Here is a 141,107-nt window from a genome sequence, read left to right on the forward strand (position 1 = left end):
GCAGACTTTGGGCAACAAGCGGATGATATTCCTTGCGGCAAATATTTACGAGATGCCGCCAGGTAAAGAAGAACTATTTCGATTCAGTCACCTGAGGTTAATGCAAGTATGAAAGAACCTGTCCCACTTGAAGACAACGATATGCTAATAAATTGGCTGTCAACTTATTTAGTGAAACAGCGCTAAAATATTTTTTTAAGCACGCATCTCGTAAGATTTTGCTGCCGATAATAAATGGGAATATGATCATAGGAATAGGAGTGATTGCTTGCACTAAGCAAACCTTGCGACGAAAAACGGACTATATAATTGTTGACAAAAGCAACTTTCGATGAGGTCATTATGGGACATAATTTAAGGTCCCTATTCCATAGGTATCAGTTGCCCATTTTATTTTGTATTTTAATGTCAGCATGACGGTAGCGTCAGACAAACGCAACTAACGCCCAGTCGGAGAAATTGCAGGATAGCAGCTTCCGCTGTTGACAAGTCATCGCCACTCCCCGCACATACCGGCAAACAGGTGGTCGAGTCATGTAGGCAATGCTGAAATCCGATTGTCTAGTAGTGGACGCTTGAACACCTTGCCTGATTGTCACCCAACAAAAGTAGTCAGGGTAGAGTAAATGGATCCAAAATGGATAATGGATACTTAAGAATAGAACCCCAGTGGAGGTGTGGGAACTTCCGCAGTAGCCGTTCAAGCAGTAAAGAGTATATGAAGGATCGGTTAACCCAACTAATCTAGCGCGATTAGCATTGCTCCTAAACATGACATGAAACGGCTACATTCGCTTTCTTTCTTTCCTCAAATTGTCACGGTAAGCAGTCTCTAGAAATAATTTAAGAATAAAAAGTAGATCGAAAGCTGCGTCTCTCATAGCCTGAGTTACTTTGGGACGTTAAACCCCACAAAACCAAGATCGAAAGCTGCCATCACTGCCAGTGGTGCGCCGCCGCCTCTCTGTGCCACATAAAAGTTACACACTAACAGGCCTGTAGCCTTCAGCCGACCTGATCAGGAGCATAATGTTTTTGTCATTTCTGACCGAATGGCTTCGCTGCTACTGAAAACTTTTTTTCCTTTCAGCTAGGTACTTTCAAAAAGCAAAAATTTGCACACGAAAGCTCGAAAATGTCGATTTCCGCTACTTGTCGCCTGTTCAGCGGATGGGACCCCACATACCAGCATGGCGGTTGTTCACAACTCGACCGCTAGATGGCGCCACATACACAAAATGGCAGCGCCCATGATAAAACGGTCTATAAATGCAAATTTCCGTTGCGGAGTGGCTCTCTCTCTCTTGGAGACAGCGAATCGGAGAGCAGCCACAGCTCGGAGAGAGACGGCAAGACTATAAACGAAAACTCTATGCGCGTGTATTTCGTAAACTTGACGTCATTCATTTACTGATCTGCTTTGCCCCTGTTTAGTTTGGTGTGTGGGGTTTAAGTTCCCAAAGCGACTCAGGTTATGAGATACGCCGTAGTGGAGGACTCTGGAAATTTCGGCCACCTTGGGTTCTTTGACGTGCACTGACATCGCACAGCACACGGGCGCCTTGCTTTTCGCCCCCACCTAAAAGCGGCCGCTGAGGCCGGGATTCGATCCAGCATTCTTCAGAACAGTAGTCGAGCGCCGTAACCACTGCACCATCCCGCCGGGGTCTTTGCTGTATTGTGCACCACGACATTGTTTTATTCGAAATCGTGCCAAATAACTCTTACAATGTGCGCACGTGTTTGGCTGTGCGAACATGAATGAAATAAGCGCTTATAGGCTGTGGATATCAACGTTTTAAGAAGTATTGGGAGCAACGCTAATTTGTTAAGGGTTTGAAAACAGCGCAGCTTTAGGCAAGCGCAAGAAATGTCAGATTTTTCCTCGCCAGTTCGCGAGCGCCACCTACTTGCTCTGCCCGGAGCACGAGTGTTTCAAACGCAGAATCGGAACGCATGCTCTGCGCCGGATTCAGGCGCTCTGACGCGGAGCGTGCGGACCGCTCTGGTTTTGCGATTGAAATTCACCATTAGACCGTGGCCGGCGTTATCGCCTGCTTCGTCGCTTGGCTTAAGAAAAAGAGTAGTAGTCATCATCCGTTACGGAACGTCAATTTTGAGAGAGAGAGCCCTGATTGGATTATGGTATGGCTACCTGACGGGCTCGATTTAAGAAAAGGAAACGATCAACGAGTACAACCGATGAGTTTGACATAGATGTCCGCGTTTTTTCTGTCAGGCCGGAAGCAAGTGTCAGGGAAACTGTCAGTGCATACGGAGCCAACCCGGATTAGGAGGTCACTTTCAAGGCACAGCTGCCACCAATATCATGTGTGTCTTTACCTGAAAGTGACACAGAATGGCTTTTAGAAACGGCTCGATTTTTTTGCAACTGGTACCTACTTCAATGTGATCAAGACACGGAATTTTCGCACAAATGATTTGGACAGACGAGGCCAAATTTTGCAGGAACTCGAATGTTAGTTTGCAAAATGCCCATTTCTGGCACGAGAAGAGCTCACATTGGCTGCGCCAGCGCAAGCTCCAAGTAAGATGGTAAGCCAACGTTTCGTCTGACATTTATTACGGCCGCGTGTCGGTCCTTACTTTACTACGGAGGCCTTACTGTGAAAAAGTATCGAATGCGTGCTAAAAGGCGCCGTCTCAGAATTCGCCTCAGAGTAACCACTGGTGGTGTTGAAAAAAAATAAAATAGGGCTTCAGCATGACGCAGTCCAGCCGTATTTTTTTTTTTCCTTTGGCTCTGCAATTCCTGCACTGACCGTTCCCAACTAATGGATTCGACATGGGGAAATACACTCTGGTCTCCTAGGTCGCCCGATGTGTTACCACTGGATACCTTCCTCCGGGGATGCGTTAAGAACGGAGTTTTCAAGACTGTGCCAGTGATCCTCAAAGACCTGGAGCAGCGTGTCAGAATATCAGTTGAAAAGATTCCCGAGAAATACTCATTTATGCTATGAACTCCATGAAAGAGCGCATTGTTCTGTGCTGATTCACGTATGAAAACCAAAATTATGCCTAGCATCTCTAACACTTGGCTGTTTTGGTGTTTTGTGGGTGTCATCAACGTGTATCGCATACCACAACATCGTGGCGAGAGGCCATTAATACGGAAACGCACAGGTCCCGGTTAGGTTTCAAGAAAAATATAAACAATAAAGGAAATCAGGTGGTTCTGGTAGAGACGGGGGGAGGGGGGGAGGGCTGAGCCCTCACGTAAGAATACTTGGGGGGGGGGGGTCTACCCTTCTACCCCCCCCCTCCCCCCTCTCTTGCTTGCCTGCCGCACTATCTCCCTGCTAACTTTGTGTCAATCTCTGCAGCTCCCTCCAAGCGAAATGCGGCAGTTCGGAAGCTAAATAAGTGCCCGGCAAGAGAGACCTGAGGAAAGATTTCCTCTGTGGGCAGCCGAGGAAACAAAATAACAAACCAAAAAGCCAGCGCATGCGGATGACCCCGCAAGTGTTTTGCTGCGAGGGATGCGGAGAATACTAGTTACGCTCGCGAAGCTCGATGTCGCCGAGACGACGTTGTGCTGGCGAACGAGAAGCCGATCGGCGGCGTAGCAAGATGGTGGTGCAGCGCACCGTGAAGGCCTTGCAGCAGCGAGAAGGGTGCTGTCGACAACGCATAAAGGCCGCTTTTCCACCGTTCGAAACTACCGTCCCAGACGAAGTTCATGCTATAAGAGCGCATTGGAACAACAGCGTAGAGAACGTCAGCGCGAAGCAGCCACCGCTGCCACTGCCGATTCACGCCGGGTGTTTCTAGGTGTTTGCCTAGTTTAGCCAATTTTCCTTCTATGTTTCTCTATTTCTCTCGTTCTTTTCTTCCGTCCTTTTTTGCTTTTGACGCGACTGTCGCCATAGTGCGCTTTCTGCAGTAGTGCGTGTCAAGCAAATTAAAGAAATCAGCGCTAACACTGGACGAAGATAGAAGAAAACACACACGACGATTGACAAGCGCTTGTCAATCGTCGTGTGTGTTTTCTGCTGTCTTCGTCCAACTGTTAGAGCTGATTTCTTCTTTAATATGCAGAACCAACTAGCCCGACAACATGCACTCCTGAACTATGTCATGCAACATAGTCGTAAGTTGAAGTTGTTGTGACCGTGCATGGTCCGCGCTTGCGCGCCCTATTGTTTGCCTGTGGGCATGGTATTGATATGTGCTGTTGGTGCAAGGGCTCTAAGTGAGCCTGTTCCCATGAATCTTTTTGTGTGAGCATGCTTTGCTTTGTCGTGACCCTACAACTGCCAAGTTGGCCCTGTCAAGGGAACGTCAAGAAAAATGCAAAGAAACGTCGCCCTGTCAGAAATAGCCGGAAGTGCTTTCGTTCAACTGTTCACCCTTCCCGTCGAGAAGCGCTATTGTCAAGTGAGGAATAGTGAGGAATGCCTATTGTCTAAAGGAGACGATCGGAGTGACACGTCCGCTGACGTACAGGAGAAGAAAGGAGCATGTGGATTACGGCCATTAGAGGATTTCCCGTGAATGCAGGAAAGAGTCGCAATAGACCTCTCCTCGGGTACGTCACGCGATGCGAGTGACGTCACGGTGGTGACGTTTCCGGTTTGCGCCGCAGAAGCCGATGGGCAAAACAGTCGCCTGAATGCATGCGCTCGCATAGAGATTCGCTGCGCGAGCAACAATAATCTTCATTGCGGGCATTAGGACCTTTGCCTCGACCCTGAATCGCAATGCCTACGAGCTGCTGTGCAGTGGGATGCACCAACCACGCCAAGAAAGGCTCTGGTATACGCTTTTTTCGTTTTCCACGGGACGAAAATCTGAAAGTGTGTGTGCACGCACTGCGCCGAGATAAATGGAAGCCCACAGACCAGATCTGCGGAACTTGTCCATGCTGATTTGTTCTAGAGTTCAGCTAGTTTATCATTCGCTGGACTTATTACACTATCTGGGGATTTACATAAAACTGTTTGACTGCAGGTTGTTTTGTACCATAGAAGTAGGGGCTTTAAGAAGGCAAGCCGTACCTCATTATTTACCTTCTTCGTTAACATTTTTTCATGTTTCCTCAAAAAGGGTGCTCAACTCAACCTCTGTTGGGTTCATATATATGCAGCTCATCTCAATGGTAAGTAGCAACTCGTAAGGTATGTTGTCAGAGCGTTTAAGCCAAAACTAAGATAATAAAGATCAAGTAGTTAGAGGGAATAAAAAAATTGTTACGTACACTTTCACGGAACTTGTTGTTCCACTCACAAAGCTGTGAACTAGTGGACCGAATGAGTCCAGATGAAACGAGCATTTCCACTTTGAAGAGTAAATAAGCTACATGCGTGGCTAAACTAAAAGATAAATGTTTATTACTGTTAAATGCCAAGCATTACAAGAGCGCGCACACTTTGAAATTTGTAGATTACCATTCGAGCTATTACAGCAACTAAAGTGCCAGAACCTCTAGAAAACGTTCAGCTTGCACAGGGATGGTAGAAGGTAATAAACATTTCAATTGTAGCAAACTGGTAGCATAGTACGACTTACAAGTGTAAAGGCTAGACTTGCAAGCGTAAAGGCTAGAAGGCATGGTCTGAAGTGCTCAGGCGGCACATTGGTTGTGAGGCACGTCGCATATAACACGGATCCGGAGAATTTTGGCCACCTAAGACCTAACACTGCACGACACAAGAGCACGCTTTCAACTTTGGCCCCATCGATAAATTGCCGCCGCTGCAACCGCGGCCGGGATCGAACCAGCGACGTCGAAAACCTTATAACACGATAAAAAAAATACGAGATTCTATGCTCTGCGTATCGCAGGCTGATTTCACGCGTGAAGGATATATTCTGGCGGGACGATTTGCGTGTACTGCACTTCCAATCTGCCGCATGCATTCATATTCCTGCCTATCAAAGTAACCTGTTAAAACGCTATTGCTCGACGTCACACCGAACACAGCTTACCCGGCCATGCATGTGCAGTGGGCTGCCTGTACGATTCCGTCCTTGTGCAAAAGCGTCCAGGCTTCATATAGCTCGCCGGTGGTCCTCTGCGACGGCGCCACTTTAGCTTTTAAAAAGCGGCACTTTAAGCCAGCGTCAGCAATGAAACCTTGCCGCACATGCCCTTCAGCTGCAAGAACGTAAGCCTTCAACGAGCGATAGGACTTGAAGCTATCCGTGGCGTAGCTAGGGCCGGGCGTCTGAGCAAGATATACGCATATGTCACCAAAACGAACATTCGGCCACAATTTGGGGTCATTTTTCCAGTCCTTCAAAAGGAAGGGGTCGGGGTATTGGTCCCCGTCAACTACTAACTTTTCAACATACCGCCGGCGAGCGATTTCAGGCAATAACGTCGCGTACTCAGGCAGCTCCATCGGTTTGGAATACACAGGAACGCATTGGAGGCTAGTCGAGAATAGGAATGGGCCTTTGTCGAGACCACGGCGTAAGAAATAATCGAGACACAAGCGCGCGCCGCTGCATTCAGTACGGCCGCGGCCGAGAAAAACGACGGATTTTGCCCATCGCCGCTGCATCGAAGAGCGCTGCAGTCGCCGCACGTGCGTTCCGTGACGTCACGTTGTTTACTCGAGGGAGAGGTCTATTGCCGGAAAGGGACAATGCTGGGAGCAGTATTCGTGGCGCGCACGTACACTTCGGTTTCTGAGAAGGAAATCCACTTGCCGGAACCAACATAGTGGATCTTTGCAGAAGAATCGAAATTTACCTCCTCGCCGTTCCCAAGCTCTACCCGACCACAAGTGACCACGCCCGACGAAACAATACTGGACCAGTCAGTGCATCAGACCATCAGTGCAGTGATGTGTTCGATTGGTTGCCGATATCTGAGGGGTGTGCCCTGGAACTGATTGGTCAGCATCTTCAGAGAGGGGCTGGACATAGGGGGATTTAAGGACGTTGCAGAGCACGAAATGAGGCTCTGAGCCCTGGGTAAACGGCTCATCCAGACGCTTCTCGCTATGAACTCTAACGCTTGCCATTTTGCTGATATACCCTTTTTTATGTAAATAAGTTTTCTCAAAGTGCCAGTAAACCTGCTTGTATATATTTTACCAACTTCGAAGATTCAATCCTTCATCAGCGCAGAGTCTCTGCACGCTACCAAGTGAAGGCCGGGTCGACTTAGTCCCAGCGTCACGACAAAGTGTAGTGTGTGTGAGCATATTTTAAAAATCATTACCAATACATGACTTTACAGCTGGAACAAAAATAGGGCTTCCATTTGCGTTTGTGGTAACAAAACTCTGCACGCACTTATCAGTAACGTCATCGCTCTTTCGGTCAGGTGAAACCGGAGTGGCAGCGTGTGGTGAGCACGCTTTTATACATACATACATACATACATACATACATACATACATACATACATACATACATACATACATACATACATACATACATACATACATACATACATACATACATACATACATACATACATACATACATACATACATACATACATACATACATACATACATACATACATACATACATACATACATACATACATACATACATACATACATACATACATACATACATACATACATACATACATACATACAGCGATATTGTTAAGACCGGGAATGCCATGTTCTGAGACCAAAATTACTGAAATATATAGAACAGCGATTGAATATTTTTCTAAGTAGCAGAAATATTTCTGCTGATGGTTTTTTTTTTATACCATGAACTACGGATACAAAAGAGATTTAGAATAGGGGGCTCCCCGTTATATTCACCATATCCTCCTAAACGATAGGGGGACCCTATCAGTTAGGATGATAGGGGAGGGCGAAAGTGCGCACGTGTAGAACTTTAAAGCTGAAAGGGCGAAGAGTATTTTTAGAGCCTATCGACGCAGGCTCTATTATTCAACTATCTATTCTCATCTACATGGGATTATAAACACTCTAGCGAACGTATTCAAACCCTGCAGCATGCGGGATACATTGAACTATTCGACGTACTGCGACTACGTAATTAACATTCTTATTCCCTATGAAATGCGTCAGGCGTTACGCGGCATTTAATTGGCTACTCCACCCAGCCCGCTGATCGCTTCGACACTGCTACCGGCGGCCGCGCCCGTAGTCTCCGTCGGCCGATCTGCTGCTGGCACACGACGCGCTTTTCGTCGACGCCCAACTCGTGGCGTGTCGCCCCTACGATGCACAGCGGGCGCGGATGAAAGACCGACACGCGGGTGCGGTGTCGTCCGCTTTCACCGACCCAACTGGAGCGTGCCACGGCGTCTTTCGTGAGAGATTCCTTACTTTCGGAGTTACGCGCTCCAAAAAAGCGCAGACAGAGGACTTCATGCAGGCAAGCGCGAAGGAAAGCGGCGCGCTAGTAAAGAGGAGTACTTGGGGGTAGGTCGGTCTGCGCCGTTTCGGCCTCGCTGGCCCTGAATGGACCCAATGTGCACGTGCACGTATGCCATAACGCATCGCGGTAGAGCGCTCATCGTCCGTGTATCACGACACAGCTTTTCACGTAAGCTCGCCGCGCACGCGCGCGACTTTGGCATGGCCGAGGACGCGCACTATCAGCAGAAAAGAATTCGCACACGCCCAGGGGCCTCAGCTGGTGCGGAAAGCCGAACGGGGCTTTCTATATAGATCTGGTGGTAAAACTAAAGATTGTGCAATTCAGGTGGCACACGAGGCAGTAGTCCTGTTCAGACAAGATGGTGCGCTCAACTTCTTGTAAAAATAAATGGCTAAACTATACAGGCAACTGCCTAGTGAAACACTAGGCTTGAACTGGAGGCGGCTGCTCCTATAGCGTTAACTTTGTCCATGACGGCATTTCCGAAAGTTGATCCGCTCTCTGTGCGTTAATTGCTCGTAGTGCAACTCTCGCAATTGGCAGGCCTTAGTCGCATGCTTCATTTCCTTCATGATACGCTGCCGGTCGGCTTCTCGCTCGGCGGTAAGTGCAGCTACGTCTCATCTACTCCGACATCGAGTCCCGCTAGCGCGACAAGTGTCTTCTGCATCACCCGTAGCACAGCGGCGCGGCAGCTGGGGAGCCATTCATGTGCGCTGCCTTTTCGACTTCTAATTTGTTTCTTCGGCTGCCCACAAATGAATCTTTTGCTCAGGTCCCTCTCGCCGAGCACTTTCTTCTGTGCTCCAGCCACTCGTGTGGGTGATGCGACACAAAGCTAACCCCTAGATAGAGAGCACGAGGACAGCTAGTAAACGGCTGGCAGCATTCGCATAAGCGATAGCATCACTCAAGAGCCCTACGCAATGCAGATTGAGATAGGAGGAAGCGATGAGAAGGAAAACCTCGGCTCCTTTTTTTCTTTTTTTCAGAGCGCAGCTCTTTGCCGCCCGTTCCTGCGTTTCACATCGTCGTCGCCGTTGTCCCTCGTAACCAGCTCCGCAGCCGGGGCAGCGCGCGCTCCTGCCACCACCACTTGCCGCTACGTGTACCCCCTCCCCCCCCCCCCCCCTTCTCCCACCCCCTCTTCCTCCGTGGTGGCGTCCGCGCGTGTTCTCCGATTGCTCAGCGCGCTCCTTCCGCCACCGTTCGCCGCTGCGTCTACCCCCCCCCCCCCCCCTCTTCCTGCGTGGCGGTGATGGTGTTCTCCGGTTGCCGAAGCGCCGGCTCAGCATCAGTGGATCACGGTGCGTGCATCCCAAGCCGAAGCGCAGAGCCACATTGACTTGACTCGCTAGCGGCGTCAGTGGCATCAGTCAGTCGCTGATATCTCTTCGCTGCGCAACGTTCCTATGGGCCCACACGCTGCCTCCCGCGACCTCCCGATAGCTTATTCTCTCTCTTCGCTCCTCCTCCAACGCCACCCCTGTGCGGCGGCAATCAGAGCGCCGGAACGGCGGCGGCGATACAAAAATGTTCTATGTATTTCAATGAAAAAGTTTATGGTAAGCTATGTCTATCTATGGACTTTTATAGTCGGCTATAAAGTGCCATTTAAATATTTATAGGCAGCTATAGAAAAGTCTTTAGCACTTTGTCTATAGCTTCTGGACCATACAAAATCTCTTTAGCTAACTAGGGAAAACCATACGTCCACGAATATATAGACTATTAGTCATAAAGTTATCTTTAGCTGTCCATAGAAATTTGAATGCTCTAAAGCTACAGACTGCAAGTCATAGAATCAGTTTTATCAAGCTATAGAAAAGTGTATGTTCCTAAAGCTATAGACTATTAGTTATACAGTTATCTTTAGCTCTCTATAGAAATTTGAATGGCTCTAAAGCTACAGACTGATAGCCAATAAGCTGCTTTAGCTGGCTATAGAAAAGTATATTCTTCTGAAGCTATATACTATTATTCATACAGTTATCTTTAGCTGTCTGTAGAAATGTCAATGCCTCTAAATATACAGACTGCAAGGCATACAAGCTGCTTTAACTGGCTATAGAAAAGTACATGCTCTCGAAGCTGTAGACTAGTAGCCATACAGTTATCTTTAGCCGTCTATAGAAATGTCAATGGCTCTAAAGCTGCAGGCTGCAAGCCATATAACCTGTTTTAGCCGCGGCTATAGAATATTGTGTATACCAAAAGTTATAGACCAGTAGGCGTACACCCTTATATGAGAGTACATATATCGTCGGTTCGAATCCCTCGTGCGACTTGTACTCTAGCTTGATTAAGAGTTGTACGCTCTATGCAACGAGAAACCGTATGTCATCAACTACAACGTTGTACGACAAATGGATTGCGTCACAATCTTGGTATAACTGGTGGGAACACTGTCACCGCATGGAAGTACGCCTGCGGTGAGTACCTCCGACCCATGTGGTTGTTAGTAGTGGGGACTGCTGGCCATTTTTCAGTTATTTAGGCATTGAATTGAAAATAAACGTCCGAAGATATAGAGCATGACCCACATGCACATACACACTTGCGCATGCACACACACGCACATACGCGAATATTCTATAGCTAACCATATAAAATGCTAAAGACTGCAATACATACATTAGGACACCAGAATTAGTCCATAGGTTATAAACATCTATAGCAGGCTTTTTGTGCCAAATATCTGTAGCCGACGATACAAGGGATTTTCTATAGCTGGCCATGAAAGTCTTTACGCTACCATAGAAAATGCTAAAGGCTGCAGTACACACGGAGCCATAAGTCCATAGAACAGGTTAGTCTTTAGAACAGACTATAGAAAAACCGAAAGACAGCTATAGAAGCGGCTATAGATATTTGGGCCAAACATCTATAGCCGACCATACAAAGAATTTTCTATAGCTTACTATAGGAAATTTTTGTATGCGGGATCTCGATATGTGCACCACCCGAGTTAGAACGCATGGTAGTAGCTGAAACAGCTGATTCAAATCTCGCATTAGGAAGTAACGTAATCGTTGTCATTTTTTGTTAATTTTGATTTGTCTTTCTGGACAGCGCCACTACATTTACTCCCAAATTTATTACTTGCTGTCGCCGCCCATCTCTCTTCCATTATGTTCCTTACCTGGTTACTTTGATCGATAACCTTGGATGGATGTCATTCATGCGACGGCTCAGGGGTAGCTCCGTATAACGGCTCACGCCATGAAACAGGTCATAGCATGCTTGACGCCGTTTCCTTCATATAAGGCTCGCGGCATATCGACCCGCCACACTGGCAGAGAAATGTTTGGTTTGAAAAACTTGTGCCTGTCACAAGATGTTCGGAGCTTGGAACAAATGTTCCTAACGTCAAGGACTAAGAATCTGCTGAACGGCCAGGAATCTGGCTCGCGGAAAAATGACGTTGCCCACTCTGCATGATGACGTTGAATGATGATGAAGCCACTACAAGAGTCCTCCAGGGTACCAGCAATGCCTTCCGCAAGCATAGCCCACTCTACCAGCTTGCGATGGCCATCCAGGTCCCAACTGGATAGAACGGCTTCCCAGTGGGCTGAGAGGGTGGTACCTACCAGGCTGAGTTATCACGCCCAGATGGTGGGGCATAAGGAGGGGTATGCTTGTGCAGAAAGTTCAAATGGATATATGTATTACTTTGAAACTGTCTCCAGAGGACGGCTTGCTCCCGCGTTGGTAGTTTGTGGGGCGGTGGGTAGCTCTGCCCGCCCAGGCGTTGATGCTGTCGTGACGCTGGGACTAAGTCGACCCGGCCTTCACTTGGTAGCGTGCAGAGACTCCGGGTTGATGAAGGATTGAATCTTCGAAGTTGGTAAAATATATACAAGCAGGTTTACTGGCACTTTGAGAAAACTTATTTGCATGAAAAAAATGGTATATCAGCAAAATGGCAAGCGTTAAGAGTTCATAGCGAGAAGCGTCTGGATGAGCCGTTTACCCAGGGCTCAGAGCGTCATTTCGTGCTCTGCAACGTCCTTAAATCCCCCTATGTCCAGCCCCTCTCTGAAGATGCTGACCAATCAGTTTCAGGGCACACCCCTCAGATATCGGCAACCAATCGAACACATCACTGCACTGATGGTCTGATGCACTGACTGGTCCAGTATTGTTTCGTCGGGCGTGGTCACTTGTGGTCGGGTAGAGCTTGGGAACGGCTAGGAGGTAAATTTAGATTCTTCTGCAAGGATCCGCTATGTTGGTTCCGGCAAGTGGATTTCCTTCTCAGAAACCCAAGGGTACGTGCGCGCCACGAATACTGCTCCCAGCATTGTCCCTTTCCGGCAATTGCAACTCTTTCCTGCATTCACGGAAAATACTCTAATGGCCGTAATCCTCATGCTCCTTTCTTCTCCTGTACGTCAGCGGACGTGTCACTCCGATCGTCTCCTTTGGACAATAGGCATTCCTCACTTGACAATAGCGCTTCTCGACGGGAAGGGTGAACAGTTGAACAAAAGCACTTCCGGCTATTTCTCACAGGGCGACGTTTCTTTGTATTTTTCTTGACGTTCCCTTGACAGGGCCAACTTCGCAGTTGTCGGGTCACGACAAAACAAAGCATGCTCACACAAAAAGATTCATGTGAACACGCTCACTTAGAGCCCTTATTCAAACAGCACATGTCAATACCATGCCCACAGGCGCACAATAGGGCGCGCAAGCGCGGATCATGCACGGTCACAACAATGCTGAACCAGACTTGCCTAATGCTTCTCGAGTTCCGGTGAAGGACCGCGGTCTACGACGGTTTCTCGTGTCTGAGTGGCACTTGCGCCTTGATTAGAGGAAGAGACTGATGGTCAGGGTTTATAATATATTAGATGAGATAGCGTAAGTCCCGAGGGTATTTTCCGTGTACGGGGAGGTTCGGTCATTGTGTTTGTTTCGACATATTACCTTTGAGACGATGATGACGTCTGGAACGTTAGTCGGGGGCTTTATGCAGTGGCTAGTGCTATACAATGCTGCATCCTCTACTTCCAGATTGGCGGTGGTTATGATAGACACGGTCGCGAGCATAGCCTCCGTCAGCAGGCGGTGGGTGTGGGCATCAGAGTGCAGCATATTAAGGCCACAATCCTTACTGCACGAGCAGCGGAAACAGTCACCGTATGATTCGACTTACCAAGCACATGTGCGGGCTTGCAGACTGGTTCGCGTCACTGGGCGCAGGGTCTGCTTCGCAAAGGTAACACGGCCTCTCTTCCATGGAATTTTTCGAAGGCCCATAGCGCCTACCTGTGGCTGCCAGGGGCTGTCTGGGGCATTCCGTTCACCTCTACTGGCAATTTTCATGAAATCGATGCCATGTTGCGGTCTCGCATCGAACTAGTCTAAGAAAGACCTGCAGTCAATTTTTTCACTCCGTTAAGGGGGCTTTATCAGAGCATTCAGATGTTATTAGAGTTATTATATTTCTACGAAAATGATGGTTATTATTACGTTATCAACTCCGCACTGCGGCCCCAAGGTCCTGTCGACTGAGAATTCGCTATAGGCTGATTAAAACTTCGTGTCCTTCTGTAAGTACGTCAATGGGATGAAAAATCCGGGAGGTACTATTCCATTGCTTCCTCTGTCAGCAGCTAAAAGAGAATGCCCCTTTGGAAGCAGAAACTGCGAATTGGAATGCCAGTCAAAAGGTCTATGATCATGTATTCACTGCAGTTTCAGGTAGACGACCTCATTCGCCCAGTAAATATTGTGCCTTCGTTTTGACGCGAGAGCGTTAATTAGTATCCCCATCTTGAAAAACATTGTCCGTCGGCGTCTGAGGCGTCGACTGTTTGAAATCTCGCCGTCTTGAAAAATTACGTTTCAACCCTCGCAGCCTCGAAAAATTACAAGCATGCCCCTGGGAAGTTGTAGTTTGCTGGTAATGAACACCCGGACCATTGCACACCTCGCTTAAAGCCTTGCAACAGAGAAAAGCTAAGTGCGCACCTCTTGATGGTGGTAGTTGGTAGCTGACAGGGCCGGCTACCGAATTGTCGGAGGTGCAACGGCACACGAGCGCTCTTTTCTTTTTCGCTAATGGAAGTCGGAGGACGTGTGAGTGGTCATCGGGATATGTCAGGTCGTGAGGCCGGATGAAACGCTCCAGTCGGAAGGAGCTGCCAACTCGTGCAGCTTCTTTCATGCGGAAGCTGGGAATCGAACGCTTGTACCACTTCGCTTGCACCCTTGCTTCGAAAATTCACGAGCAGGCCTCTGGGATGTGGCACTAATGGTACTAATTCTGGAAGGTGACATATTATGGCCATATGGCCATATGGCATAACGCATAATAAATGATTCAGAAACGAGTATTGATGTCTCTGCCATGTCTTTACATATAGGGAATGGTTCTGGATAGCATAATCATGAATCATGCTGCAAAAAAGTAACGCACCGCATTCATCGACTGTGAATCTTTTGCTTTTTTTTTAACGTTCTCCAAAAAATCTGGCGTTGGGGGTGTAAGTGATATCGGGCAGCTGACATGGCCGCGCACTCAAAGGTCGTACGGTGGTGTGACGTCACGTGACCAGGTTACATGTCTGATTTAGTGGGAGCTGCGAGATCGGGTAGCTCTTTTAAGATAGCGATGTAGGATTAGAATTGAATCATTCCGGACCCTTGTATTCCCTGTAAGACATGCTACTCCTAGGCACCGATGTTCACATGGCTTGGTGAGAGCAGCACTTTATGTAATGTGGTCCTTCACATAAGCTTACGAAATGTATGCCAATGAGCATGTGTGAGATAATATAGGTAAACAATAAGGGATGAGGGATTAAGTGATAAGCAGAGTCTACGGACGACAAATAGTATCTGGAAGAGAAGCCCCAGACGGGAGCCATTAACTCTTTCACGTCACACCCTTAAGGAGCCCGTAAGTGCCCAGTGCCGAGGTGGTGTACGGTGCTTTGCGTGCACTTCTGTTCGTTTCCCACAGACCTAGGATCGCTGAAATGCCTGGCCGTTACGGATCTCTGTCTTCGGCGCAACGTGTGCTGCCCATGAGACGACCCCGGGCGTCCACGCGTCTGCAAAAGCGAGCGGCAATTTATCCCGATAGCAGGGCCGGAGATCATCTACGGTGTGTGTGCTATAGGCTCTCATGTAAAAATAGCGGCGGATGAGACGAAACCTCTTCCCAAGGGACCCGAATGGTCCGACACGCTTCACGTGACGCCGGCCACAGATTCGGGCTCTGTGGAGTGTGTACGTGTTGAGTTGCTTCATGCAGCTGCAGGTGCGAGGGGGAACTATACTTCTCTCTTAAAGGCGTAAATGGATGTTCTTTGTATAACGAGGCTATTTAATGAGGTGTGTGGGAGTATTTTGGGAGAGAAGAGATGACATGCAGTAAGCGTACAATAACTCTGTCCCTCCGTGGACTCTGAGTGGTCTCCAAGGTGCCCGGTCGGCACGCTCCAACAGACCACCAATCGGCGCATGCTGGCATGGCGGGTGAGGGGAGAATCCTTTAGAATGTCAGTCGCTGAACACATCGCTTTTCTGGACGAGCACGGCGGGTGACAGCTCGGACAGCGGTTTCTAAACCTAACTGGTGGAGTCCTCCCTATGGTCGCCATCTTGGCTCGGTGACCAATAGCCTGGCGCAAAATTTTCTGCCACTTGCCCTCTTCCTGAAGCTGTCTTTACCGGCGTACAGCTGTACACCTGTCGCTGTGACTCTAGGAGCAGCCGGCTTTTGGGATATATGAGAGTACAGCGTGCAGCATCAGTTTCATATCTCTCTAGTGTTCTATATATGCGGCGCAGTCCAGTGTCCCATATGATGGCGACCGAGTGCGACCCCTTTTTGGAAAGACCAATCAGTGGCGGCCGTGATACACCTTTTCATAGGCTTTTTGTAGCACTGCAAGAGGGGCGATCTGGGCCAATCACGTTATCGCACACAATGGGATTCTGCACCGCAGAGGTACAGGAGAGTACGGAGGCACAGGATAGTACGAGCAGATTGGTCCACGTCGCCCTCCCCTTTCATAGTGCTGCAAAAAGCCTACGAAACAGTGTATAGGCTGTGTTAATAACAGCCAAAAGAAGGCGTATTTGTGCAGCCCGCGGTCTTGTCTAACATTTTTGACACTATTGTAAGCGGTTCGTATGAGGCCATTGACTATTATGCTATTTTGTTTTCTTGTGCCTACTCCTGATACGGAGGCTCCGTATTATAAAATAAAAAGCAGAATAATCTGTGCCGCGGTTTTTCTGAAAATGTTCACTTGCGAGTGGGCGCTTCTGATGTTTATTTAGGTCATTTGGAGTTGGAGTTGGAGTTTATTGATTTCTTTTACAAGACAGGGGAAGCCAAGGCAAAAGGCGACAGGCCTGACTGGGCCTTGGCTCCTTTTTTTTGCCCCCTTCCTCCTTCGCCTTTCTCCTTGATTACTTTTCCCACAGCGCAGTTCAGGTGTTCAACGAGAAAAAGACAAATCGCTGCATCCTTCATTTCACGATACCCTTTATTTTATAATTTTACAAGAAATTAATTCTATGGTTCACTTATACCCTAATAATAATTCACTTAACAATTCACTTTATAATTCATATTATAACCCACTTATTCACTTAATATTACTTGTTAATTTCTATTAAAGCTTGTTACATTATAGACAGTGTCTGCAAGCCCTTGATACTCTGGTAAGGGAAAAAAATTATCAGTTTGAAAAGCAGATTTTTTTTTTTTTTTACGTCGTCCATTTCGAAGCATTCTTATGGGTAGCATCATGTCCTGCTAAGAGGTTATTCAGCTCTCCTAAGAATAGCCCTGAAACGCTCACTGAGGTTCCCGTCTGCGGCGAAATAAAATGCCGACGAGTTGCTATAGGCTTCAATATCAAGCAGAAAGAAAGAAATCCATTTTCCTTACTCTTCTGTTGTTATGGGACTACGTCTAAAGCGTGGCCCCCCTCTGCAGGCTGTTTTCGAGGCCTGTGCCATCGCCCCAGCCTGTTGCCGGTACCATGGGGTGACGAGCTATGCATTGCACGCGCCCACCGCATCAGCCTGGCCCGGCGCTGTCGTGCGCTTCGAGTTGCTTCAAAGGCGTGAGCAGGAAGTGGGGACATAAATTGTGCGCAGGAAGTGACACCAAAAACATGACGCGACTTTGTATCAAAAGTGTTACGCAATCGTTCCATGGGCAGCGTTCAGTGTGGTGTCATACATACTACTTTGTTTCCCATTTAGCACATATCTGTCTGCAAAATAGGTGGCTGCTCGTAAGTATCCATGCACAGAGGAGTGAGACAGACACTGCGCCTTTGATTTCCCCTAAAAGCAAACAAACTAAAGACGTTTAATACTTCAACAAGCTCTATGCCAGTCTCTCAATGCTGAACCACCAAGCAAAACCATGCCAAAAACAGTGTCTTCGCACGTATTAATCCGTTTGAAGCGGCTTTAGAGCCCGGATAAGTTTATGGACACGTTAACAATGAGAGTAACGAATACAGGCACGGCTGCTGTAATTGTGAATGTGGTTTTGTGCTGTGTTTGCAATTTCTTCGTTGGAAGGAATGGCTAGCCGTGGTCAGGAACGGCATTGCCTGCGCGATGTTTTCTTTCTTTAGCTAGGTAACGGCAGACTGAGTGAACTAAGTCCATTCACAAGATTTTAATCAATAAAATGTTTATTAGCATAAGCAGCGGTCCTTCCCTCGTCAGAGCTCGTCGTGGAATAGATACTTGCCACGCTTGTCCAAGCTTCCTCGAACGGCAGGGGTCTAGCTGTTACCAGTTCCGCCTTCCAGCTTTGTTTTTAGATTTGTGCTATTTTGTGTAGTGTGAAACACTTCAGTTTGCTTTTCTGGTGCTACAGACAACATGCGCTTCCCCGCAGGAATTCGCTCTCGAACGGCTCAGCGATTCCCCTAAATGCCCGCCGCACAGGGCAATACTTACCTCCTGGCATTGAATGCTGGTTCCGTCCTCAGTGCTGTTTCCTCAGGGGACTTGGATTCACTGACTTCGCGAAAAAGGTGGTTGGCACCTCACGGTACTTTCAACCCTGGTGTCACTCCCCCCCCCCCCCCCCCCCCCCCCCCCCCCCCCCGCTCGTTTTACGCAACTTAGGACGTCGTGCATTCGTTGCACGCCCCGAGTGGCCGCGGCCCACGTTCGTTCCTCGGAAGCGGCCGCAGCCATTTCCTTCCCCGTGCGCGCTCGCTTGAGGCCGATTGACGAAGTCCAGCGCCGCACTCTCTCCCTGCTGGCGCAGCCTTGCTGCCTGACGCGCATTCCGGTCACTCGGTTGCTGCGGCGGCCTTCAATTTGCGCGCGCCGTGGGCGCATAGCCGGAGGCGGCCGCGACGGAGTGGGCCACCGGTTGTGCTGCTGCTCAATGCCAAGGGCGCACGTCGACGTCGTTTAACTGGTACGTCCTTGCTGGGAGAGGAGGAGACGGCCAGAGAAGAACGGCGCTCCTCCACTGCTGCTCAAAACATCTTCCCTACTTCAAACTCATCTTTCAGAAGCGTGGATAGAGCGGGGATCTGCGGTCCGCCCAGGCTGCACGAGCGCAGACGGCACTGACGTCCGCTTATATTTCCTTTTTCTTTTTAAAGTGGACTAGGAGCTGTGTAAGATGGGAGGTGGACGGGAGGAGGGGGGCTCTTTAAACCTCGTCAAAAGCGCCGTCTCTCCCGCCGCAGAATCGAGCAAAAGCAGAAAAAGAGCGGCGCCGGCTTCGCTTCGCACAGACAGCGCGTGTTGGTGGACTCCACGTGAGGTCTTTGTATACAACGCGCGTGCTTCGTCTACCCTGCAACGTTCTCCGCACATTTGGCAGCACATTTTTATTTTCTCTCGCATCATTAGCGCTCGCATTTCTTCTCTCTTTCTCCTTTTTTTTTTTTTCCTACCATTTTCAGAGCACCGAGGCGTATTCAATTCATCCGTCCCGACTAAACCCATCGCCCCCTTTGTCATCTGGAGCTGGCTCTCTGCCTCCTGCGGCAGCGTCTGTCTGCGGTGCAAATATCAGGACGGCGGGTTCCCTTCTCCCTCTCTCGCCTTCTTTAATGCGGTCCGGTTGGCTATAACTCCTTAGCGCGCTCCATGATGGCTGCGACGACCGGCTCAACGAGCTCCGGTGCTCTTCCTCTGATTTCTTTCCCTACCCCCGGCACTGCGTTTTTCTGGTTCGCTTCTTTGCGCTCCTGGCGCGCGTTTCTTTCCTGGTCGCCGCCGGAAGTGGCGAGTTTTTACTTGGTCCTCTTTAGCGTGCGGCCCTCTGAACGCCCCACATATCGGGGCCTTTTGCCGGAGGCGGCCCAAACGCTAACGGCGTCCTCATGACTGACGGCACGGTTCCACAGACGTACCAATGCATGGTTCCAACGCATGCCGCGGAGGCTTTGATCAGCGTTTGATATTCATAGATTTGTTGCGTTGGACAAAATATTGCTGCCAAACAGACAACGCGCCAGTGTGCTACTGGAGTCACTGACGCAGGTTTGCTTCAAGTATTTCACTGAGGACTTCAAAACCTCTCCTGTATCACTGATATGCTCGTTTGTTGTTCGACTGAAAATTAAAAAAAAAGAACTTTATTTGATTGTAAAGAGGAATAAGTACCGTCTTTGCCAAAAGTATCCAGGCTACAGGATCTGCTTCTCAGCCATATGGTAGCAGATTCATATCTCGTCTGAAGCTCTAAATCTCTGCAGTGCACATTTGAGCACCTGCCTTCACTTCTTAACTAGTTGTGGTAAAGTGGGAATCCTTATTAGCTTTATAATACAAGGAAGAAGCAAAACACGCAGCCTGGTTACTTTTGGCAAAGACGGTACATTTGAAAATGAAGAAGAAGCAGCTTCTGTGCTATGTCGCCAGTGACATCGCTATCGGTGTGTGCTCTGGACCTACTCGTACGTGGACTGTTCCTGACGGGTTTCTAGATCGCCCAGTACCTCTAATAAACTCCCATTCGACAAGATTTATCTTCATGCCTGCTGCATTCCTCCAGTCAGAGCTGAAGAACACGGTTGATACTGTAGCGAGCTTTTGGCTACGATTCACGCGCGCGCGCCCGCGCCCCGTGTTTTCGCCCGAGTTAACGATTACGAGAAGCACAGCCACCATCCTTGAGAAGACCACGGGGTTAGCTCGGGGCTGTTAATTTCGATGCATTAACGCGAATGACGTGGACAGGGCTCCTGTCGTCACCTTTACTGCCCTTTCCTCTGAAGCTTCGCCTAGACCAAATATCCAGTCATTCTCGATAAAGGGTCGCGGATATGTAAAGATAGTTCAGGATTCCGAATCAGTGCCGTTACAGATCCTCTGCGAAGCTCAAGGCCTGCGACTTGATGTGAAACATGAGGCAGCTGCTTAGCCAAGCCTCAACAGCCGCAGACCCGGGAGTCGCGCTGTCCTCGAGCAGCGCTATTTACGCCGTCCCCGCGGGAGCCGCGCATGAAAGATGCATGCGCAACCGAAGCACGCGGCTTCGGAGCGAGCGCGCGCCGGATCGAGCAGGCTGGATCGAGGGCGTCTCGCTCGGGCATCCTCTTTGGCTATTGCTGCCTGCGGCGAGCAGCGAGCAACGCATATTTGTTAGGAAGGGCTGAGCCGCCGCGCATCGAGAGGTGAAGAAGAACGGGAGAGGCTCTCGAGAAAAGTTGGCGAAGAGGCGAAAGACAATCGCTGGAAGGAGAAGGGGGTCGTCATCCGTCTGCGTGTTTGTCTCATCGGGGCCGTTCTCTTCTTTAGCCCCGAAACTCGCCCATTGGAACGCACGAGGCGAAGCGGATGAGCGTTCCGCATCGTTAACCCGCACATCGTCCGCCTGCGCAGCAGCCCGCATGCGAGCACGCGGCGGCGGCCGGCACGCTCTGGTGGCTCCTTTTTGGGTTCCTATCTGGGCGCGCGTGGGCCGCATTTCGGCAACAACGGGGCCGCGGGCGAAAATGTACGCCACCTTGATGCGCAGACGTAATTCATCGGACGCGCCTGCGGTCCGCTGTGGCGAATTTGGATGTGGAGGAGAAGGGGTTCGAGGTATTTCCGAACAAGGGCCACCTTTTTGCATTTGTTTATCGTTTTCTATCGGTATCATTGTCTGTGTGCTCGGGGTGCAGTGGGTGTGGCGAATTTCAGGAAACGTATTCGGGTGAATCTGGAAGAAAATGAGGGGGAAGAGGTATGCATTTGTCGCAGGGCAAGAGGAAGTTTGCGGCTTGACGAAGCAGGGGATAGTTTTTTTTTGTATTTTTTTTAAAGGATGGAGGGGGGGGGGGGGGGGGCTATGGAACGAGTGGGATGCGCTTTCCGGATCCGCTCGATCGGCCTGCTCAGGTGCTCAAGCAAGCGTGTGTAAAGAGACGCACCGGCCTGTCAGTGCGCCAAGGTCACCCCGCTGCTCACCACGTCACCGGGAAACTGAATTGCTGCTTTCATCTAGTGACACCAATGCCATGCATGCTTGCGGCGCAGCTCACACTACTGACTGCTACAGCGTGACCTAACGCGCACAGAGCAGTAAGCAGATCAAGAACAGCAACAAGTGACAGCTGCGTGGAATATACGGCAAATTACGCACCGTGATTTTAGAACAGGACCAGGCGGCCGCAGGCGTTGCGCGCTATAGAACCTGTCGCCACCATGGCACGTGACAACGCAGTGCATTTGTTTTCATGTCTACAAGATTACACCAACGTGCGAGGCTGCTGCGTAGACAAAGATGTAGCGTAGGCTGCTGTCCGCGATTTTATTACTCTGGGGCACCATTTTGAAAGTTGGGCGATTTCATCTCGCCACCAACAGCGCGATTTCCTGATTGCTTTGAAGATACCGGTAGAATCACTACCCTTAGTGTATAACTTAAGGGATCAGCGAAAGCTGCAGTGTTCGCAAACGAGGACTGTTGGGGCTCCAAAACCGCGACCTGAATATTTGCCATAAACGCGGTGCTCGCGAGCGTTGTTTGTAATCCTTGTTATCGAATCAGGTGAAATCCTGTCCATAAGATATGGTCCCTGCAAGCGCTGAAGATGCAAATAACTGGTACTGTCTCGTTTGCGAATGAATGTGGTACCTTTATATATTTACGGGAGAAAGACTCGATGTCAGTTTTACGAATGGCTGTGAGGGAGCGAGAAGATACTCGTTTCTTGCCAAGCCAAAGCAGACTAAGGGCAGAGCAGACCCAGAAATGTTTAACTGCATCTTCTCCTGTGCACAAGTTGCAACATGATTCAAGCTGCCAATCTGACATCCATCGCTGTGACCTCCCCCAAGCCCGCTCTTTCTGGCCTCAAATATATTATCCCTACACAGGGAGCGCTGGGAAGTTGACAGTGCATGCAATCTTATAGTGCAGCAAGGCATCTGTCTCTTCGTAGTGATGCAGCTCCGCTGGAGACACTCTGTCACTCTCCCAGCTAGAGCCTCGTGATATGTGCTTGCACCCGCCCATTCTTTAGTGTTCCCCTCTTTGTGACAGCTCCATGGCTGTGCAGAGAGACTTTTTCGCTGAAGGCAGCCTGCCGGACATGTATTCCCGCGCAGAAGGGAAGTGCATCGTTCGGCAACTCTCCCAACAAGTCGTGCCCAGCGTTTCCCAATTTCACGGCCTGTAGGAGCGTGACTGGAAATTGGATAAGGCGTCAAAGGGGCCTGCTTTTGGACCGCGCCGGGAAGCTCCTCATGGACTGTCATCTTTCCAAATCTCCCATGGGAGAGAGGAACTTTGATCCTCAGCCATCCGAAATGCTGGGGCTTCCACGGATGCCTCATGAGCCCTATGCCACGTGGTGGTAGCTCAGTAGTTAGGGCGCTCGACTGCTGAGCCCTATAGGGCGTAGGTTTAGTTCCTGCCGCGCGGCGGCCGCTTTTCGAAAGAGGTGAAAGCCAGGGTACCAGTGTGATGTGTGATGTCTGTGCACGTTAAAGAATCCCAGGTGGTCGAAATGAATGCAGAGCCCTCCTCTACGGCGTCCCTTGTGGGCGATGCCTCCTTGAGGTTTTAAACCGTACCATACGGTTCCGTACGGTACAGTACGTTTCCATACCGCATGAGCCTCCATACGCGGCTTTGAAGCAAGCCGCCTGGATTCCACTTCTGAGATAGAATGCAAATGGCAGTTTTAGTACGATATGAGCACCAATAAGCTCACCACCTAGGACTGATAGCGGCTCCATCGCGCGAGTCTTCTCTACAGGTTTTACAGATTCGCCAGCCAGCTGCAGAGGGAGTGATGGAGCCAATGACTGACCATGACCACTTGCAGTGCTTTCACACTGAAAGGAAAAAAAAAAAAAGAAAAACGCGGGAGAAGGTTTAAAGCCGGGTACTCGGCTTTCGTAGTTGAGTGTCTTGTCCACTCAGCCACCGTGGCGGGTGCTTTCGCTTGTTATAAACCAGGTTTAGGTAGGGGAAAACATCCACTATTTGACGGGTCGGCTTCTAGATGGCGCAAGTGTGGATAAACCCATGGCATTCGATATCAAGCGCGGCGCGGCGTTACACTGGAGCTCATCGCTGAGGTCATGGTTAAACCTCCGCCATTTGGCGCGCGACGGCTCCCAGATGGCACCACACTTACAGCTGAAGCTGCAGCGCACCAGGTCCACAGCCTCAAGTTTATATCAATTAAGTGTCGTTAAAAAAAAGAAGAAAAAATAATTACACCCAGTTAAAGCAAGTAAGACGAAAAAAAAAATGTCGTGCTTTTGCACCACAATTGGTTTAACAGAGATAAGCACCGCCAATTTTTTTTCTAATAATAAAGTTGTGCCATCACGACATTCCAGAATGTAAGTTGCAGCCTTTTTCGCTCGTCACAAGTACAGTTCATTTGTTTTTGGTTGCATTCACGACTGAAACAGCAACGCAAAATAAGAGAAGTGGAGATTAAGGAACGAGCGCATTACGGATGGCTTTTCAGGTCCCTTTATGTTAAGGCAAAAATGAAGTGCCGCTGTAATTTGTGACACGCTATTGTCTTGCACGTCTTTACTCTGGGGTGGCACTGTGCTCGCGTGGGATGTAGTGACATATCATATTACAAGTAGTGCACTAAACGCCACCAAAAGGCTTTCAGAAAGAACAGTTTTTAGCTGTCCGACAATAAACTCGTATATAGCATCACTGACGTTATATCAAGCGTCAGGAAGTCGACGAAGGCATCCACGCGTCGTATTTCTAAATCATCTATCTACAAATGGTGCCGTCGTTGACTCTATACGGTGAACACTGTCATGCAGGCTTCTCATGTCAGAGCCTTTATTGTGAGTTTTTTTTTTTCTTGGGGGGGGGGGGGGGGGGGGGGGGGGGGGGGGGGGGGGGGGGGGGGGGGGGGGTCATAAAATGAACATAATGCGGCTAAGCCCTATAGCCTGCATCATTTATCTTCTGGGTGGACATTGGTGTCGCACATTAGCTGTGTGATCATTTGTGCCATCCCGGCATTGGTTCTACGAAAAATTCGATGTTGGCCAGGCGTGCGGGCGCTTGAGAACATTGTCAGATGCATGCTTTGGCCTGGTAACGTATTCGAAAAACCATTCGAGCTTAGAAGGGCTGACCCGTATACATGGGAGCGCTTTTCTCTTGCAAGCCGCATTCCACATTAGTAATGTAATCGTAACCAATCCAACCAGGCTGCCGCACCGAGCTGTCAAGTGAAGACACAGGATCACTGGCGTTTATCGTGCATGTGTTGCCGATTAGAGACGACTGCACAAGCGACTCGTCACATGCTGTATTTTGGCTACTCGACATCAAAGACGCTCCACAACATGGCCCATCTCGTGGGCCCACTTGTTTGCGATAAGCACACCAAGAGGGAATATAGAGGGACATTACGCTCGGACAGTATGCAATGCTTTTATGAGCATGCTGTGCATGCCTAAAACATTGAGTCGAAATGCCAGTACTGGCGGGACACTGTGGCGCAAGGCATCTAACGCTTGCCGGGATTCATACTCTTATATAGAGCGCAAGAACCGCGGATGCAGGTGTGATATCAAGAGGTCACTGAAATATGAACAGCAGATGGTTTCGGTCTTCATAGAAGACGTGAAGCAAAGCACAACAAAAGCACGCGGAGCAAGCGATGTTGCAGCGACTCATTACAGTCTCACACGCTCATGGAATGCACCATAGAATGCGCATGGAATGCACCATGCGAACAGACAGGATCTCACTTTGCATGCACGTCATTCAGGCGGATGTCGCCGAAAGGACCGTAGCGGTCACCGCGCTGCCACTCCATCGACTACGGTCACAAAGTTGCAGTCTGCCACGAGGCGCTGTTCAAGGCATAACTCCACTGATTTTGGAGTTGTGCCTTGGACGCTGACCTCCCTCGCAGGATGCTCCTTTAGTTTCCAAGAAAAGGCATAATGGTCATTTATTATTACATTTATTAGGGCATTCGTCACGACTTCATGGCGCAAAGAAGCTACTACGTGTTCTATACTCGTAGCAAATATAAGTAGCGCACGACTGGGAGTTGTCACAACCTATGCATGCGACAAGTCTTGCAAAGTCGTTTTAAGTGCATGGGTTTAAAAAAAAAAAAAAGAAAACTTGAGAAAACATGAACGTCATTCCCATCGCACGTAACTCCCTTCAGCAGTACAACATAGTATGAATTTCACAATGCAGCAGGTTTTAATGCATGGTGCAACATTATCCACAAAGAAAAAGGCAGGGCTGTACAGAAGTGCGACGTGACTGGGTACACAGCAAGCAATCTCTGCGCCGTTGTTTCCCGAAGACTGTATACCAGCACCCATCGCTTTGCAGGAAGGAACTGCGCATTGTTGTCCCCATCACACTTGTCTAAAGCCCGATACTTCTGCATGCCAGTCGGTATATAGGAACACAAAATTCTGAAGGACGGGGAAAGGGAGGCGTTGCTTAGGTTTTAGAGGTATACCCAATAATCAATATCAATGGTTGTACCTATGCCGCAGGCACCTTGTATGCTCAAACAGAAGGAATTTAGGCAAGTGTGACCGGGTCAGTGCGTTTCATACAAGTAATTAAAGATCACGAAGAGAAGCACAATGCCACATGAGACAACAGTAAACCGATAACCTGAAGTGTTTGTCTTACTAAGTACAGCAGGCCGCTAACGCTTGTGCATAGACTGAAGGCAAGAACACTACACGAGGACAGTGCTCGTAGCCGCGGCAGTGTTGTGCAACGTATGGACGGCGCGCGGCGAGGCCCACATGGCTTGCGCGGTGTCCCTGGAAGGCGCAATTGCTGCTAGAGGCAGCGATGGCTTGGGTTGGATCAGTTACGCAGAACCCGACAACAACGAGCGGCGTGTCAAAACATCTGCATGCACCCGTGCTCCTAGATCTTGTTGTGCATGGACGACACCTTTGTCCGAAAGCGGGGGCATAAGCCCATGTTTGTTTTTTGTTTGTTTGTTTTTTTTTTTTTTGCATGCGCAACAACAAGTCGGTGTGTACACGACGAAGATAACGTTTAGGAAGAAAATAAAAGCAAGCAAGCTGTGAACAAGGACGCACACATTCAGGAACAATGCATTCACGCAAGAAGACCGTAAAACTAAGACTCCAGGTCCCATGGTGCAACACTACTGACAATTAGTGTCCATCAACTTCAACAACAAGATATACGCGTATGCTTGCAACAACAAAATAGCACGGTGGTCTCGCCAACACGAAATAAATATGTTACAAAAAAGTAACGCGGACAGGCAGGGCTGCGAATCTATCGCGTCGCATATTGTCATAGCGGACGTCTATATAACAAAAAGGTAAGAAAGGAGGCGTTGGTGCGTGTGCGTCAATGGGTGACTAATGCTCCCCTGAACGCAAAAAGAAATGGCCGATGTCCGCAGCGAATCTGGCATCTTGTACCCGCGGCGCAGTTGACCTGCTTCCAGGACAGCCAGAACGCTTTGCCCGTGTACCTGAGCACAAAGAACGGCACTGACGACGTGCATTTTCGACAGTGATACAGAAAGCACTTTGCCGTTACTTTCATTTTATCCCAGCCCTCAAACGTACTTATTTGATACTCTATGCTTCCCCAGAATCACTAATGACGGAAGCTACAATTTGTTCGCGGAAAACCACGAATCGCTCAACCATTCGAGGACAGGAAATTGTCGATACACACAGCCGCAGCTAGCGCGGCTAAGCCTCAACTCCTGTCGGGTTGAAGCCTGCGGTTGGGGTTGCCTAGTAAAAGTACGCCTAGTTGCTCTCTTTCTGCATACAACTGCAACAACGCACAACGCTTACTTCGATGATAACTACGAGAACAGATGATTGTCATCCTGCACTGCAAGATCTTCCGAGAGAAATGCCCGAAGGCCGCATGGCATTTGAAGCCGGGCAGCAAAGAGAAGGTAACTTTCTGTGGCCCCACACGCATTCCTCTCGTGCCATATTAGGCTGGCTATTCCTGCTCGCCGGTCCCGTGACGCTAGGGGATCGCAAGAAGAGGGACTATCCTTCGCCGCTAGCTTCGACCTTGTTAGTCTAAAATGCGACAGGCCAAGTGATACTGTCTGATCAGATCAGTCAGCTCTATCGCATCGCTTCCAAGCTCTTCTTACTCAGACAATCGTCGTTCCGCGATCAGCGCCTCGCGACCTCTGGCGGCCCCGTCCCTCCCGCGGCGCCTGCGTCTTCCACGCACGTGTTCGCACTGCACGCGCATCGGGGAACACGCAGGGACCGCACAGCCGAGCGGCGTCTGTGTCTTCACTGCGGGGTGATGGCCACCTTGACGAACTCGGGGCTGTCGTAGGAGATGATCTGGTCGTGGTTCTTGTTGTTGGCGATGTGGCGCACGCGCACGAACAGGAATGAGGCGACCAGCATGGACACGATGAGCAGTAGCAGGAGCACGATGAGGCCGGCGGCGAAACCGGGCAGCGAGATGCAGATGTTCCCGTCAGCCGACGCGGCGCGGCTGCTGTACACGTCAACAAGAGTGTCGTTGTCTCCCGTGGGCAGGTTGAATGCGACGTCGCCGGGCGCCACAACCTGTATGACCTTCTGCGTCTGGATGTCGGTGGCGTCGGCGCCGACCTCTCGCCGGCGACGGCGGGCATCGTGCGATCGCGGCATGCCGCCCGTGTGCGCAATCGCGTAGCCCGTATTCGAGTGCACAACGTCGTTGTCGCTGGGCAACTGCTCTCCCTGCCGATTGTAGAAGACTGCCGGAGGGTTCTCCTTGGGCGCGTCCGTGGACACGGTCACGGCTCCTTGCTTTTTGGTGACGGAGACGGTCTGCTTTTGTGACTCGGACGGTTTTACGAAATGGGCCTTTTGCTCCGAATACGCCGACGAAGGATCCCTTGGCGCCGGGAGATAGTGGCCGCCGAGCGCAGCGTCGCCGTCGCATTTCGGCTCAGGACACTCGTAGCGGCACACCTGGATGACACACTGGAAGTGAACGTTCATGGAGTCGGGGAACTTGAAGGCTTGGAAGTAAGCGTACGATACGACAGACGCTGAGGCGCCGAAGTTCTTTATCTTCTGGAAGCGGCTCATGATCTTTGGGCGTGCCACGCAACCGTACTCGTCGACTAGCACGATGGGCTGATGCTTGCCGTCGTGTGCAATGCAGTTGCGCACGAGCATGTCGAATTTGTTCTCGTCATCCTTGATGGCCAACACCATGGTCATGGTTTGTCCGATTTTGACAATTCCAGCCACTTCGCTGGCCCAGGGGCCTTTGCCCACCTGGATTTGCATCCAGCACTGGATGTTGTCGCCAAGAAAGTTGGCCGTCACTGCGTCTAGCATGTCCACGTTGAAGGGGCGAAAAGTAACCGCCTTCTCGTAGAAGTCGTACCAGGTGCAGCGTAGCCTGCGCGCCTGGTCCCAAATCTCTTGAACCTGAGGGTCGTACTGGACGATGATGGTGTCCTCGATGAATACGCCGCTGCCGAGGTTGTCGTAGCCACCCTGCTGGCTGCTCGACATGCCGCAGCTGCCCAGGAATATGTCGAAGTTTACGGCGATGTGCCCCGTGTTCGGTGGTAGGTGCACACATTTCGGGTCGCTATAGTGGCCCTTACTGAAGATCATCCCGTGGAAGGGACGGTCGAACTCAAGGAACACCTTCATGTGGTTCTTCTCGCACTTTACGTTGAGGCTCTTGATCTGCGGCATGTCGGGCCGGCCCAGGGGCCATGGGTCGCCTGGGTCCTGGGGTGCCACAGCTGCCACGGCGTGGTGGTCGCCGTGGTGGTCGCCGTGGTGGTGCCCGTCGTGAATCGGGATGACCGGCACCGCGGCCACGTGGCCCGCCGAGGCCTCATGGTGCGGCCGCTGCTGCGGCGGCTCAGGAGGCTCGTAGCCACCCCCGCGGTGCTCGGCCGGAATGTGCGCCGTCTCCTCCTGCTGCAGGTCCTGCGCCTTGTCGATCTCCTTGGCCCGCACCTGCGTGTTGCAGAAATAACGTCACTCTAGCTGCCCACCCACAACAAATGTGGACACACTAAAGTGCACGTCCCAGTCGAAAACAAAACTTGTGGGGAACGATCTCCCATCGTCCCCTTTAAAGTCGGCTTTCCCCCGCGGTAGTTACTCTAGCTATCGCGGAATTCATTCATTCAAAAACCTTTATTTATGAGGATGACCGGAATGGCGCCAACATTGGGGGTCAACATTAACTATCGAGAGATGGCGCCAGCGTCACGGCAGCACAAGCGCCACGCCACCCCTGATCTTGTCACCGCGCACGCGGACAAAGCCAACTCTCTTCGGCTGCGACGGCTGGGAAACCGGGCGCGAACGGACGTCTCCTTGCGGCACTTCGCAGTCGCCGGCGGGGGGAAGCCTCGCGGGACTTCTTCCACTTGCCCGTTTTGTCCGGCCTCGGAGTTTATCCCATGTCCTAGAGTGGGCGCAATTTCGCCCGTAGCCCTGCTGGTGAGTCAGACGACCTGTATTCATTAGTGTGTTTTATGGCTAGCTGGCGTTGTTGTTATTGCAGCAATAAATGTCTGTTTGTTGTCAGCACGTGTTGTTCCTTTGTTCCCAAGAGCACGGCCCACAGTGGTCGGCGTGCGCTCGGTAGCGCACGCGATGACGGGTGGGGTCGGTGGTTTGGACTGTCAGCTGCGATTAAGCGGGGAAAACGTATTTATCCCCCTAGTAAAACCCCACAAACTACAGAAACATTTTCTATTGTTATGGCAGAATTTTCGTACGCTCTTTGACAGCAAGCTTGTTGTGACTACAGAACTTTCTGTATAACATCAGAATTTTGTGTAGTTGCAAGGGAAAAGTACTACAGGGCTACAGACATAAGGAAGTACTACAGAAAACGACAGAACAGTCTGACGTTTACGACACAGTTAGCTACATAAAATTAGGGGCATACTTAATCTACTTCGTTAAGTGTATGACGTGAAAGCAAGCGTTCACAGGCGATACTTGTTCACATTTTAATTTCAAAAATGATTAATTAGTTCAATACAAAATGTTTAATTAGTTCAATACTTTTTTTTTTTTTACTTATAGACGACCGGGTGATATCGTCGCCGGTAAGATCGGACGCCGCTTCTTGAAACTTGATGCGTTCTAGTGTGTGTTCAGCAGAACGCCCAGTTTGCGCTCGATGCCACGCCAGGTAACTCCACCTTTATGAATAGGGCGCATTAATGTTTCACAAACAGGGACAATGTTTTTTTTTTTTTCCTTTTTTTATGCTGCAAAAATTTTATAGACCGATACTTAGCATCAGCAAACATTGTCTTTTCATTCTGACCATTTTAACAACTTTGTACCCTACTTTTCCAATGTTTGATTTTTCAACTATTTCCATTAATTGATCAATTAAACATTTCAAACTTACTTTCTTAATCATCATTATCAAGCAATAAGCGATTTGACAGCTTTGATTCTCTTTTTTTCCAATTGATTTTTTTAAATTTCTTATTATTGAATTGGTCAATTACACGCTCTAAATATTCTTATCATCTTCCAGCATTGGCCTTTTCATTCTAAGCATTTGACACCTTTGAACCCCGTTTTACAATTTTTCATTTGTCAAAATAACACACATTTTCTTAATTAGCGTCAGCAAGCATTGGCTTTTCATTATGAGCATTTTGACACCTTTGAACCCCATTTTTTCCATTTTGTCAGTTTTTAATTTCTTTAATTCATGAATTAATTACAATAACTTCATTAACTCGCTACCGCCTATCACACACCAATCAATCACTGGAACCACAAATTACCATGATACAATGTTTCAGCTGAACGAGCAGTATAGGTTATCGCTTAATATTTATATTTTGACGCGGTTGAGTAGTTTTTTATTTCGCATTATGCGTCTTGCCCCGCATTCAAAAGGTACTGGGTTCGATACCTTGTGTCGCCAGTTACCCATCGGTAATGGAATGTTTACAAACCTTCCCCGCGGGATGGTGCTCCGCTTTTCGCGCGTGAAACACTTAGAAAAAAAAAAAAAAACGTATTTGATCTCATCTTATTGTGCAATGACGCTCTTTGGCCAAAGCTGCCCTCACGGCATTAAAATTTGTCATCGTCATCATAGCGTTCGCGTTATTAATTTTAACCAGTCGAATAGCACATTGTATTTTTTTTTTCTTTCTAACGCACAACTGTTAGCGATCCCCTCGAGTGCTGGTTTCATAACCGTACGAACAAGCGCCACTAAGCTAGCGAGACGGCTCATTGACGACAGTAAACGAAAAATGCCGGCTACCCTGCATTTTACTAAATAACTCTCCAGAAAACCTGCAAATTAATGTTGCACACGTGCGCCAGAAAATTCCTATTAACTTTTTGGGACCTTGAACTGTAGCTTTCTCGCATAGCCTTGCACGGTGGTCATAAGCACACCCTCACTTTAAACATCGTGTTGCTGCTTACAATGCAAAACCAATTCTAGTTCTAAGAAATGTTCATAACATCCACACAGCATCCCGATAACAGAGGTTGTACTATTTGAAGGTTGCTTCATATAGTCGCCCTGATATTGTCGACCGGCCTTCGCATGAACTCTTTCACTGTTATGTCTTCCCAAAAGAAGGACAACATACATTACTGTCGACACGAATTAAATGCATCTGATGACAATGCCTATAGGGTGTTGTGGTACAGGGGATATTTAATTTTCTTGAAGCTCTGTATTTTCCGTGCTTGTAGAGGTCTGGTAAGCGTGAGGACAAATCTGATAAAAAAAAAAAAAAAGGTTAGAGCAGATGTTTAACTGTGATTTGCTTTCGCCAGTTTGCTGGTGGGGCTGAGACTGGTGGCTCAGCGGGCCCGCCGAAAAAAGTGCAACTTCGCGTTTGCTGACCAACTCCTCACAAAATGTCGATCATTTAAATGGTTAGCTATCACTGAGACGTAGCCTTCGAGAGAAATCTGTCTTTTATACCAGGCATAATCGCAAATAGGCTGTTTTGATTGAGTTGTTGCGTCGTTTAGTTCTTACTGTCATAACCACCACCCGGTTACGTTAACTTCACGGCAAGGGCTCTCCCAGGTAACTGTGAAGGTGCAATAAATTCAAGCTCACAGACGATCGTCAAAAGCATAATCGCCGGAAATGAAACAAGCAAGCAAGAAAACCAGTAAAGTGTTCGTCCCGTACATTCGGTCGGTGTTTCCTTAACGCTTGTTCTGTTTTAAGCATAATGAATCATATATCCTAGGTCAAAGTTCTCTTGCTTAAAATAAGGTGCTCTCAGTAGCACACAATCAAAGAGGCAGTCTTTAAATTGTTTTCCTTTCCATTTTTTAATGAACACAGTTCTTATGCCGAGTGTCTCATTCCTTGGGACAGCCGAGGGTACCTCTTGGACACCAGGAGCGGATGCCTTACCCCTAAAACATCGCTGTGAACTTACAAGTAATCGAATTGTGAAAGCGCCTTGTTTTCGATGCTTCGTCCCATCGTCCAGCGCTGTTTTTCTTAATTCTTTTTAAGCCTTTTTTCCGTACGGACTATGACGGGGTGACTGCCGTTTACTGTCGCTGGGAAAAACGCGTCGAGTCTATTTTGTCAAACGGGCTCTCTAACTCTTTATGTTTTAGCATACGATAAAGCAAGGTTTCAGATTCAGGAGATGGGATATATATATATATATATATTTTTTTTTTTACTTCACTGTACCAGATCTGTTGAGCAATAAACGGCACGCAAGTAGGACGCCTAAAATGTCGTCGCTGCATTCGCGCACAAAGGCCTCTCTTCTCAATATTGTCAATTCTCAATAGCCTCAATTTGTCAAAAAAAAAAAAAAAGAGCCCATATGTTTCTCCTCATCTCAGTCCCCTACAAATCTCACGCATGCCATCCACGTTAAGTGCATCAGCTCCGCGCATGCTTACGCCTACGGCAGTGCCACGCTTTTAAACGAGGTTCCCGTAGTGGATATACAGCACTTTGGTGGACGCAAGGAAAGGAAATAAAACGAAATGAGGACGTGCGATTAGAGCGTTGAATTTGACTTTTAAAGGCATGGCGCTTTTCGCATGCCAGTAGTATGCCTCGGTAGCTGGTGCATTACAAATGAGCTTCCTACTTCGAGCCTAGCAAAAGACCGTGTCGCACTTCACCTTCTAGAGCAACGGAGCCTCAATTTAATCCACTCTATGCGCTTGCGCACCCATGAAGACGGCGGTGCCGAATGGGCGCGACTCAGCTTTCGTTCTCAGGTAGTTCATCTCTTTCTATAGACCCAACAGCCGAGCTCATCTCCATTCTCCTAAGCGTTTCCCAAAAGGCCTGAAGTCGCGTATAATTCCCTACATTTCCTTCCTTGATGCTATAGCATAGTTCGACGGCTGAACATTTCCGAAGAAACATTCTTTAAACTGCTTCGTTTCTACGGCCAAAAAACTGCAACAAAGGTGCTTTCGTAGCTAGATTCTTTCGGCCCTGTCGCAGTTACGCTTTCAAGTTGAACTATTTCTTCTCACCAACTTGTCCTGGAATGTATCTGCTTTCTTTCTTGTTGATGTGCGCTGTTGATACGTGTTTGCCTCAGACTGAAGGCTAACAAAGCTCTTTTGTTTCCATAAAGCATTCGTTTTTCTTGACAACGGCCGAGTGACAGACAGTTTGTCGTCACCTGAAGTCAGCACAATCGACCGAAGAAGTTTGCCGGGAATCGAGTAATAAAAACTCGCAAAAAAATTAAGATTAAAAAAAATGAATGGAATATCACTTTGCGGTGTGCAAGCCAATGAGTAATTACTCCCTTATTACAAATCTACTCCACCTTGGGGGATTCCCCTAAAATATTTGACAAACACCATCGCGAGGCGTCATTTGCTGCAGCTACGTGTGTTTCCCATGTTACACGCCGAAGTCACTACGCGTTGACATTTTCAAGGAGCGTAAAGCCGGGCACTTGCGGTTTTGCGCGCGTGTGGGGGGTTCTCTAATTGGACATACCCTGTAAGAGCAGCGATAGGACCGATATTCTCTGCCTCATTAATGAGACTCGCCCATACAAAAAGATCCCACCAGACATATTATATAGATTATCTGGCGTTTTGCGTTAAATTTGCGGCCGCAACCGTTAAATACTATAAATCGGTAATTTGATTGGTAGGGTGGCGATACGGACATCAGTTCGAAACCGTAAATTGACGCAACAAGTGCCACCGGATACCACGAATAATTGCATTTTGTCAAACGCAAAATTCGATACTCCCGTTTCGCCAGACATTGCTTGCTGGGATCGTGCTGTATGGGCCGCGTTTCTTGGAATAGTCGCGCTTCCTCCTCGGGCTACTCGTTTAGTGCTAGCCAGGGCGACTTGCTGCGCTCTCGACGCTGACGTTCAGAGCACGCACAAATACATTCGGCAGCCATTGAAGCTGGAGTATTGTCCTTCCCGCACTGCTACGCGGCGTCGGAACCACGAACAGCACAGCCGCCGACAGGCTTCCTAACTTATCGAGTGACTCTAGGGGCCACTAGAGGTATACGCGCCACCTCGTGCGCCTGGCTCAAATGCCGCAGCGCGGTTAAGTTGCGCGTTTACATACGTGTACGTGGGTCACATTGCGAGCGGATCAATCGTGCTCGAGGATTACACTCTCCGCGCGCCTAATCAACCGGCGCGAAATCGGTCAGCTGGGCAGAATAAGCCATCAGCCATTTCCAAAGACGAGAAGTCGAATATCGACCGTATACTCCCGCGGTATTTAGGCAGCAGCTGCTTGCGACGGAAGCGAAGTATGCTCTTGGCGCGGCCAAAATGCGTGACGCTCCGGGGCCCAAATGGCCCGGCTCGTTTTTCGGGGACCGGCGAAGACAAATTGCTAGCGCGGGTCGCTCGGGCTGCCGCGGTCGGCGTCGGAACATGGCCGCCTCTAACCAGCAGCTCCGAGAGTCTCCCAGGCAGTACACGCTGGCATGCAGAGGCGCCGGCGGTCCGGGTCAAACGGCCCACGACTGCGCGAGCTTCCGGAGAACGGCCCTCACCCTGACCCTGTTGGCGTAGTGCGCGCGCGAACGAAAAGCGCTTGCCGTGTTTCGAGCCGAACAACGCGCCGACCCCGTCCTTCGGGATATCGGCAGCGGGCCGCCGAAAACCTACCTTTACGTTTTATGTTCCGTACCTATACCCTCTGTAGCGAAAGAAAACAAGACAAAAAGAGAATGGGCTTGTGGAGATAGCCTGACCCGCGCGGGCTCTCTTTCTGCACTGCGGCTAAAATACGCACGAGAGGCGTATAGTGCGTATTCACGTTGGCCGTTGTGGGAACGCCCCCGCGAAGGCGATCCAAGGCGCGGGGCGCGCGTCGATCTGCGCTCATCTGGCCGGAGGTTATCGGAGGTATCTTCTGCCTTCCTAGCTCGAAAAGAATGCCGCCAGTGGGGCATTCGCAGAACCGGGTTCGACGTGAGGTAACCTCCGCTCTTCATCAGTGAAGTGTTTAGTGTTTAAACCTGAACTACAGCGTTTTATAACGGGAAGCGTATGCATGCAGTGGAAGGTGGTGCTGTCTTGTTTCGTTGTAAGGCCTCCTAGTAAATTCGCAGGCTACTTTATAATTTTGATGGAAACGGCACGCTTCCTGCGCCTCTCACTTACGCCTGACGGCCATGTGGTATCGTTGCTTTTCGAATGGGGCTGCAGTACTCGCTACGCTGGGTGGTTGACGACTTTCGTCTCCATGCGCCACCCACGAATGGTCATGAGGTCAACCGCAGCTCACGCCTCAACACCGTCGTATGCCTTGTTAGATTCGTCGCGCGTTTCTGGTTTTGTGCAAATTTCCTATAGCGCCAGCCTACCACCTGCCCGAAATGTTGTACACCGGCTGCAGAGGTGGATGTTCGCCACCTGTTGTGGACTTGTGCAGGGACTAGGGCATCAAGGACACGGATTCTTCAGGAAGTAGGACTGTCGGGAGACGAGGGAGGAGAATTTCCCCAAATTGCTGATGGACAACTCTAAAAAAAGCAAAAGTCTTCTCCAGTTTCTGGCAGAAAACTGTTTGCATGACCTTCTTTAGTATGCCTTATGGCAAGTTAACGAAAAAAAAAAAAGACTATTATTCCCTTAATATTTGCCCTCGTGTGCGCGAGTTATTACAACTTGGCGTCACGGCATAGACGACTCTCAGGCAGCTTGTTGCGAACCAGGGGCCTATGCCGAGTGCATGCATTCGTCGCGGAGGGTTCGGTTGGAATCAAATAAAAAAAATGGTCAATGTGCAGACGTCTATGCTATTTCGACACATCTTGTACATATTCTATTCTGCTAGCTACAGGTTCAAACCATGCTCAGCGAATCAGCACGCATTCAGCGAAGCATCTTTGAAAAGATATCTCGCGTTAGGAGCTCTACTACAGGTGTTAGGAACGGGCGAATCAACCACAGACCGATGCAAGGCTCGTCAGCGGCAGCGACACTTGGAGGGCTACTGCAGAGCGAGAACACTTAGGAAGTCAGCAACAATTCCCCCGATAATACTACTTTGCAGAGCATTCCAACTTGCCTCACTTTGCAAGACAACACGCGTTCGCATCGATATTCCGCAGCACCCGTTTGGGACAAGCATTTACGCTGATAGCTCATCGGGCTTCCATACGTAGTCGCAGTGGTGCGAGCTGTACGGAAGCAGATGCGGGATCCATGGAGACGCGAATGTGCTCCCGGGATGCGTGAGCTGCACGCGTTGAAAACGCAGGGACTCGACGTGCCTCCCGGTAGCCGGTCGTCTGGACAGATCACGTAGGCACTTCCTGCAGCGAGCTATTCGACCTTGATTGGCTTGATGGACACCGATACCCGTCCGTTGTTTTTTTTTTTTCTTTTCTCTTTTCCTGTTTTTGTTCGCACTAGCTTCTTCCACGCCTGTCGTTGATGTGCCTACCGGAGATGCATCGACCTACTCGCAATGAGGCCCTGTGTATACGCCTCGCCGACCGTGCGAAAAAGTAAAATGTGCGTGCTTCAGCGCCATCCCGCTCTTCGTGTTCGCTCGACTAGGCATGCATTCCACTCGCATCTAGAAGGGATGACTCAGAGTCGACTCGTGTCAACGTGGCGTAGGCACGTGACGATGACTGCATGAGCGCGTGCTCGGCGAATGTTCGAGAGAAGCCGCGCTAGCACGTGCTTGTCCATTTTGACACGTCTCAAAACCCGAGACGCGTCGGCACGCAGGCGCTCAGTCTGCGCCGCTTCGTCGAAATGCGCGTGCCTCTTGCGTAGTCCGCGAAACAATTATTTAAAGGTGGCGAAAAAAGGGGAAAAGGAAGCAGGTTACGACCGCAGGTATAGTGAAAAGTGATTGGAAATGCACACACGCATGGAATATGAGCACTTGATCAATTACTGGTGCTTCGTGGGCTGCCTTTTATTTTAGGCTTGCTCTTCTCGGGAGGCTAAAATAGTCAGTTACACGATTAGGACATGCAAAACGGGCGTGTAGCAGAGAGACATCATTATCGCGCACTAATTTGTTTACCTTCTATTTTTCTACCAAAACTGTTGAGTTGCAAGCCTCGGCTCTGCTAATTCAAGGCAGGGCCTTAGTTAGCTGTATACGGTATGCGCCGGGGTAAATCACGAATGGTTTCCCGAACATGCAAACTCAGCGCCCCAGATGGGTCGAACTTGCCACCGCAATGTTACCCGCAGACCGCCCTATTGAAAACGCTCTGGGAAACCTGTTTGAGGTGTCAAATATAGCATGAACGCACGGTGTCCACTATATTTTAGCCGAGTAGGAGAAACACAGAAAGCGGAAAAATTGATGCTAACGATAAACATGGCAGGGTCTTCAATTAAGTGCGTGCATGAAGTTCGGTGAATTGATCTTACTGTTGAGAGCCAATTTACCCGCTGCACTGTAGAGCGTGGGCGAGTGCGAGGCAGGCGTATTTTTTCCGCGATCAACTATGGCATGTTGCGAGCACTGCTTCAGAAAACGCCTATAGTAGTCTTTCCTTCAGTGTGGGCGATCAATGCGGGAGAAGCGTGATCCCTGCCGTTTTGTTTTACTTCAAGGTTAGTCGTTTCCCGAGTGCTCGAACGGCTTTTTTTTTTTCTTTTTCTCATGTGCTCTTCTCTTTTTCGCGGACGAAACGAGATGAACCGCACTCAGTAGTTGCACCTCGTCTTCTGCACGCTCTGCTGCCCCGCTTTGCAGAACCAGTCTACCCCCCTCCCCCCTCTCTCCATTGCGGTTTCTAGGAAATGAAAGAGGAGAAAGAAAAAAAAAGGAAAAAACACGAGGCCACATGTCTATGTTGCAGTGAGAGGTTGAGGTGCACGTTATGAGCGTTCACCTTGAGGGGTGCCGTATGCCGCACTTGATCCCAGCCGAGAAACGCTCGGAAGGGTTGCGCAGTCGCTCCATTTTTTTTTTCCCCTCATCTTTATTTCTTTCTGGTCTCCCACGCGCCTCTGAAACTGCGTGCGCATCGTGCGCGGACTCTGCGTGCCTCTTTCTACCCTTCCGTATTCAGTTCCTTCCGGCTTGAAAGAAAAGTAAGGCGGAATGAAAAGGAGAAAGAGACGGAGACGAAAACCAAAATAAAGAATGCAAGTCGGGCGCGGAAGTACGCCACACATCTTGTCCTTTTGACACTCCCGTAAGTTTCGGTGTTCGTCCAACTTATTTCCGAATGCTGCTGCTTACTCGGTGCCATGGCACGAGCAGACACGAGGCCGCGGCTACGGGTCAGCGCTGCACCACGGCACTTTTTCTCCTCCGGAGACGGACAGAAAACGAAGAAGGGGGGAAAATCAGCGGAACCGAAATCTGTTTTCTTAAGGCGTCACCTACCTGACGGGGTTGATTTGCAGGCTACCCGCGCTCTACCATTTAAGACCGCGCGAGTTAATTTGGGAACCGATAAACCAAATGCGCGTGCGCTGCGCTTCCCTGCACTTACTGTAGTACGCGACTAAGCTGCGCAGAAATGTGGACACAATATAAGCGTTACTGGAGCTTCGTGTAATATAGGGGGTCGGTACTAGCTGTAACCATCGTTCATACGAAAAAAAGATCCCCCCCCCCCTTTTTTTTTTTGCTTGGAAAAACAAAAGATGGCAAGGTCTGAGTGACGTGCCCGCGGTCAGTGAAATCAGAAAACTACGCACTTGAGGTTAAGGAAAATCAATAAGCTGTACAATAAACAGTTCTGGCAACTGTTCCGAGCAGACAGTGACGTTTTTATCTTTAATGCTGATCATAATATATGCACGGCAGACTGGAATTTCCAAATTGACGAAGACGAAAACAAGACGCTCTCATGAGCTGGGCTGGCTTTTTCCCACGTACCTGCGTGTTTGAATACTTATACGAATACTAACATGCATCAATATACCAATGTCATTTGGCGAAATAATTTGTGCACGAAAAAGTGTTATGCATAAAGCTTAATTTATTTACCCTCGCGCAATTGTTGCTGAAGTCGGAAATGACGTTTTTTAGCCGAAGATGTCGGGAAAAGCAACCACGAATTCTGTTTCGCGGTGTGGCCAAGCACAGTGCATATACACAGGTGGTACAAAATGGCAGCGCCCTGCACCCTCCCCCGCCCCCCCCCCCCCCCTTTTTTTTTCTTTTGGGTGTAATCTTGACTTGATGTTTAACCTGTTAGGCCAAAAAAGAAAAAGAAGCAATCCGACGTTCTTTTGTCGATCGAGGTTCGCCGATGATGTGGAATGCAATAGCTGGCGCTGCTCTGTTATTAATGTGATTGCTCTTCGGTCGACATCTCCATATAGCGTTGCTCAGAACTTGAGCATGTCTGGCGAGCCTTCCGCTTCGTATACGCTTTACAAAGCAGAGAAGTCAAGAGCGCCCCTGACTGGCAGTCGTTTTGCCAAAAATAACCAAAAGCTCTGAACTACTGGAGTATAACCGCGTCGGGAAGCAAGGGCTTCCCTCATGGCTTCGCCACGGCGAAGCCACCGCGTCGACCTGTTTGCCGTGGCCAGCGTCCAGGGGGTCAAAAACTGACGTCACTGACGTCATTGCCATGTGCTACTATTCTCTACATTGCGTCCCTTGTCCCCTTGCATAGCACTTCAGCTCCTTCCTCTCTTCCAGCGAAGAGCCTTCATCGCATTTGCTTACGAACATGTAAAGGTGTCTTGATAGATGTGTATCACTTGGCGTCACTTGGCGCACTTGACAAATCTGCTGTCACTTTTTAGGGTCTTAGGTCTACTGCTATCTTTCTTCACGATTGCGTTATTCTGAAATTTGACCTGGAGGAATAGATAGCACAGCAACAGCACATGCCACATACGCCGGGCGCCAGCTGCCGTGGAGAGGGTAGTCTTAGGATCCTCTGCATACGAACGCTGTTATTAGGGGGGTGCAAAAGAAAGACGAAGTATCTGTCATACTTCTGGGTGGACACCTGAACGACGCCATAATGGAAGGGAGGAAGAAATGAGTGAAAGAAGATACAGAGAAGGAGCTGCCATAGTGGAGGACTCAGGAGCAACTTCGACCACCCGCGGATCTTTAGCCTACACTGACATCACCAGCTTTCGAGCTAGGCATCCTCCATACGAACGCCGTTCATAGTGTGGTGCCAACTCAAATAGAAGTAGCCCGATCGGGCGCCAGACTATGTGGGCCAGCCACACTGTGCTGACAGTGGCCACAGCATTTAGCGGGCCGCCGCCATTTTCCTGAACCCTCCACGTTGGCAGCTCCTCTTTTTTTATTCCCTCCTTCCTCCGTTTCTTTACGGCATCGTTCAGGTGTCCATCCAGAAGTGTGACAACTTTCTTCTAGACCAATCGACAATTTTACTAATAAAAATAGAAACCGCGGCAGTTTACTGCCGTGACCTCATCGTAATCGTTACAGAGTGAAATAAATAAATAAAAGGAACATCGAAACCAGCCTTGTGTCTTTATCAAAAAAGCTATCGCTCGACATCTGTTCAGCAGCGGTGAACCCCCTCTAGATTGTTTTTTAAATTTATTTTAATGATTTGTCATTCATAACTGTGACGCCAAATGTGGAGTGGAAGGGTCTCATAATTTTGTTCCTGGTCACACACGTTTTCTGTCAACGCCACAGCTGTAAAGTTTGTATATAATCCATGGATGAACCGTATTCGCATCATTGATCTTCCGCGGGAATAGGACTGAGCAAGAAACGTGAGCTAGACGGGAAAAGAAAAGAAAAAACAAAAAGGAGGAACCCGTTTGCTTAAATGCAACGCGGGTACATAGAAACACTAGCTACCTGCAAATTAATCATTACCACACGTTGCAGAGGCGAAGATATAGGACCACGATGTGAACGGAAATACTTTTTTCGTATAAGATTGTTGCCAAGCCGCATATGCCGAAAACTTCAAGGTCGAGCAATTCAGAGGCATGTCTTGCCCGACCTCAGATCTCGGCATGTATAATGCGACACTGGATGCATTGTATAGCCGTGAATTGTGATCATTTCTCATTACTGCTACGAATCGGCCCCAGAACTGCCTCTGTCGGCTTCACGAATGGGGCGCGGCACGTAGAGAGCGCCTGAAGCAAAATAGGAGCCGCGTCCTTCGGCAGCGTGTTCCAGCTTTGGACGTAACGCTACGAGGGACTTGCTAACGCTCCTCACATTACAGTTAGCGTGTTTTCCAGCCAAAAGAGATAATAAATCCTCCTAAAGCGTTACCTACGGCTTAGCGGTCAAAAATGGGCGGAAGGCTTCGCCCAACTGCTGCGACTTCTAAACAAAAATGCAAATACAGCGTTCTGTTAGGAACAATAAGGCGCAGTATACTACACACTATCGATGTACACCCTAGTGGAGGAGGGTGGGGCGAACAGCACTCGCAGACACCCGGACATTTCGGGTTTGTCATTTATACACCGCGCTGCGGCGTCAAGTTTCCAGTCCAGGTAATTGCTGTTTAGATAAAAGGGACAATCCATAATACCTGCGTATAATAATAATAATAATAATAATAATAATAATAATAATAATAATAATAATAATAATAATAATAATAATAATAATAATAATAATAATAATAATAATAATGTGGTTAACTGAATCCAGCTCCCTGAAGGATAGAGGGCCCTCCTAACGAACTCTGGCCACGTTGCTCCAACTGCCCCTGTATTGCGCTGGTCCTAGGTCACATTTCCCCGTGGAGAAGTTCACAAATTCTTCGTACATTCTGGCTCTTCAGCGGCTCCGAGAACTTTTGCTGCTCTTGGTATCAGCTCTGACAGAGCACCGACAATAAGTTAAGCTCATCATATACCCTACTTATCTCTACTTCTCAACAAAATGTCCTCAATATCGTATGTTCGCTACTATTCTTCTCCGAATTTATACAAGAACCGCGCCTTTACCTTGCTTCAGGTTGCAAATGTACACATTCGCTGCCGGGTTCACAAGCTTGCCAGGCACTGACGGAACTTCATCCCAAAGCCCTTTACGGTCTTCCACACAGTTCGCAAATCCGTAGCTTTTCCTCTCCTCTTTTCTTTTTCTTTTTTTCTTTCCACCGGCCTCACACTGTCGCGAATTTACCTCGGCCGCACCGATGAGCGCAGCGCTGGATAAGGAGGAAGGTGCTGTTGGGGGTGGAGGGGGGGGGGGGGGGGGCGCACTCACCTGCTGCTGCAGGGGCCAGGAGCATGCGACGAGGACGAGGCAGAGCAGGCACTGCGGTCGTGGCATCACTTCTTCCTGCGCCAGCGGAAAAAAGGGAGCGGCTCACTACCGGCCCTACAAGGCACTCGCTGCGCACAGGAGCTGCAGGGACGAGAAAACGTCCCTTCTTGGTCCGCCGTATACCCCCTATTTTGCGGCGATGCTTTGCCACTACACTCAAACATGGCGCGGTGCATGACGGCTAGCGCGCGCGACAAGTTTTATCACCAACTACCTTACCTGGAGCCTCCTGTGAGACAATAATAATAATAATAATAATAATAATAATAACAATAATAATAATAATAATAATAATAATAATAATAATAATAATAATAATAATAATAATAATAATAATAATAATAATAATAATAATAATAATAATAATAATAATAATAATAAAACGAAATGTTCATTTAATGACTCTGAGAGTGGATCAGTGCGTCATGCTATATATTTATTTTTCCCGGTGATGGCTGCAAGAAAAGCTGAATATCATAGTTGATCGCGCTGAAATAGAGCGATGATGAAAAATTGGGGCGAGCAGCGCACACGCTTCACAAATGACAAATTACACGAGGCTGACTATTTTACTGAAGAACAAATGTCAAAATCTGTAAGCGTTACAAAAAAACGTGTTATAAGGGAGTACAAGGCACCGTTTTCGTATCGTAGCGAGCGAGAGCTTTCAATCGCGCGCACGGCCGCTATAGCGTCTCTGAGCTGAGAACAACATAGAAGGTTTGACGACTTCGTTTTACAAATATTAAAATTTTAACAAATGACTTCAACGCGCCACAACGACATGTGTGCGTTAAGAGGGATGCCGTAGTGGGGGACTCGGGTTTGATTTCGACCACCCGGCGTTCTCTAGCGGGCACTGACATCTCACAGCTCACGGGCGATTTTGTATTTCGCCTCCATCGAAATACGGCCGCCACCACTGCCGGGATCGAAACAGTGACCTAACCTCAGCCAAACGCATGAATTACCGTGGGCTACAAAAGAAGAACGTGACATACGAAAAATGATTGTAAGCTGTTGATTTCCGTTTTTCGTGCAAGTGGGTAAAGTTAAACACCTTGAATTTGAGGCACAATTATCGCGAAACTTTCTCCGGTGTCGCTGCGAGACTGCTGTAGACCCTCATGAGCAAGGAAGGTTCCACGCAGACTGCTTCGGTATACACCGAACAAATACATTTACAAAGCACCCTGTGAAATATTGCGCCCATCCCTTAATCTCCTTCTATGGTACTGGCCTTCCTCCTTTCTTAGCAGGAGTCAGGAACTCACTCACTCCTGTTGGTTGGCAGCGTCATAGGACGCGTGGTAAAAGTTCCGAAATTAGGTCTGGTCACCAACGGTTCTATTTAAGGTACGCATCTTTGTCAGTATCAGTGAACTTCTACGTGAATGGTTTGGTGAGCCCCTTAAAACTGAGACATATATTTCAGCCGCTCGCAGTAAACAGCTGCTTGCTCAGTGAGGATTCTTCGGTAACAGCTGCCATTGAGAGATGAATAAGGTTCGAGACAGCCGGCGAATGAACTGTAGCTGAGCGAATCCTTTTGAAGCCTCAGTGAATCACAAACGCTGCATGTAGTGTGGCGTGCAAGTATACGAGCGCTGAGCTATCTGAGCAAAACAAGGATGATACATGTGTTACGTCCGGCTTCGCAGTTGCATTGCAGTCGTGGATAAGCGCGGCTCTTGCTAGCTGGAAGGATATAGAGGCCCTTCCGAATACGCTATCCCCTCTGAAGCTCGCTCTCTCTCTCTCTCTCTCTCTGGAGACATTTGCTGACACTTTAAGCTGATTCTGCTCATGCACGCAATTGGCGACATAATGGTTTGCGTGCCGCTATGTTGCATGCTGTTATCGCATACCTATAGTTTAACATGGCCTACAAAGCACCGATAAAAGACTGCAGTATCACGCAACACAACGTCACGCAAACCATCTTGTTAATGCTTTGTCACAAAAACTTACTATGGTATATACACACCGATGAAGTATAAGACCAGGATCAGGCACACATAAGCACGACATGACGTATGGCGCCTTAGCTCTTTCCTCGATATTCTGTCACTGTCATTCTGCGGCTTCCCGCTTTGATCTTAACCACTAATAGTGTGATTTGCGATATAAGCAAGAAATAGCTGCAGATGTCGCGAATAACTGGGTGCACAGTGCGTCAAAACTGACTTGCGACGCAGGGGTCAGAATAGGAAAGGCGGGAACCCTCCATCTCAGCAAGAGCTGGTGCACGGCTTTTCCTGTTTACTTCTTGTACAGTGGAGCATCGCGTCTTCATTTTCCGTTGCTGTTGAGCCGTCTGAACCTTCCACTATAACGGAGACGCCCCATATTGTCATTTCGCGTGCATATACTGGGCTAATAATAAAAACAAACGTCTGAATCACGCAGTGTCCTGCATACTTCACACCTGAGCAGTTAAAGGAATAAAGTCGCCTTGTGTCCTTCACGCAGTTTTCATGTGCATGGCACATGTGAGACGTCCGTCTTTACTATATACGTACGTACGAATTTGGGTGAAACTGCTTTTCGCATGCACTATACTTCCCAAACAGAATTGACAGTTGATTTGCTTTTTTTTTTTTATTCTAGAATGAGTAGCTTCATATGCGTGCTTGAAAACTGAGTGGAGTTTCTTTTTTTGTCTCTACGCCCGATATGTCTATACGCTCGCATTGCGAGTCTCCTTCGAGAAAGGTATAGAGGCCTCAAGGCCGGCCTGCGAACTCTGCAGATTGCATTGTGAAGCCTCTTTCATAAAACACGTTGTTGGGCTAGTTGGTGCATTGCATGAGGAAAGACTAACCAAAGACACACACAGAAAAAAACAGAGACGCAGGCCGGCCTGCGTGTCTGTTTTTTCCTGTGTGCGTCTTCTTGGCTGGTTAGGTTTTCTCCATACGGTTTCATAAGCTTGGAGTCACTGCGAACTGCAGCAGGTATTTTGTAACAATCTCACGCAAATGTAGTCTCATTACATAAGAAGTTGCGAACATCATTATGCGTATTTAGTAATATTCGATGCAAAAGTCGGTTCTCTAGGTACTGTAAGGGGTAAGAAGCAAGCTTTATAACTGATCTGGGAAATTTTCTCTCAAAATTAACCCTCTAGCCAGTCGCAAACACACGTAATCACCGAGATTTTACGTACTTCGTTTCCGAGCCCTATGCACGATGAGTACTGAAGGGCGAAACAGTCTACACCATGCTTGCCTCTGGTGACTTCGCATGCTGGTCCGATCATTTTATCACGCGACGGAAGGCGCCCATTCGTCATTTCGCACGAACATGCCCAATTCTGCTGCAGACGCGAGCATCGAGCTAGAACATGCAATACCAAACTGCGTATGCAGTGTGCCAGTCTCATTCACGCAGCGCGTATGCGGCTCGCGAGAACACAGCGTGGTGTGTCTCCATCATGCGGCCACCGCCAACCACCGCTGGTATACGCTCTGCGATTCCCGTGCGCGCGTGTGCCTTCGAGCTGTGGGGCAACCTTAGCTCCCTTCCCCTCCTGCCGCGCCCCCGGAGGAGGGTTCCGCAATCAGTATATCCTCGCTAACTACGCACGGTTAGCGGCCACCTCCCTGTGTATTACGGCGCGCCGCCGCCTAATTGCCACCGCACTGTCATTGAGTAGAGTCTCGGTCGGCACAGAACAGGGGGCCCTACTTCGGCGAGCGCGCCTTCGGGTCGCGGCGGTGACGCCCCAGGGCGACTGCGGCTCGGACGACCGCAATTGGCTCTACATGACTCGGCAGTAGTGCCCCTCGCTCTCTTCTCACGCGGTGATCTCGACTGGCCAGCGAGCAACCAGCTTGTCTGGCTCGAGGCGGCGGCCCGCTGCCCGAATTATACAACTCTTGCGGCGAGGCTCTAATGCCAGGGCCGCGGGGGGCTCTCGACTAATAGGTTTCGGCTAACGGGTTGCGCGTGTCTGGGGGGAATAAATAATAATTTAACCGGGGAGAAAAATTGGAAATGGTTGTTGCTGCTTTGCTTCCTGGTGTTATTACCCGTCACGTGACGATTAAACGTAGAGAGGAGTAATAAGGCAACGCCGCCTGCTCTTCGAACTCTCTTTTAGGGTTTGCAAAACAGGTTACACCGAAGAACGTCCACAAGCCTCAGATTGAACGTTCAAGATTTAGCCGAGGGTGAGGAGTAAAGTTAAGCCGAAGGAAAGTCTAAGAAGAGACTCAGTAATGTGACACCAAAGTTAATTCGCAGCCACACGAAGTACACAGTACGGCCACGAAGCAAGAAGATATATTGATGAAAACAAACCCGTGTAAACGTCGCCCTGATAAAGCAGCAACGCCTGCAGCAAACACGCCGGTCGACCGTGCAGGCTGATCGCGTTAAAGGAATGCGGGGATGGTCAGTCGTCCTGATTACGACGCATACCATACGCCCAAAGCCCGGCTCCAGTCTCCACGCGCTGAACAGTTCATTTCTCTTGTGGGTCGGACTGGCACTGAAAAACCGGCCTCCGTCGCACACTCCGAGTCAGCCTCAAGGATATGAAACCACCGTACGGGTGCGAGCTCCTTTACTGCGCTAGCTCATGATCACGATACGTTCGCGCACATTTTTTTGTCTCGCTGACGCGCCTCACTGTTTCCCTTTTTTTTTTTTCTTCAGTATGTCTCCTCTCTATATGTAGGACGGTTTCTTTACAGTTTCTTTGTTTCTTTGGCACAGTGCACTTACCTCCGCTGCAGCCCACGGCATTCTCTTTTGCGAGCAGAATTTAGGTCACGCTCTCTGGCATTCCCCGCTGCGTTCAAATTGAGTTCTTACCCCAGCCCACGTGAAACGCTTCGTAACTTCCCGCGCGCATGTAATACATTATACGGGTATCATTTTTCGTCCCTCGGCTCCCGCCATCTATTTGTCGGCCTTTGAGCACAAACGCCTGTCACTGCCTCATATTGGTTCCTTCGTCGCTGCGTTCGTTGCGAAAAGAGTAGCTCGATTCCCGTCTGTTGCGACCGCTTTAGATCACTCATGAACAGACCGCGTAATGCGGCGCAGCTGTGCGCAACGCACTGGCCCCGTGGCCACGGCTTTCTAAATGAGACATCCAGCGTACGCTGACTTTTCATTATTGCAGGGTGCAGGGGAAAAAAGAAGACAGCCCGGACCCTAAATAATCGACTCGGAACGCGCGCCTGCGTCGTAAATCTTCTTATCTGCTCAGCACAGCAGCGGTTGCCCGCAATCTTCAGTTTACGACGTTCAAAAACCGTTTCCTACTGCACCGCCTCCACATCGTTGCCCCCTTCGCATCTTAATGTTGTCTTTCCCGCACAGCATTGAGTGTCTACAGCAAAGTGGATTCAAAGAACTCGAACCGGTCGTCTCGCGGTGGCCCCATTTCGCGCTGCGCTCGTAGAAAAAGAACAAGCAGAAGGAAGGACGGTTTTACGATGACACGACAGGAGGGAAAATCCCATCCGACCGCACGATTCGGCTAATCTACATCGCTCCGCGGTAAGACAATGTCCTTAAACGTCACAAAGATTTGGAATATGTATGCGTTCGACCGAATTGTTTCAGACATATCAGGGTCAGTGTCTGTGAGGCTTGACCCCGGAATATACCCGGACCTACACTTGCGCTGTTGAAATCCACCCACCAAGCGCTATTTTTCTTCGTGTATGGTAAAGGGGCCGTAATAGTTCCAGCTAGAAGTGAAGCACGAATTGATCAAGAAATTGAGGTCTCGATACAGGTGCAAAAGTTGCCTTACACAGCATCATTCATTCGTCACCCTGCATTAGGTTGGCTTAATTCCCCATGCGAACAGCTGTGTTTATTCAAAATTTCCAAGTGGCTATAATATTTGGAGTAAGAGTTTCAGTACCATTTCACTAAAAAATTCACTTCACTGCGATGGTGCAGGCTTCCTTCATCGCATCCTCCCTTCTGACGTTCCCCTCTACCGAGGCGTTCGCTTCAGCCATGAGTGGTGGGATACAGTTTCTAGAGCAGCTCGCGTCTTCTGCCGCGGAGACAACGGGCTCAGGCCGCATTGCAAGGCTCCAGAAATGACACCGACACAAGCACGCGTGCACCACTCTTGGGCCTCTGCTGGCGGGCGTGTCCTATGCGACCAGCAGCGCGCGCGCTTTCATCGCGGGTCCGGAGTTTTCTCCGCACCCTCGTGCGAGGACTGTCCGTCACGGCGGCAGAAGAAAGGGGCCCGCCATGTGTGTCAGTAGGCGCGCGGCGCCCAGCGCGTGCTGACCCAGCGCAGACCCCATTCTGCGGCCACGCAAGCGTGCCGGCGGCGAAGATCCGTCTCTGCGGTTGGCCGCTCGGCCGTTCACTGCCCGAGCCGGATGCCCCTCGGCGGCTGACTCGTGACGCGTCCTCGAGTTCCGCTTTTGATCGACGGCTCCCCCGCATGTCTTCTTCTTCCGCTGATTGAGACGCGTTATTGGGGGAGCATTGCGCGCGTTCCACTGAGCCACTTTGCTAACTGGGCGGGCTGTCGCCGCTGCTCCCACGGGCGTCCCTCTCTCAAGTCAGACAAGGGATCTTGAGTGGCGAGGTCAAGTTCGGGGCGACGCGTATTGAATGACAGTCGCGGCCTTGCGTGCGGCCTCCTCCTGTCGGCGCCCGAACGTAAAGCTGCCTCCGCTTGCGCGCAGATCGCGGGCTTTGTCTTTACGACGTCGACCCCCAGCTCGTCTTGCTTACTCGCATACCGAGTCGCAGTGGGACGACGGAATCAAACGGTCGTAGAGCGGAACGCCTTTAGGGCAATGCCGCAAGGCGTAAGACCAAGTATAAATCAGTGGAGAGGAACTCAAGGTTCGAAACGAACTTCCTGTAGGGGATGTATTCCAAACGCATTTTTGTGGGTTTAGCCGGTGACAAAAATTATTCGCTCGCTTTTCGAGTTGCGATGCCAACCCACGGTGATTCAGTTTTAGCCAGCAAGTGTTGCACAGTTGATTGTACAGCAAGTGTTGTTCAGTAGCGCCCATCCTGTCTGCTTCTGTGTCATCCTTGTCTTAATTTGCGCTATGTTTTCAAGAGATGTTTTACAGTGTTGATCAATTCTTGAAATACAATCACAATACGCAGACAGACAACAGCTGAGGAAGCTCACTGCAGAACTACGCGAACCCTCGCTCCGTAGAAGACTAACCCGCATTGTTTCGGGCATGCAGATCTTAAGTCCTTATTGCGCAATGGTCGTTCTACATAACTTTACCGTTACGTCGATGGCCGAGAGTGTGTGCTCTCCTGCTTTCCCATACTAGCGCCGGTCTTAATCGTCAGCTCGTGACCCCATTTTGCCTTTACTAGTGGTCCGTAATAGAGAACGGAGAGCACGCAGTTCGTGACTCGTCGTAAGCGCTATTTGCACACTTATCCATCGCGCCGCTTTGGGAGCGGCCTGTGGCTACTGCGCGCGCGCAATAAGAAAAGCAAGAAGAAAAAAAAAACGAAAACCAGTGGGCAAAAACGAGTCCGACACGCATCGGCCTTGCCTCTGCTTCGGGCACTCCGGCGAGCCATCGAAAGAGGGCACCCAGCGCGCGCTTCTTCGGCAACGGTTGGACGCACTCCCGAAGCACGCTTGTAAACGCGAGCGCGAAGCACGCGAAATTGTGGCCGCCTGGCCACTCCGGAAAGCTGCTTCCTGTGTGAGTGGAGCAACATCGCGTGAGTTGGCGACGTCGACTGAAACGGGCAAACGTTTCGCGGCGTTTTGTGCCGCTTATATTGGGCTTTTATTTTTTTCCTCGGCGATTGGAGACTCAACTGAAGCAAAAACTGCTCGTCGCAGATGCAGGAAAGGAGGGGAATTTTCCTTGTGTCAGCCTGGACGTACTATATCAGGCCTTTCCTCCAAAGGGTTATTAAGTAATCGGCTTTATCTTTATTGCGGTTACTGAGCAGAAGACGGAAGCTTAGTTCTCGAGTGTCCTCGGGGCTCCGAAAGCAAGCTACTACCTTTCGCGTTCAGCAGCAGATTCAGGTTTTTAACGCCACAAAACCTGTAATGCGAATAATACGTGTCAATAAAGAACTCGCACAACGTTGAAAATTGCGTGAGGCCTCGAAACAACACTCGACAGCAGCCTCGTTCTCATTTTAGTTTGTTTTCCAGTCAAGCAAAAATGCTGCGAAACCAATGTGAGAATCCATGCGCATCATCCCTGACGGTCACAAACGTCTTGGGATGCTGCTTTTGTGCCATTTTCTGTTTTTTTCTTCGCTCATAGTTTCGAATCTAACAATTTAATTCGAGGGCTAGCTAAAATGCGGCCAGGCTTCAGAAAGGAGGAGGGGAGAAGAGAGAGAAGGTGGCTCTCGACATATAGGATTAACACATTCCAAGAAAAGGAGTGTGCACTTCGCCTCCCCACCCCTCCCCTCCCCCTTATTGCTTTTTTTTTTCCTTTCGACGGTTTTAATTAACTCGGACATACGTAACTGGCCGAGTTTTCTTCCAAGTACAGTTTTTGTTGTTGTCCACTGTCATCTTGGCGGAGCAGATAGCATACTCGTCTATGCGCCTGTCCTCAAATGCCACGTTTAATCGTCAGGCTGCTTCGTACAGTTAATGAGAGCTTGCCGTGGGCTTGTTGGATGTTTCTTTGGCGCCCCTGCATCGGTTCACGTCGCGATGTGAACGAGTAGCTTCCGTGGCAGGACGTACGAGGCGCCAAGAAGCACTCCCTCCTGACGGTGTCACTGCATTATTCATTTCTGTCGCTTGGAAATGCTCGCCTTCCTCTGAGCTCGGGCCATTCGGGCTCTCTTCTCGACAGCGTGCGTAATGCGCCGCATATTTCGCGTATCGTCAGATTCGGTATGTGGAACTTCCTCCAACAGGAAGCTCGTTATCATTTCACTTCGGATGCTGCAGAACTGCCGACAAACCGCTCGTCGTGAAAGAGAGAAAACGAGAGCCAAACGTTAAATTGTACGTGCGCGTTTTCTGCGCTACTCTGCGCAGTCTGTGTCCTCCGACCCCGGTAGGGCGGCTGTGGGGAGTACCAAAATGCGTGCCAGGTACTGCCCGCATACCATCCTGCGAGTTCAATAGGATCCACTTTAAGCAATTACATTGCTTCACTTTGGTACCGCACTTCGACAAGGTGGAAAAAGATACGCCTCTTGGCGAAGGAGTAATTTCTGCCCAAAGGCGCCAACTACACCTTGTTTTGCAACAGAGCTCCCACACGCACCAACATTTCGCTCTGTTCACTAACTCTCTGACTGGCATTTTCTTGCCGTTACTACAAGTGACGTGGGACATCGGCACCTGTACATGCATGATGAGGGCCACAAGGTCAACTTACGCTTAGCCTTGGCCCTATCTAAGTCATTTGTCGTTTAACACTAAGCCAGCAAACTAAAACCAGAGTCCTTCATTACTCCTAATAAAACCAATGACTCACTGCTAAGCGTTCGAAATTCGAAGAGCCGTAGCAGCACTCGGGACCAGCCGAACGGCACGGGTTTACAGTCAATTCATTTGAGGGTTAGTATACATTGACACTCTCAACTGAAACAACGCATAACGCCACTGATATATTATAATTAACGCCGGTCTCTCATAATTTACAGTTTTCGAGACAATCTGTCGTTAACTGAGTCCTATACGTTTAGACGGTTCAAGGCTAGACAGGCACCCGGAGTTTCCTCCCTTCGGGCGAGACTCAGATGTACTCTAGGCAGTCAATTATTGGATAATTATTATCACACGCAATGCGTTATTGCCAATCTAGTTTTCTTTTTCTTTTTTTTTCGTGTCAACTATTGTTGAAAATTCGGCCGTGTTTACACAGCGCCACTGCTCGGTGGACGCCCTACATATAAAAATTTGGACCTGCTATTCTGCCGGCCAAAATCCATGGTTTATAGCGGCTTTTCGCGAAGTTCTCGTCGTGAGCTTCTCTGACCCGCAGCGCCTTATACGCCGACTTTCGAAGGTCATTCGAAAATGCAAGGTCACCACCTGAAACTCGCCCACGTTCCTGGAACTGGTCTTAGAACCGAGGCCGGCACGACGTTTGGCAGAGCCCCTGACGGACAGACATTCACTTTCTGCGCTTACGATCTATAGCTTTCGGCGCGGCACCCTCGAAACGAACCTGCAACGAACGAGCGAGCTCACGCCGGCACGGCGCACTTCCAAAGCCCCCTCTCCATCATCAGTCGCCTTTTACGAGGATCCGCGATGGTTCGCAGAATTGGCGCGTACTGCACGCAGAGGGGCCCTGCTCCCCGCGCATCACCTGCAAGCGGCGTTGCGTGCTAGGCCCGTGAAACAGGCGGCAAAAAAATCTGCTCTGGTTTCGCGCCCCGCGCAAGCGAGCGAGCATGGTTTTCCCCCGCCCCGGTCACTCGCATTTCTCTTCTTTTCGTCTTGGTGCAGCCTCCGCCGGCGGGAAGGTCGTAACCCCCGCCGTCGCGGCCGACAGTTGCTTTTTCCGCCGGCACCGTTGGCCACAGGTGCTGCTCGGGCCGCCGCCATCTTTCGCTGAGCGCGTCTGCCTTTGTCCACACCGATTTTCGTCTTGGGAACTGGGTCAGCGGGGCCGGCCCCGCCAATTACCCAGATCCGCGAGCTCCCCACCTCGGCGGCTGCCGAGCGCACCCGCCTCATCTCTGGACGACGCTGCTGCATGGCGGCCCATTGTTGTCGCCGCCGGCGGACGCAGACTCCGCGCGCGAGCCCCGTTTTCTCGGCGACCTTCCTTTTCGGGACGCCACTTCAAGGTTATAGAGATGAAAAAAATGAATGAAGAGGACAGACTGTCTCTGCTGCCGCAGCTAGAGTACAGTATGCGAGAACAAAGGCGTGCCTGCCTCACGTGCTCGTATCATCACGTTGCGTGCTTTCAGGAAGGTTGTCGTTGTGGTGAAAAATGGCAGACACCTTGCCGCACTTCGACCGCAGTCTGGCCTTAGAAATCGGATTAGTCGAGTGCATGAGATAGGCATGCTGGAGGAAAACACTGTCAGAAGTTTTTGCAAGTGCACGGCTCGGGAAGCAAGCATATACGTGCTTGTGATTTTCTGACACAGTGTTTGAGTAAGGGCAATTCTTGTGCACATGCGCAAGGATCGCTGTTGTTAATGCAACTGGCTAACCTCGGTTAATAAAAAGTAGACTGCAAAAAATAGAGAGCACCCTTCCGTAACCTTTGTTTTCTTTGACATAAGTTAAAACAAGCTCCTTCCGGCGTCAAACAGCTAGCATATAACACCATGATTAGACCTAAACTTGAGTACGCCTGAACTGTTTGGAATCCACACACAAAAACTGACATTATTGTTCTCGAAATAATTCAACGCAAGGCTGTTCGGTTTATATTTTCTAAATATCGCAGCACTGTCTCACCATCTACCCTAATGCTTAAACATAGCACACAGTCTCTTGAATCTCGGCGCAGAATACAAAGGCTAAAATTCCTCTTTCTACTAAAAATAATAAATTATCTATGGCTCCTGATTTGTCTCTTAAACCGGCATCGTCTAGAGCAACAAGAAATACGCACACCGAATCACCAACACCTTACTTTGCCAGAACTAACATCTTCATTTTTTTTTTTCCGCGCACCATAACCGAGTGGAATAACCTGCCATTATCATCACTTCAGGACTTTGATTCTTTAGAACAGGCCATGCATTGATTTGCTGTTTTTCTACATCTTGCTTGTACTTGTGTAAATTTTATCTTCATGCTTTTTGCACTTTATGCTTTTGTGTTTTCTCTTGGAATTGTTGCCCCTCCTGCCATGACCCTTCACTGGGTCTGCAGTATCATCAAATAAACAAATAAACTAGGCATACCACCAATATGCGAACAGGGATTCCGTTTCACCGTTACTGAGAGAACGTCTCTAACGTAGATGCAGCATGAATGATCTCATTATAAGGTTCCTTCTGGCAAACAGTTGCCGGTCTGATTCCTCATTTCTTGCTTGCTTGCTTTCTTTCTTTTCTGCGTTTCGAAATTAGTAATAGCTATGTCAAATCATAGAAGCCCGAAACATGGTGATCGAGCATCGGCGTCCATTGGCAAATAAACAATTGGACTCCAGCCACTTTCACGTTTGTTATGCTTGAGTAATAGTGCAGCCTTTCCAGGCAAACGTGTAGTAATGTGCCAAAGTGTCCATTGTTTACCCACTGTATACATCGTCTCCCAGTTTTGCATTGATCTCACGCTATGTCTATAATCCTGGTGAAAAAAAAAAGTATTATTTCTGCAGTTAAAGCTACAAGATGTTAGTCCAGTCAATCTGTGTGTTTGCCTCCCTGCGCTGCCGATACTAGTTGATTGGTTGGTGTATATAGGATTTAACGTCCCAAAGCGGCTCAGGCTATGAGAGACGCCTTAGTGGAGGACTAAAAATTTCAACAACGTGGGGTTCTTTAACGTGCACTAGCATCGCACAGCACACGGGCGCCTTGCTTTTCGCCTCCATCATCGACAGCGGCATTCGATCCCACGTCCCGGTCGAGAGCTCTATCCACTCATTCACCGCGGCGGGGCGCCGGCGATAAATAACGCTAAAGAGACTAATCGGTCATGTATAGGCCTATAGCTTGCTGTGTGTCGCCCTCTGCTGCGACTAAAGCGACAAGTATTTTTATTTTCCATTTGTCGGATATATCACGAGGTGTCCAGAATTAGCATTTTAAAATAATTTTCTACAGTGGATACAAAGCTGTACCCGCCTCTTGAGATCGTGCGTCATACAACGGCCAATTTTGAGACCGTGCGCGCTCGTCCGCCACTCGAGAAGAAAGGTCGCATAGAGGGTAATGTACAATAAATCATTCGAAAATGCGAAACTCGAGATGCCGCTGCGCAACGGCAGCACTGAACGCTGCATTATCGGGTGCCGGCTTTCGCTGCTATGATTGTACATGAATTGAACATAAAATAATTTGATCACCTGCTACAACCCGATTTCTGAATGAATCGAGCTTATTTCGATTTTTATGCGACCAACGCTTTATATGCTTTAGACTATGATTGACTCGTCGTTCCTAAAACTCCGTCTCATTCAGGACCGAGCGCAGCAGGCTGGATTTATTCACACAACTCTGTTTTAGAGTTTATATACATTTCGTAGGCCTGTAAATAATAAGTTGACCACGTTCTAAGCTACGCCACTTATTGCCTGCATCCCATCCTCTCCTCATGCCTTAATGTGCGTTGCAAATCCGGGAGTAAAAATTTGGCAGCTATGCAGCTTCCTGCCTAACAGGAAACACAGCGGCGCTGTTCGTAAAACGGGCTGACAAAGCGTGTGATACTTGTCTTGCTGTCGGAACAAGTAACGCAGCAAGTGTTCCACCGACAGCACTGGCTGCTTCTGAGTGACTTTATAGCAAGTCAGTGCTCAGTAAAGGTTTCAGTGGACTCATATTGATTACAAGCGCCCCTGGACTGCAGGCCTGCTTTGGGAGCGTGCCAGCGCACACTATACGAATTACGCCGGCCTTGGATCCGAGTTGCCAAGCGTTCCAACCCTGGCGCGGCCGGCAGCCTTTGATCACCGGTGCGACGAGTTTAATGTGAGCAACGAAATTTTACACAGATATTGATACTTGCTCACGAACAGGAGAAAATTAATCTTACCAACATCATGTTCATTCAGCATTCAACCAGCGTTTCCTCATGAAAGAAACAAGATACTTGAAATAGCGTGTCCCTGCGAGCAGGACCGGGCACATGTCTGCTTAATATGCTGCCAGTCTTCACAACTGTGCAATTCGTGTCTCCTTGAAGCAACTGGTCACAATAAGAGTGCTTGACAATGTAGACTGCTACAGATAGAACTGCGAAGCGTCTGCAAGTCCCGAGGTGCTGAAGCCGATATCCACCCCCTGCTGTGGGAATGTCCAGCGCTGGTCTGATGGCAGCTGGTCTCTTCCCCCACAATCCGTCGTCATATGCCGCTTGGACGCAGGGACCGCATCATCGTTCACTCCTCGACTTCATTGCATCAGCGAACCTTTTTTCATTTATTTGAAAATACCCTTCATCTATCATAACACATCTTTTCATGCCCCGAGGTTAAAAACATCGCAAAAAAAAAAAAAAGCGCGTGCATATGGACGTGGTCAGTCGAGAGCTAGGCAACTATTGATAATTGGGGAAAGGGAAAAAGAGAAGAAGAGAAGGTGAAGATACGTAACTGGGCTCGTGTGGCCCAAACAGCAAATTTGGGTCTATCGAATGCCTCAAGTTGAGACCACACCCGTGCAAAAATGCACACATTGACCTTAATCTCTTTGCCATTACATCGTAAGTGCATGTGGCGTGTTCATGGGCTCAGAAACAGCTCCTTCCGACGAAGGTCATTCTAACACGCGAGCAGGGACATAGTTTGGGGAGCAGGGTTTGCGAAGTCGGTTACGTAAGCGGTTTCACAGCGTGCCCTAGGTGACGTGTCGACAAGTCCCACAGGTGGGAAACAATAATTAATCGACGAACGGAATCAACTATATTCCGAAGAAAGGGGTTGTTAAGAAAGTAGTGTCTGTTGTTAATCTGAACACCGAATATATCAAACAATGTCTACATGAAGCTATAGTTTTGTTCTTAAAAGAAGCACCGAGACCAGAAAAAAAAACGAAAAAAAAAAGAAGAAGAAGAACACGCTCAAGCCTTGACAGTAAACAACTATCACAGCAATTTTTACTCATGATTTTGTTCAGCAGCTTACAATACCGAGTGAACAGGTTTCTCAAGGGCGTGTTAGAACGACAGATACACGTATGATGCCCGAGGTAAGCGCTCAATATGTATGGTGTAGTATATAGCCAATGGTCGTGCTAAAATAAATCGTTTTCTTTTTGTTTGTAATTAATTTCAGCAATGTCGATGTAGCAGATCGACATATGCATCGACAAGGATCTGCCGACCAGTTTCTTTTAATTACAATTTGAATTGCAGCATTTCGTGCGCAACCGCAGTAACTGCAATATTTGCACGGCAACAACTATACTGCGTGGTAATACCTCGCCCTTGACACCGAAAGCAACCGATTATTGGGCTGGGCTGTATGACAGGCTCGACACGCCTCGACTAAATTTATGATCTGATTACTACGGGAGAGGCCAATCTTGGGAGACTAATGCGTGACGTTCATGCAGAATGCTCCATATCCGCTGGAGATCGTCGTTCCCTTTATAGAAGCAAAGCAAATCATGGCGTAAATAAATTTGTAACTCTAACTGCTCGTATCGCTACTTATTTTTTTTTTTTTTCTTGAGTACCGCGCACACACCCGAAAGCTCAATTTCGAACTGAGCAGGTACGGAGCGCGTGACATGCTGTCGGGCGAGTAGACATACGCGGCACCCAGTAGCCGAGATTGGCACAGCCTCGCCACCCTCGCGTCTTCCCAGGAGCATGGAGTGAACAACCAGAGAGCAGAGCGACAGGTGAACGGTCGTCTATCTCTCTCTGGGTCAGCGGGCAACGGCGCCGCTTCCGATCGCACATTGTTCCGCGCAGTGGTGGCTTATCCCGCGCCGCCACGTCGCACGCGACGAATCTCGTCAAGCTCAGCGGCCGCGTTCCGTTCCGGCCCGGTCGCCGTTGTGCACACACAGCCTACACACATCCGCGCGCGCAGACACACAAGGCCGAGTCGCATATAGTTTGCGTTGCGCGAGCCTGCGGCCATCGCTTCATATATGCCGCCTCTTCTCTTTGTACACTGCGCAAACCTTTGTGCGGCAACTCGATTTGAGCCGCGCGGCATCTTCGACCCGTTTCCGAAGTGGGCCTCACCCCCGCGGGTGTCTTTGTTTTGGCGCGCCCTCCTCTCCTGGCGCCCGAACGCTAGCGAGAAGCGATCGCTTTGTTTCCCACCTCCTGAGGGCGCTACACTCCGAGAGCGCGAGCGCCTTGGGTGGCCCCCTTTCGTCTCGCTGCTCGGACTGGAGCGAAGGCATGTCTTGTTTGCCGAACACGTACATATTATATGTGCTCGTTTCTAGACAGCGACCAGCCCACTTACTCCCAAAAATGAACAACAGGAGAAACAAAGGTTCAAAGTATGGCGTCGGTATTGGTCCTGCCTGCATCGCCTGATATGAAAGCCCCTCCACGCGTTTGTAACCTGGTCGCTGGTGCCATTGGCACATTTCTCGCGTCTTCTTTTCATGAGCGCGAAACGCTACTTGTTCCCTTTGTTTTAGTGAGCAAGTAGTGATTGTACATGGTCCTCGAAAACCTTAGCAACACCTCCGTCCGTGTGTAAGGCGCTCCGTGTAAGGTGTAAGGTGTATAAGGTGTGCAAGAATGATTATGATGATAATGATAAAAACGTTTATTAAACACGGTTGGCGCTTTGGCTTAAATGGGGAGCAGAGAATAAAAAGAGGAAACAATGAACGATTATCTGCCAGTCGCTCGCCTAGGCTATCTAAAGTTTTGAAGCTCTTCTCCTCTATATTGTCTAGCTGCAAATTGCTCAAAAATCGACAGCTTAACTGACGCGGTAACGCAGTTATCATAGACTTTTTATTCCGCGATTATTATTTTTTTTTATTGAGAGGTTAGCGCAGAGTTTGCCAAAATCTTAAACGTGTTTAGTTAGTCTGGTTTAGGGGGAAAGCAAGGCACAGCATCTGCCTCACTTCTTGGTGGATGCCTGCACTTACAATGAAGGGCATACAGTATATATGTCGTTGGTTCGAATCTCCGTCGCAAACTAACCTGCAACTTGACTAACAGATGTATGCTAGTCACAATTTTGTTATGAAATCACGTCCGTTTTTTTTTTTTCGACACGTTTTCTAATTACAGGAACAGAAACTTTGCACAAACTCTGGTGTTAAGCGTCGAAAGGGCCTTTCTCTTGACCCTGCCTACTATAATGAGCTGAAATGTCCTAGTGGGCGCATCCATGCTTGAACCTGCTCTGCGAAGCACGATGTAGAGCGACATAGTTTCTCCAATGCATTTTAAAAGCCCGATGGGTGAGAGCAGAAATGTGCCCACATCCGCATACTTTGAAAAAAGAAGAAAGAAAAGTAGGATGGAACCAGGCCGCAACACGCTGGAGCTGTCCTTTAGTTCATGCCTTTCTGCCTATACACACTGAAGTCCTTATTCGTCCATGACGCAAAGAAGCCAGAAGCTTGGCCCAGTGGTCCAGCTGTGCAATGTAGGTCTCCACGTATCTGCGCATCTTTGTATTCCGAGTGTAACTAAAGCGCCCCGTTCCCTTCCCTTCGCAGAAAACAATAACATCGCTAGTCTCCGCAGCTCAGCGCAGAAAGCGCAAGGCCCACACTACCCTGCGACCCGCGGCCGACCTACAAAAGGGGTGGCCCGCATATATATATATATATATATATATATATATATATATATATATATATATATATATATATATATATATATATATATATATATATATATATATATATATATATATATATATATATATATATATATATATATATAATATAATATGGCGACGCCGCTTTCGCGAGTCTCGCAGGCGACCCCTGCACTACAGGGGAACGCGCGTGAGAACTTTCAAGCAAGCGCCGTTCGCGCAGAGCCTGCATACGAGTGGTGCTGCCGGTGCTCAGTATGCGGAGCGCGTGCATTGTTTCTCAGCTCAATTTAGGCGGCGTAAGCCTCCTGCGAGTCAAACGAGGTCATTAGAGAGACCTGAATTTAGCACGTTCTCCCCACTGGCCTCTGTCCCGTCGTGCCGAAACGAAGAAAGCAGGGAGGGTCACAAGAAGACTCCAAGCAGTGCACGCCAATGCGACCTTCCAAGCCTGATGCAACCTTCGCGTGCTGCTTCGCGGTTGCACGAGAGACGTTTCACCGCGAGGCCCTGCTTGCTATTACTAAAACCACTGTTTCTGGAGGTAAATGGTTGTTCGCTCGGAAACTATATATCAAAAAAGCGCAAGTTGTGTCATTTGGGGGGAAATTTGTTCTTCGTTGAGCGCATTTTCCGCTTCGACTACACAGCGCCCGTATTGTCGTCTGTTTTTTTTCCGTGAACGTCGTTATTTTTTACTCTTTCTTCGCCTAGTCGGCAATCGTAACACGAGACTTGGCCAATGGAACTTTCTGCCACTGCCGGCCGCCGGCACCGCTTAGTCATCGTTCAGCGTGGACCTCCTGGCATTTGGGTTTGAGTGACGAAGCAATTTTCGCTTTTACCGCCGTCGACACCAACTTTGTTCATTCAACACGTATCTAGATGCACAAAATGTGCACATTTTTCTATCTACATTGTAGATAGGAAAAAGAAGCGTGCGCACCTGGAACCGACCGTGTCTGCATGCAGAAAAATGATAAGGAAAGATCGAATGTCGGTGTACAAGAGTAGAAACTCAAGCAGTTGCTGTTTAAAGCTCTGTTTTATTGTCAACACTAGGAAGCTCGCGAGCTTTTTTTTTTTTTTTCTTTTTTTTTTTTACACGCATATTAGATGTCGTGAAAAAGGCGCGAAGACGTTTTTGCAGTCGCGATCGTGTAGTCGATATACTATAGATCACTGTTATCTGACCGACCTTTTTTTTTTCTTTTTTTTTTTTTCAGATATAGCAGTGAAGAAGCAATACAATAACGCCGTAACTCTTCCCAGAACGATGGCTCTGCTTCAGTGTCTGAAAATCTCAGACATAGCGGGCGACAGCCAACCATGCTTTTGAGTATATGCATACTGGATGATAAGGTTAACTTTGGCCGCTTTCTCGTGCTGCGTGTGTCACTCATAAATTCTCAGAAGTGGGCAAGATGATATTAAAAGAGATGGTTTTCGGGACCACTAGAACCTGCTTGTTTCCTGACCTGGATGAGAGAATGCATATGTTTTTTTTTTCTTTTTTTGCAATGTTCGTAAATGATAATGCGATCTATACTTTTGTTGTCCGAGAGTATAGGTCCTACATATCGCAGTCATTGTTTAAGATCCCACACACATGACTAGCGAGCGAATACGCCACGGTTCTTAGTATTCTTGCAGTGCACGCATTTTTGTTCTTCTCACGACCTTGCACGATGCCTATCCACTCGGATAAACTAGCAAGATTATCGCATTGAAAATATGTTCGCACTTTAGCGTGTGCAGTTGGCGACGCATCGAGGGGCTCGAGTGAGCTACAACGGGCAGCACCGTTATCGTCTCTCGGACCGCAAGTCGTAACGCGCTCGCGAGTGTGAGGGTTCCGTTTCTTTTATCTAATAAAATGTGTAAACCTCTGTAGGCATGGAGCAGAAGGGCTTTTCTGTTTGCTCAAAGGTAAATGCACCCACGAAAGAAACAAGCAAACGCTATGCACAGCGTGCGAAAACCAATGCCCGTCAACCAGGCATTTTTTGTGCTCCTTTGTTCGCACTTCTATAGATTTCCAACGGAGTCGAACTGTGCCATTTACAGAGTGTGTATCTTTCGTTCTATTTGCCGCGCCTTTTTTTTTTCTTTCTTTTTTTAGCCATGGAGTTGCTTGTACGTCTCGGACGCCATTTCTGGTGGCCGGATTTGGGTGAAACGTACACCGCGGAAGAGTAGGTTGCCCAGGCGACCTACACGAGCACGTAGTATGTGTACACACGCACCGATATGTGGACGCTCCAACGTTCTCCCCAAGAGGCCCTCGTTTGTCGCCCCAAGGAACGCCGTGGCACAGTCCGGGCCAGCCAGGCAGCCAGTCGGAAGGACAGCAAGGCATGAGGTGATCACGGCGGCGCGTACGTCACCGAAGCGGCGTGTGTACCGGTTTGTGCGGCGGAACCAGTTCCCCTGCTGTCCCGGTGGTGGGCCAGCGTAGCCGCGTTTACTCGCCGCCACGCACCCGATTATCCATTCCTGCGCGTCCTCAACTGCGTGCCGCGGTGGACCCCCAGTCTCCTCCCTCCGCGACACACCACGACGGCGTAGGGGCGCGTCGCTTCCTTCCTGCCGATTTAATCGCCGGGCCCGCCGGCCGAGTCTCCGGCGCCCTCATCCACGTCTCCTGCAGCATCTTCCCCTAGGCTGCATGGCGCCGCGACGCGTGATTACACGGCATGCTAGCCTGATTGAACCAGTTAATCCCTCACGCGACCCCTTTCAACGGTGTCGGGAGTGTAGCAGAAGCATGTTCCCCGCGGACAGCGTGTAACCTGAATCCCTCGCGAAGCGACCCAGTTGGAACTAGTATTACGAGGCGTAGTATATCGCTTAACGTGGAACGACCTTTCGTAAATTGAACGGGTGGCTCGTTCGTGCGGCGATGAAAGCACGAGCCGTTGAGGTGATCACGTGCGTACAGGTTTGGTGCTCCTTTAATTAGGGCCGCCTCTTCTCCCTTTGTGTTGCTTTTTCTTTTCCTCGGCCGTTCAGTCGACGCGTACTCTGGTCGGCACTGAATAATGAAGGCCTTGTCACTGCATATCGGCGACAAATAGTAACTAGAAAATTGCCCAAGCGCTGAGTCAGAAAGAAAACAAAAAAAGGATAAGGCAGATCGATAAAATGATTGGTTCATATTCCATATTCCATAGTCCATATTCAGAGATCGCTAACGAAAAAGATCCCATCATAGAGAAAGAACTCGTTTTTCCTCCTCGTCGATTACTTTGTGTTACTAGGCTAAGGCTAAGCTCAGAAACCGCACGACAAGTAAACGACTTGAAAACTCAACGGCGGTTAAGCCAGAGTGGGTATACGCAGTGCCATCGAGTATGAACAAGAACGGCTGCAAAGAAAATACAAAGAACAGCTCTGAAGTGAATTGCGCCTTATGAAGCTCCACCATCATTTTAACTTTGTTCAACTGCATCTAACTTACAAATGAGAACTATTCAGGTAGCTGCAGGAGATGGGGCGTCCATGGCCCCGTCGTATTGTGTAGCGATAATTATGTAATCTCTTGTTTCTGTTCCCTTTGCTTTATTAGCCTCTTGTATTTTTTTTTCTTTCACGCGTGGTGAATAGTACCTCAAGCGATTAGGCGGAATGCCTACTTCCCAGCGTGCGATATCACGAATAAATTTCAATAACGTTCGAGCTGAGCGCCGCGAATGAAGGCGTTGTACCCTTTTCGTCTTTTATTTTCTTTTTTTTTATGGAGGGAGAAAGGGGGGGGCACTAGGCTTCGATTTTTCAAGATGTTATTTTGCCACGCAGGTACCGGCATCCACCGTCTACTTTGAATTCAAAGTGGACGTGCTTCCACATCCGCTCCTCTGAACATCGCTTATTTAAAATAGCGCCGAAAAAGAAACAAGCAAGAAAAAAGAAGTAAAAGCCAAACATGGCTAGAGCAAACCAGGGACTGGGGCAAGTGTGTACTTTCAGAACATCTCAAGGCTGACAGCGTGTTCGACAGAAGAACGATTTCATCTGGAGGCGCGCACAGACCGAGCGCGTGCGCGACTGAAGTGCCCGCGGCCCACAAAGCAGCAGCGAGCGATCAGTCCTTCATTGCTTGGCGGATCCGTCGGCGCTCGTCCGGGATTGACGTGACAGAAAGGAGGCTGCTGCCACTGCGCGTCCCGTTGTGCGCAACGCGCGCGGCGGCACCGTGACCGCGTTCTGCACCGGGAGCCGCTCTGGCAGCGAACGGCGGCCGACTACGAGAAGACGCGGCCACGGCCGACCTAAACGTGGATGCAGTTGGCCTCTGCCGTATCCGCATGTCGCCGACTGCGCAGCTGTGTACTGAACGCCTTCCGCTGCCGGAACCGCCATGTCGGCTTGGTGGTTACAAAGCTTGGCTGCTCAGCCTAAGGTCGCGGGATCGAATCCTGACCGCATCTCATCAGAGGCGAAGTTCGAACGACATCCGTGTGTGATGTCTATCTTTGCCTCTTATTCCGACCCCTCTCCTTTTCAACTCTCCCCTCACGGCGTGATTTAGGTTTTTACCCCGAGAAGGACCCATTGTACTCCTTTCCTGACTTATAATCGTTTTTCTTTTTTATAAGACGCGAACTTGCTGAGATAGCGTTCGTGGTAGAAAGAGCGTTGAAAGCACTGTGCTCTGCGCTGACATTGCCAGCCACTGCGGCTAAAAAGTTTGCTTAGAGTGAGAAAAAGGAAAGGCACCGTAAATATCTCACTCTGGGTGAACACTTGGACGCACCGCTGTGTGCAGGAAGCAAGGATTGAACTAAAAGGAGAAAAAAAAAAAGAAAAGGCGCGACGGCTCGAAGACTTGACAAAGCGTTTGCACGCCAGAACGCGTCGATGGCGCTTGGTGTGCAGTACACCGTATGACTGACCACTCGTATCTGCAGAGTGAACGAATGAAATGCGTCGTTTTTCCATCGGTGAAGGGGGATCAAAGTGCTCCTAGCATACGTATTTCTCCGGAGGAATTATTTCGCAGTCTGGCTGACGTTCCTGTGCTTGTGACAGCAGCAGTCCCAATTGTCTTCTCTTTCTTTCTTTCTTTCTTTCTTTCTTTCTTTCTTTCTTTCTTTCTTTCTTTCTTTCTTTCTTTCTTTCTTTCTTTCTTTCTTTCTTTCTTTCTTTCTTTCTTTCTTTCTTTCTTTCTTTCTTTCTTTCTTCCCTTTTTTTTTTTTTTTGCCACCAATAGCTTACGGCCTAAACAAGGGAGAACCTTTGAAGAGAGTGGGGAGCTCAATAAGGAACTTTGAAAGGTTCCCTTGGATACTGATCAAGCATGAATTTTGTTTTATTTCCTCGTTTTTTTGTGTGTGTCCGTGTGTTCTCGTCAGCCACGTTTTGCGTGATGTCAGCTTCGCCTGCTAGGTTTCACCGTTGTGATTGGCGGACATTTGATCAAACCTTCGTGCACATAAAATTACTACATTCTCGATCCCCCCCCCCCCCCCTCCCCCATTGTTCATCAGTTCGAACTACATATGCTTCTGCTGCTGGAGTTTCCGTGCAATATGGCACGAGACAAATCTCATAACAAATCATTTTTCGCTTAAGGATTGGGAACATGCAGTGGAAAGTACAATTGCACAACGGTTAAAAAAAAAAAAAACAAACTTGCCAGACTAGTTGGTTCATTATTTCCCGTGGCTGTGGTACATGTGTTTCTTTAGCTTTTGTTCGTGCTTTCCACGCACTGGAAACGAAATACATGAGAGTGCCTTTAAACAATCGTTTTCCTGCCGTCTCACTCTCGGTCAAGCCACAGCTTGCCTTTCCAGAAGTAGCGCATTTTGTCGGGAAAGTTTGTTCATACCTGCGATTTCGTTCTCTCCTTTCTTTTTTTTTTTTTTTTTTTGCCGTCAAGCATTCGCAAATCCATTTCATGTATTTGCCAGTGCGCAAGAAAACGTTCCGCTTCTTCTTTCTCCCCCTTGTCGTGGCGCATACCCACTAGGGGGATTTTCCAGGGTTCAGTGAAGACAGCCAAAATTAATCCATATACTGGATTTTTAATAAAGCAATTATGTACAAAGAAAAAGAAAACATACGATTAAAGATCGTCGAGCCAACCAATTTCATTGGTCGACGCCTTTCCTTCAGTTGCCGACGCAATAGGCGAGCCCATCTTGGCCAGCGCGAAGGGGGTGTGGGCCAGTGGGTGCAGTGCCTGCATGCCGTTGCGCGTGCAGTGCAGCCCGGCGTCCCGCCGCTGCATAACCGACGCGTGCTCTACGCGCGCCGGCGGCGCCGCGTCCCTCTCTTCCTCTGCCGGCGCGCTGACCTCGTTTCGGCGCTGGTTCAAGGTCGGCCGGAGGAACCTGTTCCCCCTCGCCGGTTGTTGCGCCAGCGCTGCCGTTTACAAACATGGGATGCTTCCTCCTCCTCCGCGGGCGTTGGCGGGGATACGCGTAACTGCGCGCAGCGCGGGATACAACGCCGCTCGCGCTTATTGCTACCGCTGCTCGAGGGTGGAGCCGGGCCCGCAAGGTTTCCAAAAGTATTGTATGGCCATGTTCTTCGCATGTTCTTGGGGGGACTTGGTCGCGTCTTCTGCTGTTCCAGCAATACAATAAATGCGGGGAAAAAAATATAAGCAATGATACATGATCTCCATACATGTGCCTTCGGTAAGGCTTTAAATCAGTCAGATGTCGCATGAAAGCGTTTGTATCGCTTTTTTTTTTCTTGGAGTTTGGATATCTGCTTGTAGACGCCTTCTTCAAAAACGTATACTGCCCACAGGGTGTTCTATCGGTATTTAGAGCGGGGCATAAAGCGGCTGCTTCCTAGAGGATGAGCAGGCGTCTTGCTCTCACCGCTACGGAGCTCTGGTTCTTCGAGGCTTCTACAATCGTCCTGCTAGGCGACGAGGCCCCGAACCCTGTTTTTCTGACAGTTGTCGGAAATGGATATGCTATGCAACATGCTTCCAACAAGATAAACGTTGGGCAAATCTAAATCATGCGTGGTCCGACCGCGTGATATCCCTTCTCTTAGGGAATTTTCCATCCGTATTCTGCAATCAGCCGTGGTGGCTTACAGTGCTTAGGGCGCTGTACACTTGATCCCGAAGACTCGGTTATCATACCGGTCGAGGCAGCCACTTTTCGATGAAGGCGAAAAGCAAGGCGCCCACGAACAGTGCGATGTCAGCGCGCGTTAAAGAACCAGGTGGTCAACATTTCCGGAACCCTCCACTACGGAGTCCCTTACAGCCTGAGTCTCTTTGGGGCGTTAAATCATATTACCTTAACGGTCTTCTGCTTTGTCAACTCACTTTTCTCTTGCCCCATGTGTTCGGCTTTTCTGCATGACCGTTCCTGCAGAGAAGCTGCCCTTCAGGAGAAGTTCGTTTATTGGCGCCGATTATTCTGTCGGACACGACTGAACGCCTGAACTGAACTGAACTGATTCTGTCTTTCTTTTCGGAGTATCGCTAGAACTTCCAGTTGTCAGCAGGCTCGCACTTTATTGTATGAACTGTTCGTTAAGCTGACACAGCGGCGGAATTCTTTTTTCTGTAAGATGCCCCGAAACATTTAAGCACTTATTGCCCTGTGCATTAGCGAGCTTTAACCTCTGCATGGCATGCATCACTAATGCTGACAAAATAATCTGTTACCAGTAAATCTGCACGATGAACTTATATGATGTTATATTAAGACCGCCACATTTAAATTTATTGGATTCCTTGATCGGATACTATACATTTAATGTAGCTGGTTTTTAGAAACAAGTATTTACTGTTTTGTCCTGAAAAAAAAAAAAAAGGAGGGGGGGGGGGGAGATGTCGTGCAGCGCCCAGCTTACTTTTTGATATTGCAGCGAGCTGACTACACATACAGTCTATGGGTAGATCTGTTGTGAAGCCTTCTGCAGACATGTATTTCGAATTAACAAACTACACTGCGAATATCATAGAAAAGTGCTTTTAAGTGACATGAAATGAAGAGCACGATTACCTCGCGTATTACTGAGGTACAACATTAACGTGTGCCATACCTTAAGTATAAAGTTTACAAATTTGACAAGACAAAATCGTGACATACATCTTTACGCTCATTATTAAGGCTTCGCCTGGAATGGACTAATCGTTCAGCTTTCGTGACAGCGTTTAACCAGAATTAGAAGCTACAAAGCGTTAAGACCAATGCGAAGTTAGAACAGAGACGGAAAGACAAAAAAAAATAAAAAAACAAACAAACGAAAAGCAGTCTGGCTGTATACAGAGCTGAGTGCTGTGGGGAGAGCGGGGACAGGATGTTCGCCGCGCTATTTATTACAGCATCTTAGTTGGGGATTCCCTAATGTTGGAGCGCGAAGTGCTCGTCAACCCGTGGAAGCTCATCGAGGGCGCTCCCGCGATTCCTTAGTCTTCCTGTTCTCTTCACATCGTTTATACCTCGTCAAAGTAGAAGACGAATGGCGGACAACTGGCTCGCGCAAGCCTCGTGTTTACGGCCGGACAGCTAATTATATGGCTTAACGACGAGGCTAAATTTCGTCAGAATGCTCGTAAACAGCTCGCCGAACACGAAGAGAGAGAGAGAGAGAGAAAAAAAAAAAAAACCCCTCTTCGTGCACTGAACGACTGCGTTAGTACTGCGCTGACAAAACCAGAGCCGGAAAGTAAAAATAATAAGAACCTCTCGTGACGTGAGCAATAAAGCGGCGGCCGTGGAGTGCTGCGAGTGCGCCACTTTCCCGTCCGCCGATCCGTGCGCCGACGGCCTCCGCCTTTGTACCCCTGGCCGGCGGTTTTCACGGTCGGGCGCATTACAAAACTGCGTGCGCCGTTTACGCGGCCACTCTACGGGACCGTGCCCGGCGCCCACAAAAGGCGGACAAAAGAGCCGGCGGCTGTGGCGCTGGACACGGCTCGCCGTTGAGATGCGTGGCGCGCCGCGTGCGGAGAAGACGAGGCAACCCACATACGCCCCCGTCATTATACGCTGCCTCACCAGAGCGCGGCTAAGAAAGAGATCGCCCCCCTGTGCAGCGCTTGTCGCCGTGTTCTCGTTGCGCGCTGGGAGCAGTCGTTTGTTGGAGTGAGACGTTTACAGCGAGCGTTATCAAGCCGTTCTTTTTTCTCTTTTCGCAGCGCCGGTCTGTACGCGGATACGTTATCGCGGCACGTACACCGAGGTTTGCTCGGGCTTTATCCGCCAGTGCACCGAGCGCGGGCTTCGGTAAACCTTCGGAAAGCACCTATTCGCGTCGTACACTGACTGCGACCTCTGCAAACGTTACCCATCTGAGAAGGAATTGAAGAAAGAAGAGACGGAGAGAGATGCAGCTGACAACTGCGAATGTAAATAGCCCAAGAAGAAAGCGCGTCTAGGGAGCCGAGATGTGACGCCATCATTCAGTCTTCTTCTCGGCGCCGGAATGCGGCGTCGTCCTCGGCATCGTTCATCGTCGCGCGGCTAGGTCCAAATCGTTCTGACCTCTCCTGGCGTCGTGCGGGCGTCCGTGCATCGACCAAGGTTCTCCTCCGCCTGTTTCTCGTTCATTTGCATGGCGCTGGGAACAGGGTCCGCTGCTAGACCACGGCTGCCGTTTCTCGGTTCCCCGGGAACAGTCACATCGCGACGGCCGCTGTCGGGTTTCTTCTCCCTATAATAGCGGCGCGGTCGCGAGGGGAACACGCCGCGCGGCGGCCGCGTAAAGGAGCACGCTCATAACGGCTGCTCCTCGTTATTTTTAGTGTCACTTTGGTGTGCACTGTCGCGTCTCCCGCGTGATGAGGTCTCACCGGGGGTCGCGCGGTCGGTCCGCAGATGCCGTCCTGTAGGAAAGAGTCCAGCGAGCGCATCCGCCACAGCCACTCGCGTCAGTGCAGTGTCCAGTTGTAAGGGTTTCCTCGAATATGCAACAGCCCAGCATACAGCGGTTGACGATCGTGCCGGCGACTCACATGTCATCTACCCCTGAATAAGCTGACTTACATGTACGGATGCATCTCGTGATGCAACTAAGGCAAACGAGGTATTCTGCGTTTGTGTCTACTAAGAAAGGGAGCCTGCTTTGCCGGTTGAATATCATGGTAGCCGAAGTATTAATACCTCACCTGCTGTCGGAGTAGAAACCAGTATCTTGTGGCAGAAGCCAATAAGAGCTTCTAATTACGCGTCGTTGTTCTCAAGAGATCCCGCTAACGCACAAGCAATCCTCACGGTTTGAAGGTGAGATGTTGTCATGGAGCTTTAGTCAGCACTGAACGAGTAGGAAAAGACAATGACGCATGCAGCCAGCAATCTGTGTTATTTTGGCAGCTCATCAGAAGTTTAAGAAACGTCGGCCTGATGCTCTCCCGCGCGTTAATTTGCTAGCGGGAAACTGAACGCATATATGCATGCAGGCTTCATTACAGTTTTATTCACGGCGTAATTTTGTTTGCTGGGTGTAGGTTTTCAACCGGATGGTGGTGAGAAAGTGAACTGTAGAATGCACGTGAACCCATAAAATACTTTTCTTAGAGTGCTTCCTCGATTAAGATGAACGGTGTCGGGCCGTGACGCAAAGTATACGAAGTCAAACAAAAGTGTCATTTTTTTCCCCTTCTGTCTTGCAGTGAATGGAAATAAACAAAGATGTCCAGAAAGTTTCTGTCAACGGCGGATGGCCGTTGACAATACCGATGACATTAGACGCGGTCGCAGATGACCCTGCATAATCGCCACATCTGATGCTTTCGAAACGGGCGATAAAAGAAATATATAAAAAATGAACACTTTGGAAATAGCTTGGTTTGTAGGCTTTAATGTCCCAAATCAACTCGGGCTTTAAAAACGTTCCCCACTTCTCCCATGTATCGTCATCGAGCAGGAACACTTCATCACCTCACCTTTACTATGATTTAATGACGCACACGTGGCAGCACGCAGCTGGTATGTCCGCGGACTACGGCATGAAATTACATGCAAACCACTCTATAGCCGCGGCGGCGATGAGTGCTGCGGATGTGTCCCACCTTGCGGGCAGCAAATACAGGTACAAGACATCCATCTTCCCGTCCCCGAAAGCGGTCATTCAAAGTCTTCGGCAGGTAGGGCGGCATTGACCTTCCCACCGGCATAACCCGTTCCCTACAAGTGCTTGAGCACAAATTGAGACAGGGCTACTTCCAAATGGAGGTAAGAATTCTGACTGACCAACTTTCTATCTTTAGCCGGCGGACACTCGGTGCGTCGAGGCCTAGTGCTACATGCAGCAGAAATCAGGCTACGCGGCTCGCGCGATGCAGCAGCCGCTCCCCACTTGGGCGCGGGGGGCGCCTCCTCAGCGCTCATCCAGGTCGCCTCTGACGTGATCGTGCGCTCGTGTTATCTCTCAACCATCGCTGCGTTCAAATGCGCTCAGTCGGCAGCGGTTCGTGATCGCAGATGTTCGCGTGTCAATCACGCATAAACCTCGGGAGCCCTTCATGTCAATCTTTCTGCCAGAGATTGATTTTTTTTTCTATTGTTATCGGCAAGATGCTACCTCAGCACTCTCCTTCTATATACGTTTGTCAGTTGTGGTGCTGTGGTGGCGTTTCTTGGGCCGAAGTGACTTCCTTCCTCGTGCATTTCACAGGTCAGATTTTCAGAGGGCGTAAGGTTACCATAGGCTGTCATGATGATGTGACCGACCGTTTTTGGAGCTCTGCTCGAAAAAGAAACCGAAAATGTTGTAGCAATAAATGCATGTAAAGTTCGCGGCGCTTGAAACTGCTGCCCTACTTGCTAAGCGCCCTCCTCGCGTTGCACTTAGCGTTTGTTGAAAGCTCCGTCGTTTTCTCGTTCATATTATTCAAAAATGCCACCTTCGCCAGTGACAAAAGTGGGCTCTTCACTCGCTATGGCACGGATAGCTGGCAGGGCTGCCGATCCTATTCGGAAAACGCAAAAGCTTCTAATAGATATGTCGGCTATTGCTCCTTAGCTATCGTATCGCACTTTCGTGGGGAAAAGATCGGCCAATTATTCATTAATGTATTGATGGCCAGCGATGCGGCTGTACCCATCAGCGAAACGAAGTTAAGCGCGGTCAGGTTTGTAAGTCAGTTTTATGATCCTAATGTCGTCACCCTTCTTCTTTGACGCCACTCCGGCTTTAAAAATCGGCGCAAAATCAACGCCATCGACAGACGCATCATCTGTGCGCTACTTAAAGGACTTACGGGGTGTGCGGCCCTTCAGTGGGCATAGATGTACAGCTACGATGCAGACATCTCAATCCCCGTTCTGTTATTTGGTGCAGGTGGGTTTTGATCTTCCCCTTCATTGTAAGCGGCCAAGCAATGTTGGCGCGCGTTTACTTCCATGACCCCAAGTTCTGTTCTTCTTGTCCTCGAAGTGTATCCACGTTGTCAGCCTGCTGTTATTCACTGGCGATGTGGAGCTAAATCCCGGGCTTGCGAAGGATGAAATAGGGAAGTAAGACAGCGAGCTGATTGAGCTTGTTAAATCATTGCACATCAAAAAGGACGCCAGACAAGACCAGGTCATGAGTTCATTAAGCGAACTAAACAGTACTCAGGCTGCCTTAGAGCAACGAATCACGGACATTGAAAGCAGACTGTATTTCATTGAAAATAATGTTCTATCTCCTGCCGAAGCAGGCTATATTGAAGGCCTAGAAGCGACAGCAGTCTCAAAACGGCTGGACGAGCTCGAAGACCGCTGATGAAAAGGTTTGCACAGCTCTTAATTCAGCTTTATACCTAAACTTGGGTAGTGTGGGAAAATTTTCGACTGGAAAGTGCAGACCTGTTATCGTGAAGGTGTCAGCGTCTAAGTTTCGCGACGCCATATTATCCTCTAAGCAAAAATTAAAGGACTCAACAATATCTGTAAATGAAGACTTCTGCAATTCAACAAGGTCGCTACTGAAAAAACTTTATGATTTCGGGAACGCCAGTGGGCAAAAATTTTCAGTGCGCTACAACAGGTTATAGATAAAAAAAGAAATGTTACGTTTACTGCCCAGTAAGGAACAGCGTACACTAACTTGGACCTGGCACCAACCGAAGCGCAGAAGACAATTCTGATCGTTCAACTCTCGCTGACGCTGGTATGCCCTCATCATAACATCTAGCGCTACGCGAAATTCAAATTATGACCGTATATCGTTTTTATTTTCAAATGCCAGAAGTATATGTTAAACAAACGCGATGCTTTACCCTCAGTTCGTGGCGATTGTGCGGCGGATATTGGCGCGCTGACCGAGACGGGGCTGTCTGCAAATGCTGCAAATTCTGAACTATTCGACTTCAACGAGAACTGCAATATTTATCGTTGCAGTCTGGATATAAAGTGTGGAGGTGATGTCCTTATAGCTGTGGCAAACAACCTGATATCAAATATTATTCCTGTAACCTCTGCTCTTGAACTTATTTGTGTCTGTGTCAAGCTAGGACACCAAACAGTGCTTTTGTGCGCATGTTGCCGTCTGCCAAACAAAACGTCTGATTTTTGCAATCAGCCGCACGATGTTCTGAATAGCCTAGTCATAAGGTATCCATTATTCCTGTTTGGTGATTTCAGTTTTCCAAAAAATAATTTGGTCTGGATCCGGCCTTGTTCTCAATGAAGCGGCAAGTGGCAACTTGGCTTTTATTAATTTATGCTCGGACTTTAATTTTAAACAGCTTGTTACTCAACTTACAAGAATCAGACCTACCTCAGCTAACCATGAGCTAACACGCTAGAATTGATTCTTACTACTACACTTTCTCTTGTGCATTCGTTAACCCATTTCCCTGGTTTAAGTGATCACTGGCTGGTTGAAGTGATCACTTCGTCGTTTAAGGCAGCACAAGACGCTTATCTTCTACACCTAAAACTATAAGAATTTACGCTAAGGCAGATTGTTCTGGAATAAGCAAAGAACTTGAGTTGTTTGTTGATGTTTTCAATCATGGGTTCTTTGAGCGCTTAGTGGAAGAAAACTGGAATTCATACCGTAGTAAAATAGCTCTTCTAATAAACAAGTATATACCACTACAGGTAATTTCAGCCAAACAGCTCTCGCTATGGTTCATCGTTGCCCTAAAAAGGTTACAGAATAAGAAGAAGCGGCTTTTTCGGTCAGCTAAACGCACCTGCTGGTTGATGCGCATATCGAGACGCCTTGTCCTATTTTCACTCTGCTGTTAATAAAGTCAAGCCTCAGTAAAACGTTTCTATCCCTTCTCTCCAGCAAACCGGCAACGTTCCTAGTTTGTATTATGCATGTGACGAAGTGTCTGCATCATTGTATTTAATTTCTTGGACCCATAACTAGCCTATGGCTAGTTATGGCTACGGGTCCAAACAGTGTTGGACACATCTTTGGTGTATTTTCAAGGAAAATAAAAGAAAAAAAAACCTATAAAAAAAGACGTCATATCCCTTAAAGATGTTATAAACCGCCAAGAATGCTACAGCCAGCTAAATAACGCGTTTGCGTCATCTTTTTCGTATCCATCTTCAGGTGCGATGCCCTTCGTACCTAAACATGATTTCTTTCCGATAGAACCTGCCATTATTCATTCAGTGGGAGCTATGAGTTCAATTAAAAAATTGAAATTGTCTTCGTGCTGCGGCGTTGATGAAATCGACTCTAAGTTTCTGGAAAACACAGAAGTGTATCATCTGTCATTTTGTAGCAAATTTTCACCCAATCTATTCTGTCTTCACCACTGCCGCTAGAATGGAAAGTGAGCAAGGTGGTTCCGACTTTTAAGTCAGGTAACCCCCAATCTTCTTTCTACTGCAGGCCGATATCTTTAATATCCATTCCTTGCAAACTTCTTGAACATATGAGTTACTTAAGCGTCGTGTCATTTCTCGAACGCAACTGTTTTTTTAGTTCATTCCAGTATGGTTTCCGTAAATACTTCTCCTGCGAAATGTCACTTCTGTCTTCAACCCACGGCCTTGCCTCTGCCTTAGACAACAGATCGTTTATTGAATGCATATATCTGAACTTTGTCAAAGCATTTGATTACGTTCCACATCAACTACTTCACCTTAAAATTAACACATTAAATATAGATACCAATATTCTTATATGGATGGAATGCTTCCTGATTAACCGCTCTCAGTTTGTATTAGCCAACGATTGTACCTCACCTCTTTGTACCGTAACATCTGGCGTATCCCAAGGCTAGGTTTTAGGTCATTTATTATTTGTTATTTATATTATTGACCTTCCTAACGGCATTAACTCCTTTATTAAATTGTGTAGATTATTGTGCTCTTTATCGCGAAATAGCAAGTCCACACGATTTTCATATCCTTCAATCTGACCTCAACAGTCTCTAACTGGTGTGATAAATAGTTAATGACTTTAAATACTAATAAATGTAAGAGCATGAGAATCTCCCGCCATTGGAATAACCCTGATTGTTCAGCCTACTTTGTTAACAGCGATAGATTGGAACAAGTATCTTATAAGTATCTCGGAGTTCACATAACCAATGACTTCTCTTGGAACATACATATCGAATTCATTATTGGCAGTGCTAACCGTCTCTCGGCTATTTGAGCCGTAACTTCGCTTAAGCACCTCTACATCTCAAACTGATTGTCAAAGCACAGGAACGTTTTCAAATGTCGCACATATATGATGGGCCAATCATTAAGCTATAAAACTGCTCGGAGACGGCGCTTCGCTTGCGTCACCGCCGGCAGCTATATGGGAGTGTCATCAGACCGATGTACGCGATGTCGAAACCCAGCCGGTTCTACGAAAGCTTTTAGAGGCAGCCGGAAGAGACGACGACCGTAAAGCGCGGTGATGGAATATCACGATGAACTCTCGCAAGAATTTTTGACAGCAGGCTTCTGAGTGTGTGCGAAACGTGTGGCCAACGTTTATCGTGTGGCAACGTCTCCCAGACCTTAGTGCCGCAGCCTGAGCGCTCATCAATTCGCAACTGCGAGGCGATATTGTGTCGGTGATGCGAAGATACCTTGCACATGACCAGCGCTTAGTGCGGGTGCGGTTCATCGACGCATTCCTGCTCGTAATTCTGTGCGTCCCATCCTTCGTAGAGTGTATTGCAGATTTGTTTGCCCGCCGCGTGCTATGATATAATTCGTTAGCAGAGAAAAAGACAAACAGTGTCTTTGGGTTCCTCTTCCGTCAACTCCTGCAAGCATCGCAGGTTGCTGTCCGTCATAGAGACCGACATAGCAACTCCCCCCCCCCCCCCCCCCCCGCTTTTTTTTTTTTCCTGCTCGCGGCGAACCAGAGGTAACACAACAGTGGACCGGAAGCAGTAGGAATATGAAGGCAGTCATAAACCAGGACCTCGCAGTGTCCAAGAGAAGAGAAAAAACTCCGGCACTGGTGGCTGCAATGCATTTTGCGAAAGATGCGCTGTCACCAAAGTAGACCCTTTTGCTGTTCCCATCGGTGAAACTCGGTCTAGGGGAGCTGGGTTCCCCATTTAGCGTCGCTAACGCTCCACAGGCAAGCGAAGAACGGAGAAAGCGAAGCCGGCGAGACCTCGGCTTCCGCCCCCAGCGAAGCCACGAGTTCGCTTTTAGGTTTTGGCGACGCCGAACTATGCGCACAAAGTAGTATAGGAACAATGCCACGCTTCCTTAGAGGTCTTGTCTTTCCTATATCGTTCACTTGCATACTGATCGGGCCAGTTGTCTCTGGCTTTCATTTTTTTTTTTTTTTTATCTGCTGAGAATAATCAACGTTTCGTAATCGCACAAGAAAACGAGGACATTTTCCGCTTGGGCTCCGCGCGCAGCATGCTGGAAGCGACCTATTTCCCGGGCATAAAGAGAATGAAATCGCTTGACCCGCCGACATACGTATGAATGCCTCCCGCAGGCCTAGCCGGCAAAACGCGAGTCGAACGATTCTGAGCATTGAGCACCCATGGTGCAGCGTTCGTCCTTTTTCGACGGCACTTGCTTGATTGTACATGCTACGTTTACACGAGCTCGATAGCTTTTAGTAGGACAGTGTAAAAACGACAAGGAAGTGGTAGATGACAAGTCGCGTCTCTCCTTTTTCTCGAATAATCAACTTGACCCACGTTTGTGGAGTTCATGTATATGCAGGACAACAGTGTTCCACGAAAACAATATGCCACTAAAGGTTCCTAGATAACGCTGGAACTATAGTCATGACCGGCGGAGGGTATAAGTGGACTACGCACGGTTGCTGGAATTCATCTGGGGCGTTGCTACATGCCTCGGACGTTCGCGAAACCTTATGACTTATCGGAGCTCTTTTTCCCGTTACAAAATCACATAACAGAGTATTTTCTATTTCAGAGTCCCATATATCAATGTAGCCTGACTCAGCGTTCTCCTCAGTCAAACGAATTAGCCGTTTGAGGGCTGTGCTACGCTTGGCGCGTGGGGAGGCAGGGACGCCGATCAGAATCGCTTGCATCGTAGCGTTCCTCCGGCGCGGTCTCTGAGGGTGTTCGTCGCCTTGGCCTTGCGACGTGGTTGCGTGGCCCCGCGTGCCGCCGCCGCGGCGGTCGCTCCTTTGCCTCCGGGAGGAGGCGGCCAATTACTCGCCGAGCGGCGGCCCATCGGCTCCCGCGCCATTGACCTCGACCGACGCGCGTTTCCTGGCGCCTCGGGCTTCCCTCCCGCGCGCACCCTCCACTACAACTTCCCGGTGCGCGCCACGACGCGTTGCGAAAGACGCCGTTGCCAGAGCGCTGCTCCTTTGCGCCGAGTTCTTCGATTGCGCGACAACTGAGCGATCAAACTTCCGCTCAGGGCCCTCGGCAGAGTAGCTCGATCGAGATGCAGAGCACTTTGGCGATGTCTGGAACGCTTAGGGTGGTGCTCTGTGATTTGTCGGGCTTAAAAGTAATGGGGCTGAATGATGCAGCGATCACATCGCAAAAACCTGTCAATTAGCTCAGCTCTTATTGGTCGACATTTAGCCACCCAGTGCCGACCAATAGGAGCACGGCTTATGGACAGGTTCACGACAGTTTTTTTTTTTCTTTTTTCTAGTGATCGTTGCATGATATGGCCCCTGGTATGCACGTAGACTGTGAGAGGAAGGCTTCGGATTGATTTCCACCTCCTGGGATTTTTTTTACGTTCGCTGACGTCACGCTGCGCACGGAAATTTCTTGGATTTACCTCCACTGTAACGCAGCCGGGATTCAGGCACGGCACCTTAGGGCCTAGCAGCCAGACGCTAGATCCGCTCATCCATAGCAGTGGATAGTGGTTGCCGACAGTCCAAGTGCTAAGCACTATAGTTCGCGGGATCCGTCGCCTGTCTCGACGAACAAGACAAGCTTCTGAAACGTCGGGTCGTTTCTTAAGGTAGCCTCATATCAAATCTACGTGCTTGTCTAATAGCGAAAGACAAGCATGTACAACGAAATATACTAACTGAGCTAACCTGGACGGCTAGTGGATGGTAGGGCGAGGCCGAATCGATCAACAACTCGAGGGGGAAACAGTGTTAGTCCGAAACATTTAACGAAAGCCCTCATTGGGCTGTCTATAGCTTCCAGATAGGGAGTAATTACTCATCAGCATTCGCCCGAACGCAGTCATACAACTAGAAAAGGACAATCATGCTGCTTTTCCCTCTAGTCGTGTGTCTGAACTCAGGGGGATGCTAATGAGTAATTAATTCCCGTTTGACAACATGCAGCCGTAGTCCGGGCTATGAACCGAAGCATGTCACTGTGATTCGCCGGATGACGACGCCACATGCACCTTGCAAGCATGCACGTTGAGCATCATATCATTGCCTTCGTGACGGCCAGTGGCGTCGTAATAACGATGTCACTGGCCATTCGTACCAGTCGTTCATATAGTTGGTTTTCTCAATTACTCTCTGCTCTAATAAGAGAGGAAGCCAACTAGGGAAATCAGCCACGCGAATTATGAAAAGGATTGTTTGGATATTTTGGTGCAAGTGAAGAAACTTCGTGTGGTCGGAATCAGCCCGAAGCTTCCCACAACTCGGGTGCGCTCAGCGGCTGTAAGGCCTTAAAATCACTTTGGGACGTCGTTTATGCGAAGTTGGGCCCTTAAGTAACCCTGAAATGCTGCGAGTTCCAGAACGACGTGGAGTCACATCCTAGCAAACGCAAGAAGTCCAATATTACAACCGTGAAGTCCAGGAAGGCAGGATATTATAGCTACGCCATTATTTTCCTGCATCGGCTGGATCTTTGTGTGCCATAACTTGTGATGCTTTTGCTTCCTTCAGATTCATGCTTAACACTAAAGGCTTTACTAAAGGACACATTATATCAGAGAGGTGCTTACGGAATCGCACCGCCTGCAGTTGTATTCGCTGTTCTAGGTAGAAGGTCCTGGAGCTGTAACATCAGAATTGGTACAGCAGGTGTACCAGAACTGACTCCAGTCATGGCGCCTATACTATACGCTATTGCTTGAAAATACACAAACCACACCAGATTCGTTGAACAGCGGATCACGTTTCTCTAGAGCACGTGTCTATTTTAATTTTTATTGTGAGCAGACAGATTGTGCGCAAGCTTCGCGCGCTAAGTCGAAAATCTCAGCAAAATGCCGTAGTGCACAAGACAGGTGACCATTTGCGAGCTAGTTGGTGCGAATCTTATGCTGTACCGTGTACTTCTTTTCTTGTGTTTCTGTGTCTTTCGCTTGTTCAATATGTTAGATTTGCAAAACACTACTGGTGCGTGACCCGTGCTCTACTCTCCTGTTTCTTTTTCCGCTAGAGTAAACCGCCACTGCGATCGATCGGAGCCTGAAATAGCAAAAAAAAAAAAAAAAAAGCAATGAAATCGGTAGGCAGCTTATTAAGTGCGCCTATTCTAAGTGTTTTTGAGCGCCGTGTCCTGGCAACAACGTTGAGTGAAGACAGGGCAAACAAAACAAAGTGCAACAGCAAATCAAAGTAAAAGTGGGATAAAGCTTGGCCCATTACGGACTGTGCCAGGCCACGTCTTATAGCCTTCCGAAGGCATTTCGTCTCTCTCGGATTCTGGCAACAGTGATGACGAAATAATAAGCTCCTTTCGCAGCAGTGGACTACCGCAGTTTGTACGAAGGAAAACCGAAAACAATTCCGTTCGATTTCTTGTTCTTGGCAAAGTTTGATTGCTTTTCCTTTTGAGGCTTTCCTGATTTTTGTTTGGCATCAGTGAGCAAGTTAAAAATGGGATTTACTGTTTTTCTCGTATATTAGTTCACAGTAGTGATGCTGGCAACAGCGTCGGCTGTTTTGAAGACTCTGTGGTCACGAAACAGAAGCGAAAAATGCAACCAAAAAAGTTTGGGGAAAACGTCAGCTCCCTCTTTAAGGGGTAGCTGACGCAAGCTTTAAATGGGTAGTCCAGTTGGTAGCTTCTGGCAGCGTCCCTATGCCATGTGCTCCCGTGACGTCACACAACAAGACGACCAATAAGTGCCTGGCGGTGTCACCTGCCAGTTACCACCTGCCAGAGGCATATACCCGGCATTTTTCGCTCACAGCGCCTCATTTCCTGAAAAAAGGGGCCTTTAACGTTATCGTGTTAAAAAGACACTTGCCGTCATGCAGAGTTTTCGTGAAAACGGCGTGGGCCAATGATGACTGCATTTGCCGGTTTAGAATTTATCGAAGTTAGTATTTTTTCTCGTATAACGTCTCTGTTTCCCGTGGAAATAGCCTATTTTTGGGTAAAACTTGGTGATGAATCACTATAGGCCAACTTCGTTTTGTGAATTTTCGTATTAGTATTTTGCCGGGGAATTGTAGGCCAAAAGCAGGTGTATCAGCCGATAAGGTTAGTAAGCTGATTCGTGTCATTTGTATGCAGACAAATTTTAAAAGTTCAACTGGAATTCGGAGTTGTCACGTAGTTATGACCGTCAGTCTATTTTGTTCTCTTCCTAGTTTCTTTTGTCCTATATTTCGGCAATAGTGGGTCAGAAATACCCTCAGATTTCTTTATCGCCTGACGGGGCTTAACATAACTAAGGCTTGGAAACTTGACTGTACGTTCACCCCACAAACATTCCAAAACAAAGAAACATCTGCCCACAGAAATCAAAACTAAGACTTGCAGAAGAAAGAGAACACGCTGAGCGCCAATCAAGGTTCCATTCTGCGCACGTAAGCACGCACCCCCTGCCCGACCTCTGTTGACAAAGCAAGACACATGGTGCATACACGAAGAGATAGAGGACGTCTGTTTCTGCGACGCCTGACGTTGTGCGGGCGATTTGCTTGCCGGCAGGTTTTGTACGAACAATGCGATATCTACCGAACGAGTCTACCTCTTTTATCTCATCCCGCGCACTCTGCTCTCTCACCGTATATACCCTCGTCTCACCCGTATCTCTATAGGTTTTTTTCTTCGCCTTCACGAATAGCATACAATTGGGTTGAGGTTCGTGAAATAACCCTCTTAAAAGATTCAAGGATCTTGATTAGTACAATGACGTCGTAGTTGCACATCTTGTGTCCTTCCTTCGTCTCTTTTGACTACTGAATTTTAATATGCGGTATCACATCCCTGCCGCGGCTTTTCAATGGCGGCGAAAAACAAGGCTCCCGTGCACTGTGTGACGCCAGTGCACGTTAAAGAGCCCCAAGTGGTCGAAATTTCTGGAGCCTTCCACTAAGCCCCTCGCATAGCCGGACTCGCTTTGGGGCGTTAAACTCTCTAAACGAAGTCTTCTCTTTTTTTGACAATTTTCAAGGGCTGTACACGTATATAGCACCAACATTCATAATAGAAAAGATAACGTACACGGGGGTCAAAAGTTCCCAGGCCGCAGGTTTTGCTTCTGGTCAGCATATTCTGACACGTGAGATCCCATTAAAGCCATAAATGATCTCAGAGGTTAGAATAATGCTTCTTCTACCCTCTACATATATTTTGAGATTTGGGGCCGTCGTAGCTGCCTGACTATACTGCTCAGAAGCAGACCCTGTGGCCTGGGAACTTTTGACCCACCCTGTACGTCGTGGCTGCCGTTTGTGTCGACATTCGCCTGTTTTTATCAGTAACGTCGCTCGAGCTGTCGAATTTGCGAAAACCGCATTCCGCGACTGTTCGCGCGCGCGAAGGGAAGCCTCGTCGAAGGCCCGATCGATTAGGAAGGGGAGAGAGGGTGGGCTTCCCTCCGCACGGCAGACCTAGGCTCGCCGGCGGGCACTTCTTGTCTTCTTGCTGACCCGTTTTAGAGCGACCGCCCCGAACGCGGCTGGCTGGTCATCGCGAGCCGCTTTCTGGGTCACTTACCGGGAAGGCGTCCCTGCCGATAGCCGCTCTCGGCTGCGTCGGCCAAAAAAATGTGACCCGACGCAGCCCCCATTGCGAAAGCTCTGTCACTGTATGCCATTACGGCTACTTGCATCACGACCGCGTTTTGCCGACGCGACCCGAAGCATAGCCGCTGGCACCCGTGACGTCACGTTTGAGAGGTCTTGACTGCCGCTGGCAAGAGGAGCCTGCTCGCCGGTGCCTCCTAATGTAGTGGCATGGGTAGCAGCCGTTTTATGACGCGTTGGATTAAATCTATGGTGTGAATATACTGGGAGCGTTTTGAATTTTGTGTCGCTGGGGCAGTCTTCACTCGACAGCTTTTGTGCTCACCTAGCGTAAGATGCACGATGGTTTCTTTTTTTCCTTCTCGGTCAGTGTCAAAAGTGATTTGCGTGCCAGGCTTTTAAAAACAAAATAATATCTCGTATAGCTTGTTTTGTGCAATAAGCGGCATAACTGGGCTCGTTAGCTGAGAACAGGGAGTATCTGGATATGCAGCAATGGCCCTGCCGCATTTGTCTGGTTAGCAGGACCGTCTTCTCTCAAAGTTGTGCCGTCCTTTTGGCTGTCTCCTACCATGCAAGAGGAAGGGGGGGGGGGGGGGGGGGGGGGCATATATACTTCTCTTTCTGTCTTTTTTTTTTTTTTTTGCGAACGAAAATATGGATCTCCGCTGGAAGTGTGTCAGTGTAAGACTGCCGCCTTGCCTCTGGAGGCTAAGCTACGGTCAAGGTGGTACTCTCCTTGGTGCATATTTGCAACCGAAACAAAAGAGCACAGCTTTCACAGATGTGGACACAGTTGTGGAGCCACTTTAGAGAAATAACACATTTTAGCTTGGGCACTTGATTTCAAAGCAGGGTCGGGCCATCAAATTTATCCTGCAGCGCTTGTATCACATCCGTGTTCCCGAAAAGTCGGCGACTCGAGGTTAAGGACCGATAGCGTTTTGAAGCTTGGTATACGCTCTTGCCGCTTGCAGGAGTTGGCCCTTCTACCGCAGGTATTGAGTTAGGATAAAAGAGAGAAATTGAAGGGATGAAACCGCCCGTGAAATGACGACAGCGATGGTACTAAAGGAAAGCGGTGGAAACCATGGCGTCTATCGAGGCTGTGCGGACTCCGTCCCTGCCGGGGTCAGTGCGGCCGGGACGTTTGTCCGAAGCCTTTGTTTCGTTGCACCTTGGTTAGGTGTGGGAAAGACACGGCATCGCTATATCAGCATCTGCGGCTTCACGCAGTCGCTTCGCTTTAACTTAGCGTTACTCCGAGGTCAGCGACAAGTGCTCGGAATGGTCAGCTCCTTAGCGCGCCCCAGAACACACGGCAAAAGAGCAAGGATCAAAATCTTGGTGTGAGCTAGTCGGTGGTCCATTTTAAGTAAAAGTAGAACAGCGCAAAAAAACAGGGACAGAAGAGGAAGACACCGACGACAGGACTGGCGCTGAGTAAGCGCCAGTACTGTCATTTGTGTCCTCTTACGTCCCTGTTTTTTTTTTTTTTTTTTTTTTTTGCGCTGTTTCTACTTTTACAAAAGAGCAAGGCTTCGTCTGGGGCGCAGTCGCTATCCGAGTGTTTGGCGGCTGCGGCTTTAGCCGTAAGTTCGTGCGTATTGAGCCTGCCGTGTAAGGAATTATATAGGCTCTCTTCCCGACCGATTGATGCAATATTCCCCACGTTAAACTTACGAGTCAAAAGCGAAAACTCGGCCCACTTGCATCAGGCAGGAAGCAATTATGTAACCTTTTCAAGTTGCATCTGCAGCTCAAAGCTGTTGCACATTTTAGCGTGCATTCGAGCTAACTTGACGCTCCGAGAATGTGGGCAAACTTTTGGGCTTTATCACATGGTTCCCCTTCTGTGCCAGTTAATGGCTTATGGCGTACATTTTCACTTCGATCCATCAAACAGTTACGATATGTGACTGTTTCTGTATCATCCTGAATCTACCGTGTTCATTTGTGACAGTGGCTATCAGCGCTAGGTAGCTACAGCACTTTCCATGTGCGCAGGACAAAAACATAAAAACGTTCTACTCTCTTTTTTAACAATGTTAGGTAATTCCTCTGCAATTCCTAGGGCGTAAACTACGGATGGAGTACGAGCAGAGTGCAACTTGTCATACATATGCAATGTAGTGTCGCGGCAACCACGACTAGAACAGCGCACAGAAACTACAAACATGACGCAAATGCATCGTCTTCTCACGAATTATACAAAGTGATGCTTTCAAGCGTGTGTATAAGCACGCAGGAAAGACGCCGTATGTATGTGGCAGAAGCTCGGGTAACTGAGCATCGACTGGCAATATCTCGGCCAAGCCTCGCACAGCGACGCTAATGACTTTAGTTACTGGTAGTCCTTTTCCGGAATACTGCTTTAGCGCGGTTCAAAACGACTACCAATGAGCTCACAGGGCAGATCACGCCGAGTGCGCTTTTCGCCCCTCAATAGTCCCGGCCGCACTCTTTTTCGAGAGAGAGGGCCGCCGTCAGGCAGCAAGCACGCACTCCTCCGAACCGATATGGTACACGTATACATACGTACTTTCGCGAACGGGCTTCTGGTCTTGGACGCAGGGACCGTTAGGCGCGACACTGACATCCGAATAACGGGATATCCCCGTTCCGCGACGGCGACGCCCGACGCGACTTTCGTCGTCGCGTGGAAAGCTGCGTGCGCTGGAGAAAGAGAGAACGGGAGCAGATAAAAGGGGGGGGGGGGGGGGATATTTTGGTCGGAAAGCAGAGTTCAGAGAGGAGTGAAGGTTGGAAAAGAAAAAGAAACGGTTTCCTTGGACAATTTCTTATACGGAGGCGACCGTCCGATTGCGCGCTTGGCCGCCGACGCAGAGCCTCGCGGTCGCACCACCGCGGCAGTCGTTCCGCTCGATCGCGGGGACAGTGGCGGCTGAGCCGCGTCCTGCGTCGGATTCGCTCTCTCGTTTTCATGCGATCGCCACAGCATCTGCTGCTGCACAGCCCGAATGCGCCGTTGTTTCCCCGTATTTCCCTCTCTGTCGCTGCGGCGCTTTCTTTCTCTTGCTGTCATCCTAGGAGGTTCACGTGCTGGAGAGAAGCCGCTTATTCCGCTCCACCGGAAGCAGTAAAAATAAAAAATAAATAAATAAATAAAAAGAGACGCCCGTGTCGTCTTCTTGCACTGTCGCTGCTTCGGGCGGAAGGGTCGGGGCTGGCTATGACCCCTTAACCGCCCCGTTATTTTCACGATTGAGAAAGCATGGCTTTAGCGACAAGTCGCATCCTTTTCCGCCTGGCCCTGGGTGCACGTGGCATTTTGTCCTTCCAACGGTGGCTAGAAGATGCCACTTGGGCTTCCGCGTTCTTCCTTACAGGTATGCGCGCCTGGGTAAGCAACGAAGCGGTAATCCTGTATGGATTACCACCTGAACTGTCATGCCTTTCTATCCCTTTCTTTACACGACTGTAAGAAATTACCTTGCATTGTCTTTTGAGCTCACTTCACACAAAAGAAAAAGGGCATCATTTTTTAGGGACATGATGTCTTCTTTGCTTATCGTGATAAGTTTGCGCGTTAGAACACGCGAATCTAGATATCTGCAGAGAAATGTCTTCATTACTGGCTCTTTGCACATTGTTAGCCTGCGCTTATGTCAACGGAATGCCTTCTACTGTGTAGTTGTGATTGGTGCACTGCACACTGAGGTGGTGTGCGCGAAAGGCCCGCATGGGTGAAAGCGGCTGGTCAGACGCTGTTTTCTCTCTTTCGCGCCACCTCCTGCAATGTAGTGCTCTCAAACTACGTTCGCGTGCCGGTATGCAGAAGAAGTAGTCGATAGCAGAGGCACTGAGAATGAAAGCGCTTACTCGTGATGACCGTCTCGTGCGCGCGCCGGCTATTTATTTTATTTTTTTTTTTTGCCACGCCTTCTAGACAAACTGAACGTTGCCTTCGCAGAGTTTGCCAATTGCGCAGATATCGCAAATATATATCGATTGCCGTTTTTTTTTTCCTCTCTCCTCTCATTCGTGCATGCCCAAGTTAGCAAACTCATAGACTAGTTTGGGATTTCTTTCTGAATACGCTTTATAGCTTCCGCCCTCTGCTCCGAAAGACACAGCTTTGACAGCCATTCGATTCCAGACAGGAGCGGCTGCATTTCGAATGCGAAGGCATCGAAATGCAGCGGCGTCCGTGTGCTGACATCGTATTGCTGATTAGAGAAGACAGTTTGATGCGTCATAGGTCCGTTAGCTCGCGTTGTGCAATGTCGCACGCTGTTTTGGTATAACCTGCCTAGACACTGATCCATCAATTTACTACTGCTCAAGGCATGACAACGCGGCAGTCACTGCCTCCCGTCAGGAAAACAAACAGAAGGTTTCCGCGCGCGCGCTAGTAGAGGAAGGGGACGCTCACCTGGTCGTAGGCGTTCGTTTTAGTCCAGAAGGGTATCCTCGTCCTTAAACAAAGGGGCGGAGTCAGGCGGTGGTCTGTCGCGCACGCACGAGACAACGCATTCAGAGAGCGTCAGCGTCGCCCCGGCTGACCAGGGTGCGAGTCAAGCGGCGGCAAACGGGAGCACTTGGGGATCCTCAAAAGCAGAGAAGCATCCTCGGGGTCCTTTTCTTCACTGGAGTAGTCCCGATCACTGAGAGCGTCGGTCGCCGAGTGTCTCCGGTGTCGAGCACGGATGCAGTCAACGGCCCAGTCAAATCCGGAGGAGGGAGGGAGGAGAAAGAAGAGCGGCTACACCACACACAGGTCCTTCATCCCGTAGCGGCCGGCACAACACGAAGCGTCTCTCTAGTCCTCTTTCAGTGCTGCGGCGCGGAGGAGCGTCCCGTTGCCGCCGGTACGGATAGCGGGCACCCAAATGTAGCCCGGGGACCTCGCGAGTCTCTTATACTCAGTTACCGGTCCGTGATGGCCTACTTCGAAGATGAGCTTCTTGTGCCCTCTCTCTTCTTCGGGGGTCCTCCTCACTCCCCCCCCTGGCGCGAAGTCCGCGTGCGGCAAAGCCGGTTACGGCTGGCCGCAGTCCGCGCCCGCATTGGCCGCCGCCGCCGGCACTCGCGTGCGCCGCCGAGCACTGCGGAGAAGACAGCTTGCCGACCCGCGCGTCTCGAATGTTGCCAGTGTCCAGCGAAAGTGTCGCCGGATGTTTATTCGCGCTGTGCATTAGCAGATTAGAAGCGAATTTGTGTTTTACTCTGCAAGTCGGTATGACTCGTGCGAATGCAGGCAAGACATAAAGTCTCAACATTGTCGAACTTGCTTTCGCAAAACTTCAAAGACAACGTTCAGCACGGACTCGACGCAGCGCGATGTTGAGAAACTGTAAGGGTGGTGCTCTGATGTGCGTGTCTTCGTGCGTTGCCGGTCATATTGCGGTGTTGCGTAATGTTTGCACTTTTACTGCTACGTTATGCGAAGTAAAAATTACGCGCTTGAAAGACATCATTGGTGCCTTCTTCGCGGCTCCCGTAATTGACAAAAAGATTCCAGGACAGCAGGGGCAGCGCAGTTTGTGAATTGACTCTCGTTCGCATTCTCCCTCTGTTCTTTTTTTGTCCCGGCGCTCATCCTCGCTCCGCCGTCGCGCCACCTCTTTCGTCTCCGCACGAAGGGCTGCTCGCGTGCCGTGGCTTTCCTGGCCAGTGCTTTCTCGCGCAGCCGCGAAGGTGTCGATGGCCCGCACCCTCGCGGCTGCTGCCAGCCGGCCATTCTTCTCCGGCGACCCACTATCGGTGCCGAGTGCGTATCGTCCGATAGGGCTTCGCCCACACGCATGCCGGTGGGCCCCTTTTTGCGCGAATGCGACGTGATGCCACTCCGTGCCGCTACTGTACTGCTACGTCCCCTCTCCCCCTCCCGCATCCTGCACCCCTCTTTCCCGGATTTCGTTTTCGGCTTTCTCCACTGCAGCGTTCGGCCGAGATGCAGGCCACGGGGTGTCGAGTTTCGCCTTGGCGGGCGCACCTTTTCTAACGATGCAGTGCTGCCGAAGAAGCGTTTTCATGTATAGACTGTATGGGTGTGTAGACGACTGTGTGCCCCATTATATGGGTCCCTGATCGCGTGCACACACATGCAGGACTGAGCCCCGTTTTATCGAGCCTACTCTAACAAGCGGTGGCCGTCCCACACACACAGCACAACGCTCCTTTGGTGCGCGATAGGAGTGTTCTCCTAGCGATGGTCGTTTGCCCTCTCCAGTTACAGCTCGGAACGCGCGAACGTGTTGTAGATCTGTAAGGAGCGAAATGGTCTGCATAATGCTCCCTTTTACGCACAAAAACGTTTACATTTTTGCAGAGCGTCCAAATATGTGCTCCCTGGACGGCTGTGAACACGTGCAGAACGCTCGCGCGACCTTTTACTCTGTGCAACACAGCAACGCAAAGAGGGCTTTTTGTGAGGGCTATTGATGTCTAATTCACGCACCCGGAGCTTACCTTCTGCCTCGCATGCTAAAGCGCCTCAAGGCGCCACAAATGCTGCTGCTGATCCAGGCACGCCTTGCTTACTTTGCCATCCGTGTAATCCTGGCCCATGTATAATGGGGGGAGGGGGGTGGAAGGAGGGGGGGGGGGGGGCTTACAAGAGGCATTATCGAACGTCGATTGTCCAGGGAAAAGGAATGGGGTCGCATTGTCCAAGCTTGATTTGTATAGGCGTAGTTGGGGTAGCTTGGCAGCGTGCGCGAGACGGCCGACAAAATTAAAATGTCCACAGCCAGGTCGCCGGCAAACCAAAGACCGATCATGCGGGTACCTTTGCCGAGGTGGCCTCGCACTTTCCCGAAGGGCCTGGAGTGGTTGTGGTCAGTTTGAATCCCCTCTGAAATAACAGGGAGCGAGAAGTGCGCCATTCCTTGCTGTGAAAATTATCGATGCGCTAAGTGATGGCTGGACGCAAATATTGTTTGCAGACGTGCGACTTTTCCTTTTGTCCAGCTTCTCCTGAGTACACTGTTGATAAAGTGCGAACAAGTAGCTCTGCTAGCGCGTCCCTTTAATCCAGCTGTGCCTACTCTGTTTGCCCCAAACGTATTTTAGGAACGCTTCTGGCGTACCGCCGCAAGTCTAAAGACGAAAGGCCAACGTCGAAATTGTTGACTTGTGACTCAAGAAGACTTAGGGAATTAGTATATAAGTGGTCGTCTCTGTGAGCTTCCCTACAGAACAAACCCGTCGCGCCATTTAGGAAGACGTACGTGTTGCCAACGCCAATTGGAATGTATAGTGTCTAATCAATGCGATACAAACTAACCGCGACGCATAGGGAATAGCCTTGCGAGGCTTAATTTAATGATAGACGCATGAGGAGGACGTCGCTCCCTCTGAATGTCTTGGTTGAATTCAGTTCAGGCGTTCAGTCGTGTCCGACTCTTCGTGACCCTATGGACCATGTCACGCCATGCTTTTCGGTCTCTCACTATCTTCTTAACATCACATAGCTTCATCTGCAATGCCTCGAGGATGCCGTCTAACCATCGCGTTCGCTGCCTACCCCTTCTCCGGCGACCCTCAACTTTTCCCAACATCAAATCTTTCTCCAGCGACTCCTCTCTTCTCATCAGATGACCAAAGTAGCTGAGCTTTAACTTTAGAATTTGACCCTCCAATGAGCAGTCAGGGTTTATGGTCGACAATATCGACTGATTTGATCTTCTGGCAGTCCAAGGAACTCTCAAGAGTCTTCGCCAGCACCACAATTCAAACGCGTCAATTCTTCGGCGGTCAGCCTTTTTCACAGTCCAACTCTCGCATCCAAACATCACAACTGGAAAGACCATAGCACGAGTTATACGGATCTTGGTTGGCAGACTAATGTCTCTGCTCTTTACTAGGCGGTCAAGGCTAACCATTGCTCTCTTTCCCAAAAGCAGGCGTCTCCTAATTTCACGGCTGCAGTCTCCTTCCGAGGTAATCTTGGTGCCCAAGAACAGAAAATCTGTCACAGCTTCCACTTCTTGTCCATTGATGCTCCAGGACTTGATAGGGCAATACGCCATGATCTTTGTCTTTTTAATGTTCAGTTTAAGCCCAAACTTCTCACTCTCTTGTACGCGCATCAGAAGTCTCTTGAGGTCCACTTCACTTTCTGCCATTAAAGTGGTGTCATCCGCATATCTAAGGTTGTTGATACGTTTTCCAGCAATCTTCACTCCAGCTGAAGACTCGTCCAAACCGGCCTTCCTCATGATGCACTCTGCATATAGGTTAAATAGGCAGGGCGACAGTATGCAGCCTTGCCTCACCCCTTTCTCAATCGGAAACCAATCAGTAAGACCATGCCCAGTTCTGACTGTGGCCTCTTGCCCTTCATACAGGTTCCTGAGGAGACAGATGAGGTGAATTGGAACTCCCATCTCTTGGAGAGCTTGCCACAATCTGCTGTGATCAACGCAGTCAAACGCTTTCGCATAATCAATAAAGCAGAAGTAGATGGGTTTCTGGAACTCTCTTGCTTTTTCCATGATCAAGCGAAGGTTGGCAATTTGGTCTCTAGTTCCTCTGCCCTTGCGAAACCCAGCTTGCATGTCCGGAAGCTCCCGATCCACATACTGCTGCAGCCTACCTTGCAGGATTTTTAACATCACCTTGCTAGCATGCGAAATAAGCGCGATCGTGGGGTAGTTGGAACAATCTTTGGCACTGCCTTTCTTTGGAATGGGGATGTAAACTGACCTCCTCCAATCCTGTGGCCACTGCAGGGTTGTCCAAATCTTCTGACATAATGTATGCAGTGTGTTAACAGCATCGTGGTTGAGGTTTTGAAGCAACTCAGCTGGAATACCATCAATTCCGCTAGCTTTGTTCTTAGCAAGGCTGGCTAAGGCCCATTCAACTTCACTCTTCAGGATGCCCGGCTCGAGATCAGTAATCACAACCATCTCATGTTGGGTTTGCACATCCGGGTCCTTCTTGTACAGTTCTTCTGTGTATTCCTGCCACCTCTTCTTTATCTCTGAGGCTTCAGTGAGGTCCTTGCCTCGTTTGTCCTTTATCACACCCAGCTTAGCACAGAAGCTTCCTCTGATATCTTTGATTGTCTTATACAGAGCTCTTGTGTTCCTTAATTGGCTGTTGTCCTCAACTGCTTGGCACTGTATGTTCAGGAAGGCATTGTTATCTCTCCTTGCTATTTTCTGAAAATCCGCATTGAGAACCTTGTATCTTTCTCTTTCCCCCATACCTTTTGCCATCCTCCTTTCTTCAGCTATTTGCAAAGCCTCTTCAGATAACCAGTTTGCTTTTTTGCATTTCTTTTGCTTTGGAACTACCTTAGTAGCAACTTCTTGTATTATATCACGAACATCAGTCCACATCTCTTCGGGCTCTTTGTCTTCTAGATCTAATTCTTGAAATCGATTCCTCACTTCCACAGCATATTGTAATGGAATTTGATCCAGATCATACCTGAAAGGCCTTCTAGTTTTCTGCGTTTTCCTCAATCGAAGCTTAATTTTGGCAACAAGAAGCTGATGATCGGTGCCACAATCGGCCCCAGTCCTTGTTTTTACTGCTTGTATAGCGCTTCTCCATCTCTGCCGGCAAATAATATAATCGATCTGATTCCTGTACAGACCGTCCGGTGAAATCCATGTGTACAGGCGCCTCTTGTGCTGTTGAAAATGAGTATTCGCTATGGTCAGGTTGTTTTCTTGACAGAACTCTACTAGCCTCTGCCCAGCTTCATTTGGCTCACCAAGGCCGAACTTGCCTGTAATTCCGGATATTTCTTCACTCCCGACCTTAGCATTCCAGTCTCCTATGAGAAAAACGACGTCTGATGATGGGGTGCGGTTTAAAAGGCATTGTAGGTCCGCATAAAATCTCTCAACGTCAGCTTCTTCAGCAGCAGTGGTCGGTGCATAGACTTGGATAACTGTTATGTTGAAAGGGTGACCTTGGATCCGAAGTGAAATCATTCGGTCGTTTTTGGGGTTGTACCCTAGCACTGCTTTGCCCATTCTTCTGTTTACTATGAGAGCGACCCCATTCCTTCTCTTGGATTCGTGCCCACAATAAAAGACATAATGGTCGCCGGAGTTAAATTCTCCCATTCCGGTCCACTTGAGTTCGCTGATACCCAAGATATCAATGTTCAATCTGTCCATTTCTCGCTTGACGATATCCAGTTTACCTTGCGTCATAGATCTTACATTCCATGTTGCTATGTGATATATCTCCTTGCAACATCGGACTTTCCGGTCGCTTCCCGACACATCCACAACTGAGCGTCCTTTTGGCTTTAGCCCAGCCGCGTCATTCGTCCTGGAGCTACTAGGAATCGCCCTTTGTTCATCCCCAGTAACATGTGGGACGCCTTCCAACCTAGGGGGCTCATCTTCCGGCGCCATATCGATAATGGTATTGTGACTGGCCATAGGGTTTTCTTGGCAGGAAATACTGGAGTGGGTTGCCATTACCTTCTCCAGTGAATCACATTTTGTCAGAACTCTCTGTCGTGACCTGTCTATCTTGGGTGGCCCTACACAGCAGAGCTCACGACTTCATCGAGTTTCGCAAGCCCCTCCGCCACGACAAGGCAGTGATCCATGAAGGGGACTGGCTTCCTGCTAATGAGTAGAAATAATTTTATGCATGCCATTCTTTCTTCACCAGGAAACGTGTATGCGACTACGGTGCAAAGGCATTAGAATTTGATGGGTGCTGACGCGGCACAGCGATTGTGTGTTAAGAGAGCAGGTGCTGGTCGGAGTAACTTCGATTCTAGCGTGGGCGGATACAAAACATGAAGATATGAAACTCTGGAGGCGATATAGAGCTACCAAAAGTGCCACAACAAATAAGCGTAAGGTTAACGACGTAAGAAATGTAACATACAAAGGCTAAACTAATGAGGAGCCTGCAAGCGACGCAGTAATGCGGTACGGGAAGATCTTCGTAGTCAGAGTAAGGACGGCGATGTCAGCCTCAATTTAGACAAAGAAGGAGAGAAAAGGGGCGCATGGAAGTCAGGCAATTCCAGATCTGTTGAAAGACGATGAAAGTGAGGAGAGTCAAGATACTGCGCTACCAGAGGCATAACATAATAGTAACAAATAAATGTAAAAAAGATGCCGAAAACTGGGGAAGCCACGGACTAACTAATTTCCTATACTGTTATTGCAAAATATGTATTTAGGTAACTAAATAGGATTAGTGCAATGCCAAATTTCTATCAAGCAAGGGAAGAGGCTGGCTCTAGAAGAAGACACTAGGCAATAGACAGTATATATCCATGCCTTTAGTCGGGTTATAGAGAAATGCGAATAATACAGATAATGTATCCCATATGCACCGCTTTTATCAGAAAAAGGGATATGGTTAGTTTCACAGTCCTTTACTTAACCGATTCAAAACAAAAACAAGTACTTCCGAAGCGTTGGCGAGCGGAATGAGACATATCTACACTGCCCTGCACTGTTTCTGTCCCTACTGTCCTTCCGCATTCCCCTTTTCCCTTCCGTCTTCGTTTTCCCTCACATGTTTCATGTTGTAAAGGTTAAAAGAGGTTTAAGAGGTGTTTGTAAAGGCTTCAGAAAATAGCTACGCTCTCTGCAGACTGATTATAGTATTCAGCAATGCGATTTAGAAGCAAAAGCGACGAAGAAGGGTGACACAAGCAGCAGTAATCATAGATTTAGCACACGGAAGACGTGCTACCGTTCTTCACCAGCGGTACACCGGACTCCCACTAAGCACACGCAGTCGCAGGCAAGGTGTGGCCACTCCACAAGCAGAGAGGATCTCCGGTAAAGCGGTATACATTTGCGCTCTGCTTTCTCTATTCACGCCATGCGCACAGAAAGTGTGCAGTGGCTGGGTTGGGAATAATAGTTAACGAAGCGCACTTTTAAAATTTTCGAGTTTGTGTTGACCCGAGTGTCAGTGGAGATGTTGAAACATAAGACAGATTGCCTGCTTAAAAACAGCTGCGAAGAAAACGAAAGCGGCATTCATCACTCTGAAAACAACGAAGTAAAAGAAGTTCCTGTGGCACTGGAAGAGACCTCGCATGTTAACCGTAAAACTGAAATAATCAAAAGAATAACAACGGGATTGATTGCATATTAATTGACTGACGCTCTGCAGTTACGAACAGCCGCTTGCTGCCATTTTCGAAGAGCAAAGTGTCTAACAGTGCAATCTTGTCAGTACTGATCTAGACGGTACAACTTGCAAGCTCTTTTTTCTCTTTTCATTTGTTTTTTGGTGAGAGTTTCTATGCCGTTGTTTCCCTCTTCGTTTGATGTTGTTCTCTTGCTCATCGATTTTTATTTCTTCCATTATTCTCTCTTTCTCGTCTTCCGTGCGGCACAACTGTTTGTTGCAGTTTTTCCACGCCAACTGGACTTTTACCTACCATGCCACTTGTCGCAGTTCCTATATACGTCCGGGCCTTTCATGTCTTATTTGTCTTTCAAGTTCACATTCGCTATCCCTTTCCCATCGCCCCTTTTCACTCCTAGGACGATGTTCCGGAGAGTCGGCCTAATTTTTTATAATAGCTTTGCGGATATCTAATCCTGTTTAGCATGCCACCTGCACTACTGTTCACAAATCACTCCTTCGTCTCACTCGCCGGGCTTCCTCTTCAGAGCGAAGGCTGAGCTTTGCCCAGACCTTTGTCGAAACGCTGGCTAGCGAACTGAGGCTTCCCCCCAACCCTTTTTTACTTTTTTCTCTGAATGTTAACCGGGTATGAGCATAACATACTTTGTAAAAATTGCCTTGTCTTTGTAAAAGTTTCGTTTCTGTTTAAGAAACATAATAAAATTATTCATGTCACATGTAAAATTGGTTTACTTCTCGCACGCGAAGTATTATTCATAACCACGAAGCATGCGTTTGTTGAAATAAAAATCTAAATTTGAACTCTTTTTATTTCGTTCAGGAACATTTATGAAGTGAATATTCAAGCAACAATGGTGCCACTTTCCCCGCTTGCTCGCCACTATGGCTTTCTTTCGAATAGATGCTACTCTTATCGTTATTTCAAAATAGATTTCCTAATGGCGATTGTCCAATGTTCTTACATTCTGCCAGGACAAAGACGGCTGCGTAGATACGTCTTGGTTCTCCTCGCTCAGGCTGCGCGTGTTCTTCCTTTTTTTTTCTTTTTTTTTTTTCGCGTCTTTCTGACAAGCGGGTGGCGTGGATAGGGAGTGAAGTCGGAGCGGCGCCGGCGTATATGAAGGAAGTGTACGCGACGACGGCTGCACTCGTCGTTCACATCTATTTATGCGCCCCGCTGGGGTGGCGCAGGAGTTAGGGCGCTCGACTTCTGTTCCCAAGGAAGCGGGATTGAATCTCACATCTTGACCTCGGCGTCCGCTTAGGTGGAGGCGAAAAGCAAGGCGCCCGTGTACTGTGCGATGTCGGTGCACTTTAAAGAACCCCAAGTGATCTAAATATCCAGAGGCCTCCAACACGGCGTCCCTCATAGCCAAAAAAAAAAAAAAAGAAGGAAAAGAAAAAGACATATAACTCAGCAGTTGGTAGAGGCGAACGACAACAGTGAGTTACTAGGACAGAAGGTTCGTTCGAACGTTGTGACGGCGGTGTGCCCAGGAGTTCGACTTGGAGACGATGTCATATGACTAGAAGTCTTCTACACCCGAATGAGAAGGGTCAACGACGAGAGACAAGAGGTGCTCATCCGTGAAGTGATTCCCGTATGGCCTAAATAAAGCTGAAACCACAGAGTAAACAATTATGTGCAAAATACATGTCTTTACTTTCAAGCCAAACCAAAGCGTAGCCATGCAGATTGCTTTCGCGTAACTCCAGATTTAACCACAAGCTGAACCACAGCAATTTTTTTTTTTTCTGGTTATCGGAGTAGGTGGTTCGGATATGCTATGGGCTCGCTGACAAACCCCTTGTTGGTAAGAGTGCATGTGCAACTTTCGCCGCCGTACTTCGTCAGTCCTACTTATTTTATAGGATTCCCCCCCCCCTCTCTCTCTCTCTCTCTTTTTTTTTTTCTTCATCGCGCTACCCTATTTCAAGTATACTAGCTTTCAGCCTGCTTGCTATTTATATGTTTCGTATTTTTCCTTTCGCCACATTTGTACTTGTTGTTACTAAATGCACTTGTCTCCTGCCTATGCGCGTGTGGAGCAGTTTATCCTTGATGTCATGCACAGGTTCGCTAATTATATGAAAGAGAACAAAGCTTCAGCATTCAATGGATGATTACTTCGTCATTATATGTGCCATGCATAGTTTTCTTGTTTGCTGACTAGTATTCCTCTTTATGCATAATGTCCAAAAGTCCTTTTCGACTTAAGAGCACAAATAAAGAATAATCTTTTCGTGCAAACTGATCATTACCCTCATATTGAGCGAGCATGTACGTGCTATGCGTGTAGAGCAACAGGAGCAAGCGAGCATGTGAGAGCAGCTCGAAGACGGATCACGAATGAAATTGTTCGGGTCGTCAAGCCGATGCTCTGAAACGAAGCGGGGCCCGTCAAAATTTTCTTAAAGTAGAGGGAAGGAGGAGCGCGAGACTCGTGTCGCCGCCCCCTTAAAATCTTCGCCGCCGCTCGAGGTTCCCCAGACGCTACTTTCGCCGCAGGAAATGAGGAAAAAAAAAAAAAGCATAGAAAAAGCAGACGCGCATGTGAAGACTAACGTGAAAGTTTGGGCTTATTCGATAAGACATGACATTGAAGTATGCCATGTCGCTTCGTCGCTTTAATTCACACTTCATCATTAAAACAAGGCTACCAACAGCTACAATGATAACGAATGAAGATGCCGCGATTACGCTGCAGTATTTTCGTTCCTCAAGTAGATGATCTGTACTGTGTGTATACATTCATACTTGGTCGAATATTTAGGGGAACCTGCCAAGGGAGTAGATTTGTAATAAGGATATAATTACTCATTGACATCCAAAGCGCACCCATACAGCTACAAAGGAATGCTATACAGCTTTCCCAGAAACTTCGAAGTTAAAAAAAAAAATCGTCCTGGTCTGGGGATTGAACCCATGATCACCGCCATTCCGGAGTGGTCGCTCTACCAACTGAACTAACCACGAAGGTCAGCAGATTGCGTGGTAGGGCGAGAGCCAAATGATCAATACCTAGAAGTGGGAACGGCGTTGATCGAATATTTAGGGGAATCTTCCCAGATGGAGTAATTATTTATTGACATCCACCAAAGCGCGGCCATTTGATATTCGACATTACAACATTATACAGCCTATACAGCCATCCGTAGGACCGTGTGTTGCCAAACCACGGTCCCACGCATGTGTTGATTAGATTTGGACAAGAGCATGTGCAAAGAAGTCGTTTACAGCTCGTAAGCGATGATACAATCGGGTTCAACTCCGCTAACATTTAAGCTTACATTTATGTAATACACCGTAGGAGAGATTAATGTTGCCCTTTTATGATTGTACAATATTTTTGCGAGATGACAAGAAAAGAGACACTTCTTAAACCTTTTTTTTTTTTTTTTTATCGTTTTGGAACGCGCAAGGTGTCAGTACTTAGGATGCTTTCTCTGTTGCGTTTCGGCATGCGTTCGTATACGCAATGCTTTCCGTCACCCGTGTCTGCCGCTTTCTTATCAAAAGCTAGCTAACTTTCCGCAATCATCTACCCTTATGATCTGTAAATAGGAGGTTGATGTTATGGCTGGCTACAGGTGGGTTTAGCCTTGCTGGTTCTGCCGGGAATTGCTCTACCGTAACGCCACTTAAACGGTAATTAGTGCCCACAAGTCAGACACATACATACAAAGGCATGCAATAGACAATTGCCGTCACTATCTGAAGTCCATATCAGAGTCCCGTAGGAAGAACAGAAGGTGGCGTGAAACCTCCTTTCTACAAGACCGATTTCTGCACCGTTAGACAATGCCCTGAAGTGAACTAAGGAGGGAGGGGAGGGGGAGCGAACAACACATTAATTTCCGCACTCTACCCTGAACAGCATATAATGTAATGTTCTATATCGCCACACACAGACACATGTGGAACACAACGCAGCGGAGACGCTGCCAGTCACGTCTTGAGCAGAGCCCGTACGAATGCGGTAAAGGGGCTTGGAATCTTTTTACTCCTTTGGTCACACATGGCTTCTAGGGTGAACTCCAAAAAAGATGCCTGAAGACTGCTTCTCTTAAGAGCATCTTATATTGTTTGCCGAAACCTTGTCTTGGGATGCACATGTGCATCACATCGCATCTAAATTAGGAACCATGATAGGTGTTTTTTATCGTCATAGCGACTACCTTCCTCAAAGGATTATATTACTCCTATACAATTCTCTCTTTATGTCATATGCAAACTGCTGCGTTCTTGTGTGGGGCACCAACACATTAATCAACAAGATAAAACTGCCTCGGCTCCAAAATAAAGCTATCCGCATTATAGCCCGGTCTGCCCATGGTCATGCGGAAATATCCTTGCTCAACAGCCTGGAATTGTTATGTGTTAATGATAGATACAGGTACCAGCTATGTAAAAAATTGATTAGTGGAAAGCAGCAGCAGAATCATTTTCTTATTAACCTTGGCGATCTATGTATAAATCAAAGAGCCTGCATTTTATAATACACGGTATCTTTTGTACTGGAAAGTACAGTATTGTCGCACCAATTACGCAACACAATCATTTAAATATCGTACACCAACTCTCCTCAACGGCTTCCTTGATCAAAATATTGACGTGCTTAATCTTCATGTTAGGCATCTAAAACAAAACTTTTTCCCTCCAGTGATACACGACAAACTATTTTTGCAATATCCTATATAAGTTCATGTTCGAATTAATGTATAGTTCCTATTTTGCCGGTCCTTGTCGTTACTTTATATTCTCAGGGAACAAGATTTTGAACAATTATGCTTTAATAAAATAATGTGCTTTTCATTTTGTATTTTATGTTGCTGCCCATTGTGTTAACAATGCTTTTTCATACTCCTTATTGTATCGCACATCTGTAAAAAGTCGACTCGAATGTAGTTTTGGCCTTTTTGTCCTTCTTTATCGCTAGAATGAAGCTATATTTTTGTTCTTTTCTTCACATGCTTGAATGATGTAAATTGAAAACTGATTTTTTTTTTTTTTTGCTCCTTGTCATTCTTTGTTACTTATTCCCAGTCGGTGTGCTATGATCATAGAGGGGGTAAGGCCACAATCAAGCTGTGTCCACGGCTTTTTGCCTTACCTCCTCCATCATATTTGATGGAAATGGCCACTTAAAAAAAAAGTCTAAATGTTTTACACCATCGCGTAAGATGCTCGTTCTGCTGAAAATCCGACGTCGTGGCCCGTCGTCCTGTGGCGGCTGGGAAGAATCCTGATATGCCGACAGAGTCATGATGTCAAAACCGCATGACCTCTGCGGGAATTTCAAATAACCCCAGATTCATTTTTTTTTTAAACAAATTGGGGTAAGGCCCAAATGAGGCGAAAGCTGACGAGGGTGTCTAAAATAAAAAGAAAGACCTTGAACGAGGGTATTTAAAAAAAATTTGAGCGTCTCTTAGATGTCTGTTAAGAGGAGAATGGCGAAAGTCTACCCTTCCTCTCATATAATTTGCCTCTCCTCGTTTGCCTCTTATCGGAGCTCTTCCAATGCTATACATAATTATAATTGGTTTACAAGAAAGGAAGGGCGCAGTATCTGTCACACTTTCTCCGGAAAGTGTGAGTTTGAACGGTATGCCGTCGCTCCTGTCGTGTGGCGCTCCTTGGTGTGCGTTCAAGTGTGGGATTTCAGATGATAGCAATGCTAGACAAGGAGAACACATTTCGAGGAATCTCGCGCACAGATCTCGCGCACAAATCTCGCGCACGGGATTGCGTTCCGTGAGCCTAGAAAGGCTTTCGCTTTGAAATCGAAGTAATTCAATCGAGAAAATGTCTCGCCATTACGGTTTCAGCCCAGGGCGCCTGCATGCCAGGTTGGCACGCAGTGCGGAGGCCATGAATTGTCACTGGTATTAAGGTTCTTAATTAGGGGCACCTAGTGAACGTGTTGTGCTCCACAGGGCTTACGAACTAGTGTTAGGATGTGTACTGGTGTTGCAACGATAACGATTTTTTTAAGTTCAGTTATTATTTGTTTAAGTTCGGCTGAACTCGTTAAATACCACCTATGCACATTCTTCTACAAGTTACTAAACGACGAACTTCCAGTATCACTTATCCCACAAATTTCACAAATAAATGATAACAAAACGCGATTCGCGAGAAACAAAAATTTATTACTTCCCAGAGTACGAACAAATTATGGGAAACAAACTTTTCATTTTTCTGCTATCATGGTCTGGAATGCGTCACCACCCATCGTCAAATCCCTTAAAAAAAAGCAGATTTGCATCCGAAGTTAAGCGTTTCTCTTTAACAACAGAAAACTGATACTGAATAATGACTATATATGTTGTCAGCTTTGCGTGGTATGTATATTTATGTGGTTTAACATGTTCAAAGTCTGTACTGTCATTCCTTTTTATGCATATATTTTATTACTGTTTGATTTGGCGTTTAACTTGCTTGCTCAGTTCGTTTTTTGTTGCAAAATAATGTTATTTTTATTATCAACTTATTTATTGTCTACGTTCAATTTATCTTACTGTGAATTATTGCTTTCTTGTATATTAATCTTTATCTGTCATTTATAGGAGGTCCCGATACAGTCGCTGACTCTGGGGCCTCCTTCTGTATGTATAAGCTGGAATGTACTGAGCGGATATAATAAAAGTGAATTGGAAACAATTGAATGAAAAACAAAATCTTCTAAAGATGATTGGGATACTTCCTAAGGCAAAATTTGCGCTTTTGAGAGTATACTGCCGCCTTTGGGTTGGTGTAGCATTCACAAACTCGTATTCTTTTATGATAGGCATGGCAAACAACCCTGCATGTACCAACTGTGGATGCGACGAGGCTATAGGCCACATTCTTTGATAGTGCCCGATATACAGTGAGGAAAGGCAGTGTCTGTGCCGTACGCTGGAGCATCTAGATGGACGCCCATTGAGTGAAATTAAGATTTTAGGTCCCTGGCCACGGCGATCCTCTGCGATGAAGGCCTCCCAGGCACTGCTTCGCTTTATGACAAGCACAGGCGCCTAATCGAAAGACTATGAGTTTGCTATGACATGGCTGTGACGTGATGTGATGTGGCGTGTCTGTTATGTGACTGTACTAACTTTAACTATCCCTCTCTCACAACCTTTATATCCACTCATCCCCTTCCCCCAGTGCAGGTTAGCAAATCGGTTGCTTTTACTGGTTAACATCCCTGCGTTTCCTCCTCATCATCCTCCTCCTCCTTGAGAGCATACTGAGGCAATGATTTGGTTTGGTTTGGTTGGTGGGGTTTAACGTCCCAAGGCAACTCAGGCTATGAGAGGCGCCGTAGTGGAGGACTCCGGAAATTTTCACCACCTGGGGTTCTTTAACGTGCACTGACATCGCACAGCACACAGGCGCCTTGCTTTTCGCCTCCATCGAAAAGCTGCCGCCGAGGCCGGGATTCGATCCCGCGTCCTTGGGAACAGTAGTCGAGCGCCGTAACCACTGCGCCACACCGGCGGGGTACTGAGGCAATGAATTTGAGAGATGCTCGTATGTACGTGTATATACATCACTCCCTTTCTCACGAGCAAAATACAATTGTTCAGAAGAAGACAAAAAAAAAAAAAAAAAGCCACGAACGAGCGGCGCAGAGCTCCTGGCTCTCTTTCTACCCTCGAGGAAGTTCACTTTGACTCCTCCCTCCCTTGACACGTGGAATAAGGTAAAGGCCAGCGACGACCCGGACATTCAATCCTGAGCCGTGGCATGGACCTGCGTCGCCCGACATCTTCATAGCCTCACACTCACATGCTGACCATCTTCCCAACCCCTACCTTTTCTTTCAATAATAGAGTTGTACTTCCTTCTTTCTTTGATTCGTGACTCTATCGTGGCTCGAGAGTCTCTTTCGCCCGGTGACACCGGCAACAGCTCAAACAGTGAGGCTGCTCTAACCGCCAATTGGTGGTCCAAAAATTGAAAAAAATGTTTCGGTATGTAAAGGCGATGTTAAAGGCGTTATCACGTCTACTCTTGAAGCGAAGCCTAAGCGCCGTTATAATTGTTTTCACTATTTCCCACTTCTGTGCACCAACTAGCCCAGATTTCAACTTTCCTCTAATCCTTCGGGACCTTATACGCGCACCATAAAAGGCACAACATAGCGCAGAAGGCATAGTGCTATCCTTTTTTTTTTTTGAGATCTACAACTTTTGCACTGACACTTCTTCTCTCAAGTCAATGATTAAAAATAGCTAATTGTAGTTACCAAACGACTGAAGAGAACGAAAAAAAATACTGGAGGTTAGCAAAGGCGACGGTGAACACCTCTTAATTTATTTTACTGTGCTAGGGCAAACCGTATTTTTTAAAACCTGGGTCCAAGTTAGCTGGGGCATCCGGTATATAGTGCCTATTAAACTGTTGCGCCTGCATGTTACGCATGATACGCCTTTTTAAGTCCTGCGAACACAGCGAGCTTCTTGCGCTCCTTCAGGTGTTCCGCTCCTCCTTCCACTGTCATCAACTTGTTTTGGGGCTCACTTCGACTGTAAATTGAGCTCCCTATTGACACCGGTGCCCATGCCTCTCTGCTCCAGCGTTATCGTGTTTCCACCACTGAATGTCTAGTTACTGAAGTACAGTTGGATAAAATGATTCAAAGCGGTGTTAACCAGTCTTCCAACTGCCCATGGGCCTCACCCGCAGTACTCGTGAAGACGATTGACGGCTCCATTCGAGTTAGCGTCAATTACTGCCGTATTAATAAGGTCACGAGAAAAGACGTCTACCCTCCACCCCACATTGATGACTGCTGTTCCGGACCTCGGACTGCTGTTACGCCTGCTTCAGTTCCCAAGCTCTTGGAAATAAAACCTCACCTTACACTCTTATATCTCACGCATACTTTTTAGCATGCATTCGTATGTGAAAGCCTGCCCGGTATAGATATATATCCCCGTTCAACCAAGCCGTACACGAACTTGGCCGCGTGATTTAGGGATAGCGTGTCTTACTCACAACGCAAAGCTTCCAGAAGGGATTAATTCAGATCTCAACCTCCCATACTAAAGGAGATGCCCGAGTTGGCAGCGATTGACAAATAGACCATGTCGTGTGATCACTTGAGGGCATGGCCATGCCACCTGCCATGCCACTTGCCATAGCCACGCCCGTGATTCGTCGCTTACAACGCCGACGCCAACACCGATGCGGACAACGTCGACGCCCGATTTTCGGAGAACAGGGCCTTTTACCGTATCGCAATAAACCCCGAATGTATGTACGGGTACGAAGAGTGCCTGAGGGGTCTGTCTGCCAAACGAATTCAGCTCTCCTTCGTGAGGGCCCTAGACTGACACTGCTGAGCGCAGTCATTAGTCGGGACGCCTGCGGCCCCGGCGACATTCCATGTTTGCTGAGCCAGTCTACGCTTAATTGATAGGAGGTGACGCTCAACTGCCCCTCCGGTGTTCGAGATGAAGTCTATGGCCAGAATGTTGCCGCATTGACGCGTCATATCATGCTTGCAACACTCCAACAAGTTGAATGTGTTGCTGGTAGGTAGTAAAACGGGGACGAACAGCTGTCTATTTGCTGCCTCTGTATGATAATTATGTTAATCTCTTGGAGGCTTTCAGTTTCAGGCATACTGCGATTTTAAAATGAATGATACTGCGATTGCTTCCGTGCATCCAGGCGGTGAAGCCACGCGTGGCTCTAAATACGTATAAAGATATCAGCAAAACGCGGTCTTTGCATCGCGTGAGCGCGCGGCTGCGTGCTCAAGTGCGTCGCCCGCGAAGCGGCCGGAACAAGAAGTTGCGGAGGTTTAACCCGGTTAAACCTAGCTATCCGCAATGTAAGCTCTGTTAAACATGGCTACACATCAGCCTAGCATTGACTTAATCGGACCGGCACGCAGCTCAGTCATGGCGAGAGTGAGCACAACAAAGCGCCGGCGAAGCGGATTTTAAACCCCACTAGTTACTTGGTCAGTGCACGTTGAAGAACCCAAGGTGGTCTAAGCTTCCGGAGCCCTCCACTATGGCGTCTTTTGGCTCAAAGTGAAACGCGCAAGTGAATGACCTTGAAAGTGGTCTAAATTTCTGAAGCCCTTCCCTACGCTGTCCTTCGGCTCAAAGTCAATCGCTCAAGTGAATGACCTTGAATCCAGGTGACGGAGATTTCTGGAGCCCTTCACTACCGTGTCTCTCGGAACGGCGTCTCTCGGATGATCTCGGGAGTCGCACTGAGAAGAAGTTAAAATTTGCAGAGCCCTCTACTACGGCGTCTCTCAGCTTAAGGTCCAATTTGCGGTTCCACGTGGGAGTTGCGAAGTGAAGAGTGGAGCTCGCGCTCCAATAAAGTGATGCAACCCTTCAATTATGTGGTGTTTCTGAAAAGAAAAAAAAAACAGTTTTGTTTAAATCTCCTAAACCTAGATATACAGAGCAGAAAGCTCTGCTTAATGATCGGACGCGGCCTGACGCCGTCGCCGAAGGGTTGCCGCACTCAGCCCGGCACGCGCCCATTCAGGGCGAAACTGGGGAACCCGCCGGCAAAGTAATGTTGCTATTATACTCTCTCTTTGCTATGTGGTATTACAGGGACGGAGCCGGGCGAGCGAGCGCAGCTGCGCCTTAATTTGGTAGGCGTGCGAAGAAGTAGAAGAAGAAGCAGGTGTGCGAGGAAGAAGATGAAGCGAGCGCAAACGGCCTCGCGCGCCGCAACTGCAGCCAGAGTCAAACGCTCGCCAAACTTGACCTTTTGATACGATTTTCAATCTAAATTTCTTTTTTCACGCACAGTAAATTTTCAAACGTGCGCATCCTATGACAGCCGCTTGTGTACGTCTCGTTTCCACAAAACAACTACACATAGACAGTAATATCATTTTGAAAGGAAGTTCTCCCCACCAGTGAAACATTGACCGGTGCCGTAGGCCAGGTCTCAGCGGGCATCGGCTGGAAGCATACTTACATCGTGCTGGAACTTCGGCGATCATAAAGGCCGAGTTCCCGGGTGGAGGCCGTCCATTGCACTGCGGTCGGCTGATACTCGCCACTTCCCTGAATTGGAGAGGTTGGAGCACATAATTTTTGGTAGTTGGGGTACGGCGTACGCGCCAACCCCTACTATACGAATCAAAAGAAAGAACTGAGTTTACCCACACTCATAGCCGTGATGATTTTCATTCGTCTCCGGAGCACTCCACTGCGCGTGTTCTTATGCGTTAGAATTACAGGTCGGACGCGTATACGGACAAAATCTTGGCGTCGGTGTGTAGGTGCACAGCGAGAATCATCCAAATGTCTTACTGGGTAGCGTAAGGTGCTCGTTCGGCTGAAAGCCTTTCGCTGCCGCCGTCTTCTTGCGGTGGTCGAAAAGAATCCTGATTTGCTGCCAGAGTCGTATGGCATCAAAACCACATGACCTCAGTGGGAATTTCAAACACACCATATTCAAATAATGCTAACGGACTGATGAAGGGTTCGAATGAGGCCAGAATTCACGACGAGGCTCCTCTAACGAGGGTAGTTGAGGAAATATAAGTAATTCAATAGAAGAAAAAAATTCCCCATTGAGGTCCCAGCCTAGGTCGCCTGCATGCCACGGGGAAACAAAGCGCGGAGGTCATGAAGGGTAATTGGTATCATGCATGTTAGGGGCATCTAGGGAACGTGTCGTGATATACATATAACTTAATTGTGTTTAGGTTGGGTACGGATGCTACAAGAATAATAATTTTAAGAAATTACATAATTAAAACAAGCAATTCTAAGGACGATTACGATGCTCTCTAATGCGTAATTTGAGCGCAGCTATTTAGGTGTCTTTGCGAGATATTGACTCAAAGAATTTTAGAGATGCTTGTTTGTGTGTATGAGCAGTTACAAACCATTCCTTTTTTTTTTTTTTTCGAAGAAGAAGAGGAGCCATGAGTTAATGGCGCAGAGCTCGTGGGTCTTGTTCTGAGAAATTATCTTTGGCTCGTGGCGCTCTTTCACTCGGTTACATCGGCAACGGCACAGCGGCGAAGGGACTCAGCCGCCGAACTGCGCTCTAAAAATTGAAAAAAAGAAAAGAAAATTACTGATTGAAAAGGCGACGTGAATGTCGTCATCGCGTCTACTGTTAATGCAAAGCTTAAGCGTCCACCCCTTTATTATTTTTTTTACTAGTGCTCATCTTTAAAGATATGTGCTCTCTTGCAATCCTTTCCGACTTTCATGCATACAATACCAGGCACAACATAGTGCAGAAGGTGAAAACTGTGCGCTTACTTGTCACGATACTTTGCGGTGACAACGGCAGCCTCCTTCGATGCCGCCTACCCAATGCTTCCACGCAGATAAAGTCGCTCGAACCCTGAAAGTGCCGCAGTTGTTTCTCTTTGCTGCCGCGATGCTTATTGCATGTTACAACCACACTACTCGCTCAAGTAGCCTGCCCACCATGGTGCTTCCGCGACGGCTGAACGGCTTGTTTTATGAAGTATTTTATTGTAACGACATTAACTCGGATGTTCAAAGCTAGCAAAATCATCTAACGGCTTGTTTTATGAAGTATATTATTGTAACGGCATTAACCCGGATGTTCAAAGCTAGCAAAATCGTCTAACGGCTTGTTTTATGAAGTATTTTGTTGTAACAGCTTAAAACCGGAAGTTCAGAGTGTCACCGAGTATCGAGGCAGATAGTGCGCTTTTCTTTCCCCCAAAACAAGCCAGCTAAATTATTTTGGCGTGATTTAGATTATAGGGTTTAATGCCCCAAAGCGTCCCAGGCTATGGGAGACGTCGTAGGGGAGGGCTCCGTAAATTTCGACCACCTGTTATTCTTTAACGTGCACTGACATTGCACATCACACGAGCGCGTCGCAAACTCGGCGTTAATTGAAAATTGGTGTATATAGGAAAGGAAAGGCGCTGTATCTTTCACACTTCTCGCTGGCCACCTGAGCCGCACCATATAGGAAGGGAAGAAGCTGGGAGATAAAGCAAGAAAGAGATACCGTAGTGGAGGGCTGCGGAATTATTTCTACCGCCTAAAGATTTTTACGTGCAACGACATCGCTGTGGTGGTTTCTTAACGCTAAACAGCCAAGCAAAACCATGCCAAAAAGTGCGTCCTTCCAAACGACTATTAACTATGGTTAAGTAGAGTTAAACCCCGACTAATTTTCTATTCAATGTGGTTCAATGTGCTTGAAACACGCACCACATGGTATATCTGGGGCTGCAAAGGAAGCTGAAGTGTTGTGCATTCGGGTGAAGCAAAAGAAAAGAATATTGCAATGCGCTGGTTGTGAGCGCACGAAGGCTTGTCTGGGTGCATAGCATTTGAGGTGACAAATTTTTGACCAGAAAGCTCACTGGGCTATATGATGTAAGTGCCGTGAAAACATTTTGCTTGTGACATAGGCCGGAATTTTTGTCGCCTGATGTCACTAAAGAGTCCCCATAAAACTGCCACGGTTCTTTCGACGTTTTTGTGGTAACAGCTAGGTTCTCTGATACGGTTGTTCCTTGAAGTTTCTCTGCTCGTTTTTGATATTGCCTGCTGAAACTCTGAAAAAAGTCTACACACTATGATAACGTTTCCTGGTGTGGTTTACTTCCTTTGAATCAGTATGCCAGCACAGTATAAATGTGCTCTAGGAAGCGTGGTGCTTTTAAATACCAGTTATGTCAAATTATTATACATCACAGGAATACCATCTATCCTCAAAGAGTATGGGGCAGCCCCCGTCAATGTTCTTGCTTATTGGCATGACCGGTTTGCTATTACCGATTAATTCGCTTTCACGCTGGTCGAAAAGAAAGCTGAAGCGGGTTGCATTTCCTACATCATTTTCTCTTACGCATCACTTAAAAACAAACGGAATCTGTGATTATATATCGGAGGTCTTATATTATGCCGTTACCCTAACAGCTGTATCGCGCATGAACGTCTAAGTGAGCCGATTATAAATATACTGACAAAATTATTGACCATAAATTGTGCGCCTGAGCTGTCAGTTTATTCCATCTTGCTTTTGATTTTTCTGTGGCCCCAAACAGCGCCAATCACTGAAAATAAATGAAGTCCAGCAAATTGTGCAAATTGTTAGGTTTTCACCGAGCTGACTGCATATGCTGGTCTTACAATTACTTTTTGAACCCGCTTGATTGGTGAACACGCTGCACGTTGTCTATTAGAACAGTATGAAATAATGACATGAAAAACGGCGAATAGGCAGTGCTTGCTGTAAATCTTCACATTCGCAAGCCTCGCTTCCACGCTTATCATTTCGAAACCAGGTTTTGACGATTTCAGTTGGGCAAGTAGCGTGCAGATTGAACCAAACGGTATCATTGTGGAGCAAGCAGCGGTGTTCATATCGACTTTATTTGAAAAAGCGAATACTGCATAATTGATGAAAATATGGTAAGCAACTGATTTTATTCAGGCGGGCGCATGCAGAAGTTGTTTTGCGTTCGATATTCTAATTTACACGGACAAACCTGCCTACGCAGATCGATTCGCCGTCTATGTTCAATGAACGTTAGTTACATAATGTGCGAGCTCGGTGACTTTGAGAATAGCAGGCGGCTTCAGAACTTGGTGTGGTAGCTCGCAACTGATTTTTATAGGTTCCGAACATATACGGATTTAAGGGGAAATAAACAGTGAGGGCGGAAGGGGGGGGGGTGCTATGAGGGGGATGGGTAGGTGGGGGTGGGGCCCATATATACCATGCCTGCCGCCTAATGTGCATCATCGAGGGGCTTTAGCTCGTGTGGCCTCGACCCGTTGGGACCGCCATCTTGTTGGGCGCCACAGTTGCCTGCATAGGAGCGCCGTGCAATTGACATCGCATAAATATAGCTTTATATTTTAGAACCCAAATTTGCTACTCGTTGCTTCTCATGGCAGCAACGCAAGCGCGCCACATCTCGGTACGAGATGGTGACGAGATCTACATATAAGCAATGAGCTCTATGACCGGGCAATGAGGTACGGTTCGCTTAAGCTGCCTGCTTGTCGCATCGCCCGGTCTTCGAGGCCATTCATGAGCAATAAGAACGCCGCCATTCGTCTGAACCGCGTAGAAACCTTCCGTCCCACGCAGACCGATGCCGGTAGCATATATGGTGCGCGGCGATGGAATGGGCCTTTGGAAACGTGCAACATTAGCACGCCGTAAACACAGCGAGCCGAAGTGTTTGGCTCGGCACTCTGCACTTATGTGGGAATAGTGAAAATTGGCTGTGAAAAAAAAAAAAAAAAAAGAAAGAAAGAAAGAAAGAAAGAAAGAAAGAAAGAAAGAAAGAAAGAAAGGCGCTTTCTTTCTTTCTGTTTAGTAATGCCTGCACCTCGGCGACCTTGTGAACTGAATGGAAAGATTTGGTTTCACAGCGGAAAAAACTCCCGGTGAGTAAAAAAATTGAACATCCGGTAACCAACTGGACAGTGTCAAAAGTCAATTTCTGATTTGTACTACTGCAGATGTCACCTCGCCGAACCGTCGAAGGTGCTTAGAACATTTGAACGCTAATTTCGTTCTTTCAGAACTTGTAAAGCATCACTCAGAGAATGAATGGACCTCTATACCGCACGCAATTTTTTTAACGTTCTTAGATCTATTTCATTTCACTTGTAATGCCTTTACATTTTATCGCACTTCCCTTGCATAATAGCGCGCGTATTGCACGGAGAAGAAGGCGAATTTTATAAAAGAAAAGGCGTTCTAGCGGCCACTGAAACAGCATAAAAATAACATTTAGAATAAGACAAGCGCAGTAATTGTCTCGCTCCATAGTGGGCCCCTTAACCATGCTTCGAGGGAAAGGACAGAACGTGTTAAAAAAAAAAAAAAAAGGCGATTGCTCCAGCCCGCTCTGCTCCGCCAAGATCTCGCGGCGAAGGAAGACGTGCGCGTTATTCAAATAATAAAAGTGGTTGGTGACTCTTCAAGGCTCGAGTGCAGATGCCGTTGTCCAAGAGAGGCCCTGGAACGCGGTGCGCATTGCTGCAACGCATTTCACGCGGACATCCCCTCTCGATGACGCGAACGACAGTTAATTTTGTTTACAAGCACATTCTCTTGAAATCAAAGAACTTAAAAGGAACTTTAAACATTTGCTGTGACTTCTATTAAAAAATTGTTATTTGTGCTGCAAAAAAATAATTGCGAACTATAGGTATTTCAAACATTCACTAGAAAATTTAGGTTCAAAAATAATCTACAAAATAAATTTTGACTCATAGGTATAAATTCGATACCCTTGCAAGGTGATCCTTGTTTGACAGGGAAATTAAAACTGTGAAAAATAACTTTAAAGATTTGTCCAGCTGTGCGTTTTCTTTGACAAGATTTTTTATTTTTACTCGGAAGTCCTTGACACTTAAGAAGGAAATTATTTTTTTAGTGCGGTGCGGTTCAGTGAACTTCGCAGCGATTTCCCTCCTACTTTAGTTTCTGAGGCGGAAGGAGTGATTCCATCTCATCGTACTTTTTCTAAAACGTCATTGCGAGATGCTTGGAAACATCGTTGTGTGACGTCATAATTGGCAATGTCCCAAGAGTACAGACAGACGGCGAACAAGCGGGAGTTCAGCAGGAGTTTCCCCAGCAACTGAAATTAGGGGAGTGTCAGAAGGGTGGTAGAGGAGCTATCTTTCTTTGATATGTTGCACAGGACTAGCAGCCTTCTCTGACACATACGAGAAAGATTTCGAACTATTGCTTCGCTTTACACAAGGGCAAGAGTCGTATTTATGAACAGAAAAAAATGAAAAACCAGAAACAGGGACTGCATGAAATGTGCAGAGAGGGCGGTCGTCGTATTCGCCATACTTTCTTTCATCTGGAAGTCTTCGTTTCTTACACCACAAGCCAGCTAAGAATGATGTATTCGTTCGCGCACATGGCAGCCTTCCGGAACTATTAAACAAAATTCCCCGTAGTGTGTGAAAAAAAAAATGTTCATTAGAAATCAAGGAAGTGCTTACAGAAAAAAAAATAAAAAAAAAATAAAACAAGAGGATGTGTCCTTTTTATTTTCTGTTCGTCTAGGGGAGTTTACTCAAATCTTCCTTTTGATTTCTACAGTGCAGGGGTTGGCGCATACGCCCAACCCTAACTATTGAAAATTGCATGCTCCAATCGCTCCAGTTGGGAGAGGTGGCGAGTATCAGCCGACCGCAGTGCAATGCACGGCCTCCCGGGAACTCGGCTATCGTGATCAGCGAAGTCCCAACATCAGGTAAGTACCAGCACCCATAAAAAATTATGGTTTCATTTGGTGCCCGCAGAGACCCGGCAAGGCGTCCGTCAATGTTCCATCAATGGGGATAACTTCCTTTGGAAAAAATTATTCCTGACAACCTGCAGCTTTGTGATATTCCTAGAAACGAGACGTACGCAAGTGGCAGACATAGGATGTGCATGTCTGAAAATCGACTATGTGCGAATTCAGAAATTTAGATGGGAAAACTCTGCTACTCGATGTTTCCAGAGATGAAGTTTAGCGAGTGTTTGACCTTGACCGCAGGTGCGGAGCGCGAAGCCTGCGGCGCTCTCTTTGTCTTCTTCCCCACCTGTCAAACTTGCTACAGAGAGACGCGGCTGCGTGCGCTCGTCCGGCTACGCCGCTGTGATAGTACGTGACAAGGAGGTGTAACAGTTACTTCGCTTCGTGTTCACCGGCTCCGTCGCTGTAATACCATGTGACCAGGACATGAAATAATAACAGTTGTTTCGCCGGCGATTTCTGCTCCAGTTTCGCCTTGCATCAGGCGCGTGCCGGACAGAGAGCGTCAACTCCTTGGCGGCGTCGTCAGGTCATCTTGCAAAGCTTTCCGCTCTGTATATCTAGGTTTGGAAGAGCTAAAACATCACCAATTTTCCAGATAAACCACATAAATGAAGGGCCGTTTCACGTTATTAAGAGTGGCAGCTCTATTCTTCGCGCTGCAACTCCCAAGGTCATGTGGCGCCGCAAATTGGACCCTGAGTCAAGAGGCTCCGTCTCTGCAAATTTCGACTTCTTCGCAATACAACTCCTAAGGTCATTTACTTGCACGTTTGACCATGAACCGAGAGACACCGTAGTGCAGGGTTCAAGGTCATTTCCTTGCGCGTTTTACCTAGAGCCGAGAGACACCGCAGTAGAGGGCTCCGGAAATGTCGACCATCTGGGGTTCCTTAACGTGCACTGACCACGGACTAGGCGGGGATGAAGGGGGGGGGGGTGAGGGGGGTTAAAAACTGCTTCACCGGCGCTTGGCTGCTCAGCCTCGCTGTGTACTGAGGTGCGTGCCAGTTCAAGTGCGTCAACGCTTCGGCGCAGGCGTCAGCCTCATGTGTAGCCATGCTTAACAGAGTTTACTTCTAGGTCAACTAGGCTTGTCTGGGATAAACCTGGGCATTTTAGAGCTCTTATGCACCTGCTCGACGATTGATCCGCGTCGCCGTTGCTGCCACTGCCGGTGTAACCGAGAAGAGGGTCACAAGCCAAAGAGAACTTTTCAGAAGAGAAAGAAGAGCCGTGAGCTCTCTTTGGTTCATAAGAAGAATAAGAAGGGTTTGGTAACTGCACTCACATACATACAAGCATCTCAATATACGACGGTTCCTGGTGTTCGGGTGGCGCTTCCGCGGGTGACAGCGTGTGCACGCTGGTTCCCAGGAAGGGACTCGTGGGCAGAGGTCCATACTGGTACGACATTGTATGAGATTGTGGCGCAAGGTGTGAGAATTCTTGCCGCGTACGGAGATGCTAGACCCGACTTTAGTGGGTGAGCTGGAGATGATGACTGCTGCTATGGCTGTTTCCTCTGCTTCCGAGGTGGTGATGGTGATGGATACAGTCGCAACCTTATCTAGCGCAATTGGTCGATTGTCCTGATGCTGATAGCTTTCAGGTCGGGGCAATATATTGGACATCCCGGGCTTTTTAAACGAGCACTGAAATTGCGCAACACAGAGTCACAGCAGCGAGCGTGTATGCGAGAGGCTAGAGCCAAAGCCCCAAACGTGCCGCGGATCAAGCGAACGACGCCGGCTCTCATAACGCTGCCTGCAAACTTGCTTCGCGACAGTGTCCTGAAATCCGTGCCCAGATATTTCTCAAATCTCACAAGCACCCATTGTAACCGTCCCATTGCATTAAGACAATCATCGTATAGTCATACGGCGCATTATCACTGCGTTAATAGTTTCGCAAACCTAGCGTTGACCTTATGAACCTATAAGTATAAGCGAACATATATAGCTTTTAGAGTCCGTACCTGAGATTTGATACGCAATTTGTGACAAATAAACAAATAATGCATATAATTTATGCGCTGGGCTCTCACAGAATGTTTGAGGTGAACTATCTATCCGCACAGAATGTTTGCAAACTTTCTGTTAGGGTTCGTTTCTTGAATCATCAAAACATGGTAATTATTTCCAGCCTGTCCGCGTTGGTAGTTCTATGCTTAATCCTTTTTATATAGGACAGGTTGTTTTGCTTGGTGTTTTCCGGGATGCTTCTCGCTTGTTAGTTTGGTGGTTACTTGAAAGTTATCTTAGTTTTTTCACTACCTCAGGTTTTCAAGCCGTCAGCATGGAAGCAAATTTGACGTTGAAAAACTTGGAAGGTCAAAAAATTCCTCAACCGCGCCATAAAGGAAGGTGGAAGTGAAAGCGGAAGGAGAGAAAGGGGGTGCCGTAGTGGAGGGTAGTTTCGACCACTTGGGGATCTTTAACGTGCAGTGACATCGCACAGCCCACGGACGCCTATTCGTTCCGCCTTCACCGAAACGCAGCGGCGTTCTTCGGTACTTTAGGTTTTCGAAAAAGGAAGGCGCATATACTTCGGGTGGACACCATGGAATCATGGACACCCACATTAAACCAGGTCAAGGTCACTTGAAGGTTAAATTTAATGCCACGCGAAGGCCGGATCTACCTAGCGTAGTGAACATCTAGCTTCAATTGTAAATTAGTTTATAAGAAAGCAAATGCCCAGTGTCTGTCTCACTTGAAGGTGAAAACCGACGTCACGCTGATGGCTCGAAAAGCTGGTCAAGGTCAAAGGTTAGGGGAGCATAGTATAGAAAACTGACACTAGCAATGTTTAATGCTGGAACCGTAGCTAGTGAGGCTAGTTTAGCTGTGCTGTTAGAGGAACTAGAAGGTATGCAGTGTGATGCCATAGGGGTTAGTAAGGTGAGGAGGCCAAGTGAGGCATATACTTTACTGAAGGGCGGGCATACACTCTGCTATCGAGGTTTACAGGAGAGACGAGAACTAGGAGTAGGTTTCCTAATCAATAAGGATATAGCTGGTAATATAGATGAATCTTATAGCATTAATGAGGGGGTAGCCGGCATCGCAATTAATCTAAATAAGTGGTATAAGCTGGGGGCTGTACAAGCATAACACTCTACATGTAGTCATGATGACCAAGCAGTAGAGAGCTTCTATGAAGACAGAACCAGCAATGGGGAAAGTAAAAGCACACTATAATGTACTGATGGGCGACTTCAATGCTAAGGTAGGTACAAAGCAGGCAGAAGACCAGGCAACGGGTGACTGGCATTGGTTCTAGGAATAGCAGGAGGGAGTTACTATTTGAGTTTGCAGAGCGCAATAATTTAAGAATCATGAACACCTTCTTCAGCAAACGGAAGAAACGAAAGTGGACATGGAAAAGCTCTAACGGGGAGATTAAAAATGAAAATGAAATTGATTTCATACTGTGTTCTAACGGCGGCCTTTTGCGAGATATAGAGGTAATCGGAAAGGTGCGATGCAGTGACCATAGGATGATAAGGTCTTGAATTAACCTGGATTTGAAGAGGGAGCGGAACAGATTAGTGAGGAAGAAGTCTGAATTAGTGGTAAGGAGAAAGGTAGAAGAATTCAGGCTCTCGCTGCAGAATAGATACTCAGTGCTAACCGAGGAAGCCGACCTTAGCCTACAAGCAATAAACAATAATTTCAGAGATATCATTATTGACTGCGTAGCAGAAGTGGGCGGTAGAATTGTTAGAGAGGATACCTTTTTTTTTTTTACCTTTTATTATTCCTCTCAGAATATGACGAAAAAAAAATGTAAAAGAAAGAGAGAGGGAGCCCGGACCAGCAAAGCTTTGCCAGGCTTAATCCAATTTAAGATAAAAGAAAAGGAGCTAAACCCCCCCCCCCAAAAAAAAAAAAAAAATAAACAATAATTTAAATGAAAAAAATAACATGGACATAAAAATGTTAAAAATGTACATTAAATATACAAAAGGAAACAAAGATCACAACTGCCTAGTTACAATAGATAGATATATGAAATGGAAAAAGGATAAAGAAAGAAAGAAAAAGCGAAAGAAAAGCACAAAAAGATAAAGAAGTCCAGGAAAGAAGGAAGCAGAGAAGGAAATGTCCGTGGGTAGCCAGAAACTGCAAAAGAAGAGAGAACAGAAATATAAAAATTGTGCATTAAGGATTAGCCAATTCGCAAAAAATATAACTTTAAAGTGAATATGCGAAACACACTTCAGCCTAGAAAAAAATAAATATATGTATATAAAGCGGTTATCAAAGTCTGCAATGAAATGAGAAAAAATAGTATTGAAAAACGTCGCGCATACGAAACTAATGGAGGCACAAAGAAACACTAAACATCACGCATAAAACCCTTGACAGCTTGAGAAGACGTCCATTACTATGAAATTATAGAATAACATTCTGTCCGAATCGGTTGGGAGAAAGCTGTACATTACGTACACCGTACCGAGAGGATACCGGTAAACTCTAAGGAGACGAAAAATTTGATTAAGGAACGCCAAAGTATGAAAGCCTCCAACCCATCAGACCGGATAAAACTGGCAGACATATCAAAGTTAATCAATAAGGGCAAGGTAGCCGACATAAGGAAGTGTAAACGATAAGACGGAACATGTGGTAAACAAGGAGATTTGTCACTGCCGTTGACAACTAAGAAAAAGGAATTCCTCATCTGTGTGGCAGAGTATAATAAGGATCCCAAGCGGGACCCAACCAACGTTCATCACAAATGTAGAACAACGATACGACTTAGAACCGACATCATTTCAACCAAGCACGACCAATCAAGTGGGGAGCCAGTTTAGACCTTGTCCTTCAACGAAACCCAGTTACGTCGAGCCATAGCATGTTCCAAGTAACCACCAAGACGCACTACTATACGGGCCATCGGAGTGTTTTCGTAGGAATCAATAAAGATGAAACCACATGAAAACATTGGAATCAATAAAGGTGAAACCGAGTGAAACCATGTCTCACAATGTGTTTAATCCAGGCTTGGCACTGAGCGTAGCCATACACACGAAGCTTCCGCTTCCCTCCAGGGTTAACCGAAGTTAAACCACCAGCAATTTTTTTTTTTTTTTTACTTTCTCTTAGTGGGACTTCTAATATTTGTGACCGCCCTTATTTATGAGGTTTCTGCCCGCCGTGTTGGGGCGGTGGTTATGTCAGTGTTTATGCTTTGGAGAAGTGCATGATGTGACATATTTCGGTACGGAATGGCGGCCCCTTGTGGTGGCGAGCATGTTCTCCTTTCTGACACTTGGTTGCCTGAACACGTTCTGTTTTTGCATTTATCCTTATACTGCTTCCGAAATTGAGTGTAAATAGTTAGTCTACATATAATATTTCACTATATTAAATACCAGGCTTTAAAGAATTGGCGGTGGCCAAATGGTCTGAGCCGCTGGTTGCGACGTTATCCCGCCCAGGACTTCGAGGTAAGAATCCCTACTCATCCCCCCCCCCCTCTCTTTTTTTTTTTAATCTACCAAACCGACATAGCATTTCGAATAGCTTCAACGTCAGCCTCGGCTCTCACCTTTCCGGCGGTGTCGGGTCGATATTCACTTCAGTTTGCCGAGGCTGCTGGAAGAACACAAGTAGGCATACTAAGCGCGCCCTCAGAAACGGTCATTGTTCGTCCTCTTTTAATGTACCTCCGAATATAATGCTTCGGCCAGTAGTATATGCGTTTCTAATCGGGAACTTCGTGTTTTGTGCGGCTGCATCGTAAGCAGTTCTTCGGCGTTTCAACGGAAGTTGGTATAACGCTCAGTAATCCATCCCGTGACCTCGGAAGAACCAAGCTTTCAGAAAGCCGGAACAGCACTTACGCGTCATTCAGCGCGGTTTCCGTCCTTATACTCCGTCATCTCAAACTTGTTTCTTTTCTTTTAGCTTGCTTCACGCTGTATGCAGCGTACGCTCCTTAATTATTGTTGTCGCTATTTTTAACGACTGGAAATGACGCTGACGTTCCCTTCCGCGAGAATTCTCGTTGGCGTTAGCGAGTCAGTGTGGAAGACTGACATCGCAGGGTGCGAGGCGACTCTGGCGGCGTTCGAAATTAAAGCTGGGAAAAAAAAAAAAAAAGAAAAATGGCGCTCATCGTACACACCAATGTCCGGCAGGGTTCGCCGGAGCCCGTTCCCAGCGCATGAGCGCCGCCGTGTGCGTACAGCGGCAATTACGGCGCGGCATGGCACACACGCAGCGACAGCGAGCTGCAGCCGTTTATGGCGTGCATGCTCGGCGTCAACAAGAAGGAGCCTTGCGCGAACGGGCTGAGAAGGAAGGCACGAGATGTGATGGTGAGCAACAAACGGCGTGTAAAATGGGGAATTCGCCTTTACGGGGCCAATTAAATGTCAAGCCAACGACGGCAAGTGTCCCTCTCTATGTTCTGTGGGACACTAAAAAAGCAGCCGCAGATCCCTATGCGTGAGCAAACGGAGTGCAGGACGCACCTTTCCCCCGAGAAGAGCACTTTCAGTGGCGCTTTGTTACCTTTCGCATAGTAGAGAGAGAAGAAAATGGAGAACGGATGGGAGAGAAAGCGGTTATTTTTTTTGCGTCCTCGAAAGAAATAGTCGCGCAATATTTGCGAGAGATTGAACTGCGCGGCTTTCCGTTTGCATGCAGGACCAGCGCCCCTTTTATGTCCAACATTACCTTGTGGATTTGGTCCGTGGCTTTTGTCTACTGGTTGTGATGTGCGGCTTTGAGACACACGTGGTGCAGGGTCTGCTTACGATGAAGTCAATGTGTACACTGTACATTCGGATAGTTGCGCCACCTATCTGCAAGCCCGCAAAGCATAGACGGGCTGCATCTGCCTTGTCTCCTCTCCCGTTCTTGAGCGCTTTGGCAATGCGCTTATGTTTTGGTAACGCAAGTCGCAGGTGGTATTTATTAGTGGCGAATTTACGTTCACACATCCCTTCTGTGACGTAAAGGAACATATTGCTGCGTTGTCGACCGCTACAAAGATTTTAAAGCTCGATCTCCAAGAACGCACTCTTGTCCCGCGCCTTCACTGGTAAACAGCGACAGAGGAGGATTGCGTCAATTGAACGAGTCAAATAAAATGTTCGAATCGTCTCAGAATCATACTGAGGCAACTGTGCAAACTATAAGAGGCCTTATATGAACATTTCGATACAAAGGGTCTGAGCTTCAGATGCGTACCAAAATTGTGCTTCAGTAGTTTGTTCTGCGCGCACAGAAGTTAAGTCAGGCTGTCGTGGAAAAACAATGGGGCGCGTATGGGAAATTTGATAGCAGAAAACAGGGAACCTGTCGTTAGGCTAAACACGTGAAAAGATTACATTAAAACTCCTTTCCAGAAAATGCACAAAATTTCTTAGTGTGAAATAACGTCACCACTGCGCAGCCGATGACCGACGGCAATGCAGAATATGGAAGCCCACAGCAAGCATTTACGACCATGGAATATTCCATCACCGTGGATGGTGTAAGTTGGTTCGCAGCTTTTGATGACGCGCTCACTACTGAACACTCCCCAATGCGTTCGTTTGTGACAGGCAACTGGCCTTTCTGCCAAACAACTTTGCAATCTCTGATCACTCCAGAAACTTCATGCTGACACTTCGCACACTATAAGGTACACCGCTCGAGCCGCATTCAGCGAAACCGTGCATCATGATATCGAACAAAACGGGATGTTGAAGAAACTAAAGGATTTATTTCAGCAACGTTAAACAACAACAACAAAAAGAAAAAGAAAAAAAAAGGCGGGTAACTTTAAGGCACAATTTCTTTCACGTCGCAGTTTTTGAGTATACACAAGGTACTCGATGATGAGCTGGCCCATGCTATTGTTCTATTCGGATAATTTCCCCTTCCGGAGGTTTTCAGAATATAGACTTTCTCAATTTGGCCGAAATTGGCCAGTTCTCGAGTTTCTGCAGGGAAAAAGGGCCTGAAAAATGAATTTTGGGGTCTAAACGAAAGAACTAAAGGTTACAGCATGGAACATCGCGGATGGTATAGTGCGGGCAGAATATAGGGTGTATCCCTCCTCGGCCCATAGCTTCACAGTCCTTCACACACACTCCAACAACTTCGCAGCCCGTTCTTCAGCCAGCAATCGACTCTACCGACAGGACGGAACTTGTTAGCGGTGACGAAACTTGGGAAGAGTTATGTATCGATACCATGGGAGGAATGAGAATTCGTTCAGCGGTAGTGGAAGAATGCGCAACACACACACACACATAACAAAAATAATAAATTGGGGGGGGGGGGGGGGGCGTGACGAACTCGAAACCACTTAACCGCGACATCTACCGTCGACTCATCTCCCCCTCTAGTGAGTTCTGCGAGCGCGACGGAGTTGCATCATCGCACACTGACCCCTCATTTTAAGGCTGGCGTCGCAGTTTAGAACATCACAGCAATACAGTACAGCCGCGACAAGAACAGCCCTTGGGCATTGTTGCGCGAAGTCAATACTGCTGACAGACATAAACAAGACAGAAGAAGCCGCGCATGGCTGCAGCTTCCCCCCCCCCCCCCCCCTCTGCGTTGCGCGTACCTCTGGTGCCGCGCAACTTAAGGGTCGCAGGGCAGCAGCGGCCGCCGCGCGGTTTTTCAATCGGCTTTCCGCAGCAGGGCCACACAAGTGACGCCCCTCGTGCGATGAGAAATGGCCGTCACGTGAGGATGACAGTCGCCGCGGCCGACCGACGGACCCCCGTTGAAACCGATTTAGCAAGAAGCTGCGCGAACACACACGCACGCGCGCAGAAGCGCAGTCCGTCAAAGAGCAGCGTCGGAGGAGGAAGACGGCGACCGCGAACGCGGCTCCGCCCGAGGCCGGCGCGCCATTAGGGAGGGACCAGAAACCTGAGGGCGACGGCTGCTCGTGAAAAAGATCATGATGGGCCGCCAAACGCTACCGCTTCCGTTTTGCGCAAGCGGCGACGCGCACTTCTCCCTGAGCTGCATCGGCAGCGGGTCATTGGGTCCACAGCGCTGCGGTCCCCCTTCCACACACCGCGCGGCACGCCTGTTCCGGCTCCGACATGCGCGCCATGCACCCCCGTGTAGCAGGCGATGATGGACTGTCGGTAGATTGCGCGCCCGACTTATTTGGACGCTTGTCTCAAATTTGTGGTGATGTTCATCTGCTCAGATTCGGCAGCGATACGTTTTGGGCGGTGCAACGCACATTATATAGCGAGAATCACTCACTGCCATCATTAACCAGAGAAACGCTTAGGTCGCAGCTTTACACGATTCCTTCCTAAAGCGTCCCAGAAACAGTCGAGTGAGCCATACCGATGCCGTGAGCAATAAATCTCAGTCAAGTCTTTATACCCCGAAAGGGCACAAATATTACGGATTGTAATTACATACGTCAATAGAAATCAAACGTGCATATCTCGCGCTCCAATATTTCATCACTAATGACCTTATTTCAGTCTTACTTCAATTTATCTAGAATCTTAAACATTCACAAGTACTTGATTTTCCCGCAATATTTACAGGCACATTTTCGATAGTTTAAAAATAATTTCGCTTTTACGGCAGTAGCTGTTATTGGGGAGGAAGCTTAGCGGACGCGTGATTACATTGCAGAACTTGGGAAGGACAGCTGCCGGTAGAGGGAATGCAGCAAAGTTGGTTACGATTATTACGAAGAAATGAAAAGTGCAGTCGCAACCTCGCTCTCGGTCACCGAACCCATCAACCGCAACATGAGCGAGGTATGAGGGAGGGAGTGAAGGATGGGACGACGTTTTATTTGGTATGGTTAATGCTATTTAACGTCCTAAATATACGTAGGCTATAAAGCAGCGTATAATTTCGACCACCTGGGGTTATTTAATGTGCACTGACATCGCACATTGCGCGGTCTTCTTACGTCTAGCCTCCATCAAAACGTTTTCCTCGTGTACAGCAGTCGAACTCCGTACATATAACGCTGCCTCAGTGGTAACGAGTTTCAATTTCGCACTTTTATGAGGCTGAGGCTTGCTGTTTCGGAATGAACTTCGTAGCGTCGATTCTCTAAATTTATTGCCAAACTTGAGTTATGTGTGCCCACTGCGCGCATTGCGAGATAATTAATATCGACCAAAGCGGGATAATGTGTTCTTCCAGTGTGTCTGGCACGTAGTAGGCGCGCAGTAGAGGTTGCCGCGGTGTGGCTGCGTACGTAGCGTTCTCGTATTTGGGCCTATAACTTTGATGCTGAAAGGAAAGTTAACTTCAACGCTCTGCACGAAAGGCTGAGAAAGAAAGAAAGAAAGAAAGAAAGAAAGAAAGAAAGAAAGAAAGAAAGAAAGAAAGAAAGAAAGAAAGAAAGAAAGAAAGAAAGATGGGGAGCATGATGGACTACGAGCCAAGAGAACATTTCTGGGTCCGTTCCCCAGTCCGGGGAGGCCTGGGAAATGACCCAATTATTAGCAACCCGTGCCCGACTCGGAGGATGCCACACTGAGAACCGGAATCTTTTGCGCACTGCGGCCGCGCCAACGCGGCTGAGGTGAAAGGGCGAGCTGGCCTGATTGCTTTGCCAATCGGCCGGCCACGTAATGAAGAATACCCTGGCCTCAGGCGCACGTCGCCGCTTGTTATGCTCAACGCGGTGAAGTTCATTAAGGCTGCTGATGTTACCAAAATGGTTTTCTCTATATTCGCGTCGCATCAGAAATAATGAAAGAAGGAGAGAAAGAAATATGCAGGTGTATTTTTATTTCATTTTCTTCCAGGCCTGCGAAGTCATGGCCTTTTTTATTGTTTTGTTTATTTTTGTACTTTTATGCCCCCCAGGCATTAGGTTTGCAGACTGTCACGCGATGCGCTGCCAGTGTTGCCTTTACTGCAAGAGGCTCAAACTCAGTTTGCTTGGCGGGCTGCATTGAGAAAACATCGACCCTCGCGGGCAAGGAGCTATAAGATAAAGAAGGGCAGGAAAAATAAATACGAATACCGAGAAATTTATTAAAATAACGATAAAATAAATAAACATTAACCAAAACGTCGCGCTCCCAGACCCGCCCTCCCATTCTTCATGGTAAATGAATACGTTCTCTTCTGCCTAAACGCCGGACAGTCGTCACTTCAGGATGGTTCGGAGAGAGCTACCGAAAAGGTACAATGGTTATTAAATACCCGAATGACTTACCCTGAAAGCAAAAAGGAAATGTAGCATTGGAGATGAAAGAGAGGGCATGTTGGTCGACGTCTTGCTCTTAAAGAAAACTGACATATCCGTCCGTTAGTTCACGAAATGTAACGGAAGTTACATTTCGCTCTTTTCATTTTCTCCTTAGCGGTGATAGCCTTCTTAACTGATTCCGCCGTCGCTTATCTTTCCGCTACTGGTTTCTGGTGGGTGGAGGTCTCTTGGTGAAGGATGACGGGAGGCGGTCTTAATTCTGGAGACTGCGGAGGTGTATGGGAGGTGGGCGGAGGCTCGCAGGTAGGCTGTGCATTTTTACCGGTTGCTGTCGTCCAGATATGTGCCCACCACACAAACAGTTTCCACATCTAGGTCTCCAGAAAGTAGGCATTCTTCTGGGTGCTATGGTTCAGCGACTGTTGATACTTAGTGTCTGTCTTCCTTTCGCGAAGATGTTGCAGTCGTGAGTGCTTTCGCGAAGTGCTGCAGTGATGCGGAAAGTGCTTAATGCCGTAGCATGCAAGCATTCTGTGGTAAATCCTCGAGATTTCGATAGCTGGTGGTTGTGAACTTAACGATTAGTTGAATGCTACCTGGCTCTTGCATCGCGCTGCCAGGAATTTCAAACATTCCATGTGCCCTGCATGGCGCTAACTTCAAAGGGCGCATTCAAACTGAACATACACCGGGCAAACGTAAGCGGCCCATCATGGTTATCTGTGTATGCAGTGTATTTAATGATGGGTATGAAAGGCAACCAATGCATGATCCGATGCAGTTCGTCTCTAATATGCGCACAAGCTCTGCATAGATCATTTTGATCGCACCGGCAGATATATGAAATGAAGAAAGCATTAATAAGTGAAGTGTGACGGGAAGCATTTATGCCAAGTGCATAAATGTTTAGGTGTGCAGTATATAGCGGCCATGTTCGGACAACAAAGTGCAGAAAAGGGCCGCAATGACAGAAGGTCACAGCGTGGACACTACTTTCGTGTCCACGCTGTCACCGGATGTCACGAAAATGATGGATGCGTGGAGGTTTCTTCGGCTACTGTTACCGCGCCAGCTGCACGATTGTAAAAGGAGTTGCTGACTGGCGTGCCAATTCTCGTTTGGCGAAGGGGTTTCAGTGACCGTTTAACGCAAGGGTTTCACGAAGCGCGTGCTGTCGTGTTCAAATCTCACTGAGATTTTATCAACGCGTTCTCAAAGTGTTTTGTGGGCCGTTTTGAGCGTTTCTGCGTCCGAAAATTGCCCCATGTCAGCAGCATTATGATTTGACGGTTTCTAGTCTGTTCTTAGCACTGTATCTATAGCTTATGTGCAAAATACAAGGCACAACTAGACCTTCAAGGAGAGAGAAACATAGTCGACAGTTCCGGTTTTGTACGGAAAATTTATTCATACTGAAATTCGCTCATTTTGAGTCATTAACATCTTCCATGCACCTTTAGGCCTGCATCAGCATTCCTTCAACTCAGGCGCTCATTATAGTGCCGAAATATGGCGTCAGTGAAATCAGCCATTACGATTTCAGTCGACAGCGTCGTGTCCACAAAATTTAAAGAGAAAGAAGTGAGAAAGGATGAGTACGAATGATGCACATTGCGAATCCGATTGTTTGACCAATTTTCATTGAACTTAATTCAGTCCTGGTAACTGCGAATGAATTCTGTGACAACATGGCTTATTCGTACTTATCCTTTCTCACTTCTTTCTTCCTGTCTCTCTATCTCTCTCTCTCTCTTGTTGACACGGCTGCTGTAACAGTGCCCGTGGGGGACGTAGTAAATGAGCCGTCAAACAGTGACAAAGCCGCGCTGAACGAGCGATAGCGTTGCGGGCGCAGCGACAGCGCTGTATTGAACGCGCATCGGCAAAATGTAACTATGTGTGAAAGCCCCGGAGCACGATTTTCGTGGACGAATTTAATTCACTCATTGAATTTAGATGAAACCCGTTCCAGGACGTCTATTGTGGGATGTAATATCTGCACTCAAATCTTAAGGAGCCATCAGCCGCTTTAAGGCGAAAGCCTTACTTGTCTCATAAGCGGCGTGAGCAGGAAGTGTGATTACCAAAAATATGCACCTGATCTCGCATGAGACTTGTGACGCAGCCGTACTTTGTGCAACATGCGGGGTGGTGTCATACACCATTTCGCTTTCTGTTTAGCAGCAATATTCTAGTTGGAGGCTCTAACCGACAACATATTTACCTTCAGTTGTGACGCAACCGTTTGCTGCACAGCGTTCCAAATTAGGTCATATACGATTTCGCGTTGCAAAAGTTGCAGGCTACCTCACGACAGTGATTCCAAGTGGCGATACCTATAGACACACATACGCCGAAGCTCTAGGAAAACCAGGGTCAAGTCCGAAGGCACTGAGATCACGGACCTTAAGCTGGATCGCAAACAATGAGTACGAACAGTGAAGGCAAACCAACAAGGTCGCCCTCACCCCCAGCACGCCCGAGTTGGACAAACATATCTTACATACACCTCTGGGACGCCAGGGTGAGCTACTGAGAAGGCAAAGCAAAATAGAAAGCTTAACGATTAGCCAATGAGTATGCGACGGAACTCTCCAGTGGAAATAGGGACCGAAAACGTAATGCGTTACATATAACGCTAAACACGGCCAAGGCTTGGGCCTTTCTTAGGGCTGCCACAGACTCAAGGACCAAGTACGAAAATGGCAGGCCGGTCGAAATCTTGCTCAGCAGTTCCAAGGCACACACTGGGAAATGCTAGACAACATTAAACACCGCTATATGGCCAGACCAGCAGGTCAAGGAGGAGGTGTTTAATGCATTTCCAACATACGGATGAAACACCCTGTTCTCGCTCGAGCGTAAAGCTGCCTTCGACAACACCCATAGGGCGGTGCTGGAGGGGCTCAGCAACCGAAGCGGTGGACAGAAAATGTACAACTTTGGCAAAGCCTTGCTCAGTAACAGAACCACAGCGTAGCATTTAAACAGCAGGTATTTTAGCATCCTCCCATAAGGCAATACAGCAAGGCTCTGAGATGTCCCATGTGCTCTTCAGCATCCTTATGAATGGTTTAGCAGGGAAGCTTGAATAAAAATGAGCCAGGCATACAACCTATGCACACGACGTCAGAATCTGGGTGACCAGGGGATCCTTGTGAGGAGAGCAAGACAGCAGAGTCGATCTACGAATGCGGCTGAAGATGTTCGCTCGCATGCTCCCCGGTGAAATACGAGGGGCTCACAGTGTACAGAAGGGGCTACGATCTTTGAAATGTGAAACAGATCTGCACAGGGAGATGAAGGTCCTTGGCATGTGACTAGAAAGTAACTGTCGTATTCACAGTCAAACAACTGGCCACAGCTCAGATCACGAGGATGATTGCAAAAATGTCCAGTAGAAGACGAGGTTCGAAGGAGGAGGGTACATATAGGCCAGTGCAGTGTCCTCACCTGAAGCCAGCAAATGCGCCCTCGGATGTCGATGGACAGATTCCTTGAAGTGGCCACAAAAACCACAATAGAATAACGCATCGAGGCCCGTCTTCACACGCAGAAAATAGGACTCATTCAGACCCAATCGGGAAGTTACACGCTGAATATGCGGATGCTTGCAGGGAAATCGACGGCATGCACAAGAATATACCCAAGGAAATTAGGAGGAGCCTTGAGGTCAGCCTGAGATCGAAAAAACATGCATCCAGAAATACCCAAGACCAGAAGAAAGGCAAGATCAGAAGAACAGGAAAGAGGGCTCGCTGTGAAAAAAAAAAAAAAAAAGACAAATTATGTATACGTCGACGAGAGTATATAGAGCAAACAACACAGGACGCTAGCGAGCGCGGCTCATCACCAACTAAGGAAAATTAACTGCGCCTCTACCAAAATCAAAGCATCCTCAAGACCGAAAAGTGACAATCGCCCTCACCAACAGCCGACCGGGGAAAGGAAACTAAAACTAGTCAGATAATTACAGACTCGCAAGAAGCGCGCAGCGGGTAAAGCAGCAGGTGCATATTTATTGCAGCCATTAGCGTGCTCAAGATGTACAAAACTAACCTATGTGTACTCGAGATTATTCGTCACCGGACACCACGACACGAAACCATTAATATAGCCAACGTATCGACACCAGCGAATGAGAAAACGCCATACGGGAGGCACACGACGACGAAGAACTGGGAACAGTCACTGGGTGATCTTCAGCCATCTTTCAACACCAAAGAGCTCTGAGGCGGCCTTGCTGCCATCCCCACGAACTCCTTAAAGGTCTATTCACACTTCCGACTCTCGAAGGACGCACGACCGCAGTCACATGCGACCAGAGAGCAACCGATGTTCACACTTGCGAATGCGACTTGCAGGTTGCTTTCCACATCGTATCTACCTTGACTGTTCATCCCATAGAGTAAAGCTAACTTACGTTCACGTCAGCTAAGCCGCTGATTGGTTTAACGGTTTGCGACCAGCAGTCGCGCGACTGGAAACCGAGCAGTGCCCGAACGGCCCGCAGCAGTCGCTTTTCGACCGATGCGGCCATTTGCGACTGTCGCTTTTCGGCCAAAACGGTCGCGCGACCGCTGCGAGTCGCAAGTGTGAACGGGCCTTAAGCCTGGTTTGCATGCAAGTGAAAACGCTAGCGATTTCTGCCGCTGCGGAGCAAAAAACCAATTTTCAGCTTTCGCGGCGGCTTGAGCGGCCACGGCGACGCCGTTCCAACGCATAAGAATTTTTTCGTTTTGTCGCTGCCACTCGCCGCTAGCTGAGTTTGCTCAATCGCTTGCATGTGAACCAGTCTTTAGTGGAGAGCAGCCGGTAGCCTGGAAACAACTTTACACTAACACATACCCTAATCTGAGTCTACACAGACAAATCCATCTCACAACGTGTGCGAATAAAATCCTGCTGGCGGTGATCACTCCAGAATTTTACACATTACTGTGACCTGTCAAAGAAATGAGTTAGCGCTAATAAACAACACACCAACATCGGAGCAGTGGGAGGCCGCGATGCCCCAGCTCAAAGCCTGAAAAAGTTCAAGCTGATTGACAAAGCTCGCAAGATGGCAACGGGGTCCTTGATTTGAGGGTCCTACCTTCGCCGGACAAATTCTTTTGCCACCAGTAAAGTTTTTCATTCATTCCCCCCTTCTGTTACAACGCAGTTCAGGTATCAACCGAGACGTATTGGTATTTCCATTGTGTCCGATGTTCCAGGCAATCGGCGATAATTTTTTGCCTAGGGGGCCTAGTATAGTAACAATAAATATAACGCATTAAATCTGAAGCCAGGAAACAACTAATGAGACGCATGATATGCAGTTAATCGTTCTCTCAGCACGCTAACGGATGGCAGCGAACTACTAAGTGTCCAAGGACAGCACTGGCCCGCTGCAGCCGCTTCTGCATACCAGCTGATTGGACGCGCAGTGCATTGAACTCGGCGAGCGAAGAGAGCATATGAACGGCCGCGCCACTTTCTGACCACACCTGAGAAAACACACACGCACACGCTCACTCATACCCCCGGCTACACCTCTTTACCAAACGTTACGAGACGCCAGCTGACACCATTCGCCCCGAATGGTGTTCTCGGTTCGATTTAGCGCGAGATTAGCAGGTGGCAAAAAAAGAAAATCTGAGAGCGAGCGTATGTGTGTCGGAGGAGTCCTAATGAAGGAAACCGTTTGGCGGAGGCGTCGCTCCTCCTTATTACTTTGTCGAGATTGCTATCTCCGTGCAGAGATGTCTTTGTTTTCGCTACTCGGCCATCCAGAGCTGAACGGCAGCGAGTGAGCGCGCGGTCGGAACGACGCGAGAAGACTACTCGGTTTTCGCACTCTTTGCAAGATGACCCTCTTTCATCTGTCTCTTCTCCCTTGGCGCCAGTCCACTCGTGCGTTTTCTACTCGGCGGCGGCGGCTTTGAGCCGCGTGGCGGTGCGTGGATAGTTTATGCACGGCGCTGATGGCAGCGCCCCAGTTATCCCTGCGGCAGCAGCTGGTGTGAGTGAGTGAACCGCGCGATGTTATCCGAGGTCCGCAGCTCTTCTGTGTGCTCGAAACGTTCCAGAAACGAAAGGATGTCCCAGCGCCGCTCGCGTTCATCTGAAGCTTCTCAGTAGTCTCGCGTGCGACCACCCCTCTCGACGCGAGTCTCTTACCCCCCCTCCCTACCGTCACCTTTAACTCAGCTTTTATTTATCGTCATTTGTCAACTTGAGTGCGTCGTAACCTTTGTGCGCAAGTTTGTCATTCCTGCGGCGCAAGGAGCGGTAGTGAGAGGGAGAGAAGAAGCGGAGAATTAAAGAATGGAAAAAATATAAACTGTGCTTATTTATTTTGGCTGAAGGCAGGGGCGTGCGACCTTCTAAGTTAGTTCTCTTTCTTACGCTACCTAATGTCCACAACTTTAGGTGTGCATGTAAGGAAGCTGGGGGCGAAAGGGGAGGCAGGTTGGGAGCTTTTGTCCGCAGATGCGTGTCCTCGCAGAAGAAAGTAACAAAAAGAAAGCAAACAATCTGCTCTTCACGAAGCGAGATCGAAGATAAACCGTTCGGAATTTCGTCCCTCGCATCTAGCAGCTGTAGCCGCGTCGGCACCCGTTGAACGGAAAGCATTCCCGGCGCATTCCGTGGTGTGCTGGTCCTGTTGGGTAACGGAGCGCGAAGACGCGTTTCTGCTGCAAAGTTAGCGGCCGACAACGACAACGGCGACACGCCGAGATAGCTGTAACGCTAGCCGTCCTCTCTCTCTGCTTTGTTTTTCGTCGTCCCTGCGTTTGTTTCACCTCCTCTGTCTTGCACACGCCAGAAGCCCTTCAGGAAGGAGGGGGTAGATTCGAAATCGAGGACGCTCCTTGTTTTACTTGTTTTCTATCACTGCAATCCACGCGTTCTTCGGATGTCTTTCCCCCCCCCTCCCCCCCAGTGTGTGTGTGTGTGTGTGTGTGTGTGTGTGTGTGTGTGTGTGTGTGTGTGTGTGTGTGTGTGTGTGTGTGTGTGTGTGTGTGTGTGTGTGTGTGTGTGTGTGTGTGTGTGTGTGTGTGTGTGTGTGTGTGTGTGTGTGTGTGTGTGTGTGTGTGTGTGTGTGTGTGTGTGTGTGTGTGTGTGTGTGTGTGTGTGTGTGTGTGTGTGTGTGTGTGTGTGTGTGTGTGTGTGTGTGTGTGTGTGTGTGTGTGTGTGTGTGTGTGTGTGTGTGTGTGTGTGTGTGTGTGTGTGTGTGTGTGTGTGTGTGTGTGTGTGTGTGTGTGTGTGTGTGTGCCTGCCTGTGGAGGGAGGGGGGTCACTTTCAGCAAGGCAAGGCGCGAACAAAAGTAGAGAGAGAGAGAGAAAGAGGAGAAAATGGCGAAATTTTCCCACAGACACAAGGACTCGGTAACGGGTCATTGCTGGCAGACCGCGCGAGAGCCACTCGGACAATACGGCCGTAATTAGCCTCGTTGGCCGTAAACTACGCCTTATCTTCACTTGATTGGGCTCCCGAAAAAAAAAAAAGAAACGAAATTGCTGCTACCACCAGCTGCGGAAGACGTCTTAAGTGTGCTTCTCTTCGTACTACGCACCACTGGATGGACAAATTTTAAATGTGAAATTCATGAGGCTGTACCAAATACCGGCCGTCGTTCCTTTGTATACTGTTAACAAGCTGTCACGGACACCGTGACGTCTATTTTCTATATTATTGTGATGAGAAGTTAACAGTCAATTTTAATTTTGGCGCCCCTTTTGTAATGCATGACAGTGGGAAGCTTATGTCAGCAGCAAGTCAACACGAAAGTTTGTAATGTATTGTCGCCAATACTGTAATGGGATTCTGTTTTGTTCCGACCAATAATTAAGTCAAAGCTGCAAGTATTTGATACGCACAAATTAGAAAGAAAGTGCCAGTTTCTTTTTATTTGAACGAAGAGAAAAATTTCTTCTTCTTCCTAAGTAGAGAGACAAGTATACTTTTTAGAATCTGACTACACAATATTTGACAGAACGAGGCATTAGCACGACCTTTGAGGTCGTGCAGCTATTCCCTCACGTCACAACTTGGAGGCTGATTAACGTCCATTATTTCTCCAATCCCCGTAACAGTGGCCTCTGGTCGTGGATTCGACGCTGTTCGCGGCTTCAGCATTCCGATGGAGGCGAAATGCAAAATCACCCATGCACTGAAAGTTTGGTGCACATTACAGAGCCCCAGTGGGTCGAAACTTATTCGAAGCCCTCCACTGCGACGCTTTTGATAAGCACATTAAGCACATCGTGTTGAATTGAGATGTAAAGACCCGTATAATACCCTTTTCCGCTATAGACCAACACCGATCTGTGACGTAAGCGCGATGCGGTTGCGCTTCTGTCGCCAGGCTGGGCCGGTTGGGGGTGAAAACTAGGCTTAGCGCCCATAGGAATACATGGACCCCAAAAATTTCGAAGCAATTTTCTAATTTCACGGTGCACCTATGATCTCGTTATTCGGTACAGAGCAACCATGAACATCCTAGAACAGATCACGAAAGTATAAAATCTCATTAACGAGGCGAAGTATTTTTAAAATACTGCGAAACGCATGCGGGTGCGAGTTGGGAGGGCGGCCCATAGAAACACATGTAAACACAACTTGCTGCAACATTTTACTCGGTTCAGCAGCGTTGAACCCTTCTCATTTTTTGGTGAACGTCTGCATCACGCCCTGACATCATGTTGCATGGCACACTACATTCCCTTGCAAGCACTGCAAGTCTGACGACTTGTGGGACCGTTCACAGCACGATAAACTGACCGCGCAGTTACAGACGGAAACGCGCCACCGGCGCTGTCGCTAGCAGACGCTCTGGAGCTGAAGGCGGCCGCGGTGGTTATTGCCAGCTGCGCTGTCGTCTACTGCAATGCGCGGCTCTCGTTCGGTCCGTATTGTCGTACGGCGTTTCACAACTGCCTTTTAAATGTAATTCTGTCTAGGATGTATCACTTGAGGGACAGTATTATCAAGCTAATTTACTCCATGTGGCAGCATATAAGACTGTAAACAAAACTGCGTTTTCGCTACATGAGCATTTTGGGGGTGTCCGGATTCACAACATAGATTATTTGGGGAGTTGAGTTTTAAGAGTAGACCGCCTCTGCAATGAGGCAGCATACTTCTTCAAAGCACTGGCCAACGTTTAAAGACCGGCCACCACTTCTGGTGCTCTGCGAAACGAGAAAAATGTTGCGTTTACTTGTGTTTTTATGGGTCGCCCTCCCAACTTGCACCCCCATACGTTTCGCGGTGTTTTAAAAATACTTCTCCTCGGTCATGAGATTTCATACTTTCATGATCTATTCTAGGATGTTCATGGTTGCTCTGCACCGAATAAGGACATCATAGGTGTCTCGTGAAATAAAAAACTGCTTAGAAATATTTCGGTTCCATGTATTCCTATGGACGCTAACCTTATTCCCCCCCCCCCCCCCCCCAGTCGGCTGCGGCGCCGCGAGCGCCCCCCTTTGTTTGTAAACACGGTGTTGATCTATAGGTACGACACTTTATTCGTAGATAAGCTCAGTAGAAGCTTCGAGGGCTCACTGTCATGCGTGTTAACAGTATTTCTCAGGCGCTGGTCACATTCCACTGTGCCATGCCCCGTCTCACTGCCAGGAGAAATGGACATGTGGCAGCAACATTCATCACTTTGTTTCATTTACTTTTTTTTTTTCAGATCATCGCGTCAAGATTCTCTACTTGCATGGTACTGAACTTGGTGAATATTTAGCACGAGACGTGGGAAAGGACTAACGAGAGAATGTGCCAAGCGCCTAACCTTTCTCAACTGCCCGACATGCTTTGTCTCCTATACCCAGTCCTGACACGTCGCTCCATTTAATTCATGATATTCGGATTTGTTGAATGCTTTAGGAAAAAAGTTCGACTGACTGAAAAAAAAAATGAAAAAAAAAAAAGCGTAATGGAAATTAGCTCAAGATGAAACCAAGAGAACTGAGAGCTTTAGAATACTGTGAAATTTCCGTTCAGGGTGGTAGGGGAATGGCGGGCAACCAGTGCGCATGCACCGAACGCAGCTGTTCCTTGGGGGTTGAGGTTACATTTTGCGACGCTGACTAATAAGCAGAGGTATAGCGTGGGCCCCTAACGCCAGATGGGGTCGAGTAGCATGGCAGCATCTGGAGAAACGAGGGTCTGGTTCGTCGTTGCGGCTTCACTGTGTCTCGAGTTCGTTGCGTGTCAGTTGGTGCACGAAGCTTTTCATTTGTCTTAAGGCGCGCGCACCACATCACTCTAACGGCATAACGCAGTAAATTTTCTGATTTGTCTTGGATTTTGACAGCTGCTATCCGAAGCGAGTACGTGTTGTTTGACAACCATGAGGATACGATGTCAGAAAGCACGGCATTGTCAAGCAAGTTGATATCCTTCACCTAAAAAGAGAATTTACAAGCTATCCAATGCACGTAATACGTTGTTTTTACTATAATAAACAGTAAACACAATTAAATTTTCGAGATTTACAACACGGCCGCCTGGACCGAGCTACTGCTGCCTTGTTTACAATTTAGCGTTTCACTTTTCAGCCGAAATGGCGCTGCGAACCGGTAATGCAATCTAGATGCAGACGTATTCCGAAGCACTCGCGAGTACAGGCCGCAACGCCACCGTAGGCAGAATGAATAGGCTGACCCGCTGGCCTCAATAATCGCAAAGCTCGGGTTCCTTATTCTAAAGGTTCCTGAGATTATACAACATGCCAGATAGGTCACTGGTTCCGTGTGAAAAGCCAATATTGCATTGAGAAAGCTTCCCTCTGAAACAGCTGCGTGTTTCGTGCGAAAGATGAGTACTAACGCTACAGGATCCTCGATATGTAAATGAGGGGTAGTAAAATAACTACAATCTACAATACGATAAAATACGATAAATGCAATAGAAGTTCAGCGCATAGGCTTGCAGAAACACGCTTTACATTTATTAGAGTAGCTTGGCGGCTATCCTTTATATTCGCAGACGACAATGGGGAATGAAGGGCTCGTATGACATACTACATATGAAGGGAGCCAACAGCCACCGACACCAACGAAAGCATTAGGGAACGTTTGTTTTACTACTATTGTTATTAATCAACACACACACACACACACGCACACACACACACACACACACACACACTCACTCACTCACTCACTCACTCACTCACTCACTCACTCACTCACTCACTCACTCACTCACTCACTCACTCACTCACTCACTCACTCACTCACACACACAATTCTAAATGCAAAACCATAGTGGCGGTACTTGCCGACGTAATATGTGTGATAAACTAATATTCTTCCACCGTGTGACCTGTATGCTCTCCTGCCCATCATGTACATAATTACATACCTAATTATGCTCGTCTGCCAATCAATCTTATACTTTTCGAAGCTGAGTACTCGGCTCACATCAGCCAGCTGCTGTGTCCCGCAGAGCCTTCGACCAGCGTCAGGCAAGCAAAAAAGCTGCCTGCCTGTAGCCTGTATAGAGCCACCGAGGCGATTTCATTGTAGCAGGCCGCGCGGTCGCTGCTGCCGCTCCCCCCCTTGGTTCAAGAATTTCCTTTCTCGCAGAGGGCGACAACCCCGCTGCCACAGCGGACGCAGGCTAGGCTCATAGCGCCTTGTGCATCTGTGGCTCGAATATTTTTTTTCTGTTTTCTTTTTTTCTCCAGCGCTTCAGTCGCCCCCCATAACGGAGAGAGCCGAAGGCGATGCGTTTGGCTAAAATTCTTTAATAAATCGAGATTGACCACTGCCTGAGCAGCGCAGTCGAAGGAGGCTACGGTTTGACCCACATCACAAAAGCGATTCAGACCCCCCCCCCCCCCCCCCATACACACACACACACCCCTCCACATACACACACACCCATCTCAAAACTGAGGAGCGCCGCCGAGATGCGCACGAATTCGGCGTGACGCCGTTTGCCGACCGGACCGCTTCTCGGTCGGCCAGCAGAAGATGCCCAGCAGATGCCCGGCGCGCTCATTTTCGTGCTCCCGTCGTTCTTTTCCTAACTCGCCCCCGTGAAAACGGAGTCGGCTACGCGAGAGTCTGTCCAGCGAGCCGATCGAAGGAGGCCAGCAATCGGCACGCCGTGTCCCCCCCCCCCCCCCCCCCCCTTTCTGTCTATACACACGCTCACGCACCGTGGCGCGCTTTCTACTCGCGCGCCCTGAAAAGGATCGCCCGTCTCAGGCAGAGTAACGTTGCTCAATGCAGTATCCCCCCCCCCCCCCACCACCCCCCTTTCCCCTCCTATCCAATGTCCCTTCGTTCGGGCACGCATCGTTGCGCGAGAAGAGACGTCATCTTTCGGCCTCCCTCGATCTGCCATTCCCTTTTGCCGGTAATAAGGCGGCGCCACGGAACGCAACTGTGTGTTTTCCCCATTGTTTCACTTTTTTTTTATTCGCTCAGTCAATTCGTTAAAGATAATGATAGTACTCAGGAGCTGGAGGCGGAAAAACGAGTCGTACTGCAAGCTTCTCTGTGCAGCGTCATGTTTGAATAACAACGGAACCCTTTTGATTTGGCGCAACGTACGAAAGGAGAAGCAGCTGTAACTTCGCCCGTCACGCCTGCGTGGAGTTGAAAGACAGCAGAAGAGCACGAATAAATTTCCCCGTGTTTAAAGGCACGCTCTATATTTTGTCAATGCCATTACACATGCAAATGCATTTACAGCGTTGGCGAGTGCAGGGCACTATAGTGTGCAGCTTGACATAGATGGATGCACCGCACCATGAGGAGCCGCGAGCACCAGAGAATGCGTCTGCTAAATTTGTCAGAGGCTCCCGGGCAATTCACGCGTGGATACGCTTCTAACGGTGCAGTACACCGCGCTATTTGTAGCATAAACCACCGTCACTACTGTTATATTTATTCGGTCCCCAGGAAACCAAGCCGCCGTTGCACTCATCACACGCGGCGACGTGGCCCGACAACTGCTCCAGACGATATCGGACGAGGACCTCTGACGAGCGATGGCGGTAGTTACCGCGCTCTTGCGACGCACCAACACAACAGTGTTAGTGAACGAATGGAAAAATAATTTGAGGATCATTGTCAACAGGTAAAATGATAGCGATTCAATCTTCACATAAATTGGGACCGGTGACGATACTATTATTTAACATATTCATGAACCGAAACGTTCTTTTCCAAAGTTCTTATGTATGGTGCATTGTTTGTCCAAAAGCGGTATTCAAACTTCCATTTATTTGGTGGGACATTAGCGTCAGACGAAAGCAGCGAGCAGCCACACCTTGGAATCGCAAGATAACGGGGCCTGCAGACAGCGACAGCCACCGCCACTCGCTTCGCCTAACCACTGGCTGCGTCATGCAGCCAGTGCTGAGGTGAGGTCTACAGTGTATGCAAAGCCCGGTCGCTTCCGACGGATGTTTGAGAGCCGTAGCTTCGTCATCGAACTAGTCCTACAGTAGCAAATGGATCCGAAATGAAGAAGAAAACAAAATTGAAGCTTATGGAATAGATTTGCCTGGATAGTTCGCGAGAGAGCAGGCACGATGGTTGTTTGTAAAATCAATCTCTTATCAAACATTTACTCCATACCTGCGTTTAAGTCGCGAAATGCACAATACGCAGCCAGGAAATGCAGCAAGCGCTTGACTCTCCTCCTCAGGTAGGTGAGACAACTTTCACCTGTCACCGCTGTAAATGCTTGGCACTGTAGCACTTGCTTTGCTCTCAATCGCTAATCCCTTCCGCTCAGACCTGCCTGTAAAAGTTTTCTTCCTATGGTACGAATTTAGAATTGCACACTAGACTAGAGCTTCGAGTATTGGGAGGGGCTTAATTATCACGCCATTGAACAAGAAGAATGTGGGAGATGCAAAAGGAAAAAATCAAGAAAGCGATCTCCGAATTGCATGCGATAGAATAATGAGCTTTATTCCTTCAAACGTGGACGGATACTTTGATACTTTCCTATATATTTAATACAGAGCTCTTCTTACCTTGTTACCCATGCCGAAATTCCTTTCCTTTGCTCAACCACTGAAAAGACAGCCACTGTCAGGTTTTGAATCTCTGCGACCACTGGAGCTCGGCAGTGGTCGCAGCAGCGCAATAGAGTTGCGCCATGAAATGAGTTATATTCTCCAACCTCGTAATATATTCTATTTGTAATGTCTTGCGCGTTTAAATAGCCTGGCTGTTTTAAAAGGCAAAGTTAAATAGAGTGGAGCGTTGAAATACCGACAGTTCTTTTCACAGCGCTCTCACCTATCCTCGGCCTCCGCGCCTGCAGAGAGCTGCCAGGAGCCGCCCGCGTCGTAGTTTTTTTTTTTTTTTTTTCCCTACACCCTCAAGTTAAGTTGGGCGCATATTACTGCTGATATTTTACGTTTAACCCTGACACTATATTAGAGTGTTTCATGACGGCAGCTCTCATTTTTTCGTCTTCTTTGATTCGAATAAGATTGTTGACCCTTGCACCTCGCGCCCCTGCTTCTGTGTGTATTTATAGCTGTTTCTGCGTGTGAGTGGCACGCGACCATTGCAGAGATATTCCGGCCTGTAAGCACCTACCTACATACAGGAGTGCTTCACTAAGAGAGCGCTTTCAAACGGCCTGTTGGGATTCAGAACTTAAGAGAAAATAAAGGTCACGGGTGTGACTCGTAAGGCGCTCTTGAAACAATACCCGGCCTCCAATACTAACAGGATTGCCTCACCGCCGATAGCGTCGTTTCTCGTGTTGCAAAAGAAAACAAAAGAACAGTGAGCCTTGGTGCGAGAGAGGTCAGCTGGACAGCTCCGCGGCTCACAGCTGAGCCCGCAGCACGTACTACGTGGTTGTGAGATCCTTGCGCAACCGGGGTCCTCGGTGCCAGGTCACGCAACGCGCCTTCTGCGAGGCGTGTCGGCAAGCCCGGGACGACAACGCCGGCCACGCGCCCATCCAACCAATCAACCGGCCGGTCATCTTCACTCATTAGGCTTCCCGTTCCTGTTCCGGAAGCGCCCGGAAGGCAGCCAGGAAGTGTGTCGCAAGAATGGGCCATCCTTTGTCCGAGCACCCCCTCCTCGCGGCGCCATGCAAATCGCCACTCGCGTGCGTGCGCGCCCTGGGCACCCCCGACGACGACACTCGGGGACACCGTCGGCTCTCAGCTGCCAGAGCCGCCGCTGCTTCGTCATGAGCGCGTGCTGCTTTCGTCAGCACCCCCCGGCGGCTGCGGGATGAGGGGGGCGCGCTGGCACCGCTACGTACGAAGCCGTGACTGCACTTCCCGGCTGTCACAATGCGCGCGCTCGCGGCGAAGCGCCGTCCGAATCGAGCTGGTCAGCGCGGACTGCAAGTCACGCTCATCATCCGATAGCCGCGCCGCTGCGCCACCGCCGCATTGTTGCGCTTCGCTCGCGATGGGCACGCCCTTCCCCTTCGTCTACGCTCTTGCGTGGGCCCCGTCTTCGAGGCGAGGCTGCGGGGGTCCGGTCGCTCGTTGTCACCGCCTGCGCGCGGACACTGGCTCGCCAAAGGGGAACAACACCGAGGATGCCGTTCAGTTCCGCCGGCGCTCAGCATTCTTTGTATCCGGACGTGCCCCCTGCGTGGAGTTGTCCATCGTTTGCTGCTGCGCTGCTGGGACGCGAGAAGTGAAAGAAGAGGTTGAGGAACGAGAGAGAGAGAGAGAGGAGGTCACTGTCGCTTTTTGCGGCGTGCATTGGTTCGCCCTTATTTAGAATCGGCCGCTCGGTGATCTGCATACACCTGTGCGTCGCGAGTACAGGGGCACCCTGCATCATAGCGGCTATATCCGTCGATTCTCGTGGGCGCCCACCGGCGCGTAACGGAGGGGGCGTACTGCGCGCCGGAGGCTTTTGGGAGCTGCCCCTCCTCGGCTGCTTTCTTTCATGCGCTCTCATTACACCGTCCATACTCAGATTAGCTGATTGCGCTTAGTCGTTATGTCGTGTTGGGACTTGCAGGGAACGGTGAGGAGGCAGTCTTTCAGCTGGTGGGCGTTACAATTGCAGGGACACTTGTTCCCTTCCTCGGAGATTGTATCGCGAACATTCATGTTTCCCTGAAATAGCGAGCATCCCTCTCACCGGGTGGGGGCTGCTATGCGTGGCTGCGCTTGCATCTTTATGTGAAGAGCCTGTTGTATAGCCTAGACAATGGACGCTGAATGGCCGTGTCCAAATGCAGACAAGTGCACTTATTGTGCACTGCGGTACCGACCGCCTTTCCCTTTCAGATTTCTGTTGCGTTTTGGTCGCTATTTCCCACTTACTTCACTCGTGCTGCCATAGCTTTAGGGTGTATTAGAAGCACTGAATGGTGTATTCGCCTTCAGTCACCGGATTGCGATTGCGAGCGTTCGGCGCCAAAGCACCGACAACCGCCGTGCTATGAACTCTGATTAGGTATTTCAGGAAAGAGGTCACAGGCTTGATAACTGCTGATAACGTGACCCCCGGTCGGTTATGAGCCCTGACGGAAACCAGAAAGAACCCCAACTTGAGCTGGCTTGGCAAGTCTACTACGACACCAGCATTGTTTTCTTTTGCGAAATCTATCAATGATATCGGTTGCATTATACCGTGCAATCATATAGCGCCAGCCGTAAGATATTGAATTAAATTAGCTGATTATTTAAATCGGGAGAATCAGTTCGCTTTAGTTGAATTGAAATTACAATTAAATTAAACATACCTGCTACGGTTAGCAAATGGCAAAGTGGAGAGGGAAATCACCCATCCACTAGCAGGAGAGATGAGGAAAAGCCCAGCGGGTGGCTATTATATAAGGTTGACGTACTTCACCATGACGACCAGGAAGACGCGCAAGAAGTGTGATTTCGACTCATTTTAGCGATCAAAAGCTCTCGTCTTGCTTTGCGTGAAGAAGTGACTGCTTGTGAGAAATAAGTGCGGCTAAATGGCTACATCAAAGCTATAAACAGTTTCCGCTGGCTAATGGCCCAAGTTAGCCACGTTACCTATACGTTTTTTTTTTTCTTTTATTCAATGTCCGATTGATAGTAAGCCCAGCACGTCGTTGGAGATGCCGCGTTCCTGGATGCAGCAACCGACTGCCATGGCCCCATACGAAAGGAGAGAGAGGGCAGTTTAGGAAAGAAAGGCTTCTGTTCGTTTCGTGCAGCACAGCGAGAAGGCATCCTTTTGCGCATGCTCCCAAGCAGCAAGCCGGCCGCCACGGAGAAAGACGAGGCTTTTAATTAAAAGAGAAATTTAAAAAGAAAACACAAATGCTTAAACTTATGGGAAGACGTGGCTCAAGCTGACGATGAATGCATGCGCACAGTTTGCACGGTCTACTACTGAGATTTAGACCGCAGAATCTGGTACACATCTCAGTCGCTGTAGCCTTTCCTGAAGGCGGCTCGACCGAGTCACCCACGTGGTTAGCCAGAACATCTCAGCGCGGAATTAGAAAAGG

The 141,107-nt window shown here is 48.4% G+C and overlaps 1 protein-coding gene and 2 non-coding genes across 3 annotated transcripts; 1 reads left to right on the forward strand and 2 right to left on the reverse strand.

The window, feature by feature from the left end:
- Positions 1-28,098: 28,098 nt before the first annotated feature.
- LOC146202995 (uncharacterized) lies at positions 28,099-113,899 on the reverse strand. Its single transcript, XM_084602505.1, has 3 exons — positions 113,783-113,899; positions 43,459-43,533; positions 28,099-29,787 (listed from the first exon to the last, which is right to left on the reverse strand). The coding sequence occupies exons 1-3, from the start codon at positions 113,897-113,899 to the stop codon at positions 28,099-28,101; spliced, it is 1,881 nt and encodes a 626-aa protein (XP_084458631.1).
- Positions 106,157-106,319, forward strand: LOC146202996 (U1 spliceosomal RNA). Its single transcript, XR_014704565.1, has one exon. It is a non-coding gene; the product is annotated as a U1 spliceosomal RNA (small nuclear RNA).
- Positions 112,284-112,443, reverse strand: LOC146202997 (U1 spliceosomal RNA). Its single transcript, XR_014704630.1, has one exon. It is a non-coding gene; the product is annotated as a U1 spliceosomal RNA (small nuclear RNA).
- Positions 113,900-141,107: the final 27,208 nt, after the last annotated feature.

The sequence above is a fragment of the Amblyomma maculatum genome, chromosome 1, assembly GCF_055883805.1.
Source record: "Amblyomma maculatum isolate TAMU_Amacu chromosome 1, ASM5588380v1, whole genome shotgun sequence".
NCBI classification, from domain to species: domain Eukaryota; kingdom Metazoa; phylum Arthropoda; class Arachnida; order Ixodida; family Ixodidae; genus Amblyomma; species Amblyomma maculatum.

Bases quoted from the DNA above. Each gene is read 5' to 3' on its own strand.
- LOC146202995 (XM_084602505.1), bottom strand. From the start codon at position 113,899: ATGTCGTACCAGTATGGACCTCTGCCCACGAGTCCCTTCCTGGGAACC. The intron at 43,534-113,782 runs GTATGTATGTGA...CCGCTGGCGCAG, and splicing joins CGTCGTATATTGAGATGCTT to GAAGAAGTGATGCCACGACC. The intron at 29,788-43,458 runs GTGAGTGCGCCC...TGCAACACGCAG, and splicing joins CCTGGCCCCTGCAGCAGCAG to GTGCGGGCCAAGGAGATCGA.